Raw genomic sequence first — 121,896 nt, forward strand, 5'->3', positions numbered from 1 at the left:
GTATTAACTGGGTGAGTATGGAAACATTTCCCATTTCCCCACAGGTCCTGTATCATCACTGATGGTCCGTCCCAGTGCATCCAGGAGATGTTTCCTACATAATATTGTAAATGTTCATTATCTGTTTTGTATGGTCTTTAATCTGTATCTTAATGTGTTTGTTTTACTGGTTTTATCTGTATTGTAAATGTTAATGAGGAAACAAGATGACGAGAAGAGGAAAAAAGAAGATGAAGATGAAGAGAAGTAGTTAGGGAACGCTGAATCCCTAATTGCTCCCGATGAGCAGGTTGGTGCCTTGCATGGTTTCCTCCGCCATCGGTGTATGAATGTGTGTGAATGTAATGCACAATCTATGTAAAGCGCTTTGGTGAAAGCGCTATATAAATGCACCATTTCCCAAATCGTCCTCCGAGTCAGGTGGTGGCATGGCGTTTTAAAATCGGCCTCCGAGGCGTCATGGCGTCTCAAATCGGCCTCCGAAACAGGTGGTGGTATGGCGTCTCAAATCGGCCTCCGAGGCGGTATGGCGTCTCAAATCGGCCTCTGAAACAGGTGGCGGTATGATATCTCAAATTGATGAAGAGGGACCTAATGAAGAGAATACAAAGATGAAGAGGAGGTGTATCCGTGCTTGTTTTTTACGTAAGTATTAACTGGGTGAGTATGGAAACATTTCCCATTTCCCCACAGGTCCTGTATCATCACTGATGGTCCGTCCCAGTGCATCCAGGAGATGTTTCCTACATAATATTGTAAATGTTCATTATCTGTTTTGTATGGTCTTTAATCTGTATCTTAATGTGTTTGTTTTACTGGTTTTATCTGTATTGTAAATGTTAATGAGGAAACAAGATGAAGAGAAGAGGAATTAAGAAGATGAAGAGAAGTAGTTAGGGAACGCTGAATCCCTAATTGCTCCCGATGAGCAGGTTGGTGCCTTGCATGGTTTTCTCCGCCATCGGTGTATGAATGTGTGTGAATGTAATGCACAATCTATGTAAAGCGCTTTGGTGAAAGCGCTATATAAATGCACCATTTCCCAAATCGGCCTCCGAGTCAGGTGGCTGGCTGTATGGCGTCTCCAATCGGCCTACGAGGCGTTATGGCGTCTCAAATCGGCCTCCGAAACAGGTGGTGGTATGGCGTCTCAAATCGGCCTCCGAGGTGGTATGGCGTCTCAAATCGGCCTCCGAAACAGGTGTTGGTATGGCGTCTCAAATCGGCCTCCGAAACAGGTGGTGGTATGGCGTCTCATATCGGCCACCGAAACAGGTGGTGGTACGGCGTCTCAAATCGGCCTCCGAAACAGATGCCAGTATTACGTCTCAAATTGGCCTCCGAGTATGGCGGAGGTATGACGTTATATTTTACTGGTTTTATCTGTATTATAAATGTTGTAAATGAGGAAACAAGATGAAGTTGAAGAAGAGAATTTGAAACAAGAAGATGAAGGGGGTCAAAATGAAGAGAATACAAAGATGAAGAGGAGGTTGTGTCCATACTTGTGTTTTTACATAAGTATTAACTGGGTAAGTAGCGTCGAAGTGTCCTTGAGCAAGACGCTGAATCCCTGATTGCTCCCGATGAGCAGGTTGGTGCCTTGCATGGTTTCCTCCGCCATCGGCGTATGAATGTGTGTGAATGTAATGCACAATCTATGTAAAACGCTTTGGTGAAAGCGCTATATAAATGCACCATTTCCCAAATCGTCATCCGAGTCAGGTGGTGGTATGGCGTTTTAAATCGGCCTCCGAGGCGTCATGGCGTCTCAAATCGGCCTCCGAAACAGATGCCAGTATTACGTCTCAAATTGGCCTCCGAGTCTGGTGGAGGTATGACGTTTTATTTTACTGGTTTTATCTGTATTATAAATGTTGCAAATGAGGAAACAAGATGAAGATGAAGAAGAGAAGTGGAAACAAGAAGATGAAGAGGGACAAAAAGAAGAGAATACAAAGATGAAGAGGAGGTTGTGTCCATACTTGTGTTTTTACATAAGTATTAACTAGGTAAGTAGCGTCGAAGTGTCCTTGAGCAAGACACTGAATCCCTGATTGCTCCCGATGAGCAGGTTGGTGCCTTGCAGGGTTTCCTCTGCCATCGGTGTATGAATGTGTGAACGTAATGCACAATCTATGTAAAGCGCTTTGGTGAAAGCGCTATATAAATGCACCATTTCCCAAATCGTCCTCCGAGTCAGGTGGTGGTATGGCGTTTTAAATCGGCCTCCGAGGCGGCATGGCGTCTCAAATCGGCCTCCAAAACAGGTGGCGGTATGGCGTCTCAAATCGACCTCTGAAACAGGTGGCGGTATGATGTCTCAAATTGATGAAGAGGAACCTAATGAAGAGAATACAAAGATGAAGAGGAGGTTGTATGCGTGCATGTTTTTTACGTAAGTATTAACAGGGTGAGTATGGAAACATTTCCCATTTCCCCACAGGTCCTGTATCATCACTGATGGTCCGTCCCAGTGAATTCAGGAGATGTTTCCTACATAATATTGTAAATGTTCATTATCTGTTTTGTATGGTCTTTAATCTGTATCTTAATGTGTTTGTTTTACTGGTTTTATCTGTATTGTAAATGTTAATGAGGAAACAAGATGAAGAGAAGAGGAAAAAAGAAGATGAAGATGAAGAGAAGTAGTTAGGGAACGCTGAATCCCTAATTGCTCCCGATGAGCAGGTTGGTGCCTTGCATGGTTTCTGTTAGGTTCTTGATCGTTATCTTAAACCCCCTTGCTGTTAATCACACACAGATGAAGAATTTTACACGTGACACACGAGATCTCTTTTACTCGACGAGGATTGTGACCACCATGTAAATCACTTCACAAGGTCCAAGATCACAATGGCGCACTCCCCTCTGTCCAAGCACTTTATTAGAAAAGGGGAGGGGACAGAGGAGTACAGAGGAGTGGAAACTTACTAACTAACACATTGAATTAATACATTGTAGGAATTCAATTAAATGAATACAAATCAAAGAAAGAACTTATATACACACATTATAATATATATCTCTGTACACAGATATTATAAACTGGTCCTAACATTCCCTCCTGTTGTTCATTTAATTAATACTTCTGAACATCAATCACATTTTTATTAATCAACCCAACAACTCAAACATTTGCCTCTTCGCTTCCAGTGGCCTTGGGACTAACTTTCTATGTCACTCTCAAATAGGGCTTGAAAGGAATACACACTCTCGTGTGGAGTGGAGCACTTGGGCCAAATATTGTCATCAGTCTGAGACAACGCCGCATGTCTGCACGACCTTTTCATTGACCATACACTAATGGTCTTGCTTTGCGTCACTAACATTCTTGGAATTAATGTCATCTGAAATAAAAAAAAACACCACATGTCCTTTTTATCAGAAACGCAGACCCCTCCACTCGCAGCAGTCAAAAGGTCAAGAGTCCATCTATTCTGGACGGCCATTAACGACGCTGACTCAAACTCACGGTTTTGGGCCTCTTCAATTGTCTTTGTAGCATTGAAGAACAGGCTACGTCTATAGTTAATTGTCTCTACACGTAACATAAGCTTTCCCACTCCAAGATGGGGAAAGAGAGACAAACCAACCTTATTGGCACGGGATTACCAGTGAGATTGTATTTTTCTTACAACCTCCAATTCTTAGTTGATCTAAACAAACACGGGGGAGTCAGCATTAATGTCTGTTGACAATTGTGTTCGTTGATCTGACCCTTCTTCACAGAGCCAGCGTGGACATAACAAAGGTTAGGCTTCCGAGTGACATAGAGGCTTAACAGTGCTATTTAGGGCGTATTTCAACTGATGGTACGGTTTACACGGCAAATAGCTGCTGTTAATTCAAAGTCATTTTCTCCCAAGGCTCACCAGCGATATTGGATTTCGAGGCATGTCACTTCTCATGACCAGTTGTGTGAAGCAGATATATTTATATGTGTGCAAACATAAACATTCACATTTTAGTCTTAGCGATTTGATTAGCGTAAAAATATACCTATATATATTTAGATTTAGACGGTGAGAAACATTTTCGTCAACACTCCTCGATTTACGAGTAACTTTAATAATACAAATATATAATACACTCATAGAAATTAAAAAACTCACAAAAATACCAGGGGTGCAATTCTAAGTGCAATAGGAATGGGGAAGGGGATTATTCTAATGGGAGTCTTCTCCAGGTTTGGGTCTGACCGTAGCGCTATCAGCTCGGCCCCACCCGCTGCTGGCTTTAGCACTCCTATTACTTAAATGTCTGATAATGTTCGAACCAATTTACAGTGGCTCTTGTGAATCCACGTCTCACGCTCTTGTATCTTTACAGCGGTGGGCGTCGTGACCAGGACTCGGAACGGACCCTCTCAGCGCAGAGTTGGTCCTGGTCCTTTCGCTTGATGATCTTTATCACGGCATGCAGATCACCAGTGCTTCAGTACCTGTAGGGAGAGAGAAAAGACTAGACAGATAATTTGCACTTTGGACTATTTTCATGTATGGCTCCACTAATGTGATGCATTATGGCTATGGCCGTTTTGACACATCTGTACTTCAATCTAGTTTTACAGTATCATCACTTTTCAAGAAGTGGAAATAATAGTCTTACATATGGCCTTTCGTTACCTTTTCATTGTCTAAAAACATGTACTGTTTAGCATAATTTTGAAAATTATAAGTGTGAAAATGCTGCTTAATTATATATTATATGTGTACCATCCCTCCTGTTTGAGATATGACCTATGGTCATGACTCAACTTCAGATCCTAAGTGTGAAAAGGTCTGTGTAACTGGTGGCAGACATAACAAATAAAAACTCCCAATGTGAAGCGCGACTAGGTTCCTTTGTTATCTTATCTACATAAGCGTTTCCCAGGCGTAAAAGTGCCTCTGCTAGTCTACTGTGCAGCAAAAAAATAAACAAAGTAGAAAATGCATCTTGGCAACGAACTTTAGTGAGATGAGGTTCAGTACATATCAAAAAATTTACACAGGTTTTAGGTCTTAATGGGTTAATTAAGAGACATTTGGAGTAAAAACCTAGAGGCCTTAACATCTTTCAGTTTGGACAAAGGGATTAGTATGGTCAGGCATGGTCTACACAGAGGAGCTCGTCTAATTTTTTTCTTTTATCTTAACAAACCAGTTAAACCCATAATTTTGCATCATGTCATGCTGAGTGAGTGGCCTAGGAAGCTAGATGCTTTATTGCCCGTGACCTTCAAGTGCTTTAAGAGCTTACTTGTGGTTTTCCACACATACCTCACGTGTGTGGGAGATTCTCCCAAAAATAAATCAACACAAGAGATAGCATGAGACAACTGAGAAACGTGGCCTCAAAATTTGCTATTTCCCTTGAGAAATTGGCTGGACTTAACAAGCCCTTGTGGAAATACTCAAATGAGTAGAAATACTTAAAAAAAATTTTTACAGATACTTTAAAGTTCCCAAACTGAGTAAAAATACTCTAAACTGAAAATTATTTGGGCTTCTCCTGTTCTTTCTTGGCTGGACTTCACACGCACACGCACACACACACACACACTCCAGTAATCAGTCTCTGTCTCTCTGTCTCTTTCTCTCTCACGCACACATGTGAACACACACACACATGCAGACAGTCAGACAGACACACTCACTCCTCTCACACACACAGTACCTGACACTCTCCAACGTAAGTGACGTCATTCCACATGCTTCAAACACACACAGTCTTTTCGGTACATGAAACTACACACATGCACGTATACAAGCACACACGCACGTCATAACCCATTTGTTCACACTACTGTTGCTACCCTTCACACTTTACATATAGTACATATGTATTACACCCAAACACCACATTCACTTACAATTCATGTACACTAACACCTGAACACACATGCACACTCTCTCTCTTCCTCCTTTCATGCAGAAAAATTACTTCTAGGTGGACTGTATTGCCATGTACTGTGATTCTCATGTTGTTACTAAAAAAACAATACATTCATCCACACACATACATACACTCTTACTCTCATTTAAACATCATTCCTTCCATGTCGTTGTGCACCACGACATGGAATTTTGAAATGTTTAAATGATTACTGCATCAATGTGGGGCAATTCATACAGATCACGAAAAATGCACAATCCACTCTCTCATTTACACATCTTTTAGACAAAACAAAACATGTTCTTCTTACTACAAAAACTCTCTCTCTCTCGCTGTCGCTCTAATGCGCACAGCCTCCTATCTTCTTCTCTTTCTCTCTTCTCTAATCATCCCAGCCAGACATATTGCATGACTCGCAAAGAGCCAGTCCGAAGAGAAGATGGCCCTTACGACCACATATACAACATGAGTTGGGGGCCCTTGTTTGGCCTTTCTTTTTCCTCGTATCATCCCATCCATGTACTGTTGTGCTTGATCTACAATCAGCCACAAAATGGCCTAAACGACCACACCTAAAACATGAGTTGGGGGCCCTTGGCTGGCCTCTCTTCTTGCCCTGCTTTGGCTTATCTCCTTCGTTGGTAACATCGATTACAATCACTTGTTTCACAGGAGCACCTGTATCTTCTTTTTCCTTCTCCATATTAGCAGTCAATTACTATTATGTGGGTGAAAACTTAAATATGTGTGGTTATTATAATGTTCTGTTCAATGTGTAGAAATTATTTTAATCACTGTAAATATCTTGTTCTTATCCTAACTAAGTGTATAGTATTTCAAACTTTATCTAGGCACTGCTGTATACTGGTCAAAAACTGCATCACACCCTTATATTCACCAATGTTTACCACGTGTGGACTAGCCCAGGGGATCTGCTAACTTATCACATTCAAACCACACACCGTACACCCCTGAGAATGTGATCGGGGTTATACAAGATAGACTAAACATAGACAAAAGGATCTGCCCTGGAGGGTCCACTACGTGTCGACTTGCCCCAAAGGATAATTCACTAAATCCTCCGGAGGGAGCTATCAGACTCTTTATCTTTTAACTACCGTGACTCTCTCTTGCACTCACACAAAACTCGTTTCTCAGTATACAATTGCAGCTAATAAAATGCAGTGGCCCCCGCCACTACAACACAACTATAACTGTAGTTGCTTATCTATGCACAACTACAACACACTTGTCAATATTACACCTAAGTAATAACAACAATATGTCCACACAAGGACCACTTACGTGTTTCTTATAGGTGTGTGATCACGTTCAGATTTCGGCAGTCGTTCGTCGAAGAGAAGATTTCGGACTTGCTTGGGACACCGGCCTGGTGCGAATTTACACCCCAGGGCTTTGCAGGACCCTCATGGATCTCTGGCTATCGATAGACTTGCGATGCGTCCTCTTCTCCTCTTCCAAAAACGACGTAGAAATCCGACACGAAGGACCAGTGAATGTTAGGTTCTTGATCGTTATCTTAAACCCCCTTGCTGTTAATCACACACAGATGAAGAATTTTACACGTGACACACGAGATCTCTTTTACTCGACGAGGATTGTGACCACCATGTAAATCACTTCACAAGGTCCAAGATCACAATGGCGCACTCCCCTCTGTCCAAGCACTTTATTAGAAAAGGGGAGGGGACAGAGGAGTACAGAGGAGTGGAAACTTACTAACTAACACATTGAATTAATACATTGTAGGAATTCAATTAAATGAATACAAATCAAAGAAAGAACTTATATACACACATTATAATATATATCTCTGTACACAGATATTATAAACTGGTCCTAACAGTTTCCTCCGCCATCGGTGTATTAATGTGTGTGAATGTAATGCACAATCTATGTAAAGCGCTTTGGTGAAAGCGCTATATAAATGCACCATTTCCCAAATCGGCCTCCGAGTCAGGTGGCTGGCTGTATGGCGTTCCCAATCTTTCCCGAGGCGTTATGGCGTCTCAAATCGGCCTCCAAAACAGGTGGTTGTATGGCGTCTCAAATCGGCCTCCAAGGTGGTATGGCGTCTCAAATCGGCCTCCGAAACAGGTGTTGGTATGGCGTCTCAAATCGGCCTCCGAAACAGGTGGTGGTATGGCGTCTCAAATCGGCCACCGAAACAGGTGGTGGTATGGCATCTCAAATCGGCCTCCGAAACAGATGCCAGTATTACGTCTCAAATTGGCCTCCAAGTCTGGCGGAGGTATGACGTTTTATTTTACTGGTTTTATCTGTATTATAAATGTTGTAAATGAGGAAACAAGATGAAGAAGAGAAGTGGAAACAAGAAGATGAAGAGGGACAAAATGAAGAGAATACAAAGATGAAGAGGAGGTTGTGTCCATACTTGTGTTTTTACATAAGTATTAACTAGGTAAGTAGCGTCGAAGTGTCCTTGAGCAAGACGCTGAATCCCTGATTGCTCCCGATGAGCAGGTTGGTGCCTTGCATGGTTTCCTCTGCCATCGGTGTATGAATGTGTGAACGTAATGCACAATCTATGTAAAGCGCTTTGGTGAAAGCGCTATATAAATGCACCATTTCCCAAATCGTCCTCCGAGTCAGGTGGTGGTATGGCGTTTTAAATCGGCCTCTGAGGCGTCATGGCGTCTCAAATCGGCCTCCGAAACAGGTGGTGGTATGGCGTCTCAAATCGGCCTCCGAGGTGGTATGGCGTCTCAAATCGGCCTCCGAAACAGTTGTTGGTATGGCGTTTCAAATCGGCCTCCGAAACAGATGGTGGTATGGCGTCTCATATCGGCCACCGAAACAGGTGGTGGTATGGCGTCTCAAATCGGCCTCCGAAACAGATGCCAGTATTACGTCTCAAATTGGCCTCCGAGTATGGCGGAGGTATGACGTTATATTATACTGGTTGTATCTGTATTATAAATGTTGTAAATAATGAAACAAGATGAAGATGAAGAAGAGAAGTGGAAACAAGAAGATGAAGAGGGACAAAATGAAGAGAATACAAATATGAATAGGAGGTTGTGTCCATACTTGTGTTTTTACATAAGTATTAACTGGGTAAGTAGCGTCGAAGTGTCCTTGAGCAAGACGCTGAATCCCTGATTGCTCCCGATGAGCAGGTTGGTGCCTTGCATGGTTTCCTCTGCCATCGGTGTATGAATGTGTGAACGTAATGCACAATCTATGTAAAGCGCTTTGGTGAAAGCGCTATATAAATGCACCATTTCCCAAATCGTCCTCCGAGTCAGGTGGCTGGCTGTATGGGGTCTCCAATCGGCCTCCGAGGCGTTATGGCGTCTCAAATCGGCCTCCGAAACACGTGGTGGTATGGCGTCTCAAATCGGCATCAGAGAAGGTATGGCGTCTCAAATCGGCCTCCGAAACAGGTGGTGGTATGGCGTCTCAAATCGTCCTTCGAGTCAGGTGGTGGTATGGCGTCTCAAATCGTCCTTCGAGTCAGGTGGTGGTATGGCGTCTCAAATCGTCCTTCAAGTCAGGTGGTGGTATGGCGTCTCAAATCGGTATGCCTTTTTTTTTCTCTTGTTTTATCTGTATTATAAATGTTATAAATGAGGAAACAAGATAAAGATGAAGAATAAAAGAGGAAACAAGAAGATGAAGAGGGACAAAATGAAGAGAATACGAAGATGAAGAGGAGGTTTTGTGCGTGTTTTTACGTAAGTATTAACTGGGTAAGTATGAAACAAATTCTCCTTTCCTTACAGGTCCTGTATCATCACTGATGATCCAACCCAGTGCATCCAGGGGATGTTTCCTTCATAGTATTATCATTTATTTTGTAGCGTATGTTTGTTTTACTCTTTATGTCTGTATTTTAAATGTTCATTATTTGTTTTATGTTTTTAATCTGTATCATAGTGGTGTTTTACTGGTATTATAAATGTTGTAAATGAGGACAGGAGATGAAGAACAGAATAGGAAACAAGGAGATGAAGATGAAGAGAAACAGTTGAAGACGAAGATGAAGAGAAAAAGGTGCATCTTGGAGATGTTTCCTACATAATAATGTAAATTTTCAATACTTCAAAAGTAATCAACAAACCATATATAACAACTGTCAAACACATCAATCACACATTGTGAAATAATATAAGAAAGATCGCAAAGAGAGGCGACCCCTGGGCCATCACCATACAGCCGCTTATTGGAGCCATCGTGTGTGTGTGTGTGTGTGTGTGTGTGTGTGTGTGTGTGTGTGTGTGTGTGTGTGTGTGTGTGTGTGTGTGTGTGTGTGTGTGTGTGTGTGTGTGTGTGTGTGTGTGTGTGTGTGTGTGAAAAAGAAACTGTTGCCATAATTTAATTTGTGATTTTCCTGTACTAGGTAATGCTGCTGCGGTGAAGCCCTCAGAGGTGTGTGTCCATACTTGTAACGTCATGGCAGATCTGCTCCCCATCTACATAGACAAGGTAAGGATGGATTGTATAAAACTCTTATTATCATGGAATCTTCATTCTAATGTCATGGCCCTCAGGTTTAACTAAAGCCAGTGTTCAAAATGTGATAAAGCAATGTGTCCTACACACCTGAATATTTGTTGAGGATAGCAGCAACGGTGCAGTACAATGTAAAAAAAAAGTTAAGAAAAAGACCCCACCTCTGACTTGCAGTTAAAATGCTTTTTATCAAAACATACAACATTTTATAGCTGTGACCTTAGGATGTATAAGCTCCTGAAAGGGAACTAATCCAATACCCAGAAAGTATTTCCAGCCACATATATAGCATATTCCCTTCTTTCTAAAACATACTGTCAAAATCAAGCCTGATGGATATACTGTAAATATTTACTGTATACCTTTATTTGCCCTGGGTGAGGAGAGTGATTAAAGGTCACAGAGGGTTTTAGGTGTGCACTGCCTTGTCAGCTGCCTTGTCAACTGCCTTATCTGCCCTGGTTGTTATACGGCACAGCTAACACTCACAGCGGAGTGTTAAATATTTAATATTTGACTGCAAGAATGAGTTATTATTGGAATTGTTTGTGTGTAGCTGTTTCATATGCGTATGTGTACAGTATGTGCCAAGGATTTCTTTCTTATTTTTTTGGTGTGCCTTTCACCCCTTTTTCCTCCCCAATTTCCTCATAATGCCAATTAATTCCTCCCCACACACATCTCTGTGTGTTGTCACTGCTGTTGTAACCTACTGGCTCAGCTGCCGGTGAGGAGCCCCCACCGGGAGGAAGTGGCACCTCTGTTCTACTCCTCCCGCCCAACACCCGCCCCCATCCCGTAGGACTATGTGTAGTGACAATTATCACCGGATCCCACCCCTACTGCCTGCCTGCTTGCCTGCCTTTCTTTCTTTCAACCCCTCTTTCCCCCTCTCTCTCTCTAATGTCTATTGCATTGTGCCTCCTCCCTGTCCTGTGCTGCAGGCGTGTGACCTGGGGAAAGTACACTAACTGTGGTCAGACATGCATCTCCCCAGACTACATCCTGTGTGAGGCCAGCATCCAGGACCGTGTCATAGAGGAGGTGAAGAAGTCCATCAAGGTAACTGCACTCAGCCAGTGTTCCTGCAACGTTTTCAAGACATCTCAGCTTCAGCTCCATCCCGTGTTCGGTGTGTCAAGTAGGATTACTTTAACCACAGGAATCCCAGCATTCCTATTTTGGGCATGTCATAATAGGCGAACATTCGGCAAAAATAACCAATAGTAGCTCACAACGCATTGCATTGCGACCCATTGTAAGCTTGTAGAATTTTCCGCAATGACATTTGGTGAGAGGTAAAAAAAGGACTATAGGCCAAGGATAGACCCCTGGGGGAACCCTAGTTAACAGGTTTAAGTGGTTAAAACATCTATGAAGCAGCAGCAACACCCAAGGAAGTGTGTGGGTGCAAATCCTTAAATCGTCCCAAGCACTTGAACAGGTAACATGTTGAAACATGGGAGGAACTTTGTGAGCAAAGCAACCATGTATACTTTACATTACAAGTGTTCACCAGCAAGTCAAAATGTGCCAATATTACTTTGATGAATTCTGACACGTCTTTTGTGTCTTCCTTCAACCTTAGGGTGACCATATTTTCAAACATCCAAACTGGGACCCTTAACCACTATCACCATGGGTTCTTAAACCTTGTCGAAACCTTTCAAAATTTGTCAAACTGTGAAAACGGTTTAAATTATGTATATTCCCTATTGCTGTAAATATGTAACCTATTATTAATGCTGAAGTCTGGATGTTTTGTGATTATGAACCTACTTGACTGTGATAGGAGATATACGATATAAGAATGTTGTACTGTTTTTATTGAGTGTTAATGAGTGTTTTTATTGAAAAAGTTAAAAAACATGGCACTTCTCAAAACCACAATATATTAAACTAGAAAATGTGCTCCTCAGAGCACAGGTCTCCGCCAGTACTGTTCCTGATTAATCCTGTCTTACCTATTTATATTACATATTGTCACGTGTCACTTGACCAATGTTAGCTTGGCTGATGGAAGCTCACTTCAAAAAATGACACACCTATTTATAGGTTTTTATTTCGTCATGTGTCTCGCTAGCCAATCAAAAGCATTGGTGACAACATATTGTCACGTGTCACGCGAAGCTTGACCAAGTTAGCTTGGCTGAGACGGGGGGACACACGGAAGGACAAGAACGAAAACATACTCTCCACCTCTGGCGGAAACAAAAAAACAAAAGAAAAGATAGCTGATCCAGAAGCTCACAATGCGATGTAATGTGAGGCAGATGTGATTCCGGGAAGTCAAAAACAGCGATTATTATCAAATAATCACATACAAACCAGTACATCTGGTCACCGTATTCAACCTGCAAGACATGCTTGAACGTTGTAGCAGCAGAGAGGTGCGTGTAGATCAGTGGCCCTAACAACACTCCCTCTCCCTTCCCAGGACTTCTACACAGACGACCCTAAGACCTGCTCCGATTATGGACGCATCATCAACCAGCGCCACTTCAAGCGGGTGCTGGGCCTGACTGAAGACAGCACCATCGCTGTAGGAGGAGACAAAGACGAGTCAGACTGCTACATAGGTGCAACTTGTAACGTCCATGATTCATAAATGTGACTTATTAATCATAAACTATAATCTATACTTGTTATGTACAGGCTATAGGTTGAAGGGCGTGCGTGTAGTAAGTCAAATATCTCTATTGTGATTAACATAATTAATTAATAATTTATTTAAATTAATCTTCCACAGACCCAAAGTAAAAACCCTGAATCAGCAGTTTCTGCACTCTCTTTTTGAACCCCAGTGTCTCTATTCTGGTCATAATAGGCTAACATTCGCCGGATAGCAGAGCTACAATCTCACAACACGTTGTGAGCTTGTAGATAAGCTATTTTCGGGAAAGAGATTTGGTTTAGAGGGGGGAGGAAGGTGGCCAATGATAGACCCCTGGGGGGACCCCGGTTAATGAAGTACATAGGGTTTAGGTGGTTAATGCAGATGAGGACAAATAATAATAATAGTAATGCATACGATTTATACAGCGCTTTTCTAGGTACTCAAAGCCGCTTTACAGAAACAAGATAAAAACAACTTTATTAGGAAGAACTAGTTAAAAAAGACAACTTCATAGTCTGATACAGTGTATATACTTGTTTTACAGCGCCTACGGTTCTGCGGGACGTGAAGCCAGATGCCAAGGTGATGCAGGAGGAGATTTTCGGACCTCTGCTACCCATCCTGCCAGTCAGCGGACTGGATGACGCCATCAAATACATCAACCGTGGCGAGAAACCTCATATTTTCACATCCGATGATAAGGTATCACACGACACACAGAGATGACACACAGATATACAGTTTGTATGTGTGTGCTCCAGAGTATGTGCGTGGGGATTGTGAATGGAGCGCGAAGTGAGTTTTCAAAAAGTCAGAACGCCGTAACAGAAACTGTAACAGAAACCACTGTCAGAGTTTGAAGCCTTACAGGGCTGTTTATAGACTCGCAATCGGTCATAGCCCAATGAAAATCGCTACAATGTCACCAACATTCCATTATCGCCCGACCAAACATGTTGACATGGGGTTCCAAAACTGTATATATATATATATATATATACCATCATGCTTTCACAAGCAGACGCAGCCACTCCATGAGAAATATTAATAATTAGATGCCGAGCTGGGTGAATATCTCACTTGGCTTGGCTTATATGTGTTGAATTAACAGAACTCTCTTCTCTTCTCCTCTACCTGAAGGTCATAAAGCGAGTGATAGAGGAGACGTCCAGTGGAGGAGTGTTGGCCAATGACTGTTTGGTTCACATTCAAGTGCACGCTTTACCCTTCGGTGGAGTAGGTGAGTTTGCACACGGCCTAAATGCGCTGATACACTTGAGGCTGAGTGATTTATACTTGGCATAATGCGGCAAAAACAGCCCATCTACACATTTTGAGCTTGGAGATCTACTATTTCTGGAATGCAACACCATTGTGTGACAGAGTATACATTAAACATCAGGCACACTCACACACTGGCTTATCTCCAGTTACACTGATGAATACTCCAGATATACATATAAATGTATACGCCGGTTTTATAACCTGCAGCTAACCACAGCCCAAGCTGGTAGCATTCAATAGGTTGACTTGCAGTTATCATGGGAATGGTAGACTCTTTGATTTGGAGTGCAATATATGAACATTTGAATCCAATACGCATGTGCATTAAAACACCTGTCGTAGAATGAATTACTGAATTAGTCAGTCAGTCAGTCAATCAGCCAGCCAGCCAGCCAATCATTATGTCTCTATCTCCCTCTGCTATTCTCTCTCATATCAGTTCAGAAACACCTTTATTGACATATTTGTATTGTCATTCTCTCTCATATCAGATTCAGAAACACCAAAGTGTTTAATTACTTTCCTTTGTGAGACATCAAAGTGAAAAGTCTGGCGGTGAACTTAAAACAAATCCAAGTTATCAGTTATAGTTAAAAAGCCTTTAATAACCTATAGCCTCCATAAAGGCCTTTAGCCAGTGAACCCTGATGAAGGCCTTTTGCCAAAACGCGTTAGTCACCTGCTTTTCTTTTTTTTAAATCTTTGCCAAGCCATGGACAAACAAAGGCTCTTACCGGTATTTGACTTGTCGTACAGTAAACATTTCTGTAAAGAAGACAAACAAAACAGAACCATGAAAGACAGGATGGACAGGACATACAGTAGCTAAGTTACTGCTGAGGAACTGTGGGTGGGGTGATTGATTGTGTGGTGCTTATTTACAGTTAACAGTTAGTTTATTTACTGTGAAATCAGTGTTGCCACATTTCCTCAACAATTTAATGTAGGATTATTGCATTCTTTGCGTTCTCCTGTCTTTCGATGTTTCAACAGACTTTCTTTAGAAATCAGTTACTGTAAGCCAGAAACATTGACACATTCTTCACACTCAAACACGCAATAGGCTCTATGCACAGCAGCCATATTGGGAATGAATTGGGCCCCTTCCTTACTTCCTTCACAGCTGTTACCAATGATACTAATGATTGGTAACAGGTGATTGGTCTTATTGACCATTCTGGTCAAACAGAGTCAGGGTGCTGATATTGTGCTTGTTGACTCACTGACTGGAAACACTCTGCTACACCAGTGGGTCTCAAAGTGTGGTCCAGGGACCCTCATGGTTCCTTGAGGGGGTTCCAAATGGCCCCTTAAAAAGGTGTGTAACTCTGAGAGTGTACAAATGGAACCTTACGGGTCCATTTGGTTCCATTTGTACACTCTCAGAGTTATGGGGGTCCTTGAAATTGAAAGGTTTGAGAACCACTGTGCTACACTAAATGGAACAGAGCCTTCATTAGTATCATTGGTAACACCTGTGAAGGAAGTAAGGAAGAGGCCCAATTTATTTCCAATATGGCTGCTGTGCATAGAGCCTATTCCCATTCAACACTGACGATGAACTACATCTCAGAGGCAAATATTGAAATCTGTATTTATTTGAAAACTTAAGTTACTAGTTACATTGTAGATTTAGATTATTACAAAACATACATTGACCACTTCAGCCTTATTCTTTTGCTATTTTAAAATAACCGATCAACAAGCTTTTACTTGTAACTGAGTATTTCTACATTGTGGTATTGATACTTTTACATAAGTAAAAAATGCGAGTACTTCCATCACTGGGGAAGGGGCATTAAACAGTAAAGTTGAAAATGCCAGATATCAAATCAAGCTCCATGTCTCGTGTAAACACCGTTTCTGGTGACATCGATCAGACATGCATGAATACTTGTTTATTGGCATAAATGGGAAAATGTGGCATCACCGATTTCAGTTTTTATTTTTATTCTTTCCCCCACTAAGATTTTTTATGACATTTGCTATGTTATAAATGACATATTTTATGATACTTCAAAGGTTTAAAGAATTTATGTTGCAATTATTTTATGGGATCATGTTGTAGAGTATAATGCCTGTACTGTTATAATTAAAAGTAAAACAGGCACGAGGTCACGATGTCCAACTTATGACATTGAGATGGCAGCAGTGTGGTAAAAGTAGGGTGAGAATACCCCCCCCCCCCCCCCACACACACACAGGTCTGTGCACAGGTCATAATAGACCTGTAGCGCCTCCCAGTGGGGAGTAGCAGTAACATACCGTGGATAGAGTGGGAGAAGTTAATAGTCACTGCCTATCTCTCTCTCCTCCATTGCTCATTCTTTCTCTTTGCGTGTACGCGCGCACGCGCACACACACACACACACACACACACACACACACACACACACACACACACACACACACACACAGTCATGATTTGCAAACTGGTGAACGCAAAAGCAGAGGCAAACACAGGGAGCAAGTTAAAGGTATTTATTTCACAATAAGTGAATGGGAGCCGACACAACTGCCAATCAAAGTGACTCTGGCCAATAACAGCACGTCTTTTCCGGGACTTGGCAAAACACTGTTGTAGATTTATATACGCGGTACAGACAGGTGTGCCAAAGCTGGAAGTTGGGAGGCAAGCCTACGCCCACACAGAGACAATAGCCAATCTACGAACTCACAATGCGATGCTATGTGTTGTGAGCTTCTACAAATGTACACCTGTAAAATTATGTTTTACACAAGTTTACAGGTGTAAAAAAGTGGGTGAAATTATATTTTGAACAAACCACCAACAAACCTTTTGAAAAGTTCTGGAAGAAAATACAATTCAATATTTTCCTTAAAAAAAAATAGCTGTGAGCGCTGTCGCCTCACAGCTAGAAGGTCCTGGGTTCAATTCCCGCCGGGGACGCTGTGGGGGCTGGGGGCGTGTCCTCTCCTCCGCGTCATCATTGCCCATACCCTAGGTGGGGTTGGCGAAAGGGCCTTTCTGTGTGGAGTTTGCATGTTCTCCCCGTGTCCCCTAGGATAGGTACCCACACAAAAAACATGCAGTAATCCTTGTCTCTATACTGCCTACCCCTGGTCAGCCGGAACTGGTTGGAATAACGTGTTTGTTCCACGTGCTACGTCCAACTGGGGAAACTCCCCCCTGTCAGGTGATAAGAAGCTCCTTGCTAGCTCCTTATGCATTGAAGGAGGGATGAGCTCAGTTTTGGGCTCTCCCTAGGCTGGCAGAGGGAGAGTAGCGCCCAGGATTATATAGGCAATTGGCACTGGGTGAAAAAATGGGTTAGAACATCGTGGGATACAATTTTTTAGTTATAATAATAATAATAGCGATTAGTTTGATCAACTGTTGCAACCCTGCTCGATCGCACAACATGTTTCCCTTGAGTTTTTGTATAATGTTCGACTAACTAGCACTTCTCTCTGTAGGAAACAGCGGTATGGGCTGCTACCACGGCAAGTACAGCTTCGACCAGCTCAGCCACCTGCGAGGCTGCCTCATTAAGAAGCTGAAGATGGAGGGCGTCAACGACATGCGCTACCCGCCGCACACGCCCAAGAAGCTGGGCTGGGCGCGCTTCTTCCTCCTGAGCAACCCCGACCTGGGCTGGATGGGACGCATGGCACTGCTCGCCGCCCTGGTGGTGGTGGCGGCCGTCGCGCTGCAGGTATGTGTAGTCCGGACCAGGGGTGCAACAGTTATTCGAACAAATCGTTTTAATCGATTATAAAAAGAATCAATATTTTATCCCTATTTTCCAAAATATAGAATAACCAATCTAAATGGTAAATGGTGCATTTGTATAGCGCTTTTATCCAAAGCGCTTTACATAGATTGTGCATTACATTTACCCATTCTCACACAGATGGCGGAGGAAACCATGCAAGGCACCAACCTGCTCATCGGGAGCAATTAGGGGTTCAGCGTCTTGCTCAAGAACACTGCGACACTAAATCTGGGGGAGCCCCCAGCCCGGGATCGAACTGGGAACCTTGCGGTTTCCAGTTCACTCTACCCGGCCACTCTACTCCTGAGCCACTGCCGCCCCATCTACAAGCTCAGAACGTGTCATCATGCGACACGTTGTGAGCTTGTGGATTGTCTATTTTCACTATTTTTGCACAGCACCATGTACAACAAAGTATAAAATAGCACTTAAGTGGTTATTCGATTCATTGACATGTGCATTGTGCACATGCACCAGAGTGACGGTAGGGGTCAGTAATCCCAAAGAACAGAACAGAACAGACAGTGCTGGTCTTACTCTCTCATATCACACAGACAGCTATAGCTACTATTGAGCTGTTATCAATCATTGAGAAAGCAAGGTAATAGCTAGTTGTATTATACCCAGAAGTCCATAACTCCAGTCTGTAATTATGGTTGAGGAATGAGGGTGCAGTCCAACTGAACATGGGAAAACCACCAAAACCAACAATGTGCAGATACTTAAGTATCCTGAACAATAGTACCATATTACAGGTACCTTATGCTGTGTTAAATGGGATATGGGGTTGTTCTCAAACCGTTAACTACTCCTAACATTAAGGGGATATTTTTATGCTTTTAGAATTTAAATGCACAGAAATCATTTTAGTTAATAACGTTTCAGTGTTAGCAGAAATCGGCATACTCCATTGTGTCAGGTAAAAAGGTATGTCACAGTGTGTGCTATTCAGGCTCCATGCAATTTAACACACCAAATGATAATGAACTTTGTATCTGCGTACGTGAATGCGTGCATGTCACTGACATTTTCCAAAAAAGATGCGTAGCCTGATGTAAAGATGTAAGCCTGTGAGACAAGTTCAGGCAGTATACACTCGAGAGGTTACACACATGTGCAGCTCTGTGTGGTAGATGTACTGTATGTGACGTGTCAAGCAGTTGATAAATTGACGGTCTACTTAAGCTCACCTGATTCATTGCACTTCCTCCTGTTGTATTGTCAGTGCTGCCACTGATGTTGTATGTGCTTTTTTTGTTCCCACCACCACCCCAGCACCACCAGTAGGATCTGCTTTCCCTAAGGGTTCTGTTTTCCCCTGGGGGTTTGTTATAGATGTATATCTCCCTGCTCTTAAATCGTTGTCTGCTAATGTGCTGCACAGGGAGTAACGTATATGCAGAGCCTCAACGCCAAGATCAAATATAATATTCACACTTGTATTTACATTTTATAAATAAAATGTTCTCTAGCTTTTATAGGTCTCAATCTATTTGTGAGTTATCTGACTGAAGTATTTGTATGTGTTTTTCAGAAGTATTTCCTGTGAGGACAGCCCATTGCAGTACTTCCCCAAACAAACAAGTTTATACATAATAATTAATAAATGTGAATAAATAAATGTGAATAAATAAATGTGAATAAATAAATCAAATAAATCAATCAAAAGAATCAAATATAAAAAAACAATGTGATGCCTTATATCTATGGCACTTAATGTTGTGCTTTATAACCTGTTAACTCAGGTTGGATTCTATTAAAAGGAGCTTTATAAATATGTTTTAAACATTAACAGTGCTACTATTTTACGGCATACTGTTCTAAAAGTAACAAAAAAAATTCAAGTAATGGTGTGACTAGTTATGACTGTTAGAGCTACTTGCATACCACTATGCATTGGCTTTGCAATGCAGCATTCTTTAGGAAACAAACTTTAATAATGTTTTTTAGGCTGTTTTTACATTTTGCCGTTAGTTAAAAGGAATCCTTTGACTATAAACTCAGGATGAGAGATTCTCAAACACTACTTGCCTCTATGTTCAAATACTGTACATTTCACTCACAAAGCTCACATAGCATTTGTATTTAGTCACGTCAATTTCACCTCCTCCTTTCTATCTAGCAGTGTGATATAGCTTAGTGCCTCAATCCATAGTACAATATATTTACACAGTAAGTAATTCAGCTACAATGCATTTTCACGTTTGACACTCCCATTCCACTATACCTAATATGAAGGGTCGCTAACAGGTGACCTAGCACTTGCTGTTATAAGACATTAGTGGCAAATAACCACAAGTTTGAATGCATTCCATTCCAGACAAATTATGTATTACTTAGTTTTTGTTCCTCTCTGGAACTCTACATGCCTGTGAGAAAGCAAAGTCGTGTTTCGAGTTCAAGTTCAATCGACGGAAGTTCTGAAACTTCTTTGTGAATTTATCACCCTGTAGATATTTTCATGAGTTTGTAATTAAGATTAATAAATGTTTTTAAATCAAATCTGGTATTGTATGTTTTGGTGTGTCATACACAGTAAAATAAAAGTTAATTTAACTCTGCAAGTGTAGAAATGGGACCAAATGCATCCATAGTGTCCATTGTTTGTAGAATTGGTTTGAACAGTAAAGCTTTACTGTAGGAAAGTTATTTCAGAGCAAGTTAACCTTTCAGAATCTTAAGCACACACACTTAGTATTGTATTGCTATGAATGTGTAACAACAATTATGACAGAAAAAAATTAAACGAAGACAATAGGCCTATTAGAATTTTATTTTCCAATTGAATAATTCCAAATTAGACAGAAAGCCTTTCAGAAAATAAACTACCATATCGCTGCTGTCAGGCAGAAAAGTCATACCTCCATATTTCAACAGTTTTCTCCCATAAATGAATGCCCTACTTTATCATACAGCTACACACAAAAGTAGCAAAAATAGCCGATGTCACGATGCAACTGGTTGTGACCTTGTAGATCTGCTATTTTCGAATTTTCTTTAAAGTGAAAGTGTTTCTGTAATTTTTATAATTATTGAATCAATGAAAAGTATTAGCATGAGCTTTTGACTAAATAATAACTATATCGGATTCATTGGGTCGCAGGTTATTTTTTCCTTTTTCTGAAAAGTAAAGTTTTGGACATACAAGGTTTCCCCCGGACAGTGACGATATACATGATCAATATACAGTAGATTAGGTGATGGGGACAGCTGGGAGGAGAGCCGGCAGTGTCAGGGGGTACAGGTCCAGGGCGGGGACGGTCAGGTAAGAAGGGGCAAATCACCTTCAACTGAGAGAGAGCGAGAGAGACAGACAGACAGACAGACAGACAGACAGACAGACAGACAGACAGATAGATAGTTAGACACAGAATTGTGCAAGGCATTGTGAAAACTATGGCATCATTTGTTGCCATAAAGTTACTGTACTACTGAAGCGAGCCATTAAGTTGGATTTTTAAGAAGCCTCGGGGGGATACTTTCACGTGCTGCAAATGGCTCAGGTTTTAAAAAAAAACAATGTAATGTCTATTGTCTACTCTACGCAGAAAAATTCAAACAGGCAAAATCTAATAACGATGCAATTTATGTCCAAATTAAGTCATTTAAAAGCTATAGTCTGTAAAAATGGGGGTGCACCAGTATCTTACACAGAGTGGAGGTTTAGTTACTGAAAAACGCTGTGAGGGCACCTTGCATTTGATTGATTATGGACTAATCAAATGCTTACAGCTCACTGATGGCTCAGTTTAGATATGGCATAGATGCCAAACGTTTGTTGGAACTGGTGGTGTAGTGGTAATAGCATAGTGTCAATGATTTGTAAAGAGTGGGAGTCTTGTGGCAATTCTTGCAAGGGGAACCTGCTTGTGCCTATAGATTCTGGAGTTGTCTGAAGATATGAACTGCATCCACTGTAATGGCTATTCAGAATGGTTGGATTTTGTATTTGAGAACAGAAGCTCCAAATGACCTTAATGAAGAACTGATTTTGAATTACCTTTTGCCAGTTTATTTCTTGGCAATACATTCTTATATTTTGTATAATATTTATTCAGTATAATGTATAAGCCAAGAATGCCGTCCTGGATGAAAAAAGTCCACTCTTTGGGACTGCTGCAATGAATTATATTATGGTTGTTGTGTGTTCTGGTCATTTTTCTTTTACATTAAAATGATAAAAATCTGATCTTACCAATCTTTTCCAACAATGTAAATTCGTTCACTTCAAGGAGTTCGTAGAATTCTAGTTGGACTTTTCTTCCCCCTGTTTGCAGCACTTTCGTGTACAGTATCCTCATTTGGTCCATGGTGGTGATCCCTGGGACGTTAATCTCGGCATAGGTCTCACCATGGATGCGCTTTTTCAGAGCGTCTACAATAGGCTTGACTTGTTTAACTTCTTGAATCAACACTGCCATGTGTTGGTTCACCAAATTAACTGATTCAAGAGAAAAAGTAAGAGTAAAAAATTCAGAATAACAAAACCAGCAACAACACCAACATGCACGCAATTCATTAAGAGAAAGAAAAGGGGTGTGGCCTCAGGATGTACAGTACAGCCGCTTTTCCATCACAGCTTAAGCACGACACTGTCCAGTACAGTCCAGAACCGCACCGCACCGCTTCAAAATGTCTTGCGTTTCCATTGCACAAAAGTCCCCACTCACAAAATCCCCACCCTCCCCTCCCCTCCCGAAGGAAATCAACGCCCCTTTCTTTAACACACCAACTTAGCTAGTTTGGCTCTTAAGTTATTATTTGGCCATGTTCACCCTGACTTTAATCTTCGCTATTGTTGGGAAGACCTGTGTGGTGTCTAAACACGTTGCCATCACTTATATAAAAAACATTATTAGCGTGTATCGTCGCACATTCATTGTTGCCAGGTTTAGCAGAGAAAAATAAGCAATCAGGTCTATGAAAACAATCCCAAAAGAAGCGACTATCTACGGCTATTTGAAAATAGCAGATCTACAAACTCACAACGCGTAGCGATGCGACTCATTGTGAGTGTGTGCATCTGCTATTTAAAAAATATATATACATATATAATGTTGACAAATACATATTAATTTGGGGGTCCTTGACATGAAAATGTTTAAGAACCACTGGTTTCAACAACATATGGAAACAAGCCCCAAATAATCAACTACATTTTAGAAACAAGCAGTGGTGGAAAAAGTACTCAAATGTTTTACTTAAGTAAAAGTATCAATACTGCAATGTAGAAGCATCTACAAGTGAAAGTCTGGAATTACTTGAGTAAAAGTACAAAAACTATTGGTATCAAAATGTACTTAAGGTACCAAAAGTAAGTACTAAAATGTTTGAAAATAGCAGATCTACAATGATGCGATGCGTTGTGAGCTTGTAGATCGGCTATTTTCAAATAGCCTAGGTATACAATAGGGCTTAAGTGGTTAATGTATGTTTTATAATGTAATCATTTATATCTGAAAAGTAACTAGTAACTAATACGTTTTCAGATAATTGTAGTGGAGTAAAAGTACTACCAATATTTACAAGCAACTTTACAGAAACATAAGCCCAATGTCGCTTATAATAAGTGGACATGGCAACACTGCTACCGTAGTGTTTACATTTTACAGAGACCTGAGTGGACAGACACTGTGAGCCGACCAATCAGTAGCAGTCACAGCTTTAGCCCCGCTTAGCCCAGCTCAGACCTACCCAAGACTGGGTACTTTTTAGGCACCAGTTTAGTACCACTTACACACCACTCTACCCACTTAATTGTAGTGGAAACCGTTGCTGTGGTGGGCGGTGTGGGGTGGGGCTAGGTAAGTCCATGTATATGGAAAGCCGCCCTAAGTGTGTCAACGAGCTGGAGTGAATATCTTACGCCATAGGCTTGAGTGCATTTCTAGGGGTGAGTTAGGGTTAACTCATTAGGATAGAAATATACCTGTTAGTCAGAGAGCCTATACGGGACAAGCGTATTCGTAACCGCCCGGCGACAGTGTGTGTGTGTGTGTGTGTACGTTTGCACACTGCATTGCTCACCTTTGTCTTCTTTTGTCATGCCTTTGAGAGAATTCTGTTGGACACAAATCATGTTCCAACAGGATGTTTATAAAGTCATGCCTCATATTTATTATGCAATATTTTCAGATGAAAAAAGCGGATTGGTAGATTGCTACATGAATTTTGATGGGGAAAAGATGCTGAGCATTGTTAAGCGATATGATCAGAGACAGATATAGGGCTAGTACAGTTTTAGTTTGATTCATTGTCCTGTTTATGGAATACTTGTATGACGTGTGTGTGATGATCTGAAAGCTGTCTGTAGGAAAAAGGTTGAAGCACTTTACCTGCCCTGAGGGAACGTTTCCTTTCAGTCCTGTTGAAAGAGGTATAAATGTCTTAATTTAATATATATACATACATATATACTGTATATATGCATACATGTACATGCATATATACATACTGTACGTACATACGCACGCACTCACAACCGTGTGCACACACACACACACACACACACACACACACACACACATTAAGCTAAAGGTATGATAGACACAAAAGACAAAATGACCATCAATCTTATCCTGGGTTTCCAGTTGCTGAGCCGTGGACAGCCTCTGGAATACTTCGTCTAGTTGTCTGTTCAAATCTTCAAACTCCTCTCCGTGTTTGTTGACCTTCACTAGACGCTTCCATCCTTCTCCATCAGTGGAGTATTTGTTGACAACCTTTTCAGCGGCTTCCAGTATTCTCGTGAGATCACGGAGGACTTCGAACACATCTTCAGAGATGTTACCAGCTCCCCTTTCCTTGATTTTATGAATGAGTGGCTCCCAGCCTTCCACGCGCTTCGCCAGGTCCTGGCACTCTTTCTTGTTGGTGTTGACCTTCTCACAGAGAGTGTAGATGGAACTTGCTATGGTGAAGAACTTGTCTATGACATCCATGACTGGTGACTGAAACATGAGAGATTGGAGAAAGGGAAAAGCTAGGTTGAAATGGCAATAGAATAGAATTTGAATCATGAGGATCTCCCCCGATAAAGTTAAACTAGGCTAACACATGCCTCTCTGGTTTTGCAATTGAAAAAAGATCTGCACAAATAAATGCTGAACTGAATGCTAGGATAGAGAAAACATAGCTAAACAGTACACAATAAAATGATAGAAAATAAATACAGAGGCATAAGAGTGAAAAGTGTTCCAGGCAGAACAGTTAGCAGGGACCACCCCAAAATATTTCCGATGAGCATAACCCCCCCCCCCCCCCAAATTGGTGCTACGTGTGCGTGCGTGCGTGCGTGCGTGCGTGCGTGCGTGCGTGCGTGCGTGCGTGCGTGCGGTTTACAGCAGTGATTTCTCTACAAGTGAAAGAATACAACTGTCTGCCATGTTACTATGAGAACACACTTTTCATTGTTTAAAGTTAAATGCTCAGTACGGATGTGTACTTAAGTTAAGTCAGAGAGAGAGATATACTTAAAGGGTCTACACCATGAAAATCACTTTTTTCTTGGTTTTTTGTATTTTTTGGGGTCCCCAGTGTCTCTTGTACCCCAAAAAATGTTTTTTTTTTAAATTCAGTCATTCCTTCTCATTTCATGGATTTCCAGAATGGGCGTGTCTGAACAGGCGATCTCAGAATGGAAATGTTTATGATGTCATAAACATTAAGGATAAGGATAAGGATAATTCCTTTTAACAGGTCGTTCATGAAAGTCCTTGCGGTCTTGTTTCCAATGAGAACCTGTGAGCAATTGGGGTTAAGAGTCTTGCTCAGGGACAAATTTCATATCATCGGCACATATGCTGGGATAGCCTGGAATCGAACCTGGGGCAACCAGGGCCTCTGGTTCCCTAGGCGGGCTCAATAACCACTCAGCTATGGCCGCGGCCATACATTAATGATGGCAAACCCAATGTTAAATGAAAAGTGCCCGAATCGCTCCGAAACTTTTTCTACCCCCCCTAAGTGGGGGTCTACGAACAAATACTTCGGGCTCGGATTTTGGCTCCGCCCCCCGGAAGTGGGTGAAACAGGCACCTCAAACACTTGGTGGAATTGTTCAAAAATGTTCAAAGTGTTTTTTTTTCGATTTTGTATTTTTCTTAGATGCTTCTTTTTATGCAGAATTTTTCCTTTTTTTTTTTTTTTTTTAATATTTTTTTTTTATTTATTTTTTTATTAACAGACAGAATTGCTCAGTAGCCCCCCCCTGCACAAGAGGACGTTTTGGTATTGCAGCTGAAAGTGCTGTATAAGCCAGAGACAATTGACTTGGGATGAGTATATCTGAGTGATGATTTAGGCTCAAACCTTTTGAAAAAGGTTTGAGGGACATACACCATATGATATTAAATATCAAATATTTTTTTTAAATTCATGGTGTAGCTCCTTTAAGTCAAAGTATAGCATATTCATTTTTAAATATTACTCCTCTACGAGGGAAAGTTGCTATGTAAAGTATTTAAACAACTGTGTACAAATTTCTCTCTCTCTTTGCTTACAAAGAGAGAGAGAAACTCTTGCAACAACAACCGTTACCCGCCATCTCAACAATATGGCGGGAGCCTTATTTAAAGCTGGAATAGCCAACACAATTTTCTCTCTCTCTTTGCTTACAAAGCGAGAGAGAACTTCAGACAGGATGCCACACTTATTGATGTGTGGTTTTAATTTCTCCTCCCCCATCTCTCTCTCTCTCTCTCTCTCTCTCTCTCTCTCTGTCTCTCTCTCTCTCTCTCTCTCTCTCTCTCTCTCTCGCCCTGTTTGTGTGTGTGTGTGTGTGTGTGTGTGTGTGTGTGTGTGTGTGTGTGTGTGTGTGTGTGTGTGTGTGTGTGTGTGCGTGCGTGTGCTTGTGCGTGCGCGCGTGCGTGCGTGTGGTTTACAGCAGTGATTTCTCTACAAGTGAAAGAATACAACTGTCTGCCATGTTACTATGAGAACACAATTTTCATTGTTTAAAGTTAAATGCTCAGTACACATCCCCACTTGAGTCAAAGTATAGCATATTCATTTTTAAATATTACTCCTCTACGAGTGAAAGTTGCTATGTTAAGTATTTAAACAACTGTGTACAATTTTCTCTCTCTTTGCTTACAAAGAGAGAGAGAAACTCTTGCAACAACAACCCTCCATCTCAATATGGCGGGAGCCTTATTTAAAGCTGGAATAGCCAACACAATTTTCTCTCTCTCTTTGCTTACAAAGAGAGAGAGAAACTCTTGCAACAACAACCGTTACCCGCCATCTCAACAATATGGCGGGAGCCTTATTTAAAGCTGGAATAGCAAAGTAGTAAATAGTAAAGGGATAGTTCACCCCAAAAAAAATATTTTTTTCAATCGATTAGTCACCCCATGGAGACTTGAATTCATGGATTTTTTTTTTGTCGCATTCCTATAAGCCAATAATTTGATGACCAGCGGACCGGTAGGCAGTGGTTCCGGTAGGAGACACAAAGGAGACTCTTTGGGTCTCCTACCGGAACCGCTGCCGGTCATCAAATTATTTGCTTAGGAATGCAACAAAAACAAAAACATATCCATGAATTCAAGTCTCCATGGGTTGACTAATTGATAGAAAAAAAGTATTTTGGGGGGTGAACTATCCCTTTAATCATCACGCAAGTTACCCCAGGCAATAGACATAATAAAACATGGTAAGAGTAAGGACCCGAAGACCAATTGCAATGGAAAGCGGACATGACAGCCAAAAACACACTCACACACCCACAAGAATACAATTAAAACAGATGATTCCTTTCTAAGAAGATATCAAATGATACTCACTCTATGAGTAGACCGCACTGCAAAGCGATGAGAGCAGAAAAGGGTTGTCTGAGAGTTTACGAACAGTCTGGAACTTCAGACAGCATGCCACGTATTGAGGCATATTGGTTATAAAAAGTGACATTGTTGTCAAGGACGTTCAAGTGTTGCTCTTATCTCAGGGCAAAAACATGCACTTGACAAAGCCACAGAACCCACACAACAAACTAATGATAAGAACTGATTAACAGTGACAGATTGCTGACAGATTTGTATAATCTAACCCAGTGGCTCTCAAATATTTTCATGTGAAGTACCCCCAACTTGATAGTATTTGGCTGCAGATCGCAGAAACCCCCGTTTGAAAAGGTTTTGTGCCAGCCAAGGACCCCCATAAGATTTTTCAACATGTTGTCAAAAGATTTTGAAAATAGCAGTTATATTATAGTCTCTCATAGATCCGCTGTTTTCGAATAGCCAAACAGTAAAATATGACTAAGTTGTTCTAAACTGGTCCCCATCTTGCTGGGGACCCCCTGAAGGACCCCTGGGGGCCCCCTGCATCCCACTTTGAGAACCAGTGATCTAACCAGTATCACTATCTATGCCATATTGCTGCCAACTCTTTCATTTAACCAAAGCCACAGTATCACACATACTGTATGCTCCACTGCTCTAGTGAGAAAGGCTGTTACTACTGTAGTCTAGCACAACAGCCCTGGGGTGTAACATTCCTCGTTCTTTTGCACTGAGAGTAGTACACTCCCTCTCAGGGTCTGCGGACACACTTCAATGGGGGGCGGAGATCTGTGGGATGACAGAATTTATCGTGAAGCAATTTGGTTTCTTAGAAATGCAGCATCCTGTGGAGAGTAGCCTACTGACTGAGTGTAGTTTGGTTTATTTGAATCTTTATATTAAAATTGACTTAAAGGGGAAATCCACCCATTTTCAATATTTAACTATGTCATTAATATAGCATAAAGGAGTTGTGTGGAAATAAGAAAAAATTACATTGCAAAAAAATTTAACATTGCAAAAAAATTAACATTGCAAATTACACTGTGATGACTCATCATGGTGTAATTTGCAATGTTAATTGTTTTTGCAATGTTAATTTTTTTTGCAATGTTAATTTTTTTTTTTTAATTAATTTTTTTCTTATTTCCACACAACTCCTTTATGCTATATTAATGACATAGTTAAATATTGAAAATGGGTGGATTTCCCCTACTCATTCAGTGCCAAAAATATTTCTGGCTATATCACCCCTGTGCCAAGGCCAAAAATACATTGTAAAAAAAAAGTGCTTTGGAGCCGAGATACAGCCTTTTTAAACCTTTAGTTAAACAAGAAGTGAATGGAGCAGCAAATCTTCAAATCATCATATCTTGGGTTCTGAACCTTTTTTTTCAAAAAAAAAAAAAAAAAAAAAAAAAGATTATTTTTTGAGTTTTTTTTTTTTTTTTTTTTTTTTTTTTTTTCATGACGTCTCAGACGTCATTGGCACTCTGGGCTTATGAAAAACGTGACGTCTGCGACGTCATTGGCACTTAAGGGAGGACCAGCACCATGACTCAGCCATAACCTTATAAGGAGTTCCCAATGACTTGCATCAGCAGTAGCACCATATTATGCATCATCAAATACAAGAAGCAAACAAAAAATACATACATTTAAAATAACATTACAATCACTCAGTCCTTTCAATGTACATTTGGGCAGAGGTGGACAAAGTACTCAACCCCAGTACTTGAGTAAGAGTACAGATACTCCTGGTCAAATTTACTCCACTACAAGTAAAAGTAGCTCAGTCAAGATGTTACTCAAGTAAGAGTAAAAAAGTAATTGCTTTTAAATATACTTAAGTATTCAAAAGTACATGCTTTTAAAAATACTTAAAGTACAAGTAAAAGTAAAAGTCCTTTGAAGTCCTCGACTACCTCAAGCACTGTCCCGTCGGCAGGGGCAATGATGTCCTCTGTGTTAAATAAATACTTTAGTTTTCTTGTTATAGAGCTTGAGGCAGATCTTCCTGCACTCCATTTCTACTGCCAGTAGTAGTTCCCTTACATTCTCTGCTGTGTCTGAGACTCAGGCAATGTCATCTGATAGTCAGTCATCATGATGGGAGTTACTTGCTTATCAATCAATCAAACTGTATTTATAGAGCACATTTTCACACAACCTCAGTTGACCAAAGTGCTGCACAGGTAAAAGAAAAGCAATACATCAAATAAAAGAACAAAACACAAAAACAAAAACATGTATAAAACACATAACATGCATGCATATAGGAGACACAGACATAGAGCGAGATTGTTCATTTACACCTACAGTATGTACACAGAAGGTAGAAAACATTAGATAGGAGTTAAAATAGGAATATTTAGGAGTGGATGTTGTTAAAAGCCAGAGAGAAGGTGAGTTTTTTGTAAGGACTTAAAAATCTCGATGAAGCGCGGTCAGCTTAGTCTTCCTCGGGACCAGTGTGAACCCCAGTGCCTCAAAAGAGAATTATTTTCTCATGAGGAAATAACAGGAGTCACACATGAGTGACACATCGCTGACAAAGCTGCACTCAGATCACATTAATTATATTCCAGTTCTTAATGTACTTTGGTGGTAAAGGCAATCTATTTGGTACAAATTCTCAGATCCAGGGCCATCAATGACCTTTTTGTCAAGATACAATAATATTCAGCTTCAACGATTAGGACATGGAGCTAACTTTAAACTGTGGCCATCTGTCCTATAAAAAAATAAAAATTATAATAAATGCATAGAGTAACTGTCATGAATGGCGTTTTGATTACCATGATTACACATATTTTTTAATCAGATTATAAGTAACATCTGGTGATTACCTTACATGCTCATTCTGCATGCATACAGTTGACATAGAAAACAGAACATTCTCTCTGTTCAGTGTATGTTTGTGCAGAGCCCTGCAGACATTAGCGCCAATCCTGTGGGTGCCGGGGAGCCCGAGTACCCAATGAGAAAGCCGAGCACCCACAGGAAATGTGTCGGTCGGATGACTATTGTGTGATGCTTTGTAACGTGCACAGGATGCATGATGTACCCGCTCTGATACTGTGTGTTATTGTGAACAGATGTCATTCAAACTCTCTCCCTGTAATCTGCAAAGTCCTTATACCAGTTATGGTTTCATCATCAGCCAATAATCAAATTGTATGACTTGAAATGTAGTTAAAAAAAAGGTCCTTTTGCACACCTACTGGGACAGGTGCGTAGGAGCAGGCAGCCAGTGCATGAGACAGGAAATAATGATGATCGTGCACACTGTCTTCAATTACAGCAAAAACGTATTTTATTGCGAGTACAATGTTTCCAACTGACATTCATCAGGTATTTCTGATTAAGGGGTTAAAACTTGGTTGATGTGTGTGTGACTTGTTGTTGAATACCCTACCCACCCAACATAAATCGGCATCCATGCCTGCAGAGATGGTGGTTGCAGAGAGGCAGGTGTTGTTTGCAAGGCATGTGGTTCTTTGTGACCACATCCTCTGCTCTCATGAGAGCAGAGGATGTTTCATATCTACCCACACGCACGAGAGCAGAGGATGTTTCATATCTACCCACACGCACAACCGTTAACTTCACCTTCTCAAAACAAGATGGTGCCGACATGCACAGCGGTGAACTTCACCCTGTCAAAACAAGATGGCACAGAGACAAGTCGACTTGCTTGGTCTCCACACAAACAACCTTTGATTTCCTATACTGACACATCAGGTCACAATTCATGTCAGATCCTGTGTCTTGGTGAGACATGACCTTTGACACGATCTAAATGTCTCAATAGAAGAGCAGGGAGACAAAATATAACCGCCCCAATTGGATAAGTTATATTGTATTAACATACTCTACCATACAGATTCGACAAAATTACATTTCATTCATTAAAAAAAAGTTACATAGTGCCTCTTTAAGTAGATCTCATAACTCTTGTTTCAGAGAAGTAACTCTGAAACCACCTGCACTGCATGCACTGATGTGCTTGTAGAACCACTACGTTATGTAAAGCCTGCAGAAACACCTATAAAAATGAAAATAGAAATGAATGCGGAACCAGAACTAAATACTTTTAGTTACTCCTATACAACCATACATGATGTAACAAAGAGGCGAGCGGAGAGGGAAGCCAGAAACATGCTAGTGTGAGAGCAGAAGTGTGGAAAAAATAAACAGCCAACCTAAAAGTACTCAGTACTTTACAGCCTTCTTAGAAATGTACTCGAGTAAAAGTAAAATATTTGTCTCGGAAATGTACTCAAGTAAGAGTAATAAGTATTTTAAAAATCTAATACTCAAGTAAAGTACAGATCCTCAGAATCTGTACTTAAGTACAGTACTCAAGTACATTTACTCCGTTACTGTCCACCACTGCATTTGGGACTAAGCTCCATATTTAATTTTAGGATTGACTGGTGCACAAAATGGTATAGCATACTGTAGGTTTACAATGTGCATAAATTCCAGTAGTAACAAGTACATGTACTCAATTACTGTACTTAAGTACAATTTTGAGGTACTTTTACTTGACTGGAGTATTTCCAATTGTCAATACTTTTACTTCTATTCCATTACATCTCAGACACAAATATTGTACTTTTATTCCACTACAATTATTTGAAAACTTTATTTACTAGTTACTTTGTAGGCTTTGATTAATATTATTACAAAACATACATTAACCACTTCAGCCCTATTTAAACTTTGGCCATTTATTTTGAGAGCTTGTAGATCTGCTATTATCAAAATATTTTTTTATACATTTTATACATATTTAGCCAATACTTTTGTACTTTTACTCAAGTAAATTTTGATTACCAGACTTTTACTTATAAACAAAGTGTTTCTACATTGCAGTATTGATACTTTTACTTAGTAAAAAAATGTAGTACTTTTTCCACCAATGTTAAATTCACCCATTCACACTCGCATTCACTCAACAGCAGCAGAGGCATGCCAAACAATCAATCAATCAATCATGCAACCGATGACAAAACTTGACCCTGACGTTGAACTGCACTCTCCAAATGTTCCATGTGGTTGCAGGGAACACTAGGCTCTGTGCATAACTGTTAGGCAAAGGTTTTCCACAAAACAGAGATCATGGCGCCAGAAAAATCTCCACCCCCCGTGTTCAACATCAGCGGCACTCCCCTCAAGGTTGTCCAGCAGTTCAGCTACCTCGGCAGCATATTGACACCCTCCTACCAAATTGATGATGATATCCAGGCCCGTATCAACCAAGCCTCCTATGCCTTTGGCAGACTGCGCTCTCGTGTGTTTGAAAACAACCACCTAAGAACACCAACAAAAGTGGCAGTCTACAGGGCAGTGTGCGTGTCTACACTGCTATATGGGTCAGAAGCCTGGGTTGTCTATCGGCGTCACATCAGACGCCTTGATGCATTTAACATCAGATGCCTCCAACGCATCCTTGGCATCACCTGGCAGGACCGTGTCCCTCACACTGACACTCTCCAACGCACTGATTCCATAAGCATTGAGGCAACCGTAGCACGGAGGCAACTCCGGTGGGTCGGCCACGTCATCCGGATGCCTGGCTGCCGTTTGCCCCGTCAGGTGCTTTATGGACAGATCTTGTCAGCCAGCAGGAAGCCCGGTGGTCCAAAGCTGCGGTACAAAGATCAGCTAAAACAGACTTTAAAGAGGTGCAACATCAAGCCCAACGATCTGGAGTCAGCTGCTGCTAATCGGCCACTCTGGCACTCTTTATGCTACGAAGGGGTCACACACCTTGAGGAGAAACGCACCCAGCAAAAGATGGAGCGGCGCCAGCAAAGACACCTTCATGCTGACCCAGTACCATCTCAGCCTTCTGATCCAGGCCTCGCATGTCCTGCCTGCGGTAGGATATGTGGTTCCAGAATCGGGCTTCATAGTCATCTACAGTGGCATCGTCGCCAGCAAAGATAACCACTGACAAACTCATCACAACGCAAGGAAGCTACGTCATCTTCGACAACGATGGACTGCCAAGGAGGTGTGTGTGCGTGCATGTGCGTGTCTTCTGACAGGAAATCCAAAGGGTGTAATTCTGGACACAAAGAAACATCATCGTCGTCATAGTCCAGATCCTGTAGCCTGAAAGCTATTCATTGGCTGAATGCTGGATTTGACTATACACTCCGGAGATAAAATCGGATCGGCGGTGCGACGTAGGTGTGAGGGCTGCATTGTGGCCCGAACCTCTAGTATGACAAAATAGCTACTGTAAAATAGCCAATTGTAGATCATGTATTTTTGCTTCCTTTTTTGCAACATCTTTGAACATTTAAAAAAAATATGGCATATCATGACATGACCCAAATAGTGATGCCAGGCTGAAAGTCGTTTTAAAAGAACGTTCTGGGTGCAGAAGGTCGTCTATGCTTAGAAAAACAACTTTGATGTTCGTGTGAGTCGTTAAGCTGTCTTAAAAAATACAGTACATGTAATCTTAAGTTTCCCATTCCTGTGGTTAACACACACACACACACACACACACACACACACACACTCACACTCATGCACCCGTTCACCCCGGAGAGGGCGGACATGACCTCACTCACAAACAGGAAGCATTTGCACGCTGCGGGGGGGTCAGAGCCGGCCTTCCATTAGGCAGAGTAGGCAATTGCCTAAGGCACCATGAGACTGCGGGGGGGGGGCCCACCAAGCCTAGATTTGTTTAGTTTTTTTAATTAAGAATTGAAAAATACGGTGGCGCAGTTGGCAGCGCTGTCGCCTCACAGCAGTGCCCATACCCTAGGTGGGGTTCGTGAAAGGGCCTTTCTGTGTGGAGTTTGCATGTTCTCCCCATGTAGGCACCTTCACAAAAACATGACGTATTCCTGGTCTCTATACTGCCTCCCCCTGGTCAGCCAGGGCGCCTGATGGAGGGGAAAGTAACTGGTTGGAATAACGTGTTCCTTACGCGCTCTACGTCCAACCGGGGAAACTCCCCTCTGTCGGGTGATGAGAAGGTCTCTCATGCATTGAAGGAGGCATGAGCTCGTCTCTGGGCTCTCCCTAGGCTGGCAGAGGGATTGTAGCGCCCAGGATTACTTAGACAATTGGCACTGGGTGAAAAAATGGGGTTGCAAAATCGTGGGATAAACTTTTTATAAAAAAATTAAAAATGAATTGTAATAGAACATATCATCATCATCTGTTTTTACGTCTGGAGACCCCTGTCCAGGAGAGGCTTCAGACGCGCCTCCTCAGGAGATTTGGCTCAGATCTGAACCCATTTCATTTGGTGTTAGGAACCCGTTGCGAACACATGCCCTTGCTGACGTCGACCCCAGGCAGTAAAAAGAACTAGAATTTGTACGTTTTAAGTATTTGAAAAAAGTTGTGCCCCATCAATGCACCCCTCTTTCATACGTTTTTTGTTTCGCACAGCCATGTGTATATCCAGACAGCTCTGCTTTCAGTTTCAACAGTGTGGCAGAATCAGAATTAAACTAGAAAAAGTGCTCCTCGGAGCACAGGTCTCCGCCAGGTCAGGTACGTTATTGTGGCCTCCTGGTGGCACTATAATAGGCCAATGTGAAAAGGGTGCCATTTCTTCTTAGGCCTTTCACGACAATCGGACACTGCATTCATGATTTGAGGCATTTTGTTCCAAAAATGTGTTTTGCTAAATTAGACCTGCTGGTGGCGCTATAACAGGCCAATGTGAAATGGGTGGCATTTCTTCCTCGGCCTAGTGGGAATGTGCGTGTGAAATTTCACGGAAATTGCAAGCTGCGTTCATGATTTGAGGCATTTTGTTCAAAACGGACCAATCCTGCAAACTTTGGAAGCCAACTTTAGCCAATCAGGATGGAATATGGGAAATCAGACAGATTCGGGTTGATCACATGACTATAGAGATACTGTGTACCAATTTGCATGACGTTTGGATAAAATCTGTAGGAGTAATGTCAAAGAATTTGTTTTGCACAAATCGGCCTCCTGGTGGCGCTATAACAGGCCCATGTAAAAAAAATTGGGGCAGAGGTTCTGAAATGGCATGGAGTGAGTGTGCACAGTTTCGCAGCAACCGGGCCAACGGTGCCGGAGATTAGCTGGTAACACACACACACACGGACGGACGGACGGACAGGGGGTAAAACTTACTCTCTCGCCATGCCTTTCGGCCTGGCGGAGACAATTAACATTGAGGATTTTTACTGTGTTCTACCTTCTCGGTTTTTCACTCTCTGTGGCAACACGGAGGTAGCCTGGTAAACCCTCCCTCCGGAAATCTCATTTGTAATTTATTTCCTTCCTGAAATCAAATGGAAATGAGATTTTCCGGAGGGAGGGGCTTTACCAGGCTAACACGGAGGATGTACAGACAGGTTTCTAGTTTACAAACATTAGTGGGTGTGTGTGCGCATTCAGGGTGCAAAACCACTTTAAAAGAAACATGCACAGCCAGGGCCGGCGCGCCCTGGGGGGGGGGGGGGGGTTCGTCACATAGTGGAGTTACACCGTAGCTGTCTGTCTGTCTGTGTTGTTCCAGTAATCAACAGCTACTACAGCTGGGCTGTGAGACAAACCACTTTTCAACCTGGCGTATTACGTTTTATTTCATCACAGGGGTGACCGACGTTTTGTCAGCCGTCTTCCTCTTCACTCTGATTGTTTTTTAATTATTATTATTTTATCGACATTTAGCATCTGGCTCTGCTTACAACTAGTAGTATAATGTGCATGTTATTTCATGCATGTATCCAAACGTAGAACGCTGCTGATGTGTGCCTTCCGTTTTGACTCCAGGCCCCCATGTGTATAGTGTCTGTCACTGTTGACCCATGCTGTTATTCTTGTGGAGGGTGTAGACAACTACATGTCTCCTCCTCCAACACAAATGGAGTCTCAATCTGCTTATTTTCTTCAACTTCAACTTCAAATTCAAGTTCATTATCACACGTTCGGTATGACCACTAGTGGTTGAGAAGTGGTACTGCCTGAAGGTCTAAATTCAATATCTCTGGCAGGCCTACTCTATTGGCTTAGTGGTAAAAATGTCAGCGCTTGTGTGAGGTACACGGGTTTGAATCCTCAGTACGGCATGAAAGTTACAGAGTGCTGTTTCAAGTGGTTAAACAATATTACAGTAGGCATTTAGACAATTTAAGCATTTAGCAGACTTAATCCAGAGCGATGTACAGTAAGCAAGGTAAACACTAGGTAATACATCGAATAGGCTATAGTATGTGGCGCAGATCTTGGTGGTAGTAGCAAATATTCAAACGAGAACTTTGAAGACCGAAGTGCAGAAGGGTTCCAACTTCCATGTGAACAGCAGTTGAACATGGGTCAGATTAAATCTTTCACTGATTTCATTGTGTTGTGTTCTTCTACAGTCTGTTGTGTACTGCCATGGAGGGCACATTGGTCTCTATCAGGGTGACATCCGTTTTCTCTCAGACGACATGAAAGCCCTGCGGCCTACCATCTTCCCCGTGGTTCCACGACTGCTCAACCGCATGTATGTCAACTAAGGTGGGTGGAGCAGACAGAGGAAAGGCTTTTCCTGAAATCTAATTACTATTACGGTTGGTTCGAATCTAACCGGGGCCATGTATTACACGTCTTTCCCTCTCTCTACAATCAGCTTGCTGTCTTTCTAAAGTCATCTATCTAATAAAGTATACAAATAATTTTGTTTCATGGTGGCAAGATGAAAATAAATTCCCCAGTCAATTAATAAACTGACCGAGAGCAAGTCACATTCTACTATATTTCTTTTTACCTACTATTGACCAGTTTGTCCTGTACCTTCTGGTGGATTTGCTAGCTCTTTTTGCTTTTTGCAAGACTAAATGAACCTTTTCCTGGGTACCCAGACTAGCCCCCAAAACTTGCCCTGTCTGTCACTGAAGCAAGACATAAAATGTTAAATCACACAAGAAAGGGGGGAGGGAGATAAATGCTGTCACCATACTATATGCATACGTATGTGCATGCTTGTGTACAACAAATTATGTTTGCATAATCTGCTGTTTTTAGACTCGTACAACAATTCAATACAGCAATTGAGCAACTGGAATAGGACGATTTGCATCATACAGTATTTACTGAACGATAAAAGAGGAAACAAAACAGTGGTGAGAATCCTCAGCCATTTGTTTATTACGAGCGTTTCATCCCACCTTTGATCAATGTGACACAAACTTATTGACAGCACCAAATGAAAATAAATCATATTCCTTATAATGTAGGAGGAAGTACTCTAATAGGATAGTAGGTAATATAATTCCATGCATGACCAAACTTTTATTGACGTCTTGATTTAGCGCTATTTCATACCAACCCCCCCCCCCCCCCCCCCTCTCCTGCAAGTGAAGTCGGGGAGCAGTACCCATTAATCTATTTGATGTTTTCTCCACAGATCTTCAGCCAAGCTGCAGCCTGTGGAAGCGCTGGCTCCTCAACTTTGCGGCCAAAAGGAAAGGTGCTGAGCTCAGCGCCGGGATCATTCGCAGTGACAGCACGTGGGATAAAATCTTCTTCAGCAAGATACAGGTGCACTACACACCTTGTCTTCCTGCTTCTGTCCATCACAGAATAGGACATCAAATAATAGGGGTAAAAATAATTGGCTACTCTAAATATATATATTTTTTAAAAGAACAATGCGAGAGCTTGTAGTTTGGCTATTTTCACAAAATGTATCTGTGTAACCGAGTCAAACTAAATGTAATGCCTATTATACAGGTATGCATTATAGACATACAGTACAGTAAATTTAATGAAGGTGAAGTTGTTTAATGTAGATCAGTTGTTCTCAAACATTTCCATGTAAAGGACCCCCAAATTGATACTTATAAGCCTGTGGACCGTGTTGATAGATTAGATTTAGTACAGCATGCAACAACTGTATACTGTACAGTAGGTGGAGAGAGAGTGAAACCTATAATCTGAATATAAATTCTTATACATTCTCTCATTGGGCTCTAATAGCTGGTGAAATAGTTGTGAAATTAATCAGTTAATTTTGTCTGGGGACACCCTGGAGCCCCCTCAAGGACCCCTGCGGGATCCCTAGACCCCACATTGAGAACCACTTGTTTACAAAGCAGAGAGAATGCTCAGATCACTGGTTTTCAATGTGGGGTCATTGTGGGTGATCCCTGGGTCCCCAGCTAAATAGATTGATAGTTAAAGGGATACTTCACTTTCGGGCCGGGGACACATTTAAAAAAAATATTAAAAATAAATGAAAAAAGTTATGGAAAATTCATGGCCCCCTCACACATTAGTAGGACACTCTAATGCGTGAGGGGGCCATGAATTTTCCATAACTTTTTTCATTTATTTTTAATATATTTTTTAAATGTGTCCCCGGCCCTAAAGTGAAGTATCCCTTTAAGGTGGGTTAACTTGATAGTTAGGAACCAAATGGACATGGGACTGTAACTCTGAAAGTGTACATATGGAACCAAATGGACCCTTATGGGTCCATTTGTACACCCTTACTTGTTTGCTGCATTCAGAAGCTTCCTTTATATTCTTTCATAGTTCTGGGCCAGTTTGGAAGCCCTTCCCTCACTGTTCTTTAAAGAGGTGGTGCCATGGTTTTGCACTTTTTCTGTTTTTCATCTGTCTATGAGGTTGATAGAACTTCATTAAGCCCCCTGGTGGTGTTTTTATGGTGTTTTATGTCTTCTCTGACTATTTTGAGTTTCTTCCTGGAGGCTGAAACCTTGAGGATCAAACGTGCCAATAGAGAAACAGCGCTATAATACTGATAAATCACACACAACCAACCAGGTTGGGTCATGTGGCAAGGAGAGGAATGTAGCTACAGTATGTTCATCACAGAACATGGCCAAACATCCACAGATATCAATCTGTAATTATGGTAAATGGTTTATTTACATAGCGCTTTTATCCAAAGTGCTTTACATAGATTGTGCAAACACACGTCATTTGTGGCAAGGAAAGTACAGTGTTTGGCAGAGTATGAACTCAGATACCCCTTGTGTAGTCATAAAACTCACCCAGAGGCTGCGTGCACAATAATGCAATACAGGAGTCTGTTAACCCTGTTAATGAACGAATAAATGCTTAAATGTAATTCTGAAATGAAATGTGATGACTGAGGAACACAATGGATTAAAATAACCTTAATGGAGCTACTATTTTTCACTTCAGAAGTGGGCCGGTCAAGGCATTACGTGCCAGAGCTGAGTCTTTGTCTCAATCCAGCTTAAGCAAATCCTTGCCTTACAGTATGTTGATCTCTGTGGTGGAGGAGGCCCACAAACATTTTCTCTACAGAATATTCTATTTGTCATATAAATATATTATTAGATATGTTATGATTTGTGTAGTTGAGGCCCTTAGTCCTGTTATGTACTGTATTCATAGCTAACACAACCAAGGTTAGAATGAAGCAGGCTACATAAACCACTGCTTTGTGAATGTGACAAATCCATAATTTTCTCTTTCCTTCCCCAGTGATGAATAATTGACAAAGTCACAAATTAGGTAACACATTGCCACCATTTAAAGAAATGTATTATATTTTTCTAATAACAAATTGAACATGAAATAATAATGCTTTGGAAAATGTATGTAATGTAAAGTATGCATGATTTGAACCTGCTAAATTTACCCTTCAACTTATTGTTTATGCCATAATGACATACACAAGTTTTACAGTAATAGTTGAAATTAGGCCTTAAATGTCAAATGTTCAAGGATGTTCAAATCATGTATACAGTACTTTACCTTATTTTCTAAAGCATAGGCCTACAGGCTTACAGGTACCCACTCTTTTAAAAACTAAATGCTTTGATTTAATTGACTTGATTTCACATACCATGTTTGCGTCTGGGGACGTTCGGTAGACTGTGTCAGTGCTCCCTGGTGCTGCTTGCTTCTCACATTACTGTATGTTGTTTACATAATGGGATTATACCATGGCTGAAAAAACTGAAAAAAGTTTTCCTTGTAGGCTACATAATCTTCTGTTACACTTACTAGCCACCCTTATTTATGTATTTCTTTATATATATATATATATATATATATATATATATATATATATATATATATATATATATATATATATATATATATATATATATATATATATATACTTACTACTAAAAACATAATATAAATTAAAAAAAGAATTGTACATTGTTACAATTTGTTTTTAAAATCGGAATCGGCCGGGCGCCTATGAGTACAGTGGTTCGGGGACCATCAGGTGTCCTTGGGGGTTCCAGGGAGTCCCGACAAAAGCAATAGTTAAAACAGCATCAAAATCAGTTCAACCACTTAACTCTATATGCATCGGCTATTTTGAAACATTTTAACAATACATTGTACAATGCTATGCATTGTACTGGCAGAGCATGTTTGCAGATGGGAGTCTGTGGCCAAATACATATTCATTTAGGGGTCTGTGAGCGTGACATGAAAAGGTTTGAGAAGAGAAGAGAACCCCTGCTGTACATCCCAGTAGTAGTCCATGTGCACATGCCACAATGACAGTAGGGGTCAGTAGTAGGCTACCACAGAACATAGACAGTGCAGGTCTTAATCTCTCATATGTACACAGACAGAAAGACATACAGACAGACATTCTCATTAGGCTATAATAGTTATGCACTCCTGCTTTACACAGCTCAACTAAAAATAACATTTAAAATGTAAAACACAATCAATATAAGACAGTAAATAAATACGACAATAAATAGCAGTAGTAATCAGAGAATCGATCAATGAAAAGCTGCTCCATCAAAATGTGTTTTGAGAAGTGATTTAAAAGATGTAACTGATTTTGCCACCGTAATATCCCCAGGCAGGTCATTCCAGAGTTCATTTACCTCAAATCAGCTGAATTGTGGGTTGTAGTATTGATAAATAATTAAACAAAAGACCGGCACCAGCTCCGGCACCAGCGGGATAGTCTGGTTACCTAACGTGCAATCACGCTTCAGCATTTCCTAATTCCCCCATAAGATGGGAAAGCTACACTCTCATTGACTGCTGTTTTCAAATCACACCTCCTCATTTCCATTTAATGGAAATGCTCGATTCTAATTAGCTGGGGAAAAGATGGAGGTGCAGATAAAGAATTTGGAGACACCTGATTCGTTTTTCTGCAACCAACCAGCAAGCGTTCCTTCCAGCTTCTCTCATCTTTTTTTTTTCAAGCACAGGTGTGTTGATTAGGCTACAGCTGAACTTATGGTGAACTCTGCTTGCAATTTGCTATGACATCAAAGGGGCTCCAATGGAGCTGAAACCTTGCCCTTTTCCAGTAAAGCAGAGTTTAATAGCAATTATTTCATTCATGTCTTTGTATGTTTGAAAAGAAGATGTGTATATTTTGCAATAAATCTGCACTTTATTTCTACAGCTGTACTTTTGACTTGTTTCTACCAAAGATATCTGTAAAAATAGCAGTCAAGCAAATATATTTGCTTTTGTGTGTGTGTGTGTCTGTCTGTGTGTGTGTGTGTGTGTGTGTGTGTGTGTGTGTGTGTGTGTGTGTGTGTGTGTGTGTGTGTGTGTGTGTGTGTGTGTGTGTGTGTGCGCGCGCGCTACACACTGCATATAACTCAGTCCATAATTATAATATAGTGTATGTTCATACAATATGAATATACTAATATATACACGCGCACATATATATTATATATATATATATATATATATATATATATATATATATATATACAAGACTGTATAATCTATGTCACACACTTCATATAAAGATCAGCCCATAATAATTCAGCTCTGTTCATCATACAATTAAAATATCACTACAGTAAAGTATTTAACAATACAAAATATAACTACTTGGCTGTATGGCAATCTCAATAAGGCACTGACCTCTTTGTGTCACTAATTAAATGATATTTGAAAGATTCATATCACTTGGTAAGACTTTGGGTGGGTTAGAGAGATGTTCCGGTCGGGAATCGAACTGGTGACCTTTCGATCCACAGCTACCCCTTCGTCCTCCCCCACAGCTTCTCCTCCCCCCTCCTTCCCCTTTTTTCCTCTTCTTGCCCCCCTCACCCAGGTTATTGTTCCCCAGCTTCAGCTCAGTGGTTAGAGTGTCTGCCCTGAGACTGGGAAGTCGGGGTTCGATCCCCGGCCGGGTCATACCAAAGACTCTAATTTTGGGACCCAGTGCCTCCCTGCTTGGCACTCAGCATCAAATGTCGGATTGGGGTGCGACATACTAGCGTCATGTCCAGGGGGTGTACTTGTACATCAAGCTGCTTGTCAGGGGCCTGACAAGGCTTACTTACTTAATTACTCTTGATAAATCAGATAAAAGATCCAGATTATCATATCATGGTATGATAGACAAGACATTCTCAGGACCTGAAAGCTTACAGACATTATAGGATCTGTGCATAACTGTTGCTTTGTTTGATTGGCAATATAATTTTTTTCCAACAAACTTAGTCAACAAGTTTGTTAAAAAAAAGAAGAAAAGAAAAAAAGGATAGTTTGATTGGCATGGAAGCAGGTTTAAACTGGAAACACATGACATGGGAAATGGGAAATGGGAAATGTTCATTGGATAATACTATCCAATGTGATGCCTTATATCTATGGCACTTTATTGTGTGTGGTATAACCTGTTAACTCAGGTTGTATTCTATTAAAAGGAGCTTTTTAAATATGTTTTAACATTAACAGTGCTGCTATTTTATGGCATACAATTATTTTTGTTGTTCTTAAATTAACAAAACTAGTTATGACTGTTAGATCTATTTGCATATAAATATGCAAGTAGTAGTGACTTTGCAATGCAGCATTCTTTAGGAAACAATTTACTTTTAATTAAGGATGTTTTATGCTGTTTTTACTTTTTGCTGTTAGTTAAAAGGAATCCTTTGACTATAAACTCAGGATGAGAGATTTTCAAACACAACTTGCCTCTATGTTCAAATACATTTCACTCACAAATCATTTGTATTTAGTCACAATTTAACTCTGCAAGTGTGGAAATGGGACCAAATGCATCCATAGTGTACATTGGTTATAGTTGTCAGAATTGGGTTGAACAGTAAAGCTTTACCATAGGAAATTTCAGAGCTAGTTAACCTTTCAGAATCTTAAGCACACACACGTAGTATTTTATTGCTACGAATGTGTAACAAACGACAATTATGACATACTGTAGAACATTTTGGATCCATTGGAACGCATTTTATTTTTTCCATTTTCTGAAAAGTAGCAGTTTTGGACAAAGAAGGTCTGTGATGATTTTTGGTGCCATCTGCTGGTGTTGGTCTACTGCGTTTTATCAAGTCCAGAGTCAACACAGCCTCTATCAGGATATTTTAGAGCACTTTGTGTTTCCGTATGTTGACAAGCGTTATGGAGATGCTGATTTCCTTTTCCAGCAGGACTTGGCACCTACTGTACCCACAGTGCCAAAACTACTAGTAATTGATGTACTGACCATGGTATTACTATGCTTGACTGACTAGCCAACTGGCCTGACCTGAACCCCACAGAGAATCTATGTTGTGTTGTCAAGAGGAAGGTGTGAGACACTAGACTCAACAATACAAATGAGCTTACGGCTGCTATCAAAGCAAACCTTCCATAACACCTCAACAGTGCCACAGGCCATGCCACGGCTGGCATAGCGGTCCGGGCGCCGGGCGCCTGGGCTGCTGATGCAGCCTGACAGCATGTTGTGGGTTCGAGTCCTGACCTTTGCTGCGCGTCGCTCCCCATCTCTCTTTCCCCATTTCCTGTCGGTCTACTGTATGCTATCAATGGGGGCAGAAAAAGCCCCAAAAGATATCTTAAAAATAACAAAGAAACAGTGCCACAGGCTGATCACCTCCATGCCACGCCCCATTGATGAAATAATTTGTTCAGAATTAGCCCAGACCATGTATTGAGTACATGAATTAACATACTTTTCAGATCGTCGACATTTCTGTAGTATAAATCTTTTTTTTTAGTGGTCTCATGTAATATTCTAATATTTTGAGATATGGACTTTTGATTTTCATGAGCTGTATGTCATAATCATCAAGATTAAAAAAAAAAAAAAAAACTACATGCAATGAATTTTTTAATCATATTACAGAAGAAAAGAAAAAAACATACATACACAGTACATATACTGTACATACTTGTACATATACATATGCATATACATAGTATATATGTTACAGGGTGAATGGAGAACCAGGTAGATTGAAGAAGGCGCGTTCGTTTTTACCACCCACCCAGCAATTCTGTAGAAGCAACACTAGAGGGAGCCACAAGCCAGGCTTGTGCACAAACATATGGCTGCACCACACACACACACAGTCACACACACGCGCACGCGCTCATGCTTTTTTTTGTTTATTGAAAGCAGGACTGTTAAGATACTTTTATTGTTTTCTGGCTTTTGTTTTACTTTCTCCCTGACACACACACACACACACACACACACACACACACACACACACACACACACACACACACACACACACACACACACACACACACAGTGATCCATGAAAAGAACTATTCTGTCCCTATCGGTTTACAACTCAAACGGCACTGAGTCGACTAGTAGAGCATCAATGCATTAATGCATTGATGCTACATCAATGCATTAATTTACATCAATGCATTAAATACATTTATCTCTCCCTCTCTGGCTCATATGAAGCCAGTTTACAGGGTCAGATTGCACTTTTTTTTTGGTTTGTTTTTTCCTAAATAGTTTACTATTTCTCTGCTTGCACCCTATTTAGGCATCTAGCCTCTCCCTATTCTTGTCCCCCAGGAAGTAAAAAGAATCCACACGGCTTTGTGAGGTATATAAACGGTGTTCACAGGTGTCAGCTTCAGGTGAGATGGGATGAGAGGATGCTATTTTAGACCATTTCCCTAATTTTCCTAGAGTGTGTTGGTCCAAAATTCTCATTATTATTTATCCATTTAGTTCACACTTTACCTTTTATGTATTTGTAACAAATTCAATGTAATATGTTTTAGTGCTTCATCCCAACATGGGAGCATTTTAACATTTGTAATGTCTGCACTACAGTGTTCTCTCACTTGTGCCTTTGCACTGTATTCTGTTATTCAGACGTGACCTCCTTAAACCCATCCCCCCATCATACACATGCTGACACCCTGATCCCACTTGTGTTGTAAGTGTGTTAAGGTGTAGGCGTGTGAACTGGGCTTAAATCCAACACCTATGGATCCTATGTCCAACCTGACCTAAACCTTTGTGCACCTTGGTGAGTCCCGTCAATATTCCAGTAAGAATACCCGGGAGAGTTTTGCCATACTAGGTTACAGTAATGACACTACTATATGCCTATACTTTGTTATAGCAAGAGCTCCACTCCACAACAACACAAGTAGGCTACCCACAATAATAGCCTGATGATGCAAAAAATAAACGCGCACGCACACACACACACACACACACACACACACACACACACACACACACACACACACACACACACACACACACTACTATTTCTTTCTCTGTGCATTTTAGCAAAAAGGATTATATGCCAAAATGATTGGATAGGCAACATGTTATGTGTTCCAACAGTAATGACTGCTGATAACCTACTGCAACAGTTTTTATTACAACTGTAATCAATTCAAATAGCTCCATGGGGATTGTTTTTGTTTGTGTGGGATGGGGGATGGCTGACCTGGCCTGAGTCAAATTAATTGGACTAATTGGACTCAGAGTTGGGCACTGTGAGTCCAATTAGTTTGACTCAGGCCAGGTGAGACTACTTCAATCAACCATCACCCATCACACAGTTAGGTTTTTGCTGAAGTCTGACCACTTGGGTCAAAACTGAATTTCCCTTGTAGGTTCAAATAGGTTATTATTATTATTATTATTATTACCCGTATTATTATTATTATTATTATTATCATCATCATCATACAGATTCACTGTCACTGCTAATCATATTTGCTTATCCTTCTTTTTCTGGCAGCCATTGATCACCACTGGCCACTATCATCATCCTCACTTTAGTCATATAATAGTTACTCCACTATCCTGTAGGCCTAGGTCTATAATGAGCTGCACATGACCTCTACAAAATATAAATAGACACAAATGTACTCCCATAATGTAAAAATTTGCATAAAATATTATTTTTGATACAAACAATGCAGGTTACTTTCTAATAACATGAATACATTGATTTATATCCAGAAAGGTAACTGCAGATGAAGCATTTTCAAGAGCAAACTGTGGCAGCAAAAGTATGAATTGTAGTTGAAATAGAGCCAGTGATGCATGCAGTCCAATTTAGTGGACAGACGATCAATCATAATTTCCTCCCAATATAAAATCAATACTTGGAATTTTTCACAACTATAGTGCTTATTAGATGTTACTTGATGTAATCATATTTTTTTTACCTGCAGGGGTCTCCTACTTTAGAAGGAATGGATAGATATTCCTGAGCTGTTGGGCTTGTTTACATTTCTGTCAGCCATCTTGGATGTTGAAAAAATTATGTTGCAGTTACAACACCTGGCCACTGGATGGTAGTATTGAGGTGATGCTGTAGTGTCCCCTGTATAGGCTAGTATGCAACTCTGACATCAAAACCTATTCTTATAATAGAAAATGACATTTTAATAGCTGTCCACTGTAGTGACCGTTATGCGTGAAAGGGTTAAATGGAATAGAATTTCCCGTGGGATAATATGGATACTACAGACGCTAAATAGTCTCCGGAAAGTACACTCACATTTATATTAAAAAAATAAGCTAAACTACGCGCATCAAGGATTTTATTAGGACGGACCTATTTTGGGGTGAGACGTCTTTCCGGTTTGTCGCGATCCGGTCGCTGATGACGCGGATGACGTAGAGCTCCCGACCGGATCATATACCCGAAAAGGAATGCTGCCCAGGCTATGTATGCGCAGGGCCAGTCAATCCACTATAGCCAGTACTATTTTGGCAAATAAACTCTTATATTGTACTTGTTGTTTTGTTGTGTTTGGGGGTTTAAAGAACAGTGGGTTAAATATAAAAGCAGCATGTCCCTAGTGCCCAGATGGTGCCCTGGTGCCCACCTTTCCAGGTGCCCAGTCATCCCAAAAACTGCCCAGATGTCCCTATAAGTGCCATCTCTCTCTCTCTCTCTCTCTCTCTCTCTCTCTCTCTCTCTCTCTCTCTCTCTCTCTCTCTCTCTCTCTCTCCATCTTTAATTACCTCTCATAATTTGACCCCTACGCGGCGCAAAAAGCGCCCAAACGCAGCCCAGTGAGCCCATTAGTTCGCAATCTGAATTCTCTGTCATAGTCATGCTCTCCGCTTGTCCCCTGTGGCCCTTATGTCCCTCCAGGACCTTGGAACACACACTCACACATGGTTTTGATAACAAGGAGAGGAGGGATGGATGGAGAAAGTGAGCGAGCGAGCAAAGGGAAACGGTAAAAGAAAAACAGAGGTTCACCCTTGCCAGTAAGTTTTACAACAGAGCCGTGACTCTCTTCTTAGGAATATGTTGCGCCTGTTGCGCAACAAGCGGGAACGTTTGGAACTTCAGACAGGAAACCATGCCTTTTGTACTCAATACACTGTTTACACACGTTTCATTGTCTATGATGTTCGGGGGTTTCAGACTTTGTATATCGTTATTGAGGCAATGGTTTAAGTTAATGAATGTTACAATTTGAAATTGTAGCTAAAAACACACGCTATGCTACACACGCTATGCTACTAAGTTAAAACAACACTGCTAAACAGGTAAGGGACAGGTCGATTTTTAAAGAAGGGTACCCCTGGAGAAAATATGTGTGCCCTAATCTAAAATGCCATGACCCTCCCTTTGACTAAAACAAAAAATCAATGACCCTCCCCAAGTGATTTGAAAAAAAAGATTAACCCTCCCCGCCTATAGGAGTGTCACGATATATTGTCCCACGATATAGCCTATCGTGGTATTAAAATGTGACGATAGGTATTGTCATGATGTCATACTGTATTGTAATATTTTTTAAATCATTTTTTTAATATAAGAAAAAAACTTTCTTTTTTTGCCGGTGAAAGTTATAGGAGTTCTTGCTGTATGGTATGAAATGTAAAGCTTATCATAATCACAGTAATTATTAATCATGTATTCAAGGTATTTTGGAGAGAAATGAAACAGACTCCAGTCACTTTCAGTTTAAACTGGAGTCAACGAGCATCAGCTGACACACAACCTCCCCCCTCTGCAGATTCTATAAGCAAAAAGAACGATGAAGGTATATTGTTCTTATCAAGATAATATTTCACTGGAAGGGAAAAAAAAATGTTACTCCACTGGGCCCTCTACAGATCTGGTCAATGGAAATTTTCTATCGACCAGATTTTTCTAGACAAAAAGTTTATTTTAGGCGTGAGGTGGGGGGCTCCGAGTGTGGGAGGCTCCAGCAAACAAGAACAGACAACAATGATGAGAGTAATGAAAACCCTCTGACCTAAGTGTCATCTGATAACAAGGCGTTTGAAGGAAAACAGAACTTCAGTTCAGATCTGTCTGTCTGTCTGTCTGTCTGTTCGTTCGTATATGCTATGTGGCCCTCTGGAGTGAGTGTGGAAATATAGGGGCCCTCTCCATCATCAAAGTTGCCCACCCCTGCTCTACATCATACTCTACAATGATGCAATGATACAACAGGGGTCGACATTACTGTAAGGCTTGTCCCACTTGTCCTGACAAGTAATAAATCATTAAGGACAAGTCCATTAAAATTGTACTTGTCCGTTGGACAAGTTGAAACGTTTTTTTTTATTTTTATTCTGGGGGAGGACCCCCAGACCCCCCGCTTGGGGGTTGTGGTCAGTGCATTCAATCATACAGAGATATTCACTTTTAAGTAATGAATGGTTATTATTAAAGATGGGTCTTACATTCAGTCATCAAATCAATTTCTGTAGGCCTACTTTAAGCGGTTTAATGGGTGAAATTGTACCCATCATTTTCCAATGCTAGTAGGACTACAGCAAGCCTGATAAAATTATCAAACTCACAAAAAAATCTTTGTTGCAACTTGCAATGTTATATATTGTGTGGGTTGTGTGAGGGTGCTGGGGGGGGGGGGTGCTTGGCTAGTGGCCACGCCCCCCAGCCCCCCAAATACAATCTCCTGGATTCTGACAGTCCAATGTTGGCAGCCCTGTATTATATTATATTTGTTATGTTAGTGTCTATGTGTCCTCTGAAACAATGGGTTTATAGTTAGTGAGAACTTCACAAATGTATTTATTTGTGTGTACAAAGCACTTTGTAATTGTTTTTTAAAGTGCTTTATAATTGTTATTTTAAACTAAAGATGATGGCCAATGTTGACGATACATGAGAAAATAACATTAATAATGTATCATATCATATGCCCAACATCATGTATGTATCGTGAAATGTGTGTTATCTTGACACCCCTAACCCTCCCCATCAAATACAACGACATGACATTTAAAACTGATAATATGTCCGATGTTTTGCTTTCCACATTGATTAGAACATTACTGTAGTCTTGCTAAATGCACAGTGTAGTGTCTGTAGTGGTAGCAGAATGGACAGTGTTCTCAACTTGCATGTGGGAAACCCATTGAATCCTGGTCAGATTGAAGAAAATTGAGTATTTGGTAGTCATAGTTAACAACTTTTGTCACTCTGCCCTTTTAATTATTAACTACAGTTACTACACTGTTGCTACATGTAACAAATTAGGCTATCAATTATGGCCTGATGATTCTGGTTTTACTTGTGGAGCTAGGTTGGCATCTGCACAACTGTCCATATAGATCCAAATGAATCACATGCACAGAATTACTTCAAATGATTATGAATATCCAGTTATAAATTGGTCATTGTATCCTACCTGGTGTATGTAATTCTATGAGCAACAAAAACACACTTAAAAGAGGATATCTCTGTGTTGGAAATTGGGATTACGCATCTCTCTAAAATGCCTAATGCCTGTTGAAGTTTTGCTTAATTGTTCAACCACCATCGTTAAGACGCTGAATAGATTTGACTGGGTCGTTCACACTCGCTGTGCGTTGTTGATGGCTTGTTAACAACCGTCATTGATTCTAAATAGACCAAGGTGTTACTGGATTTGAATCCTTTGTATCCTTTGAAATAGAGAGGGGTCATTGACCACTGTTCTGCTGTACTAAAAAGGTATATAAAAAACGGACTATTTCATCAATTCAAAATTGCATGACCCTCCCTTGTACTAAAATTAGAAAGGCATGACCCTCCCCTATTTTCCTCCAGGGACCCCTTCTGTAAATTTCGACTGGTCCCTAAACAGGAAACTTTCTGCCAAAAGGCACCCTAGAGTGTAAAACGGGAGGCGTGAGGAAAAAAGTGAATTGTTTCCCTTAAAACGTTTCAATTAAAAGGGAAAGCATTAAAGAGAATGCATCTAGAAACAACATTGATGTTCTTCAGGGGTCATCCCTATGTTCCCCGGGTTCTATGTTCCCCCACTAAGGTTAGGGTTAGGGTTAGGTTTAGGTTAGGTCCTATGTTCCCCGCTCTCCCTAGGAAAGCGGGGAACATAGGACCCGGGGAACATAGGTACGGTCCCGTTCTTCACACTCAAACACACAATTCCCATTCATCAATGATGATGATGAAGAAGATGTGAGTGTCTGAATGACAGACGTCATGAAGCTCTGTCCTCAGCTCCCCAAACTCCTCTGAGTGAGAGAGGATGGGGATGTTGCTCATTGTCTCTGGGGAAGAGCAAACAGTAAAGGTGAAAATGTCAGATATCACATCAAGCTCCATGTCAGTTTCTGGTTGACTGAAGGTAGTACTGAACCAGTAGAGTGAGTGAGTGTGTGTATATATGTTACAGGGTGAATGGAGAACCAGGTAGATTGAAGAAGGCGCGTTCGTTTTTACCACCCACCCAGCAATTATGTAGAAGCAACACTAGAGGGAGCCACAAGCCAGGCTTGTGCACAAACATATATGGCTGCGACCACACACACACAGTCACACACACACACACACACACAAGCGCACACACACGCGCACGCGCTCATGCTTTTTTTTGGTTTATTGAAAGCAGGACTGTTAAGATACTTTTATTGTGTTCTGGCTTTTGTTTTACTTTCTCCCTGACACACACCCACACACACACACACACACACACACACACACACACACACACACACACACACACACAGTGATCCATGAAAAGAACTATTCTGTCCCTATCGGTTTACAACTCAAACGGCGCTGAGTCGACTAGTAGAGCATCGGCCGGTCAGCGCGGGCACTCGCGCCTGGAGGCGCGAGGGCGCGCTTCCTCGGCCTCAAGCTCCACAAGTCGGCGCGCCTCCGTCGTGGACAAGCGTGTGCGTGTGCACGCGTGTTCAGCGTTCCCCTAGCGTAGCTTCCTGGTTGCTATGTGGGGGGGAACAACAAAAGACAGGTCCGCGTCGGCACATCAAAGCCCCGCCTCTCCGCGTTGGAGAAGGAGGACGGTTTATTTCGCGAGGAGGAGCTCCTCCTCGCGAAATAAACCGTCCTCCTTCTCCTCGGAGGAGAAGGAGGACGGTTTATTTCGTGAGGAGGAGCTCCTCCTCGCGAGCCTCACGTAATAAACCCCCGCCTCGCAGCGCCGCGTCCTCCTTCTCCTCCTCCTCCTCCTCGCGAGCCTCGCTAATAAACCCTATCTCGAAAAGCCCCGCCTCGCCCCGAAGCCCCGTGCCTAAAAACGAGCGCTCTGTCTTCAATCTACCTGGTTCTCCATTCACCCTGTGACATATATATATATGATTAGTTAGTATATTACATACATACATACATACATACATACATACATACATACATACATACATACATACATACATACATACATACATACATACATACATACATACATACATACATACATCTGAATTAGTTATTAGTATCACTGGTAACACCTAGTAGGAAGGAAGAAACATACAGTCCAATTTCATGCCAACATGGCTGCATGTTACTGGGTAGTTAAATTATTGTGGGTCAGCAGTGGCACCAGTCTCTGTGTTAATCAATAACTTTTTGACCTTTAACCACCAAATTGCACCATATTTCAGATACTGAGTTGGAGATCTTTATTATGACATTTCGTGGCCTTCTGTGTTGATTTGATGATACTGGGTATTGAGTCATTGGGACATTGGCATACATACAGGACAGCCTCATTAGTTGTGCAGTTGCTTATCATTATTTATATAGAACCGTTTAAAACTGTTACAAAGTGGTTTAAAGTTAAGCAAAACAGATACAATAAGGAAACTAAGGTGTGTTTTCAAGTACGCTACAATTTTGGTGCTACGTACAGTAAGACATATTTGGCTTGCCGTTTGTAGCACCCTCTGGTGGACACATTTGTGAATAGCATGACATAAAGAGCAAGATATAAGAAGAAAAGAAAAGAAAAACCAGTGGTGTAAAGTAACTAAGTACATTTACTCAAGTACTGTACTTAAGTACACTTTTGAGGATTTTTTACCTTACAGGAGTATTTCCCATGTTCAGTACATTTACTTCTACTCCACTACATCTCAGAGGCAAATATTGTACTTTTACTCCACTACAATTATTTGAAAACTTTAGTTACTAGTTACTTTGCAGTTATAAATTATTATATTATGAAACACACATTAACCCCTTTAGCCCTATTTTATACAAAGGCTATTTGAAGAGAAAAAAATCACACCCTGTGTGAAGTGGGCGGTGTCTTGCTAGCTAATCACAATACTGAATGGAGTCAACCAATCATGTACAAAAAATAAATACATTTATTGAAACACTCTTTATGATGGAAGAAACCATAACTTTAAAAAAACAAATTAATGGGTTTTTTTAAGTTATGGTTTCTTATATAGGACTATGCACATGTGTCATGTGACACTGGCCAATCACAGTCCTGAATAGACTGTGATTGGCCAATCACGGTGCAGGGTTAGGCGGGTTTTTTTTTGGCCAATCACAGCGCAGGATTTGCTGTACAAATATCCAAACCTCACTTATAGGGGCGGTTTCACCGTCCAAAAATATCCAAAAAAGAAATTGTAAAAAAAAAAAAAAAGGTCAAGAGTCGTCCGACCGCCTGGGGGGGCGGGGGGGGGGAATTCCAATTGCCTTCCTATAGAATCGCCTATGAGTGCAGTGGTTCTCAAAATGGGGTCCGGGGAACCCCAAGTGTCCTTAGGGTGTTCCAGGGAGTCCCCAGCAAAAGCAATAGTTAAAATAGCATCAAAATCACCACTTAACTCTATATGCATCGGCTATTTTGAAACATTTTAACAATACATTGTATGGATTCACTGGCACAAATACATATTAATTTAGGGGTCCGTGAGCGTGACATGAAAAGGTTTGAGAACCCCTGCTGTACATCCGCACATGCACAAGAATGACAGTAGGGGTCGGTAGTACCAAAGGACAGGACAGGACAGGACAGTGCAGGTCTTAATCTCTCATATGTACACAGACAGAAAGACATACAGACAGACATTCTCATTATACAATAGTTATGCACTCCTGCTTTACACAGCTCATCTAAAAATACAATTTAAAATGTAAAACACAATCAATATAAGACTGTAAATAAATACTACAATAAATAGCAGTAGTAATCAGAGAATCGATGAATGAAAAGCTACTCCATCAAAATGTGTTTTAAGAAGTGATTTAAAAGATGTACAGTAACTGATTTTGCCACCGTAATATCCCCAGGCAGGTCATTCCAGAGTTCATTTACCTCAAATCAGCTGAATAAAACCAAAGACTAATAATGGGACCCAGTGACCCCCTGCTTGGCACTCAGCATCAAGTGTCGGATTGGGGTAAGTCCCTGTGACATGCTAGCGTCATGTCCAGGGGGTGTACTTGTACATCAAGCTGCCTCACGCTAAAGAAACAGGAGATAGGATCCTGCCTCAGGGTTCGACAAGGCTTACTTACTTAATTACTCTTGATATCAGACTGTAAAAGATCCAGATCATCATATCATGGAATGATAGACAAGACATTCTCAGGACCTGAAAGCTTACAGGCATTATAGGATATGTGCATAACTGTTGCTTTGTTTGATTGGCAATATTCTTTTTTTCCAACAAATTTAGTCAACAAAGTTTGTTGGAGAAAAAAAAGGGGAAAAAAGGAGGGTTTGATCCTGGCATGGCAGCAGGTTTAAACTGGAAACACATGACACCTTCACATGCGTTTCCAGTTCAAATCTGCTGCTGAGCAAATTAAATGAAGTTATGTGGGAAATGTTCATTGAATAGTACTATCCAATGTGATGCCTTATATCTATGGCACTTTATTGTGTGCGGTATAACCTGTTAACTCAGGTTGTATTCTATCAAAAGGAGCGTTTTAAATATGTTTTAACATTAACAGTGCTACTATTTTATGGCATACAATTATTTGTGTTGTTCTTAAAGTAACAAAAATAATTCAAGTAATGCTGTGACTAGTTATGACTGTTGCTACTTGCATATCACTATGCAGGTAGTAGTGACTTTGCAATGCAGCATTCTTTAGGAAACAATTTATTTTTAATTAAGGATGTTTTTTATGCTGTTTTAACTTTTTGCCGTTAGTTAAAAGGAATCCTTTGACTATAAACTCAGGATGAGAGATTCTCAAACACTACTTGCCTCTATGTTCAAATACATTTCATTCACAAAGCTCATATTTTTCACAATTTCACTTCTATCTACAGTAGCAGTGTGCTATATAGTTTAGTGCCTCATCCATAGTGCAATATATTTACACAGTAATTCAGCTACAATGCATTTTCAGATTTGACACTCCCATTCCACTATACTTATATGAAGGACCTCTAACAGATGACCTAGCACTTGCTGTTGTAAGACGTGACAAATGACTACAAGTTTGAGTGCATTCCATTCCAGAAAAAATATGTGTTAATGTGTTAGAGTCAGAGACTATTTGTTCTTCTCTGGAACTCTACATGCCTGTGAGAAAGCAAAGTAATTTTTTGAGTTCAAGTTCAAATGAAGGAAGTTCTGAAACGTCTTTGTGCGTTTATCACCATGCAGATATTTTCATGAGTTTGTAATTAAGATTTTAATAAATATAATCAAGTTTGGTATTGTATGTTATGGTGTTAATACACTGTGTTAATTTAACTCTGCGAAGTGTAGAAATGGGACCAAATGGATCCATAGTGTCCATTGGTTGTAGTTGTCAGAATTGGTTTTAGCAGTAAGGAAATTGTAACTACAGGAATGCTATTTCAGAGCTAGTTAACCTTTCAGAATCTTAAGCACACACACATAGTATTGTATTGCTACGAATGTGAATGTGTAACAAACTGCAATATGACGTAGAAATTAGTGACAAAGACAGTATTATAATTTTATTTTAGATATTTGAATACATAATAAGGGTTAATCAAAATTAGACAAAAAAGTTAAGACATTAAACAAAGATTATATAATACAAATATGTTAGACGTGACTTTTACACCCATGGCTGATTTCACAAGACCCAAGAGTCAGACACATCTCCTTTTAAGATCATAACACAGGTTAGGATTTAAACTTTTCAGAAATAAAATGAAAACAAAATGACAATGACATCATTATACTGTAGAAGATTACACGCAAAGGTGATGGGGAAAGCTGCTGGGAGAGGGCCGGCAGTGTCAGGAGGTACAGGTCCGGGGCGGGGACGGTCAGGTGGTAAGAAGTAGCCTCGGAAACCCATGCCTTTTCTTTTTGTTAGGTAAGCTTTTCTCTAGTTTAATTTATTTCGAATCACCTGCAAGTGAGAGAGAGAGAGAGAGAGAGAGAGAGAGAGAGAGTCAGACAGACAGACAGACAGACCATACAAAGAGAATCAGAAACTTAAAATATGTTTTGTTTTGTTTTAGTTCCATATTCGGTGTTTGCCAAGCGAGCTGTTTTCTACTTGTTCATTTATATTGCGCAATCGATTACCAAGTCCTTTACAGTTATACAGATACAATTGGAGCATTAAAGGGCCTTACTGCCATCACTGTGTGTCATATGTCTATTCACTTTGGCCACATTGACCATTCATTTTGAAAAGGGAGGGGGGGGGTAAAAACATTTTGTGAGACTTTTAAAAAACTTGGTAGGCATTGTGAAAACCATGGCACCATTTGTTTCAATGAAGTTATTGACTACTGAAACAAGCCATTAAGCTGGATTTTAAGATGCCCGGGCGAAAAAAGTACCGCATTTTAATGTCAAAATGTATCTTGAAGAAATAAAATGGTTCAGGTTTATGCTTTAATGTCTACGCAAAAAAGTAAAAATAGGCCAAATCTAATAATGAAGCAATGTATGGCAAAATGGTCTATGTTTATGTACAATATGTTGTCCAATATATTATAGTCCGTAAAAATGGGGGTGCACCATATCTGACACAGAGTGGAGTTTATTAACTAAAAAACGCTCTGAGGGCACCGATTAGTCCATTTGTCATGGACTAATCAAATGCTTATCTCACTGATGGCTCAGTTTAGATATGGCATTAGATGCAAAACGTTTGATGGAACTGGTGGTGTAGAGGTAATAGCACAGTGTCAATAATTTGTAAATAATGTGAGTGTTGAGGCAATGCCTAGATTCAGAAGAATCCGCTCCGAAGTGTGTGCAGAGGCTCGTTTGGCACTAATGATGTATAGTGGTAACACTGGCGGTTTGTAAATAATGGGTTCTTGTATTTCGTAAAAGTAATTTAGTAGTACACCTGATCTTACCAAGCTTCTTCAACAGGTTAGGTAGGTGTTCTTTAATGGCATCATAAAACGCTGCTCGGACCTCTGTTCCTCCTGGCTGTATCACCTTTTGATACAGTTTCCTCATCTGGATAACGTCTGTTCTCTCTGCCTCAATCGCGGCATAGAACTCAGGATGGATCATGTTCTTGTCTTGTAGACTATCTACTATGGCCATGACTTGGGCAGCGTCTTGAATCACCTGTGACCTCTTCTGCATCACAAAATGTGCTGTTTGCAAGAGAAAAAGAGAGTGGTTGACATATTATAATCAATTAAAAAGGAAGGTGTGTGTGTGTGTGTGTGTGTGTGTGTGTGTGTGTGTGTGTGTGTGTGTGTGTGTGTGTGTGTGTGTGTGTGTGTGTGTGTGTGTGTGTGTGTGTGTGTGTGTGTGTGTGTGTGTGTGTGTGTGTGTGTGTGTGTGTGCGTGTGTGTGTACACACTCTAAAAAGCTCACCTTTGTCTGCATCTGTATTTCCAGTTGAGCTGTCAACAGCATCCTGTTGAACACATTATGTTTTTTCAATCATATCATGCCTAAGTGCTATTGGACAACATTCAACCTGAAACCCACCGCCTGAGATGTTTTTGGCCACTATTAGACATTGCGTAAATGTTTTTTTAAGGACTACAGTTGTGAAAATCAAGAGAAGGGTCACGTAAGTTGTAATTGGCATAACATGAGCTCACATTTATTTTACAATGTGCAGTATTTGAGGATGGAAAAAAGCGAAGCAGAAGAGATGCTGAGCCATTGTTGAGCGATGAGATCAGATACAGACATAGTACAGTTTTAGGGTAGTTTTGATTCATTGTCCTGTACATGGAATACACAGGCAGTAAACTTGTAGGTGTGTGTGATCTGAAAGCTGTCTGTCGGAAAAAGGTTAAAACACTTTACCTGCTCCGAGGGACCTTTTGAGGGACCTTTTGAGGGACCTTTTGAGGGACCCTTTGCTTTTCCATCTCTTGCCAATTCTGTTGAAAGAGATGTAGATGTCTTTATGTAGCACACACACACACACACACACACACACACACACACACACACACACACACACACACACACACACACACACACACACACACACACACAAACCTTGCAAAAACATAATACACAAAAGTAAAATTACCTTCAATCTTATCCTGGGTTTCCAGGTGCAGAGCCGTGGACAGCCTCTGGAATACTTCGTCTAGTTTTCCATTCAGATCCTCAAAGTCCTCTCCGTGTTTGTTGACCTTCACTAGACGCTTCACTAAATTATCAGTGGAGTATTTCCTGACAAGCTCTTCAGCTTCTTTCAGTATGCTCATGAGATTGCAGAGGACGCTGTTCACATTTTCAGAGATGTTACCAGCTCCCTTTCCCTTGATTTTCAGAATGTTTGGCTCCCAGTTTCTCACACGCTGGGCCAGATCCTGGCACTCTTTCTTGTTGCCCTTGACCTTCTCACAGAGACTGTAGATTGAACTAGCTATGGTAAGGATCTTTTCCACGGCGTCCATGGCTGGTGACTGAAACATGAGAGAATCAGAATCAACAAGTGCAAAGAATTAAGAATGGAGAAAGGGGGACAGATAGGTTGAAATGGACGAATAGGTCGGAACAGAACAGACGGAATATAAATCAATGTGGATCTTGAGATCCACATAGGAATGCCGTCAGAAGTGTGTGCGAGTGATTATGAGCTACTGGGATATACCTGACAAATAAAGTTTTATAATCAAACGTATAATGCCTTATGATGGCATTATGCAGGCTTATAGCAAACTCATAATTCTTTATGGTTGCTTTGAAATGCTTTACGGAGGTATCCATCATGCATAATACAGGTTTCATAGAAAGTGTTTCAAAAGATACATTTTACGAATTTTATTTTTATTTTCTGAATCCTTTCAATGTTGAATCGTTTCAATCCTTTTATGTTACAATACGTTTTAGAAATGGAAACCTTCAGTGCAAATGTCAAGAGATCTGTTTGTACAGTGATTTTCTTCCTATTTTATATTTGAATAATTTAAACATTCCCAAATATTTCCTTACAAATGGGAAACAAATTATTTAAGGATTATTATTTGATAGTGTTGGGATATCAGGCGAAATAAACACATTGAAATCAATACTATGAGTGAAGTTGTGAATAACGTTGCCATGTGACAAATCAAGAACATAAAAAGGGAATCAGTAGAGTTGTCAAACCTGTTTATAATACGAGGCTTTGACATTTGTGTGTGTGTGTGTGTGTGTGTGTGTGTGTGTGTGTGTGTGTGTGTGTGTGTGTGTGTGTGTGTGTGTGTGTGTGTGTGTGTGTGTGTGTGTGTGTGTGTGTGTGTGTGTGTGTGTGCGCCTGTGCCTGTGCCTGTGTGGTTATAAGAAAGAAAATGAGATGCTAGTCATTCCATTATTGTGTGTCAACATGATAACTATCCATTTGAACACTGATGGAGCCACACCGACTGGTGGTAGATGGCTTAGAACTCACAGATGTACGTCAAAGCCTTCAATTGAAAACAGGTTTGACATGGGAGTCAGTGAACTATTTAAAAACTTTTCATTTTGTTGATTTGTGTTGTCGGGTCGCAGGGCAATATTATTCACAATTTCACTCAGTAATAATTTCAGTGTGTTTATTTACCTGACATCCCAATAGTTAGCAAATAATAATACCTAAATAATTTGAAAAGTATGTTAGGAAACACGTTTACAAAGAGACACAGACAAGACGTCTGATGTAAATACACAAATATATTTAACTTGTGTTAATGATGTTAATACATTTTAGTTTTGCAGTTAGTCATTTAATAAATGAACAACCGAAAAACTGGATACAATTCTATCAATACATAAAATAATAAAAGTATACAATGTTTTTAGTGCTGCGTCTCGTAACACCTGCACAGTCTCTGGACTATTTCACTTTCAGTTTCATTCTTACATAAATTACAGCTGATTTACTAATGTTCAAAGTAACTAAACTGCATGACCAACTAATTGACTTACTAACCACCTACAAAGAACCTAAAGTAACCTATACTGTACTGTACTGTAACTAAGTGATACAAGAGTTGCAAAGCCAGTTTCTAACCAACAAAATACAAAGTGGTACTTTAACTCAGAAAGTGTTTTTTTAAAAGCTTTACAAAGAACTGCAGTCCTTTACCTTTCAAATGAGAGAAGAGTTGTTTGATGAGGATGAACATAAATATTTAATATAGTTGATAGTTGCTGGAGGCTGAGCTACGCCTCTGCTACTGAGCAGTGGAGGAAGAGAGGATGTGTGTGTGTGGCTATGTGTGTAACTGTGTGTGCGTGCGTGTCCAAATATTGGATTACGTCCAAATATGGAGTTCCACAGCCTCCATATTTGGGCATGACTGACATCATATTGTTTACGTGTCATTCACTGGCGGAGATGCATACCACTGAGTGCTCCTTTTTAGTTTTTGCTGAAATCATATTAAAGTATGGTAGATTTTTGGGGGTGGTCAATCAATGGTGGACGAATCGGGCTGAAACCTTGCAAATTTCTTTAGTTGTGTTTACACTACAATACAATGTATTAAACCATACATGGGCAACTGGCGGCCTGGGGGCCACATGCGGCCCCCACCTTCACTTAATGCGGCCCGCAGTTTAATATCGGAATACTGATATATTATTGATATCAGCTGTTATAATTCCAAACATGCAAACATGAGCCGCTACTTACAGTCTATATTAGTAGCTTAATGACTGGTATTAAAATTCTATTGCCTTTTTTATGTCCAATGTATTTGTATTTAAGTTCATTAAGTTAACATAAGTATAACTAAATGAATTTAAAAAAAAATTACTTTTCAGGATTCCAATTAGAAAATAGCAAAACAGATATCACGATTCCAATTCAAAAAGAGCAAAAAGAGCAGATCTACTGATCTAATAGTAGATTTTTGCTACTTTTGTGTGACATAGAATGGAGAAGTATGCCATTCATTTACGAAAAAAAGTTAAAATACGGAGATAAGAGGTGTCTGCCCAACAGTATATGCAATGTGGCTCTCTGGAGTGAGTGTGGAAATATAGTGGTCCATCATCAAAGTTGCCCACCCCTGTATTAAACTGTACTTTCTGTGCTTTTTTTGCAAACTGTTAATAAAGTATTCGATCAATCAATCAATACTACGGGTAAATAGGGTAAATAATGTACATACATTTACACAATTTACATACATTCCGGCATAGGCAGGGAAGAGCAGGGGAAACGTCATTCACACATCGCCATCCACATGTCACTGTCATACTATTACAGGTGTAACGGCCCAAAATACACCCCGCACCACTTTAAGAGATTAACCTACATGTGTGGAGCAGTCAGGAGAGTTGTTAGCGGCACGGAGATGAATCGGCCCTTGTCTTCCTGAAGGGTCTGAGGGTCAGGGTGCTAGAAAGGTCTCTGGATGCTCTGGTTCTCCAACAGCTCTGTTCGTCAGTCTGTCTCTATAAGTCCTGTCCCACGAGTCTCTCTCTCACTCCTCCCCTCATGAGGTTTACCATCTTTATATCTTCTGTCACAATAGTTAAGTGAGCACGAATTTGCATGTCAATGTGACGTCATCAGGGCCGGATGCTGAGTCCATAGGCCCCTGGGCCTTAGACTGCCTCAAGGTACCCCCCAACCCAGGCTTATTTGTTTCCAGTCAAACCGCTGCACTCAATGGGCCTCATTCACTAAGCTCGTTTACGTCCATATTTTGTACTTCAGGCATTCACGCAAATTCCTGCGTTACAAGTCTGATTCGTCAATCTTTTTTTGTCTGTAAATTCTGACGGACGTCCGCTCTTTCTCACGTCTGCTCGGAGGCAGACTTACATGGGACCAAAGCTTGCGTATATCATTAGAATGCCTTATTCTTCATGCAAAATCTATCAAAATATGTATTACACTACATTAAAAATATGTATGTGCCCAACATTTGTCAAACACAAAAAAAATATACATATATGTCAAACGATCTATTGCTTGGATGCATATTTTAGACGATTTATTTTTCTTTTCAGTTGACACATTTCCCTCGGTGTGTTTGCCGTTAATGCAAGTCTGGCCACAGTTTTGCCTATTGGGCTTTCATGCCAACTCCAACGTCGCGCTATTAGTTTATAATATTGACCACATCACATGAACGTCTTACCATCTGATGAGGATACAGTTAGGGTTGCCTGCCAACCGTCCCTTATTTGTAAACTAAAAGGTGTGTCCCTCATTGAACTGATAAGGGACACACTTTGTTCCTTATTTTTGGTAATCAATCAATGACACACAGGCCAGTCCACACCAATGCAACTCCTTGCAACATGCAACTACTGGCAACCATTATCCCCAATGGCAGTTGCAAGGAGTTGCATTGGTGTGGACTGGCCTTAAAACTGTTTTGTTGCAAGGAGTTGCTATTAATTGCATTGGTGCGTTCTGGCCATTTTAAGAAAAAAAGTTGTTACGCCCAGAAAAAGCTAAAATCGCACTGTATATATGTACAGTTTTTGTATATTATATTAAAACCTGTATTATAGTATATGTACAGTATATGAGCTGTTTGAACTTGTTCACATCAGACTTATTTGAATTTCAGGGAGTTGGCAACCCTAGATACAGTATGAATGAAATCTACAGTGGTTCGTCCAAAGGACAGATTCCCCTCAGTTATCAATAAAGCTCTGATATTTTTTTTTTTGGATATTGGCTGTTTCCAGCATCATCCTTTTATCTCGGCAAAGGTGAGTGGGCTTAGGAATGGGCAAAGGGAGTACGTCTTATTCTCATTACACGTGAGAGTAGGCTATTTACTTTATTAACGTTCAGCGGGTCCATCGCGTGAGGGACTCGCTTGCGCTGATCTGCAAGTTGTCAAGTGGGTGCGTACCGCCACATTATAAGCTTGTAGATCTGTCCATTTTGAAGTGTGATGACGTTTTTCATGTGATGTTAGATGTTTACGGTTGCCTTTTATGGTGGTACTGTAAATGGGGCATGGATGATCTACACGGGAGCGTGCTTGTGACTTTCAGACAAAAATGAAACCCATTCATGAATCACACTTCAGATTGTGCTTAGAGTGTTTTTGATTAATATATTGATTGATATATTAAGGATAAAATCAATAACGAATTGTGCCTTACATATAAAGTGTTTACTTAATCACGATTGTCTAAGTAAATAACCATATTTGTAGTGATGAATATTTACTTCTCATATAAGCATGTCATGTAACCAGTGTGGCCGTGAGGCCTTTATTTAGAATGTACTGGGCCTTAAACCAGTCAGTTACCAATAGTGTATCTCTAACATGGGTTATGGGGTGCCAACACACAGAGGTGGACGAAGTACTCGACCCCAGTACTTGAGTAAGAGTACAGATACTCCTTGGTCAAATTTACTCCACTATAAGTAAAATTAGCTCAGTCAAAATGTTGCTCAAGTAAGAGTGAAAAAGTAATTGCTTTTAAATATACTTAAGTATTCCAAAGTACATGCTTTGAAAAATACTTATAAAGTACAAGTAAAAGTAGAAGTACATTTCTTAATTTTGATATCAATGAATTGCTGTAATGTTTTCACAATGAATTTATAGGACCTTGTAACTCTTGTTTCAGAGAAGTACTGTAACTCTCTGAAACCACCTGCACTGCATGCACTGATGTGCTTGCTTGTAGACGTTATACAAAGCCTTCAGAAACACCTATAAAAACATAGAAATGACTGAGGAACCAGAACTAAATACTTTTACTCCTATACACCCATACAAGATGTAACAAAGAGGCGAGCAGAGGGGGAAGCCAGAAACACGGCTAGTGTGAGAGCAGAAGTTAGGCCAATTGCATTTTAGGGAAGGAAAAAAACAGCCAACCTAAAGGCCAAACCGCACCAATGCAACTAGTCGCAACTCCTTGCAACAAAACTGTTTTAAGGTCAACCACACCGATGCAACTCCTTGCAACTGCCATTGGCGTTAATGGTTGCAAGTAGTTGCAAGTAGTTGCATGTTGCAAGGAGTTGCATGGCGAAACATTGTTGTGGATGTGGAGTGGGCTTAAAAGTACTCAGTACTTTATAGCCTTCCTAGAAATATACTCGAGTTAAAGTAAAATATTTGTCTTGGAAATGTACTCAAGTAAGAGTAATACGTATCAAAAAAATGATAGTACAGATCCTCAGAATCTGTACTCAAGTACAGTACTCAAGTACATTTACTCAGTTACTGTCCACCACTGCCAACACATGTCATGCATGATCAGATGTCTGGATATTCGTAGTGGCGTGCAGGAAATTGATCTATATTAAGGTAATAGCCCCAGACCGTGACGGTGTGTCTGAATAAGGCCTGGGACCGGCATATGAGTAAGACCTATGGGGATTAAGCATCCTCAGCAGACCCGAACAGTCATTAAAGTAGAAAGGTTGGCTGGCTAAGGGAACATGTGCAGACATGCACACATATTTATAACTCATTCATTCTTTAGGCCCAAATCTGGAGGATGTAAGTTTGATGGCAATGCAGTTCCTATGTGACAAACACCTTATGTGGTGACAGCTTTAAAGGGCCATGGCCGAACCTGTGTTCCAATGACGTGTTATGATGCCTTTTGCCCTTTTGGGACAGTATAAAAGCTTGTATCCTGTAGGGACCCTTCACTTGGTCCAATGCTTGTACATTGAATCAACTCATTGAATAAATCATTGCTTCTGAAGATTATCTTGGTCTCTGTCTCGTTTCGTAGAAAGCACTTCAAAAGGTACTTTAAGGTTAAAGATAAAGTTCCGCATTCTCAAAAATACGCACCCCTTCAGTCACTTTATTTACACACTATTTATGAACAGCTTAGTGAATGAGGCCCGATAATCTTTCTTTGCTCTGTAATTTGTAATCTATGAATCCGGTTTTGTCGAGCGTCTATACAAACACAATTGGCCCGTGTTCGGGGGAGGGAATCAGAGCAGGGAGGGTGATATTTGTGAATGCAAGTACTGGGGAGGCTCCTGAAGGAGTAGGACAGAGGCTCTATGTCCTCCTAGTGAGGGCTCCTCACTGGCAGGTGAGGTGAGCCAGTAGGATACAGCAGTGACAACATAGGGAGGAATCACTTGGCATAACGACTACATTAGGTGATAGACATGGGCAAGGAAAATGTTGTTAAAACAGCCAATAGTTATGGCTCATGGAATAACACAAAGCACACACACTGACATAAAGGACATTCTCACTCTCTAGTAGTACTATAGTGACGAGTTGTCTTATGTGATTGATGCATTGCAGAAAACCTGATTGGTAGGTGAGCGCTGCTCTTTATCTTTATCTTTATCACATAATGGTATGCAACACTGGAACCTCAACATTCAGTGTCACAGTAATGTCATTCTGGTTAGGTCCGTTTCATGCACCAGTTTTAAAGCTGGGAATGTCAATGGTCTAATTTTAAGAAAAATGTTTGTGGAAGGTTTTTAACACAATTGACAAAAATGCACACTTTGCATTATGAAGAATGAGGAAGAAGAGCAGAGGCCTGCAGTAGCGGGGATGTGCTTTAGACAGGTGGTTGACATTTGGGTCAAAATGTACATAACTTGTTGTCAAGTAGGTATTCCACTACGGTACTTAGGGTGTATCTTATATACTCATCTATCGGGGGAGGCTACGGCATTCAAAGCACAAAGTAAAAATTGTCAATTGTCAAAATTCCTATAGTGAAGAAAACCCAGCACTGCTGGATGGGATAGCCAGACGATCAGATCTCTGCCTACCGATACGTTTGGGGAAATCTAGATTCAATGAATGGGCTTGGACGCTGGAGAAAACCAGCAGTAACAAACCTAAGCCCACTGCTTTGAAAACCAATCCTGATGCCATCCCATATGAAGGACCACCCCAACGTGTTTGCATTGGTTCTGTGAAGCTGTTTTGGTTTTAGTTTAAGTCACAGAATTTAGATGTCACCAGATATATCAGTAGGCAGAGATCATTGATTGGAGACTCCTGGATGGGTTAACGTTATAATATTAGCTGGGACACATTACCATTTATGCTGCCTTGTTCTGCTATGGAGTACTCACCATTACATTAAAGGGGGTGTAATTTTTTGTTCAAATAAGTGTTAAATAGCTCTATATTCCCGTAGTAAATATTGCTAGTGTTTGTTCAGTAACAGGGGTCTCCCTGCCTCTCCAGCTCAACAACAGAAAATACATTTTGAGGTCAGGTTACCACTTTCATCCAATCAGGAGAGAGAACTCATACAGGACAACATTTGAATTGGAACACTATAAAATCAAAACTGATAAGTGGTTCTCTCTTCTGATTGGATGAAATCGCTGACCCACCTGAACAATGTATTTTATTTTTACTAAAGACCTGGAGAGATCCCTGTTACTGAACAAAGTAACAGGGATCTGTTACATCAAGTAACATCTTGTAGCAATGATTACTATCAGAATATAGACCTTTAACTTATGAATACAAACTTACTCACATCACTTTTAAGAATACAATTTAGACTGATCAAAATAAGCAGATAATCAGGCAATGAAACAGTTTTGAACAGAGTATAAGGGACATAATTACATACATGCAGGTTCAAAGAACGTACATATGACCCCAGAGCCACATTGTTATGTGAAACATGTTTAGCTTTTTGACACTTAACTCTCCAGATGGTCGGTGGTTCTGCCACATACCAGAATTTCAACCCACCTTTGTGTAATGACTGGAACAAAAGCCAAAGGGCTGTATGTGACACTTAACCACTTAGACCAGTTGACCAGTGTCCCCCAGGGCTCTATACTAGATCCGCTAATATTTCCCTCCACACTGAATATCTTTGCCGAAAATAGCCAGTTATAGCCGCTAAAGTAGCTCCTCTGCTCAGAAATAGTGCTAAACAACACACTCCTCTGATGTTCCGCAGTGGACATCAGAGCGATAGATACCCAGACAACTGGAATAATGTTTTCAGACAAAATAAAATAATATTTGGGTAAAAAGGCATAGTTTCAGTCACCTGATTCCCCCTCCGGTGTAACGGCACAAAACTTAGGAATGCGACAGAAACAAAGAAATCTCCATGAATTCAAGGCTTCATGGGGTGTGTAATTGATAGAACATAAGTCATTTTTTGGGTGAACTACTCCTTTAATACCTGTCTAGGATATGCTACACTATTTGGGGAACAGTCTCAGTAATTTCATTTACATATTCTAGTAACACTGTAGCTAGAGTGTAAATCTATCCAATGTGATGCTTTATATCTACGACACTTCACGTTGTGCTTTATATAACCTGTTAACTCAGGTTGGATTATATTAAAATGTCCCCCACTTGTGTCAAATGACCACAAGTCTATTCCAGCCAACTAATGTATTACTCTGTTTAGAGACTATTTGTTCCTCTCTGGAACTCCTACTCTACACTACATTCATGTGAGAAGTCATGTTTTGAGTTAAAACTGTTCTTTTGTTTGAGTCTGGTATTGTGTATGTTATGGTGTAAAATCCACAGTGTTAATTTAACTTTATTTAGTGTACAAATGGAACCATCAGGTCCACTGGTTGTATTTGTCAGAACTGGTTTTAGCAGTAAGTTAACTATTACTACAGGAATGTTTTTTTCAGAGCTGGAGTCAACCTTTCAGAATCTTAAGAACACAACCTAGTATTTTAAGGCCACCAAAGTGTAAAAAATTGCATTCTAGGATCAATGACATGGAAGTTGGTGTTAGAATTCTATTTTTTTTGCAAGCAAATTAGCATAGCGGGTGTTTTCCAAATGAATACATAATAAGTAAATCAAAATTAGGGTGCAGTCACACCGAACTTTGATTCTGACAATGCGGCAGATTCTGCCATTGCTTTTCAGTGGGAACGGAGCGTCTTTTTAATGCGGAAATCCGCGAATGGCAACAAACTGCTCCATTCCTATTGAAAAGCATTGTCAGAATCCGCTGCATAGGCAGAATCAAAGTTCTATGTGACCGTACCCTAGGACAGGAAAGTAAAGGAATGAAATTAAACAAAGATAATAATTAAATATCGTACTCAGGTCTCTTTTTAAAGTTACTAGAGGTTCGAGCCGCTACGCGGCCCTCACACCTACGTTTAAATGCAGGAATTAAAATATTTATTTAAAGGGTTTTTGATACAGGGTAAAGCTCTTGAATGGCTGCTAACTGGACCTCATTACTTCTGCACTATGTGGTGTTCAGTTGTTGTTTATCTTAACTTCTGCTGTAGTGGCACTGCTACTAATAGCACTAAAGTTGTTTTTTGTAAAGTTAGCAGCACCTGCAGTGAAAAATGCTGTTTAATTTCATCTGAATGGACCCTTCGCTAAGCCCCACCCACTCCACTCTGTGACTGGTGGTGCGAAGTTAGTCACACCCAGGCCTGGCAGCGCCTGGCAATCTCTGCTTCTCACCCATTGACTTGCATGTTAAATGACGGCTTTTCCCCTTAAAAATAATCGATCATTTCAGCAGCAATAGCTTCAAAATCTCTTCTAAATCTAGTCAACAAGGCCTGCAGTAGGCTATGCACTGGACAAATGTGCATGACATTATTTCAATAAACTAAAAACACGGGAAATGTTAGAGGGAGTAATAGCCATGGATACACGACGGTCGTCTGTCTCGACCGTCATGGATGAATTTCAACCTGGTGTTTGCACTTTCTCCATGTATAGCCCGTACATCTACAGAAACGTTCATATTTCAAATATAAAGTGCTTATCCCATGGCCACGGATGTTACATTTATGTACGGGCTCTCAAAAGTACCCGTATCATCCGTATTGTTCAATAAAAAGCATTTTAATCTGATTGGTGGCCATTTTCTCCATATGCTTTCAACTAAGCGACCCTATCGGTTGGTAGGTGTATTGCACTCTGATACATTATAACTCTATGAGAAAATGGCGACCGATCGGATTAAAATGCTTTTTATTGAACAATACAGAATATAAGGGTACTTTTGAGAGTCCCGTGCATCATTTTAACATCCGTGGCCATAGGGTAAGCAATTTATATTTGAAATCTGAACATTTATATAGATGTACGGACCGTAAATGGAGAAAGTGCAAACACCAGGTTGAAGTTGATCCATGACTGTAACAGGAGTTTTCATGTACCGCAGGGTAAGACTACAGTAGCAGTTAATAAATAGACGAACAAATGAATGAATATACTTTAACGTGCGGAATCCGAAACAGGCAGCGCTGTGATTCTGAATTTTGTTACGATTACGGTGATTAGTGACACCACCTGGGCGAGTGAGTCGTGTAACTTTCCCGACGTTAAGATGTGTATGTGTACAGTGTTCAACAACACAGCCATGCAGCCTTGCAGTTTAAACGCAGATTTCAGCTTGGGAAAATAACCCTCCAACGGTTTTGGGTACGTGGAATCTGTTGCTGGTTCATAGTCACCATTGCGTTATCGTGGTATTTCCTGTTCTTGCTATTATGTTGCAAATTATTGTGTGTGTGTGCGGGCGAAATAACATTGACACCTATGGCAGGTGACGAAAGCTTGCCAGACCTGTGCCAGGCTAACTACGGTTGCTAAGGTGGCATTGGACAATCGCTTTTGGGGTGGGGTTTAGCGAAGGGTCCATTGCAATGAGCTCACTAAGGGTGGAACAGCGCCCCCTGGCACTGGACAGGACACATTTCAAGTATTTAAAAATGTCATGTATTTGTAAAACCTTGCACATACCTAAAGTACCACCTAAAGTATGCCCCTGGGAATCACATACACACATCTGTTCACTAATGTAGCCTAGTTAGGCGGTTGCATACCTTGCCTAATGGGTAGGTCCACTTCTGCCTACCAGACTGGGACCTTTCAAGTCATTTGTTGATACATTTGATCAAATATTTATTCAGATGTGTCATGATCCAAGAAATCATGCAGGAAATTCATTTTGATCGTACAAATTTCAAGAGTTATAGGACAAAAAGTAATGCGGGCTGATATGGTACCACCATAAGGCTGATTTGAAAAATATCGGGTGTGATGTTTGGACAACATTTGTAGGGGAGGGGAGGGAAAAAGGAATCACATGCCAATGCACTGATAGTTTCTGATCTGCCATGGTACCAGTTGCATTGTTTCTCCTCCTTCTCTATTTGACTTGCAATGTGATTACCAGAAAATAATACTCCTAAAACCCAACTTAGTCCAATCAGAGTTAAATTAAAACACTTTATACAGTGCAAGTATAAGTGACAGAAATTCAGGGCTTCCGGCAGTTGTGTTCACTGCTAACAAATGTCAGTCAGATGGCCACAAACGTTTCAAAGATTTTACCCCAGAATTTCGATCTCCAACGTTCTGAAACAAGTACTCAGAAACGGTATAAAACATTAAGCATGCTGCCACCGGCCTCCAGCCAGCAGGCCTGAGTTAAAGTGTTTGAGCTGGCATACAAGAAGATGAATGAATGAATGATTACATTTGATTTGTATAGCGCTTTTCCAAACATAGTTACAAAGTGCTTTACATACATGTTAAAAACAGCAAACATCAGCAAGAGGACAAATAGAAATACAAAAAATAAGAAACCATAAGAAAACAGAAAAACAGCATTTGTAGTCAGCCCATAAAACAATCCTTAGGAAAAACACTTTATATGTGTTTTCAAAAGCGATTTAAAAGAGGACTCTGACTCTGCTGACCTAAGATCCAAGGGTAGGGCATTCCAGAGCAACGGTGCCCGGGCCGAAAAAGCGAGTTGTTGGACGATCCAGGAGGGCCCTATCCGAGGATCTAAGCCGGCACACTGGCTCATGGGGTTTTAACAAGTCCACAATGTAACTGGGAGCTAGTCCATGTAGGGCTTTAAAAGTGATCAATAAAATCTTAAAATAAATTCTGTAGCTCACATGGCAGCCAGTGTAGGGCAGCCAGGATAGGTGTAATATGGTCTTGTTTCTTTGTGTTAGTTAAGAGTTTTTCACCATCTGGAGACGGAAGATGGCAGCAGTTCATCCTTTGAGGGAGAGGGGGAGGTCCAGCAGTAGAACTGACCTCTGACCTTGGCACCTAGTTGTCACAGGCTTGGCGTTGGGTTAGGGGCGCTCTGATAGACAAACCGCCTCGGATATTCTCATGATATTATAATCTTTGCCAGGCCGAATAGAAGGCAAAGTGGGAGATCATGTTTTTTGTCGCTGTTTGTCTGTCTCTCAGGGGCTAATCACACAAACCACTGAACCAATCAGCACCAGATATCTTGAGAGTGCTGCCAGTAGACAAAGGAAGCACCTCCACACATTTTCTTTTATATATGTTTTTGTTTTCCTTTTTTTTAAGTATAGCATTTTTAGAATAGAAGTCAATAGCGGTCAAATCGGTCTGACACTTTCCCAAATATTGAGTCATACTGTACATCACAGACACGTTATACTGTAGATTTTAGACTGGCCACATTTTCTGGCAGAGATATGCACTCCGCTATGCTTACCTTAACATCAGAAATTCACATTTAAATTCAATCATTGACATTAATGTTAATATATTTATTAAATGTATTAAATTAAACTAACTTGAACCCAAATACTATTTTGTTGCTGACTTTGTGAATAAATATGGCTATTGACTCCCCCCACCAACTCTATCACATGCACAGACACTCAGCTTGTGTGCAGCTGGCTCTGCCCTCACTCAGGTGTTTAGGTCCAGTATGTGAGGTTGTATGTGGAGACGGTGGTGTTCTTGGTGTGTGCTTGAACAATGGGCTTCTCTCTCTACCTGACTCTGCTTTCTGTCCTTCACCAAGGCACAGGTAAGATGGACACTATTAGACAGTTAATGTTACTAATGTAGTAATAGGCTAGGATTAACGGTAAGTCTCACTCGGACATTCTGATTAGCGCAATGTAAAGGTGGTAAATGTGGTGGATCATTCTTATGCTTTGTCACTGTCTAGTTAGCCACGGTATTTAGAACAAAGTACAAAGTTGTTGGTAAAATAAATACTGCTTAACTATTACAGCTGCTACTAAGTAACACCTAAATACTGCTTAACTATTACAACTGTCGGGTGGAAACCTCATGTCCAAGACCGTTCCTTTTTATTATTATTTAAAAAAACAACAATTAAAGAGCTTGTAGATTTGCAATTTGCATTACTTTTGTACAAAACTCTTGTATGATGAAGTAGATTATTAATTTGCCAAAAAAAGGCAATGTAAATAATACCACTGTTACTAACTAGCACCACTGCTAAATATCATTACTACGTACTAACTAGCACCACTGCTACTAACACACACACACACACACACACACACACACACACACACACACACACACACACACACACACACACACACACACACACACACACACACACACACACACACACACACACACACACACACACACACACACACACACACACACACAGCATAGATCCCCGGGTCGGACTCGAACCCTGGCCAGCTTCAGAAAGGCCCGCAGCCACACCTATTGTACACGGCATGCGCTCTCACTATGCGAGGTACCACGGCGCCTTGATTATGTCCTTTTGACCTTGATTGTGAACTTAACCATTTGACCCAAAAATTAAGCCACCAGTTCTCACGTTATAACATCTGGAAAGACAGACAGACAGACAGACAGACAGACAGACAGACAGTTATCAGGAACTGATAACAACAGTGCTCTGAGGTATTGTTAGAACTTCTCAGTCTTTCTGACAGTGAAGGTGAGGTGAGGTCTGGTGACTTTATATATAACTAACTCTGAGAGAGAGTACAAAATATAATCAAACAGATTTGATTTTGTACACTCTCAGATTTTAAAGTGTACATTTACGGTAGTCTCCTGTAACTGCAAACTCACAGGTTTAGACATTTTGTCTTTGACACTTTCCTATGGGTAGTGCTGCTCAGTCAGTCCAGGGCAGGTGCACAGGCCTAGATGGTGCCTCCACTTGTGCATTGTTCTCTCCCGGCACAAAATATTGTCCCCTCTCAAAGAGAACCATTGTTGGTGGTTGTGTTCTTAATCTGTGTTCTTGTTTTTGGATAAATGGCCCTCTATAAGACAGTTTATTCCCACCACAGAGTCTGGTATCTGAGCATCTCTCAACAATACAATATGACAAGAACGCATTCAACTTTTTGACTTCCTCCGCCACACCTGTCCATAGCTGGAGTTTAGTGCAGTGTTTCTAAACCAGCGGACTGGGACCCAAGCATGGGTCATGAGATTGACAGGGTCCTTGATCAAAGGATAAAATAAATACATTTTGTGTGTGTGTGGGTGTGTGTGTGTGTATATATATATATATATATTAGTATATATACTAAGCTCCAATATGTTGCTTTGCTCCCAAACTGCACACCCATACGGTATACGGTATATATACTAATATATACGGTATATATATACACACACACACACACACACACACACACACACACACACACACACACACACACACACACACACACACACACACACACATATATATATATATATATATATATATATATATATATATATATATATATATATATATCGTTGCTGTCAGGCAGAAACCTCGCATCTCCATATTTCAAAATGTTTTAATTAATGACCAAGTTCATCAAGAGTGTCGCACTTAAAGTAGTGAAAATAGCAGATCCACAAGCTCACAATGTGTCGCATCACGACATATTGTGAGCTTGTAGATCTGCTATTTTCACTAGTTTATGTTTTTAAAATAATAATGAAAAAGGAACTCTAAACTACTGAACATATCATAGGAATATGACTGCAACAAATGCAAACTTATTTTGAGTTTTGGCTTCTGATGGCTAAACTACAATGTAAAGAATTTGAATTGTCACTTTTGAAATTCACCTTTGAGACATTTCAGAACTTCTATAGTGTGTCAGGTTGCCTGAGGGCTTCATGAGGTTGGTTCATGTTATTCATTGGCAGTTAAGAGTCCCATGATGACTTAACCTCCTGTTTGCCCTCCATTGTGAATGTGTCCATCTCAGCAGTGTCTAAAGGCCAGTCCACACCAATGCAACTAGTCGCAACTCTTTGCTACAAAACAGTTTTAAGGTCAACCGCACCAATACAACTCCTTGCAACTGCCATTGGGGATAATGTAGTGCAGTTGCAAGGAGTTGCGAGGAGTTGCATTGGTGTGGTTTGGCCTTTAGCATCCAACTGGATGGTTGTGGGGAGAGGTCATCTGTGTGTGTGTGTGTGTGTGTGTGTGTGTGTGTGTGTGTGTGTGTGTGTGTGTGTGTGTGTGTGTGTGTGTGTGTGTGTGTGTGTGTGTGTGTGTGTGTGTGTGTGTGTGCATTATTGTTTCTTGACCAATTTGCATCTCATTCATACTGACATCCTTCATTAAGTCTGTGGTTAAACTGCTCCAGCAACACTTTTGACTTTTGTTTTGTCAAACTTTAGAGGAGACAATTTCGTCTAACCCTTCCTTCTCACAATTTAGTTGTTATGCCCTGAGATTGGGAGGTCGGGGGGGTTCAATACCCCTGTCATACCAAAGACTAAACAAATGGGACCCAATGTCTCCCTGCTTGGCACTCAGCATCAAGGGTTGCATTGGGGGTAAGTACTTGCGATATACTAGCGTCATGTCCAGGGGGTGTACATGTACACCAAGCCGACCTCACGCTACAGAAACAGGAGATAGGCTCTTGTCCTATGGGCCACATGGCTCGGCAAGGCTACTTACTTAATGCTGTTGTACCCTACTGGCTAACTTGCCAGTGAGGAGCCCCCACTTGGGAGGACATAGCACCTCTGACATGTTTAATATCCCCCGCTGACAGATGCCGCTCCATCCCATAGGAGTACATGCATGAACATAGCCAATTCTAGGATAGGTCTGTGCTTGCGTGCGTGCGTGTGCTTGTGTTTGGAGGTCGGATGATCAGCGTGCTGACTTGGGGGGAAGGGAAACAGAGCGTGAATAATCACGGTAATAACCTCACAGACCAGGCTAGTTTGGTTCAAGGTGGAGCTGTCCTAAAGAGCACAATGTGTCATTTTGAAAGTGTGTGAGAGTGCATGCATGTGGATTTGCATGCACGCGTGTACATCTATTTGTGCGCATGCGTGCGTGCGTGAGTGTTCTTTATGGCTGATCCCAGCACTGTTCCTCCCTCCCAGGTCAGTGGTGTTACCAGGACCAGTACTCCTGTGACGACAAATGCAGAGGTAAGACAAGGCATCACACACTCAACCAAGTGTACATATTTTGGACAAAACCGTTACTGTTAAGGAAATGGGAAAAATAACCTGTGTTCCAACGGATCCGATGCAGTTATTATTTAGCCACCAGCTCGTGTTAATAATTTTGGTTAAATATTTATAAAAGAACACAGACAGATTTAACCACTTTCAACCTGGTGGCCCTATTTTGGGCTATCCTACAATTCCCTAGAGGGTGGGTCGAACGTGGACCGACCGTGGACCGACCGTGGACCGACCGTGGACGTCACAAACGTAACATCCGGACTTGCGAGGCGCACCATTGTTCAGATCCGCACCAAACTTGGCACAAATTCAGTGTAAACGATAGTTCATGTAGACACGGCAGGCAGAATGTTTATATTTCATTCATACTCCCCGGACCCCCCCTTCGCTAACAAGCTTATTCAGTTGTACTCCTTTAAGTCATACGTTCAACCCCTTGTCATTCTCATTCGCTACAGCTAACTCACTCACGCCCTCTTATACCCACAGTGCATCTCAGGCGGTTCATTTAAGCAGCCTCTGTTCTCTGTTCATTCTCTGTTCATTCTATGTGCTTGGCTGTCAGTGCCGGTTGTACAGCTGTAGGTTTCAAACAGCTGTAGGTTTTCACATTTTCAAATTCCTTGGTTGCTGAACCAATGCATTTTGCTAGCTGCTGCGAGCTGTCATCTGCTGCTTATCTACGCTTTGTGTGCTGCTCTATGATATTTTGGTGCTATATGAGATGATTTTGCTCATGATGCTGACTTTTACCACTGCTACAGCAGCCAATGCTTCTTCTTTTATTGCTGCTAACACTACTGTGCTCATAGCTTAAGCTAACATAGCATGCTTGCTGCCATGTAGAAGTTTGGAATTGTTGTAGCTCAAAGCTAATACAGCATGCTTGCTGCCCATGTACAGTAGAAGCTTGGTTGTAGGCTACTCTCTTTTACCATGTGGAAAGTTGGAATTGTTGTAGCTTAAAGCTAACATAGCATGCTGCTGCATGTAGAATCTTTGTTTGTTATACAGCACTGCACAGTTAACATAGCATGCTTGCTTCCCATGTGGAAAAATCGAATTGTTTGTTAGCTTAACGCTAACATAGCATGCTTGTTGCCATGTAAAAGCTTTGATTGTTTGTTCAACACTGCACAGTTAACACAGCAGGCTTGCTTCCCATGTAGGCTACTCCCCTTTACCTCATCAGGTAATGAAACTTGGCTATTTTAGATTATTATTATTATTATTATTATTATTGTTTGTTAAGGTATAGAAGTTATGGAGCTATTTTGGGCCAAATCTTTTTCCAAAATAAGTACTGCTTCTAAGTTCTAATGCTGTTCTGCTGAGGCACTCTTGACTCTGGGAATACCCACAATGGTGCAGTGCCATCTAGTTGGCTCTGAAGCTTCAAGCAGAGCTTCCAACAGTTGTATTGCTACTGCTTGCTCAAATGCTTTTATAATATGTTTATACTTATCAAGGCTGTCGTAGACAATCTGTTGCAACGGGGCATAATATAAGACAAGAAGTCAAATTCAGACATGTACTCAAGCCAGGATAGGAAAACACAGCATGTGTATCAAATCAGTGTTGCCATGTATGCTTATTATAAGCGACTTTGGGATTGTGTTCCGTAAGTCACAGCAAATATATTACTGAACAGCGTTCATGGGAAGGAACCCCAGATTCATATGTAATCACGGTGCAAAAAATGTTTAATATTCTAAACATTTGTTTTGCGACTTGTTTTATAGACTTGGCCGCTTGTTTCTCTTACAATCTGGCAACACGGCGTGGTGGTGTCATGTGACTTTCCTTGGGAGTAATCAGGAAGTCTCATACAATACAGCAATGCATCTTGGGTACTGTAGTCTATGCAACTGACAGTCATATCATGGGGATCAGTTCAATGCTACTGTGTGAGAATAAGGTGAAAGGGCAAGGGTGTTTTCTTTTTAACTGGCCATGTGCAGGCATTATGGCAGTGTAACTGTCATGTTAAATAGGTACACAACTATCATGGGATATTCAAGTTAATTTAATCCACTCAGTGAAGCTGTTATTTCTGCATTCCTGTTCTATTCACTTAATCAACGCTCAAGTTCAGGTAACTATAATATGGGTGGATTAGTTTGCAGAGGCTTAAATAGATAATTACTTCATGGTGGATTTGAAGTCTTGTGAAATGGGGCGATTGCTTCAATTGTAGTGGGTTGTCCTCCAGGGGGTGCCATTTAGAGGGCAAACAAAGGTTAATCTGATTCTCAGATGCAGGTAGATTCATTAGTGCACTGAAGCTAATTTGCACGTTACTTCTCTTTTAGCTAACCATGTCATTGTAAAGAGATATTCATTGCTTGAATTCACACTGCTTCTGTTTTCGTTTCATGATTGACTGCTATTATGGTGATCCAAGGCTTTGATGGCATGACCATCTTTCCATCACGGATGCCGGGAAGGTTCAGGTTGGGTTTCCGTTAGTTCTAAAGTGCGAGCTACTGATTCTACTACTAAAAGGGGCTGTTGTATAGCATTATGTAGCATTGACACCGTACTGCTATTCAAGTCAAAAGCTTAACAGGTAATGTGAGGTAAGGATTGTAGTATATGTAAGAAGGGTTAATGGAAGTAGTTTGGAAGAAGAGCAGATAAGGGTAGCTATTGTATTCATTGTGGATTGAAGCTCGTGAATGGGGTGATTGGTTTAACTGTAATTATCTCTAGGGGGTGCCATTTAGAGGGCATACAAAGGCTAATCTGATTCTCTGCTGCTTCAATTTCTATCATCATTATGGATTGGATTCATCGTTTGATGAGCCAACTTGCATGTTACCTTCACTTTTAGCTTAAACATGTCTTTGTAAAGGGATATTCATTCATTGCTTAAACTTATTCTGCTTCTGTTTTATGTTTCTTGAGCAACTGCCCATTATGGTGATCCAATTCTGACGATGGCATGAACTTCTGTCCATCATGGATGCTGGGAAGGTTCAGGTTGTGGGTTGCTGCCGGTCTTCATAACTACTGCAGCGATATGGTCATTGCCGAGCAGTTCTCAAGATCACCTTGGTGGTATAACTGGATCTACTTCTGCCGAAGTCATGAGAGGCAGGTCGTCATTAATCTAATCTAAATTTATTCTGGTTCAAGCTTACTGAAAGCCATGTCGGTTGCTCACTGCTTGATCTGTGTAACCCACTCACACTGATGTTCTAAAGGAACGGCGTCCATAAAATCCAGGCGTATGTCAAATGGTATGGATCGTTTAATGATCTCGGACATTTAAGTATTCTGGGATGGTCGCTTTATATTGAACTTATTACATGGGTGTTTAAATCGCTCCATTCTATGTTGGGATTGTGATAGTGAAATGTTGTGAAAAGTTAATGCATGATTTGACTCAAAAGTAGCTTGGATCACTCGGCTCATGTGTCGATGAACGCAGCTAGCTGCGAGGAGTTATGTAATTACTAAGCGGAGGAAAGAATCTTAACTAATGTAGATATTACTTGGAAGCAGTTTCTATCAGTATCTTATGGGTTTCTTAGATGTGGGGAATACTTTCTTGCACTGAAAGCTTTAACCCCTTGCATGACATTTCCATTTCTGTCTTCTCTTTCAGTCACATGTTTCAATTCCTCTTAAGCACTCTAAATCAGTTAATTATTCTGATGGAATATCAGTTATTGTAAGAACTGATACCGCTTTATTCTAATGGAATATCAATTATTGTAAGAACTGATACCGTTTTTGTCCGTTCTCTTCTATGTCTCGCTACCTTCAACGGCGGTTAAATTCTGGGGGAGATGAACCTTGTTCGGATGTTGGGAGGGCCATGTCAAGGCTTGGTTCGCTGCCAGGAAGCAGGATGCCTTCAGATGTGGACTGCCCCAAGTTGTTCACTCCTTTCGGATTGGTGCTGCAACTCAGCAGCATCTTTGGTTCCATCATTCACACTGAAAGCCATGGGTCGTTGGTCATCTGCTGCTCATATTATTATGTTATATCCGTTAAATACGGATAAAATTCTTTCTGCTCAAAAAGCTATGAGTGTAAATGTTCGATCAATTATGGAATAAATCAGGAGTTGCATAATTGATGCCATGTTAAGTAATTGCTCCTGCCTGAGCGCAGGTTGGGGGTCAGGTAAAACACTATAGCATCGGTCGTGTTATGGTCTCACGTAGGCTATAGTGTGGTATTATGATGTTATGGTATCTTTTAAAGTATAACTGGTAAAACACTATAGCATCGGTCGTGTCATGGTCTCACGTAGGCTATAGTGTGGTATTATGATGTTATGGTATCTTTTAAAGTATAACTGGTAAAACACTATAGCATCGGTCGTGTTATGGTCTCACGTAGGCTATAGTGTGGTATTATGATGTTATGGTATCTTTTAAAGTATAACTGGTAAAACACTATAGCATCGGTCGTGTCATGGTCTCACGTAGGCTATAGTGTGGTATTATGATGTTATGGTATCTTTTAAAGTATAACTGGTAAAACACTATAGCATCGGTCGTGTCATGGTCTCACGTAGGCTATAGCGTGGTATTATGATGTTATGGTATCTTTAAAGTATAACTGGTCTTCATATGCTTCAGTGGTTTAGGTTGGTAGGCATGGTTTACCTAAGGTTTGGTCTCACGTTTACCTTAATGTGGTAGGCTTATAGATAGGTAAATTTATAAGCTTTGGTCGTGTTGGGTCTCACGTATGCTTAATGGTGGTTTAGATGGGTAATTCACTATAGTGTATTCCTTCTATATCAGGTCACCGTCCGGGCGAGCGGGACTTGCCTAAAGGGTTAGCATTGCTGCCATCATATAGAAGGAATTAGACATTGCTGTCTATACACATAGTTATTCATAAGTTCATAGTTTATTTCCTTTAACATCAGAACACAGTGGTGTTTTGCCAAATGTGCATCTAATAGTCGCTGCTGGCGCAGGATGTCGGCTTTAGATGTGAAGGGCATCTTCGGTATGCATTTAAAGGAAATGTGTCAACGCTGACACTCACATAGTTAATTCATGTAGCATATTTCATTTATATCAAATGGATTTAAATGGAATTGCGTCAATTTGATGCTTTTACTGATAAACATTCTCATATAAGGTAAGGTGTGGCTCTGTATTTGCTCACTGCAAGTGAGCGCGTGTTGGGGGTTTGTGATTGAAGATCTGTGTCATTTTGCACAGGAAATCTTTTAATATCACATGAGCAGAGTCACACCGCCAAACTTGAATGCAATATCATTGCATATATGGTAACGGTCATATATTAATAAATGGTTAAATGGTTCATTACGGTCTGGTTATTTCTGAGCTGAAGTGTCTAAATGAAATTCAGTGTAAACGATAGTTCATGTAGACACGGCAGGCAGAATGTTTATATTTCATTCATACTCCCCGGACCCCCCCTTCGCTAACAAGCTTATTCAGTTGTACTCCTTTAAGTCATACGTTCAACCCCTTGTCATTCTCATTCGCTACAGCTAACTCACTCACGCCCTCTTATACCCACAGTGCATCTCAGGCGGTTCATTTAAGCAGCCTCTGTTCTCTGTTCATTCTCTGTTCATTCTATGTGCTTGGCTGTCAGTGCCGGTTGTACAGCTGTAGGTTTCAAAACTCCTCCACCTCCCCGGCCTCCTCCCTAGCATCTGATGTTGGCAGGATAGTTTTGTAGATGGCGTTGTATTATGGTGATGGTTGTACATTAAGGGTTTAATGTCGTGTCATGTTATAACTGCGGTGTAATAACTGTGGTGTAATAACTGTTGTGTAATAACTGTTGCGTTATAACTGTTGTTTCTGTGTTGTACTGTGGTTCTATGATTCTGTGTATTGTACTCCGTGGTTCCATGATTCTGTGTATTGTACTGCGTTTTTGGATTGTACTATGTTGTGGTTGTTTAATTATGCATTGATGGTTCAATGTTATGTTAAACTGTATTATGTTTCATGCTTTCTGTCTCCTCTGTCTCTCCCTCTCTCTTTTCCCCCGACACGGTCGAGGCAGAAGGCCGCCACCCTAGAGCCTAGGGTCTGCCTGACGTTTTCTCCCAGTTAAGAGGGAGTTTTTTCGTTGCCACTGTCGCTAATTGCTTGCTCAGGGTGGGATCGTCGGGTCTCTTCTCTACATGTAAAGTGTTGAGACAACTTGTGATTTGACACTTTAATTGAATTGAATTGAATGCTCTGCTCTGGGGTTTGTGATTGAAGATCTGTGTCATTTTGCACAGGAAATCTTTTAATATCACATGAGCAGAGTCACACCGCCAAACTTGAATGCAATATCATTGCATATATGGTAACGGTCATATATTAATAAATGGTTAAATGGTTCATTACGGTCTGGTTATTTCTGAGCTGAAGTGTCTAAATGAAACACTGTTCAGGGGATTGCCATGAGAATAGTCCCCAGGGGCCATGTGTGGTACCTAAAGGCCGCAGGGGCCACAGGTTGCTCCAATCGACACCAAACACTCTTCAGGGGCCTGCGATGAAAATAGTCACACCAAGGGTCACGTTTTAAAACCCAACTTACTGTGTCTGCGCCCCCCAGGGGCCACATTGTACAACCCAGCTACTGCTGCCTGGGGCCCCCTGGGGCCAAACATTGTCATGGTGGACTGTTGCTCCAATTCGCACCAAACTTGGCACTGTTCAGGGGTCTGCCATGAGAATAGTCACACCAAAGAAACCTAAATTGCACACATGGGATGCTACAGCAGTGTTACAGCACTTCAAAACTCGGTGACCATTGCTCTGATCAGCGCAATAGGACTAAATTAGAAGCAGCCTGAATATCTTGTTCTTTGTAGCAGAACACAACTCTGAGCTTGTAGATCAGCTATTTTCACTACTTTTGCACAACAGCATCATACTGCACACTCACAGTTTATTATAAAATACAGCATAGGGTTAGGGTTATATACAAGGTTTCTGACCAACAGCATTGATATATTATATTGTCCAGTGCACTTCCTATCTATCTCTCTGAAATAACCTACACTAATTGAGTAAGTGTTCTAGACACAAATGTCTGAACTATGGTTTTTGGTTTCTTTTCTTAGAATAGAATAGAAATGTTATTGTCCACTGCCTTTGGCTTCACAGTGGCAGAGTCAGCAGAAACAACAGGCATGATACAGACAAGAAACAAGTAAAAAACTAAACACGACAACACAGCAGAGCCTTAAACACACATTCCTGTCCACAATCGCACACAGTACGTCCCCTCTTCCCTTCTTCTAGACCCCAAGCACTGGGCAATCCAGTTCCCGAGCTGTGGGGGGTTACGCCAATCACCAATCAACATCGTCACCAGCCAGGTGCACCCAAACAGCGCCTTGCCGCCCCTAGAGTTCACCGGCCACGACGACGTCATCAACATCACAGTGGAGAACATGGGACACTCTGGTAAACCAAGGACTAACGCTTTTGATCCATCACTTTAAACTATATTATTCCTTGTTGCCCAGTTCTCCACTGAGCTTATAGCATGTGATAAAAGATGCATTTGTCATGTGGGGTATAAGAGACCTCCTCTGTTTCCTCTAGCCCACTTTGACCTGCCAACGTCCATCCGTCTGACAGGGGGGGCCCTCCCGGGTCACTACCAAGCCCTGCAGTTCCACTTCCACTGGGGCAGTGATGGGAGACCCGGCTCTGAGCACACTATAGATGGTGAAAGGTTCCCCATGGAGGTAAGTCAGAGGGGCCATGAAATCATTATGGCAATCATATTTTGATTGACCATTCATATTTTTGCGATTTTAAAAAAAAACGTTTTAAAGCATAAAGTAAAAACATAATAAAGACATGATAATAAATCAACATCAAGGTGACTGAGTACGAATGACAGTGAAGATATTAAATGTATACAATGCTACGAATGGCACTAGGGCTCTATTCAGAGCCAGATTTGAACAAACCACTAATTTAGGATTTCGGACTAGGCAAGAGGCGTTTCCCCGCAAAATTCGGTATTCTATGGCACCCCCCTCACCCGCCAAACACCTGAGCTACCCGTTACATTATGCATAGGTGTGGTTTGGGCGTTACAATGATAAAACCAATCACCGTGCCAGAAGCCATTGCCTTTAAGAGAAGACTGCGCTAGCCGTCATCCCGATCCAATATATGCTCTAGCCTATCTACCTGTCTGCACTGTTGCCTGGTCTGATTATTATAAGCCACATTGGGCTTGTTTTCCTTCTTTTTTTTTATTTTATCCAAATACATTTTTATATTAATTTGTAGCCTATTGTGTTCACAATAAGCTTGTCATATTAGTCAGATCCGGAATAGTATATGAAAGCCATTTAAAATATGTATACTATTGGTACACACCGGCTGCTCCCAAATAATTAATTACATCATGTTGCGACAACGCTCCTACGTGGTACACAGACAAACAGTAGCACATGGGTATAATAAATTGGACAGTTTTAGGAAAGTTCTATAGCCTATGTACTCACGTTGGCTGTATTGTTCTATTTCCATCATTCTAATGGATTCCAGGGGTGTGTAAACATCTCTGTAGTAGCTCCATAGTTTCCTCTGAAGTGACGCAGTTAAAGTTAACTTACATCCATATTGTCCCGTTATCTTTCATCATCCACCTTTGTTCAGTAATCCCGAACAGAGCTAAACTTTAAGTTTACATCAATCAAAGCCTCTCAAACCCAGACACATTGCTGCGATGCGTATGTGCGTCGCCTACCCAAAATAACAGACATACAAGCTATCAACGGCGCTGCGTCATGTCGTGTCGACAGTTACAGATCTGTTATTTTGGGCAGCATACAATGAGGCGCGCGCGCGCCACGGAGTAGCCTATCACTAAACCAAAAACATTACATTACGTGGTCAACAACATACTAGACATGTAACTTGCTTGGAGCTTTTAATGCAGTGGTTCTCAACCTGTGGGTCGAGACCACAATGGAGCACCCAACGCCTGGCGAGCTTGTAGATCTGCTATTTTCACAATATTTATCTGTGGAACCGAGTCAAACAAAATGGGGGGGTCCCCAGTTCAAATATGGTTATTTTGGGGGGTCATGAACGTAGCGTTTGCATGGGAGGCGTTGTGAGCTTGTAGATCTGCTATTTTCAAATAGCTGATGTATATGTTAGAGTGCTCATGTGGCCCATAGTCGCTTGACTCGCTTCTTTTGGGCTGGTTTTCCTAGACCTGGTTGCTTGTTAGTTGTTTTTCCTCACAACACTGGCACTGATGATAACTAGACGGCAGCCGTCATAGAATCAAAATGACCCCGCTGGGAGTGGTGGTGGCGTTTGTGGTAGAGTGACCATGGGTTTGTATGAAGAGAGATAGCGCATATGCGGTAGAGTGAGCATCGGTTTGTATGAAGAGAGATAGCGCATTTGCGGTAGAGTGAGCATCGGTTTATATGCGGTAGAGTGAGCATCGGTTTGTATGAAGAGAGATAGCGCATTTGCGGTAGAGTGAGCATCGGTTTATATGAAGAGAGAGAGCACATTTGCGGTAGAGTGAGCATGGGGTTGTATAGAGAGAGATAGCGCATATGCGGTAGAGTGAGCATCGGTTTATATGAAGAGAGAGAGCACATTTGCGGTAGAGTGAGCATGGGGTTGTACAAAGAGAGAGAGGCATTTGCGGTAGAGTGAGCGAGCATGGGTTTGTATAAAGAAAGAGCGCATTTCACACACAGATCATTCATATATTACCAAGATTTAATGAGAAATAAGGCTTCTTTAGAAAAATGACTGACGGGCTGGGCTGGGTCTAATTTGTCAATTATTAGTCGAGCCGGGCTGAAATATTTAGGGGATATGAAAGCTCTAGTTAGTAGTTTGAAGTGCTCATGTGGCCTTAGAGTTGCTTCTTTTTGTTTTCATAGACCTGCGGACTGCGGTTGCTTATTTCTCTCCAAGGCTGGCAACACGGCTCATGGTCCAACGCACAAAGCCATTGTAGTGTCTGTGTGCACTTGACGGGTGATTTTATAAACCAGCGGGTGCTTCTAGAATCCACTATCCCCCGTCCCCAAGCCGTACCCATGTGTGTCTGTAGAATTGCAATGTGGGGGATATAGCAACAACACGCCCACGGGCACACCTCCACGCGCAAATAACGGCGTCGGCATAATGGTGACGGGTAGAGCAGGTGCTAGAATAACCTATTGGGGCGGCGCAGGTCCATTATCCCGATTTAACGGGGAATTTTTGGCCTGAGAATGGGGCCCTGTGTCACATGGACGGACCACATCAGAAATGTGGTCCTCTACGGGGACCTACAGTACCACGGGTCACAGACAGGGCACTGCGTCAGGCACCCGGAACTAGAGGCAAGCAAACGGACTCTCTGGGAGCCAACCCAGGGCAAAGCCAGGAAAGGCAAGAAGCGCACCACCTACGTAGAAGCACTGCGGCGCGACAGCTTAGCTAACAACACTGTAGAGCTCAAGACCCTGATGTTAGATAGGAGAGTGTGGAGAGCAACGATTCAGGAGTCCCGAGTTGGTGTTGGCTAGACCGCACTCTCGCGTCACACAATGTAACTTTTCGGATAAACATTTTTATTTATTTTTTTAATAATATAGTGCATGTTGCTGGACCCAAAGATTGCTTCTTGAAGTGTAATAACTTAAATTAATTTCAATGTTTACCACTACGAGCGTGCTACGCAACTCAGTGGATCCGAGTTGCTCAGTAGTGCCATAGTGGTCAAAAGTTCCTTTGTTCATCTTTAACTTTCCATCATTACTGCAGCAATAGTCACATAATACACATTATTATTGTACTTGCATCATTGCATGTTGTAATTAATGTGTAGAAATGTACTTCTCTACATTCTAATTGCCTCATGCCTGTCTTTGTGATCTATCTTCTGTGTCTACAGCTTCATGTTGTCCATATCAAGGAGCCCTACGGGTCCCTGGCAGAAGCAGAACATGACATGGCTGGGATTGCGCTGCTGGCCTTTCTGTTTGAGGTAGGCCAGCACTGTAAGCTCCTGAGTGTCCAAATCTTATTCCAATCTATCCAGATTGGAATAAAACATTTTTTTTAATCAAATCTAAACAGCAAAACAAAACAAAACAAAAAAAACACATGGTAAACCACATTCCCATCTCATTTGAAATGTGTTTCAAAGGTGATTTGTAAATTTAAGAAAATATAAAGGAAATATTGCCAATGATATATTTGTCACTGTGTTGACTGTTTTGCTGCTGTGTCTTAATTTGAAAATGACTGTACATGAGCATGTCCACATTACAAAGTAATAACCTACAAATCACGACTCTAGAACCCCCTCCCCCAAGTCTAAAAGGCTGTATTCTAATGAAAATCAACTAAAAGTGGGTAATTGTACATCTGATGGATAATGGGTATAATAATGTGTCTATGTAGTATAGGCTCTGCAGTAGCACCTTTGTTTCTCTAATATCTGCTATGAATTCCTCTGTAGGAGACAACAGAGGATAACCCTCATTTCAACACTCTGATAGCTGCTCTGGGTCGGGTTCAGAACAATGGTAAGAGACAAACGTACTCAACATACACCGCACTACAAACGCATGGAACAGTGCCAGCATTTGAATACTGATTTACTTTAACCCATTAAGACCTGAGGCCAATTCTAAATGCCTTATGAATCAGTAGTTCTCAGACTTTCAAGATGTTTAAAAAATGTTCAAAAATAGCTTTGTGCCGCGCTGTGAGCTTGTATATCTGCTATTTTTGAATAGCTAAGCCAACGCAAAAATCTAAAATGACACAGAAGCTTTCCCGGTTTGAATGGGTGAAAAAAAATACACATTTTTACCCTTTTAAATTTTAATCTTATTTTTCGTTAACTATAATAACCCTGCATCTCAGGCAGTGCCACCGTCATCCCAAACTTCCAACTCAGTGACATCATTCCGGACGGTAAAGACCTCCATAGCTACTATCGCTACGTGGGGTCCATGACCACCCCGGGCTGCGAGCAGGCGGTCGCTTGGACCGTGTTCCACAAGATGCTGCCCATCAGCAGCCGACAGGTACGTACGTACGCAGTTGTTTTGTTCAAAGGTGACCTTGGAGGCCTCCTCTCCTCCACATGGGCAATGTTTTCACCGCATGACAATCATCTCTCCTTCTGATCATCTATAGGCTACCTGTAGAACCAGTGGGTCTCAATCTGTGGGCCGGGGCCCACTAGTGGGCCGTGAGGATATTTTCAAGTGGGTCCCTAAATAATTGGCAACAACACATCACAAGATAATATCAATATTAAAAGAATGAACGTTAAAAAAAAAACACATTGAAAACTGTGTCTTAGCAGTGTTATAGCAGTAAATAGGAACTTAAAAGTAGTAGCCGTCTGGGCACCTAGGCTGGTAATCCAGACTGACAGCGTGTCGCGGGTTTGAGTCCCGATCCCGACGACCTTTGCTGCGTGTCACCACCCCCCCCCCCCATCTATCTACCCGTTTCCTGTCAGTCTACTGTTCATCCATCAATAAAAGGCAGAAAAAGCCCCTAAAATATCTTCAAAACAAAACCAAAAAATCTACAAACATAATCGATTGATCATTAAAATCTGAAAGTGCACGCAGCCGCGAACTCAGAATTTCAAGTGGGACCTCTAAAAAGGTTTTGAGAACCAGTGACCACTGCTCTAGCCATTACCTCAATGGATTTGTAACAGATTTGTTATTACACCACATCACCACCAGGGGGCATCTTCTTGCATGTTCCTTTTGTGAATAAGAGCTGGCAGCGTTGGAAGCTCTGTGATGCAGATGATTGTGTCTTGTAGTGTTTTGTTTTGTTTGTTTGTTCATTGTATCTCATCTCTGATTTTGCCATGATAGAACCTGAAACGCCATGTGTGGACGCTAAAAGCCAGATTTATAAATTGCTTATCCGAAACTAGGCGATCTACAAGCTCACAATGCGAGCTTGTAGATCTGCTATTTACGGCATGCGAGTATATAAGATGGAGTGTATAAATTAAGCATAACTTTTCAACTAAATTCCTATCCTTTAACTCCTTCCCTCACTGTGCCATTCTCCTTTCCTCTCCTCTTCTTCCTTTCTCTCCTCCCTTCCATCCTCTCTTCTCTCCCTCCTTCCTTCCTCTCCTCTCCAGCTGGTTGCTGTGTCTCAGCAGTGTCGTTTCTGGACCGGCCAGCGAATGACGGACATCTTCCGTCCTACGCAGCCTCTAGACGGCAGAGTGGTGTACCGGTCCGATGCCAGTGTGGTCCTGCCTGGATTCATGGGCATGTTGCTGTGTGTTCAGTCAGTGCTGGGGTCTTTTGCGCTGGGCCACTGAATGAGCCAATGAAAGACGCCCACAAACACAAGATATCCTGGATCTGCTGTGGTCCGATCAACCAGCTAGTGTATGTGTACACACACACACACACACACACACACACACACACACACACACACACACACACACACACACACACACACACACACACACACACACACACACACACACACACACACACACACACACACACACACACACACACACACACAGCAGTGGTTCCCAACAGGGGATCCTGGCCCACTTTGGGGGGGGGGGGGGGGGTACCAAAGATCACAGGGGAGGCTGGGTGTGAGTTGTCCGTTTTGGAGGTAGTCAACATTTTTTAACGTGTTGCACAAAATCATAACTTTCTTTCATCCACTTTGAACCTGGAATGCCTATTTTGGGCATATCATATAGTCAAGAACTATATAGCGCGTGTGTGTGTGCGCACATGTGCGCGGTCTCAGTTTTGTCAGATGTAAAGGGGGGGCTCTAAGGAAAACAGGTTGGGAACCACTGGTTACAGGCTAGTTGTGACACTGCGTGCATGAATCCACTTCATGACCTACTGTATGTGTTGCACATCACCCTCTTTCTCAACACCAAAATATCTAACTAAGACAAAATGTCCTAATATTGAAAATATTGTAAAAATAAATGGTTAAATGTAGGGATCTGTGCATCAAAGTGTACACATGTTTGATGCACAAGAAACAATAATAGAGATAGTTTTAACCAGTGTGTGCTGAATGTGTTGTTAATGTACAGTACACAACCGATAACCCTACAGTTCCTGTTTCTTCTTTCTGTACTTGTTCAAAAACATAATAGATTTGTAATAAAATATATAAAACATATTTCAAAAAGCAGCCTATATGAAATTAACATCAAGACATACAATTAAGTGATCTATTTTATTACAGTACCCAGTAAAATGTGCAGTATAAATCATATTTTGACCTTGAGAATGTAAATGCTTACTTGTAACAGTGTTTCATCATGTTTAGCTTTAACTGTTTAGCTTATGCTAGAAGGCAGTGTGGTTTTAAAGGTACAGACTTCCTCTGTTACCTATGGCTTGTAGGTTATTGACCTTTACAATGTAACAACTTCCTGTTCAAGCTGATTGGTCAGTACGCTGGTTCTAAGACAGTGGTTCTCAAACGTTTTCATTTCAACAATCTCCAGTTTGGTATGCATTAGAGGCCACAGACCCTCATAACTCTGAGAGTGTACAAATGGAACCAAATATGCTTGTATCTCCCTTTCTGTCTCTGTCTCTCCCTCTCCCTCTCTTTCCCCCCTTGCTCAGGGTAGGACAATGTCGGTTCTCTGCTCTACATGTAAAGTGTCTTGAGTTGTTGTGATTTGGCACTATAATAAAATTGAAGGTTCCATTTCGTACACTTTCGGAGTTACAGACCAGTAAGAGTCCAATTGGTTCCATCTGTGACCAATGACCATCAATAATTTATCAGGGGAACCCCTGGAACCCCCTCAAAGACCACTAGGGGGAGTCCCCGGACCCGACGTTTGAGAATCACTGTTCTAAGATGAAAGATAGAAGGGTCCCTGGTCACTGGGAGTGTTTCTGGAGCCAGTCTCTCAGGCGTTCTATCTGTGCAGTGACGCTACTCTTGGCCGTGCCACCGGGGGCGCTGTACTGCTCCACGCTGCTCCTGTAGTCCCACACCGATGACACGTCACTGTCAAACAGAGGGCTGAAGGAAAAGCAAAGAAATTGTAAAACAAGGGCTTGTAAGACTGTCAGTGAGTGTGTGTGTGTGTGTGTGTGTGTGTATACTTCTATCTCTGTTATGACAAAGGGTGTGATAACATTTTGCTGGTCCCCTCTTTTCAAGGGGCTGTTTCTGTTTTAGGGTCAGGACTTAGATTTATTTAGCATTACGGGATAGGAATTAATGTTGCCAATGCAAATGAAGGGACTGTCCTCCAAGTATAGTTATGGGGGATGTGTTTGTGTGCGTGCTTTTGTACTTCAAACTCTGGGAGAGAGCAAACACACTTCACAAGGATAGGAATAGTAGCCTGGCATTGCCAGACTGATCACGTGGGATCACTCGCACGTTCTCTCGACGATATCGTGGAGAGAATATCTATTATCACGTGATCAGTCTGGCAATGCCAGGCTATAGGAATACACTGAACAGTTGCATGGTGAGGCCATTTAGCCAGTTCTCACTTTTCAAAGGTCTATTTTAGACTTGGGTTTTAGGTTACATGTCAGGGTTGAAGATTGAATGTCGTCAACGGGCGTCATTCACAAAACTCTTTTCAAAATTTCTACTATATTTCAGTATAGCCCCAAGTAAAGACCAATGTCGGATTCATGAACCACGTGTACAGCCTTGTTTTTTTGTGTATTCATCGGTGTTGCTCGTCAAAAAGAACCGATCTACAAGCAATTTCGGGTGTGTGTGTCACATACACCCACTGTGTGTATAACTGTACTGTATGTGTGTGTGAGACAGTTACCTAACAGTGGTCAGGTCCTGTACAGTGAGTTGGTTCAGTGGGACGTTCTTACTTTCAGCCAGGAACACAGCTTTCCCAGAGGCTGCGTGGGCCTCCCTGAATGGCATCTGAAACAATACACATACATTTGTATTACTATGCTTGTGAGGATCAACATTTTAGGAGGGTCAAATCTTTCCCATTTGTAATCCTAAATCCGACAATAGATGTACAAGCTCATTATGTTGTGAGCTTGTACATTTGCTATTTTCAGCACATGACACCGTCTAAGTATAAATCAGGCACAACAATGATCCCTACCACTAAACCTAACCTCTAAATGCCTAACCCTAGCCTGAATCTTTCCCTACTTATAAATCTCTAAAATATTTATTTAAATCATAAAATAACCATTTCTCTTGTGAGGACAAGGAAAATGATACTCACAATATCCATTTCTCAAATTCTAGTATATGTATGTATGTACAGTATGTATGTATGTATGTATGTATGTACACACACACGATGCATGCTAAAACCATCAGTCAAACCAGTTTGAACACACATTATTTGATACCATTGTTTTCTATAGCTACCCCTATTGTCTTTCCAGTCATACACACACACACACACACACACACAGACACACACGAACACACACACTCTATGGTACTCACTCCCTTCCTGACAAGGAAGTAGGCCAGGTCGGTGGCCAACATGTCTGGACTGAGTGCTGCCTCCATCACACTCTGGTTGATCTGAAACATACACACAAGAACATGAGGAACAAACGAGTCAGGATGGTCAGACCAGCAAGTCACAATTGTCATTGTTTTCTACGGCAAGTACAGTGGATGGCATCCCTCAGACAGAGGCTGGAAACCATGCACTTGCAAAGAGAGTAATAATCTTGTCATTGAGTCATGATTGAATATGTTCTTACAGTATCTTGTTTGTTTGGAAATCTACCACGGTGAAGCCAAAGTCAAATGTCCACATGTGGCCTGTATGTCTACAAAGATAAAAATAAACTCCAAAGATATGAGAACAAGCAATATCCAAATACACAATCGAACATTCTGAACATTTTGGGGAGAAAAGCAGCTCTACAAGCTTACAATGCATCTCAACGCAACAGGTAGATCTGGAGCAGACCAATTATGGAGTCCCGAGGGACCCCAGTCAACTAAATATATAGGGTGTAAGTGTCATGCAAAAATAGCAAAAGAAATAGCTGATCTACAAGCTCACAACGTGTCACAATGCATTGGTCTGTGACCAATGTGAGCTTGCAGATCTGCTCATTAAAAAAATTATTTGAAAAGGTTTAGCCTATAATGACATGCACAAAACAGGGACGCCAGGGTTAATGTAATGGAGTTCCAGCAGGAAAACACCTGACCTTGAGAGTGGACATGACCCCAGTGGTCACCTGCAGCACAGCTTGAATAGTGTCATAGCAGTCAAACATGGCCTCCTTGTCTTCCTGGCGAACGAAGTGAAAGAAAGACGCAGAGATAAACGGCAGGAAAAAGAGGGAATTAGCTAAAACAAAGATGAGGCACACAACACACGCAGTCTGTTTTTAAAAGCACATCAAGTACGGTGAAGCAGTGAAGCATGATACGATATAAAGGTGCAATAAATATTGTACATAGATTCATATGAAAGAAAGGAGAGAGACAGTTATAGACAGACGGACATACCTGCAGGTCTTTGTTGTAGCTGCTGGGCAGGCCCTTCATTGTCATTAGAAAGCCTGCACACTGAAACACACAGATCCTCAACCATTTGGTGGATGCACTAGTTTGAATCTAGGTGGTTCTTTTTCTGTGACATCAAATTAAATCAAATTGCCACTGAGGACCATCGTATGTGTCTCTCTCCTCCTGAATGTGCCTGTGGTTATATGTATATGTACATTATAGTATTATTGTACAGAATATTATGTGATTATTCAGGGTGATTGGGTTGGTGTTGTGGTCTTACCCTGCCAAAGACACGCCCAGCTTTACTCCTGATCAACTCCAAACTGTCTGCATTCTTCTTCTGCGGCATCAGACTGCTGCCTGTGCTACACACACGCACATATGGTTTAAATAAAGAAAGATTGGAGGAACAAATCTGGAACAGAAGCATCAGTGACAGAATACAGGCCAAGTGTAATTACATTGGTTATTTATTTAATATGACGGCCTACTCAGGGACCACGCAAATCGGGAACGATGCAAGTTGGGAAATGCATGGAATACCCGTTGTACTGTAACTGTTACCAGAGTACTCACTGTACCAGTTGTTAAGAGTACCCAGTGCTAATACATTTAAAGATTACAGCCTACTCGGGAACGATGTAAGTCGGGAATGATGAAAGTTGTGAATGCATGCCCCATCCGTTTATGCAATACCCGTTTATGCAATACCTGTTGTACTTGTTGTCTGAATACTTGTTTTACCCAATGTCAGAGTACACAGTGCAGTACCCACTACCATACGATACGACCGTTCGGCCAAATATGGAGATAGGAGAACCCTGATATCGCCCAGGAACTGCTGCCGTCGTGTTGATGATGTACATGGGTATAAATTGGAGACAAGCGGATCTGTAGTGTTCTATTGTACATGCTACCACTTATACTAGCTCAGCGGCACACACGTGATCAAAGCTCTGCCAATCTGTGAAGCCAATGGGTTGGGTTGGCCAATCAGGGAAGTTATCGGAAACACACGCTAAGCTTGAGGGCAAGCAGTCGGGCAGTGCCCGAGTTATGTCTGCGATAGCCACACAGACAGACAGACACAGGTTTTGTGAATTGATAGATTACACACACACACACACACACACACACACACACACACACACACACTAACCTGTAGGCATCAGAGAGGCTGATGAAGTTGAACTCCTTGGTACTGTACAACATCAGGTCCTCAGCCATCTTACTGAGATGTGTAAGACACAGCGATGCCCAGAACAAGAACTCCGCTATAGACAGCACACACATACACATACAGTACACACAGTGTTATCATCTAACCATACATCCCATTAGTGATGGTCACTTACACGTATGATTAAATGCAACAGTGTGTTAACATATTATCATTTAGCGTCGCTGTTGAGCAGAAACCTTGTATCTCCAGATTTTTTTTGGATAAATTAATGCCATTTTATTTTTTGGAAAGTTTTGAACATTTGTGCCTATACAAGCATGCCCAACATAGGGACACCAGGTTGAAAGTGGTTAGGTCTGTCTGTGGGCTTTATAAATATTTAACCAATGAAAAGTATTAACAAGAGCTTGTGCCTATGAAAAGTATTAACAAGAGCTTGTGACTATGAAAAGTATTAACAAGAGCTTGTGATTATTTCTAACTACTTTGGATCCATCATTGGTATGCAGGTTATTTTTTCCCCATTTCGTGAAAATTCATGGTTTTGTACATACAAGGTTTCGGCCTGACAGCGACAACATGCTCTACTGTGTGTGAGATACTGACTGACAGGTATGGCTAGCGTACCAACAAAGTCCCTTTGTCCTGTGGCGTCCATGCTGTTGATGCTGATGTCATCGAATGCCAACTCTATGTACCAGGCAAATTAAAGAACACAGACATAAGACAAGAGTTGAGTTTAGAAATAATAGATTATTCATCGCAACCTCCGCTCTTCAAACACTAACCTCCTCAAAACCCCCAAGACCAGCCTAGGCCCACCTGAGAGCACCACAATCGGTTGATTGGGACTAAAGACCTACCTTTTTAACAAGCCTTTTTTGCCACACTGGTTTTAACTCTAGGCTTTATGCCCTCATGTTTTTAATGTTTTGTTTCAGTTTCTTAGATCTTTTATAGTGGTGTGATGATAATTTTTGAATACAAATGCTTATTGTAGCACTTTGAGATTTACACAAATGTAAAGTGTATTATGAATACAAATCCATTATTATCATCAAGAAATGTTTAAAATGAGAGGGCTCTGTGTCTGTCTAGGCCAGGGCTAGGGAGACACTCTTACAGCTTAGCTATTGTGCCCTATTCTTATAATGGCACTTGGATGACAGAACAAGTACAACCACTGTACTTGGTTGTCTACTCTTGGTTACGTTGGTGATGTATGCACTGGAGCCTAATTCTTGCTCATGTTTTGAATAAGAGTGTTAACCAGAACTCTAAAAAGGAGGTGTAAATGTACAACAGAGATTACCTGGTTGGGAGAAACAAAATGAGCTCACCTTGGCGCAGGAACTCTCTGTCGATATCAAATGGAGTTCCAGCGATGGCTCCACTGAGAACAGACACATAAGATCGGTCACATCTTATGACTACACATGGGGAAGTATGTTTCAAGCACCTTCAAGGTAAATAGTAACTTTCCAGCATTCAAAATCCTACGATACCTTAGGTGTTATTCATTTAGATTCTTGTCATTTAATTAAATAGATTTTAACAGGGCTTTAGTTTAGTTTTATTTGATTGTTCAAACGCATAAAACAAACATATCCTAAAAAAATAGGGGTAGGGTGTGTGTATATTTCAAAAAGTATTAAAAGAAATTTGGTACTGAACGGTCCAGTGGTTTAGTGACAGACAGACAGACAGAAGAGAGAGAGAGACAGACAGACAGACAGACACACAGACCCCATTATGGACGGCTAGCCTCTTACAGAGCCATGGCGCAAAAAAAAGCTGCCAAAAACATGATGCCTTCTGGTGAATTGGTACAGGATGGGCATGTAGAAACAGTGAACATAGGTGGTGTGTGTCATTCATACCTGCCCAGTGGTAGGACGTTGACCCTCTTGCTTATCTCCTCAAGGCGCTCTACGTCTCTGCTCAGCGTCACCGCGTGGCTGGAGGACGCCGAGACCACAATAGGAAATTACATTTTGATTGATTGATTGAATACTTACTAGTCAGATATGTAAACAGCACGTGGTACAGTAAGACATTAAAGCTAAAAGGATAACACCAAAAAGTCCTGGGGACTGGTTTCCATTGTGATCCTATGTAATTCAATTCATTAATCAACATAGCATACAAAATTAACACAATAATACATAATACATGTCATCAACAAATACAAACACTATATGTGCAAAAGAGATGGGAAATTTACATTTACCTCCTCTTTTGGTCTCCTGATTTTTTTAAGGCCAATTTTGAAAGAAACCAGTGTTACACATCCTTTAATGGAGGGTGTCAGGGCATTCCACATTTTGATGGCAGTGCAGTAGAATGAGAACTTTCCCATCTTTATTCTAAATTTGTGGTACCAGATCATTTGTGGTACCAGATCATGGTCGCTCCCTCCCTAGTGTTGTGGCTGTGGGCGTCACTCACACGCATCAGAACGCCGTCAGAGTGAGCACACATAGTATAGAGGACTGTTCCACTTCCTGCCAGGTTACCTACCTCAGGATCCAGTGACTCCACCTGATTGGTTGAGCTCTCTGCATGTGCGTGTAACCAGGAAACAGTACGTCGATTTCTCTGCAGTTCAAAGAGACGGCACATGCGTGCTGTTAATTATGTGTGTGTGTGTGTGTGTGTGTGTGTGTGTGTGTGTGTGTGTGTGTGTGTGTGTGTGTGTGTGTGTGTACCACCTAAACGTGCAGGTGTCTGATGCAAACAATGTTGATGGAATTCAAGTGATATACAGCAAATACATCAGATGTTGTTGATGTAACTGTCGCTAACAAGTGAATGTTTTGGAAGTGGGGTGAGCCATCGACTCTACTTTGGGGGAAGCAGTCCTTATTAACGTTGTAAACATCTCATAATTGTTGTGTTACAGCTTGGATAGAAATGTAGACACCTTTAGATGCTTGTGTTTAGGTATTGTCCACTGATGGTTGGTGAGGGGTTTGAAGGTGGCAGTCATGCGAAAGAAGGCGCTAAGCTCCTGGCAAGGAACTGTTCTGTCCCTGCAATGGTTTACATTCGCCACATTTGGAACCATGGTATAGATGTGATCAAACGCAGTATCTACGAGCGATCCTTTATGTTTATTTTGCATTATGTGAACATGAAATGTGTGTGTGTATGTGTGTTGTGCGTCTACTTTCTCACACAGCTGCTCGATCCACCATGGTTGATATCAGGTGTAGGGCGTGTCCCCTCAGTGTTGTAATGGCATCGCGCAACCACAGCCTCATGTCAGTCACAACCTGTTCAGCCAGACGACACACAATTTACAATTGAAGTATTAAGCAGACACACTTACCCAGAGCGAAGTGTAAAATCAGAGTAAACGGCATGAATCCCAGGCAACAAACTACAGGGTAAATGGTCACATCTACAAAGTAACTAGGATACCAGGTAAACATCAAACCTAGCATCTGTCTAAATAACATTCATACTCAACAACCACAGCTTCAAACGGCTAGTCACTGTGCCGGCTGACCTTTGACAAGCCTCTCCAAAACAACTCTCAGAATCTGAATTCTGTATAAGGAGCAGAAAGGATTGACTTTTGGGCCAATATGTGTGATTCTGGAGGTGAAAGTTTAAACTTCCTACACCATCAACATAACGTTCAGGAGGCAAAACAACATCAAACCTGATCATTTCTGCTCCTGCCAGTGTGCAACTTCCCTGCAGGCTCACCAATCAGCTCCTGAGAAATACAGAATATATAAACACAGATGCGTAGTAACTGACAATACTGTATTTTCGGCACCTCTAATGGACTGTAACAGGCTTAGCCCTCACGACAGCCACTGAGTAGGATTTTAAATTGTAGGATAACATCACAGGTCACATTAAAATAGTTTTAGACAAATTGAAAAATTGTATTACTTGACCAGCATATGAAGAGGAGACTGGGAGTGGTCTGCGTGATCATTTCATACACTGTCATAATGTCATGCACTATTTGGCATAATGCAATGCTATCGTGTATCATTCATTAAAATAGATACAGTATGCTAAAGCTTTAGTAAAGCACACTACACCAGAAATAAATAAATGCTGGTGACACAACGGATACCAGTCTGCTTGACAGACATTTTATTATTGAAATGTATATTATTAAACTTGCTGTATTCCTTTTAACATGTCTGTATGCTAAAATGTGTGCATTTGCAGGCTACTGATAGTAAATGTTTAATAAGTCCTGGCATACAGTATTTAACTTTGAGTTCTCCTTGACTTTGCAGCATGCAGCTGCGGAGCAACTTTGACAAATAACAAATCATTATCAACTTTTAAATCACTTACTGTATTAGAACCTATTTCTAATAGACCTTGTATGATGAACTTTTTCCTTTTATTTAACTTTACATTTATTTATTAAGCATGTATTAAACTTTACCAAGTAAACAGTGACAACAATTAAGTGCATTATTGTCACTGTGTCAGGACGCGAATTAAGTGTAATATTGCCAAGTTGACACCTCTCTGGTCATTGTCACCTTTAGCCTGCGTTCGTTGGCTGTGTGAATGTCTTCATCACCTGGTCTGATCGCAAACACCCCTTTGGACCACTCTTCTTTGATCTGAAAAGGAAGAACAGAACTGAACTTAGCATCAAAGGATATTATTAAGCTGCATACTGTGAAACGTTCTCAATTCCCATTTTCAGGAAAATGGCCACTTTTGTAGTGCCAGCACACTGCTGTAGCAATTATTTATTAGTAGTAGTACCGTATTTATTTTCTTTACATTTCATGTGTGGATTATTGTCAGACCTCCCAGGGGGCTGCCAGCAAAAAAAAATGCACCCTCATCTGACCTCCATGTTTGTTTGTGTGGAAGCTGCAAGCAGTCATGTGACAGTGATATTGTTCAACACACACTCAGCAGAAAACACAGAGGAATTCTGCAGCAGGGCACATTTGCAGCTGTCACCCATTAACCACAATGTGTTGCACAACATGCACATGTGGACGTTACGCCAGGCAAGACTGTCAATCACATTGTATGTTCATGCTTATACATTCAGGGCACTAGACAGATCTTTGCGATATTATCTTAGTGGATATTAGGGAAAGATATGCCACATTGAGAATATCTTGTTTTACCAGCAGATGGCATTCGAGATCATGAAACAGAGGGAGTTTATGAGACAAAATCAGCTTTAAATTATGTTTTGTTTTTAAATTGGAAATGCCTTTGATTTATTTAATTTGTGTACCATTTGGTTGTTATTTTTTCAGGGTAGAGGAGCCTTTCTTTCTTATAGCTTATTTATTATAATATTTTTATATTATTATTAATTATCGACAACCAATTAAAATCATAAAGCCTCAATGCTAGTCAAAATGAGGGGGTAAGCTATACCATTGCATAACTATGTGTTCATGATTGTTGTCAGCAGGTCATGAGACAACTACATTAATAGTCCAGTTGCCCATAAACATTAAAATCAAGAGTTTCAAGATAATCAACGATTATCCCTCATTTAGTTCCACTCAAGGAAGGCCCATATATTCTGCTCAGTTTGTGAACTGTGGTTGCTCTGGTAGAACAGCCACTTCCAGTACAATGGAGGTCAATGAAGGGCAGCATTATTGTTTTGTTTTTTTCTTCTTCTTCATTATCCACAATGTTGAAGATGCTCCAATTACAAGAATGCCACTGTCTGCATGACATGATAAAACCTTGGAACTGCTCTGCTACACTGAAGCACGCCTCAGGGACATATCCGAGAGTGACTGAGAGAGAGAGAGAGAGAGAGAGAGAGAGAGATAGATATCACAGAGCAGACATAATTAATTTAGACAGAGACAGGACACACACACACACGTTGTGTGTCTGTTCACCTGGTCCATTCCTTGTAGAATTGCATTCATTTCCTCCTTGGTAACTAGCTTGGCCTTTTCCAGTGCTTTGACATAGGCCTTGCTCCCTCGGATGTCAGCATCCCACATCCTCTGGTCATAGGATATGGATGCGTTGAACTTTTCCATGATGGGGTCGGTGTCTCCCACAAACCGGCCGCCCCAAAGTTTATTTCCCTGAAGGGCAAAAAACTAAATCAGACATACATACATACAAAACAAGCCAAAAAAATATCTTTAAAAAAAAAAAAAAAAAAAAAAGTTCCCCTTCCAATAAATATTCCAATAATATTACATATGGGTCAAAATAGGTCGCACAAAGAATTTGTTCCCCCCACAATGCATATCAGTGAACGGTTTAGTTCTAGGGTTCCAAAAAAGGCAAAGTTCAAAAGCAAAACAGAAAATGTGGTAGACCAATCAATGCAAAAAGGATTTTAATACCTTCAGAGAATTCATCCCTTTACAGCACTTATCTAGGCACACGAACACAAATAATCGTTTATAAACATGCAGACTACTCAGACAACGCATTTTGAGTCAACAACCCTTCCTCAGGCAGCAATTATAAGCGTGTGAAATTCATTCAAATATAGGAGAGGGCAGTACAGGCAGGTGTGATAGAGGTTTGGTCTGATCCAAGTCAATCAGTCAATCAGTTGAAATCAAACCAAAGCCAATCAATGCCTCTAAATGTGGTGAGTCAATGCAAATCAATAATCCTAATTACCATTAAGCAAACCACTGGTAAATATAAGTATATTTACCGTACATACAGTACAACTAGAATATAAATACATACACATGTATACATACATGTTGTGTATATTTTACAGACATACACATGTACACATACTGTACATATACCTACACGTACCACACACATACATGCATTACAAAGGGTAAGCTAATCAATAGGAAGAGACTCATTCAGACCATAATGGGGTTAACTGTATTTAGGAAATACATCCACCATGCTTCTAGAAGTTTTACATTAAATAGTGTATTACATTGAAAACAGAGCTCACTGTTTAACTTCTTCCTTGGAAATGTCTGGTGGTTTTCCCCTGTAGCCTATACTGCACTATGTCCACTTTTAGTTTGTCATGTAGGAATAACCATTATCCTCCTGACCTGGAGAACGTTGCAATATGTGCATAGACCTTTTAGATTGGCATTTTATAAAAGAAAATAAATAGACCTAACTAATAAACTAGTAAGTAGTATGCATGTGCACAGTACACGTGTACATGCTTACATGGCACACCCAGTTTTTTCTGATGCACTCTCAAAGTGTTTTTGTGGCTTAGTGGCTAAGCTACTGCTGTGTCAACCTCTCTGATCAGCTGGTTGCTAAAACAACAAGTGTCTCTCTCTATCTCTCTCACGCACACGCACACACACACACACACACACGCACGCACGCGCACACATGCACACACGCACACAGGTGGACGAGGCAAGAAAAACAAAACATGCCAGGCTATTACACACACACACAGCATCATCTGCTTCCATTCAGCTCACCTCTGCATTCGCCATGTTCCTCAGTGATGTGGTGGATGGATGGATGGAGGGTCTCTGTGGTCCAGTCTGCCCAGATGATCTTCAGCTCTCCACAGATTATTATGATGTTTTGACCGGACTGTCTCTTTTTATACCGTCGCCATGGTCTCTGTTACGTCAAACGGGTGGAACGATCCGTATACCAGGTTGTGCACGGACCCGGACACATTTGAAATCGACCGTGTTTCTACGCGGACATGTTTGAAAGACGGACCGTGCTTCTTCTGCTGCCGACATGGAAGTGTAAGAATTGTTGTTGTTTATTTGTGAGCTATTCTCTGCTCAACACTGTGATACATTATCATTATGTTCATGAATGTTTGAGAAGATGTGGTGGTGATTGCTTTATGCAGATGATGGGAAAGATGGGAAATTCCATCAGACGTACGTGTCACATGGGACATTCATGGCACTCAGTTAGCCCTAGAATGTCTGTGATCTTACATACATTTCAAGTATTCCAAATACACAGTCATAGATCTCTCTCGGTCCCCCACTGTGTAGTGCCTATCTGCGCGGCCATAAAAGTGCTCTAAACTCCGTCTGTACTCACCCAATAATTAATTCCTAAGACGTGTAGTCATATTTTGTCCTCTAGTTTCATATCCATGTGAAAGTTCTGCCAGAAAACGTGTGTTTAGTCAAATATCTCCACTTTTTCACGAGCTGCACACGGACGTGTTTCTGTACGACGCGAGGGGCCAGGAATGATTGCAGCACTGAATATACGTAACTTCCTTTAGGACGCACAAATGTTTGGGACACACAATTGACAGGTGCTTGTGATTGCTGTGGGGTAATGAATCATCACCTGCCAATTGTGTGTCCCAAACATTTGTGCGTCCTAAAGGAAGTTACGTATATTCAGTGCTGCAATCATTCCTGGCCCCTCGCGTCGTACAGAAACACGTCCGTGTGCAGCTCGTGAAAAAGTGGAGATATTTGACTAAACACACGTTTTCTGGCAGAACTTTCACATGGATATGAAACTAGAGGACAAAATATGACTACACGTCTTAGGAATTAATTATTGGGTGAGTACAGACGGAGTTTAGAGCACTTTTATGGCCGCGCAGATAGGCACTACACAGTGGGGGACCGAGAGAGATCTATGACTGTGTATTTGGAATACTTGAAATGTATGTAAGATCACAGACATTCTAGGGCTAGCACTCAGTTAGCCGCAAGCAACTCTTTTATTTTTAATATCTGGAATCTAGAGTTGCAATACCATACCCTTGACAGACAGCCCTTCATCCTAACAGAAAAGTCCGATCTGATTGTATTAAAACTCCAACACTTAGAAAAATAATAACCTGCACGGAATTTATTGATTGATGTACTTGATTGATTGATGTACTTTATTTAGTGAGACACGAGAAACAGTACATGGACGTACAATTCACAATACAAGGTCTACTGAACTGGATATTTCATAAAGCACTGAGCTTGTTTAAAATGAGATCCACGCACACAAATCATGATGACATATAAGAGAGTGAGTAGGGTTTTACACTCCTTTACTCCTTCTGGTAGGGCATTCCACATTTTTGTTGCATAGCATGAGAACGAGTTCATTCCCTTTTGTTTTGCCAAATCTGGGTTGAACATGATCCATGGAGCTGCCTCTGTGTTGGCTGCTGCTGAGCCATCCAATCCTAGCAAAATGAGCAGGGGTTAGATGGGTTGTGTTAGAGGCCAAGAAGTAGCCTTACTAGTTTGTTTTGGGATGTTTGGAGCCTTATTTCTAAGGCCTTGGTGGTGTTATTGATAGAAAGTAGCTGATAACATGTCTATATGGTGGATTTTTATGAAACTAAAACTTTGTAGATAGAAAGAGCACAATCCAAGCTTTCTGTACAGCTGCAGTGTTGGTGAGTTTAACGTTGTTTAATACAATCAGATCTGACTTTTCTGTTTGGATGAATGGGCTGTCAACTCTAGATTCTAGATATTAAAAATAGGATCTAAGAGTTGCTTGAAGCTAGCATTCAGTGTTCTATATGGCTATATAGTTACGGTTATAATATGACTGGGGAATATCTCCAATCATCATATATTATGACACATTCAATATGTTGCAATGTTCCTTACCAGAAATATAATGATAGATAATATACAGCTTAAATTGTATGTATTGTAAATGGCAACAGAGTTCAAATACATGTATTTACAGACAGTGTAATCATCAGTGTTGTTTTAACATGTAACCAAATGGACCCTTGAGGATGAGTCCATTGGTTAATGGTTACATTTATTTTGTACACAAACTATAAAAGATGATAATGATGGAAATATGGATGATAATGTTTGAGAATACAAAGAGTGTTGTGTTTAGTGGTGTGGAGGGTTGTGAGAGAGCAGATGAGATTGCAAAGAGAGCATTGAAATGAAAAGACAAAAGAATGCATGTTCCTTTTGGAATAGGTGAGGCCAAATCATTAATAAGAAAGACAGCCAGAGATTTCTGGCATGCGTTTGGAGTAAAATTGTCTGCCGGCCGGGCGGTATGTTTAATGTATCCGAACTGATTCATTGGCCTAAACAAATGATTTATCTTCTCTTTGTTTCTTAGGAAGGACCACAATGCTGCTATGCTCAGCAACTATGAGGTAGTGTGTTTTGGCACTGTTTTGCATTGCAAATAGTACCATTGTTATAACATAATTGTATTTATTTAAAAAAAAATACAGAAATACCACTTCTACAAGCTCACAACGCATCACGATTGTTGCTATTTTTGTACATTTTCGGTAATTTTCATGTAGTATAAAAATACAAAAGAATATTTATACATAGTATAAAATAATGCTCAAGTGATTAAAACCAGGAAAAAAACAACACTTCACGATATTACGATCCCACACGACATGTAGTCTCATATCATGATATCGGTATGATATCTATATATTGCCCAGTCCTGTTATATATATATATATATATCTGCATACATCAACAGGTATTCAAACTTCTAACGGATCTGAAGGAACAGAGGAAGGACAGCGGTAAGAACAAGCACAGCACGGGACAGCAGAACCTCAACACCATCATGTACGAGGTAGGGATGCTCTTTTCTTTTGAATAATCGTTAAGCGAAACTTGTTAACAATTAGTCATTTATCGGTAAGAAAATGTACTATTTACTGTGGACGAATATCTGTTGTGAGAGGATTCACACGTTGTAAGGTATACAGTAGGCAACCCTGCAATGCTGTAATTTATGTAGAATATTGTTGCCATCTACATATTTCAAATTTTTAAATAAATGTTTTTTCATAAACTAATGCCCTACTTCACCATACAAGAGTGTCACACAAAAGTAGTGAAAATAGCAGGTATACCAACTCCATGAGCTTTGTAGATCGGCTATCTTCACTATTTTAGTTTCTTTTTAAATGATTGTTAATGTTTTACAAAAAAACGTTTTGACCTGACAGCGAAGATATACAACTTAGATCAATGTTTAGCAAATAGTAGCCAGACTTTGTAATGCAAATAAATAGGCAAATTAAAACAATTATACTTCACACGAATGCAACAGTAGAATAAGCTGAAATTAGCATCAGTTCTTAGTAGACCCTTTTTGACAAACACCCAAATAGTAAATCGTATAATGGGCTGAATCAAGCTTTTGGAGCAGCACGATTCAATATAAAAATGTTGCATTGAGTGATTATTTTGCTATTACTCCCGAAGCGACGCAAAACATGTGCTGCTTTTGTGAGACAACTTCAAGAAGTTGAGTATTGACAAATAAACTTTACCTGTAGAGCAGGCAAACTCTACAGTTAACGTTCTTATTACAACACAAGGTAATAAGAAGGGTAGAAGATAGTAATTTTTTAACACTGTTTTTTTTTGTTTTTTTCAGACATTGAAATACCTCTCAAAGACGCCCTGCAGCAGGCAGAGTCCAGAGACGGTCAAAGAGTTCCTCACCACCATGATGCCTCACAAACTCACAAAGTGGGTGTTATCTCACAGAAACATGTTTTCTTTTCATTTATGGTCTCATTCCTGAATTCCCATACACATAATGTCCAGGGCTGTCACGATCATGACATTTTACTTGACGATTAATTGTCATGCACATAATTGTGGTTTTGGCATTGGACATTGGGACATACTGTATGAATGAATAAAACATTATCTTTCTGTTTGCCTTTTAGGCAATGTAAACAAAAACTGCACAGGGAATATATGACGAATAACTTGACTATACAAAGAAATTACTGACAATGAAAAAAATAAACCTTAATTAATAATTCTATTGTTTCACATTTTATCAACAATAGTGGAAATAGCAGATCTACTGTGGGCTTGTTTATCTGCTATTTAGACTATTTTTCAGCTGATGAATTTAGCTGAATTGAAACGATAATGCAAAATAATGATGATGATCTCAAATAATTGCGATTAGGCGATTATGTAATCATTGTGACAGGCCTACTCCAGAATTCCCTTACTCATTATGTCTTCTTTTTTCTTTTCTAACCCTTTCATCAGGGCTGAAAAACTACAGCTGCTCAACCACAGGCCACAGACAGCCGTGGAGATCCAACTAGTGAGTTGGCCTGTATTTTTGCAAGTGTGTGTGGGAATTAAATTGAGACATTGGAGTTCTATGAAGTGCTTACCAGAGGTAGAAGTCTATCTCTGGTTGCCTGTTGAGAATGAGTTCACCCCTCCCAAACATACACGGCATTACACACGGTATCACAATCATGTAAATGTGATATCGATTTTACATATATTCTAATTCGAGCCAAGATATCATCTGGGATTTTGGATATTGTAATATATTATATATATATATTGTAATATGGCATACTGTAAGTGTTGTCTTGTCCTGGTTGGTTCTAATCACTTAATCCATTAAGACCTGAGGTCAATTAAGCTTTTGAATCCTAACAGTTTTCTGAAAATCCTATGTTACTATATTGGTGGTGCTCAAAACCTTTTCATGTCAAGGACCCCCAAAATCATATGTATTTGGCCGCCGACCCCCATCTCAAAATATTTAGTTCCAGGGACCCCCAGAAGCAAAGATTTGAGTTAAATATGGTTGCTTTAAATCATATATATTCAAAGATTTGCTATTTTGGACAATTTTAGACAAATGTGAAACATTATTGTATTTGTCGCAATACAACATTATCGTCACAATATAGACATTGAGGTATTTAGAGCCACCCTAGTGTAGCGGTTGGAGCACATGTCGTTTGTGGGGATGGTCGTGGGTTCGAACCCCGCTTGGGCTCGATGTCAGCAAGGGCATGCGGTCGCAACGGGTTCCTAACACCAAATCAAATGGGTTAAGACCTAAACAAGAGCCAAGTCTCCTGAGGAGGCACGTCTGAAGCCTGTCCTGGACGTGAGTCTCCAGGCGTAAAAACGGATGATGATGATGATAGACATCGAGGTATTTGGTCAATAATATCATATTATTAGATTTTGTCCATAATGCCCAGCCTTAAGGTGTAATGATTTTCACCATTGATTTTTTCACAATTGTTTTGCTACTTGGCGGAATTGCAACTTAAAGGAGTAGTTCACCCACAAAATGACGTATTTTCTATCAATTACACACCCCAAGAAGCCTTGAATTTATGGAGTTTTTTTTTTGTCGCATCCCTGAGACAATAATTTGATGACCGGCGGAGTCTCAGGTCATCAAATTATTGGCTCAGGGATGCGACAAAAACTAAAAAATCGCCCTGAATTCAAGGCTTCATGTGGTGTGTAATTGATAGAAAATAAGTATTTTTTGGGGTTAACTACTCCTTTAACAGGAAATGGTTAGCATTTAATGCAAGCTTTTCTTTTTTTGCATTCTGAACAGCAGTTACAGATAACCTGGTCCTAGTGTATATGTTACAGGACGATTGAATAACCAGGACGATTGAAGAAGGAGCGCTTGTTTTCAGGCAATTCTGTAAAACCAACGCTAGAGGGCAATGCAAGCCAGACTAGAGGGAGGGGGTGTGTGTGTGTGTGTGCGCGTGCGCGTTTGTGCGCACGCGTGTTCAGCGTTCCCCTAGCGTAGCTTCCTGGTTGCTACGTGGGGGGGAACAACAACAGACAGGTCCGCGTCGCAGCAAAGCCCCGCCTCGCCCCGAAGCCCCGTGCCTAAAAACGAGCGCTCTGTCTTCAATCGTCCTGGTTATTCAATCGTCCTGTGACATATACAATATTTAATTTCTGTCTGTCTGTCTGTCTGTCTGTCTGTGTGTGTGTAGATAGTAGAGGAGAGTGAGGAGAGGCTATCAGAGGAGCAGATCGAGGAGCTCATTCAGAGAGTCACTGGCATCCTTCCTGGAGATCCAGAGCAGGAAAACGCAGCTCCGGCAGATGCGGAGGCAGAGGATGGAACCACAGAGAATTGATGATCCAGCACAGCGGCTGCACCAAGACCAGGAGACCTCAAAGGTGTCATAAACCACTGACTCGCTTACAGAGTAATATCCTCAGTGAGAGTGTACAAATTCAGCCAAATGTCCATTTGGAACTTAGGTTTTTGTGTGTATGACTGGGTCAGAGAAACTGTTCATAAATGGGTAGTTTTCACTCCATTTTTGTCTGCTTGTTTGAGTTGAGCTGACTATGAGAGATCCAAACTGCTTGTCTATCAATGGCAGCAGTTAGGAACTGTGACTTAGAGTAAAAGCTAATATTCTTTTGTTTTTTTATTTACCCCTGAAGCGCCTCCTTACTTCAACTCATTAAAGGCCACTACTGTTCTAACTTCCTCGGTGCAGGATAATAGACAGTACATTTCCCCATTAATCTGTCATCATTACTTGTTATTGATGTAAGTCATACTGCATGTTGTGTCGTGAATACGGAAATTCAGGAAGTGGTATGGCAACAGCAGAGTAAAACAAATCTGGAAATGTAATTTGCGCTGTCCATGCAAGTGGTAATTTCATTACTTACAGAGCTTGACCAGTGTTGTGCAGCTCGATTTATACATTTGCTTACAATGTTCCAGCAGACTAGCAAGATGCCTGACAGGCAGCAGATGCTAAAGCCTGAAAGGCCACTTTGCCAATATTTATTTACATTATTGGTAATCATTATGTATGTAGCCAATGTGTTTATATTTTGCCCATCTATGATTTTCCAGCACAGAGAGAGAGAGAGATGGACAGTTCTTGACACAGAACCAAGTTACTAATTTGCCCGTTATAGTATGTTTGCATACTGTGCAGAATTGGATTTTCCTTAGATCATTATAGTTTAATGCACAAAGCTGTGTTCTCAAGTGTTTTCCCAGTCCGGCTGAAGTGTACAACCAGAGTATACTGCCTTGACCTGGCAAAGACCATCCATTAAATAGCTTTGGGAGAGCAAATAGCCTACTTCAGAAATAAGTCACTCTTTCATAGACCTCATCAGTAATATGTTTTGGTTATGTGGCAATGGTTATTATATGTTACCATTTACTGTATACCAAGCTAGACCATGAGACTACCTTTCTTCTTAAAGATCCCATATTGTAACACTTTTCGTTATTTCTGGATCATTCCTGAGTATCTATTAAACTCACCTGTACTGATATTGACACTGAACATGTCTAAACTTTATTTTTGTCATTTCCAGTCGTGACTCTCTGCTCTTCATTAGCTGACTGCTGATTGGCTAAGCGATAGGATTAAGAATTGGGACTGAGGTTAATCCACAATCCATGTAAAGTCTAGAAATGAACACTGAATATCATGTTATCTAGGTCATTGGTGCTCAACCTGTGGGTCGGGGGTCCCCAGATGACAGCGAAGGGACAATTTAAGCCTTTAATACCTAAAAAAAAAAGAAGGAAAAGGAAAAAAGACCATTACTGCATCAAAAGTGATCAACAAATTATACTATAAAAAGTGGTCAAACATTGGCCAAATTGTCAATTAATATAAGAAAGAGGCAAATAATAATAGCCGATCCACAAGCGTTTTGTGAGCTTGTAGATCTGCTATTTTCACAATATTATCTGTGGAACCAAGTCAAACAAAATGTAATGCCTCAACTCCTACTGTACATTCCAAGTGCTTATCAGGGTCAGGGGTCCCCTGTTCAAATATGATTATTTTGGGGGGTCGCGGCCTGAAAAGGTTGAGAACCACTGATCTACATAGTACAGATAGTAGCTGTATGTAATTTGCACACCTCTTCCCAGCAAAACATACTGCTCTCCTTGCACGCACACGCACACACACACACACACGCACACCATTGTGCCGTATATAGGCCAGCAAGCAAAAGTTGCATACCTCCACACAAAAACATGCTCTCTCTCTCTCTGACACACACAAGCTCCTCTTTAGCCAAAAGCAGCCTAACATCAATTATATACAAACACATTTGCCCTAACATCAAATAATTACAATGTATCTTACATTTATTTACTGAGTACATGCTTGCTTTTTTCAAAATGTGTTTTCACACCTCAACATTGTACAACATTGCATAATGCCAGGTTTTCTATCCAGTCTGGTGTGCAATATTCTGTGCATACATGCACACACTTGAAATCTGCTTGCATGTGTGTGCATACAGGGTTTCAGTGGTTAAGACATTTACAAAAGTGGCTTACAGGACAGGCGAATGGAAATCCCCCTGTGCATCCTGCCCTAGAACAATGTCTCAGAAGTGAGAATCATTACATGAACCCATTATGTTAGGACTCCCTCTTGTGGCTGCTGATGGATATTCTTCTGAACAGCTAAGTTCAGTCAATATGTGGTTCAGGGCCCCAAACTGTATATGTGTACCAAGTTTCATGCTTTTATGAAAAAGTTAACGATTTTCTGACTAAACCACCCGACTATTAGACCCAGGGCCTATGCAGAACATGTACCGTAGTTGAGTCAATATGTGGTTTGACCCAGAGCCCATGGAAAGCCAAATAACCTATTAATAGTATACCATTTTATGTACCATAAATGTATGGGTCGTAATGTGGGGCCTTTCATGTCTCAAGCTGGGTCACACAAAGAAGTGTGTGTCTCTGCTTCTTTTTTGTTTTCATATTTGTGTTTGTACCTTGGTTTTGTAGCTGTTCTTTAACATACAACCATCAGATATAATAACCTGTTCCGGGCCCTGCACTTTTTCCATTTCCATTGAAAAACACCCTCTTTTGGGTGGTAATAACAGGTGGTCTTTATTTTGTAATGGTATTCTATCAAACATAAAGAGGGAAATGTATATTAGTGTTAGAAAAAAATACACTAGTCTTCTAGCAAGACCCCCCCCCCCCCCCCGCATGTACACACACACACACACACACACACACACACACACACACAATGGTTTTGTCTCAATCAATATAGCTTATCAGTGAGTGAGTGAATGTGTGTGGCGGCTGTCGCCCCTCCTTGTTCTTTGTTTCATCCTTACCGATGTGTTGCTATGACAACTGAATTTCCCTTGGGACCAATAAAGGTCTGTCTGTCTGTCTGACTGTCTGTCTGACTGTATGCCTGTCTGTCTGTCTTTCCATCATCCATCCATCCATTCATCCTATTTCATTGTGAAATGAGATAATGGGGAACAAAGTCAACTAGGGGTTAACTATGCTGACTGGCTCGCTCATACTACACCCCTTTCAGGAAGTGTGTGACTGTGACGTATAGGTGCAAAGGTCGCAGGGGATTCAAACGGAAGGCGGGAACATCACGCAGAACATCACTCGCACAGTCGAAAGTCTGAACACTTCTACTGCATGTGGTTGGAAAACAGGAGGAAGACAGACAAGAGGACATTCATTTATCTCTCCATTTCAAGGGAGTAACTGTTCATGGAAGGGTAAGTTTATTTTTTGTGTTAGTTTTAAATTTGCTGTCTTAGAAATGCAACTAGAATATGTTTGTAAATTTCAGATGTCACCAGCTTTCCATTGATTATAACAATATACAATATAGGCTAGGCTGCAACAACATATTTATGGGCATTATAACTTAATAACTGTCATCCCAAATAAAAAGAGATTTCTTTGCATTGTTATGTGTAGTGTAACCAATGCCATACCGTCTACCAAGCTAGAATATGAGACCTTTCTTCAGTGTTTTATACTACCATATCCTAAACCCACCCTTAAAGCTCCCATCCATAAGTATATCATGCACAGTATACATCTGCTGCTATGCCCCTGCATATTATCTCAGGTACCATGTGATAAAAATATGTAGATAACTTGTTTTGTTTTTTTTGTTCTCTTGTTTGATCTGCCCCCCCCCCCCTCTTCCCTTTGTTCTTGATGAGATTGATAACATTGGTTCTAAGTTGTAATGCAAGCTTTCTTTTATGTTTTTATTATTATTATCTTGTAGCCTAATGTTAATTGTGTGTGCTTTCATTTCAGCAGACTACAATGCCTTCCAAAAAGGGGAGTCTGCAGCAGAGACATAAAGAGCTGGCAGCTAAGGGGAAGCTAAGGGAAAGTATGCAGAACTGGCTGAATCCCAGCAGGCTAACAGGTGAAGCATTAGAAATGTCAAGTTATCATTTCCTACATAATTAATTTAATGTGAAGCAGACCTGTTTTCTCAAACCTTTCTTTCTTTTCTTTTTCCTTATTTTTTCCTTTTTTAAGTTAGAATCAATTAAGTGAAATTAGAAGTAGTGAAACAACACAAAAAAGAGAGAAAAGCAACCTGATTACCCTGGGAATGCTCAAGTTTGTGTATGCTTAGTATAGTGCCAGCACCAAGTGCGGTTAAATTGGGTAGGGCTGTGTCAGGAAAGGCATGCAGTGTAAAACTTGTGCCAAATCAAATAATATGTGGACCATAGGAAACAGATGGAAACAGATGATCCACTGTGGCGGCCCCTGACGGGAATTAGACGGAAGAAGAAACAAAAACAATTGCAGACAAAATTGGGACTGGAACACTATAAAATTTAAGGTGATAAATGATTCTCTCTCCTGAGAGATGAATTGGATGAAATTGGTATCTAGTCAAGTTTTTCAAATTGATTTGGAAACTTTGCATTTTCTGACAAAATGGCTGTGGCTTGTGATTGAAAATGGTGAGAACTGCAACAAGCTGGGCGGCACATGCAATCAGTGCACTGCCCTAGCTAGAAAGAAAAAATGTTCTAAATACTTTGAAAAATAAGTTTTCAAACATTTTCAAAATAGTGAAAATAGCCAATGTACAAGTTGTGAGCTTGAACATCGGCTGTTTTTACTATTTTGAAATAGGGCTTAAGCGGTTAATAAATGTCTATTTTGGGTCTCGAGCTGAAAAACTTTGGGAACCCCCTGGTGGTTTATACTGTAGTGTTCATAGTGATGTTTCTGATGCTTTAATGCCACATTGTCCAGGAGTTGATTTCCTTGAAGTTGTCCTTAATGCGTTGTTTGTTTAGCAGTTTTAATGCCTCTGTTTACAGTATCTACCCTGGCTCTCCTGGGGGCCTCTCTGTCTCCTGATCTGAGTGCTGCATCCTGGGCTCATACTCATACACTGCTGTTGAACTAGGGTTTCTGGTCTGATCAGATTTTTTTTATTGTGTAGTTAATTGTCAATGCAGAAATGTATAGATTATACTGCAATGTCTGGTGTTCAAAGAGCTCCCACTAGTGTGCTCAAAACTGTAGTCATGATCAGGCTTCCTCGATTCTGCACTTGGTGCTGTGCAAAATTGTATTCTTAGTTCTGATTCACATTTTAGGTGAGACACAACCACAAGGCTCCAGAGCAGAGAATGAGGGAGAGCATGCAGAGCACCAGGCAACACCTCAGACAGGTACATATGATGGTGGCATTGGCCGATTGTGAGAGGGATACTATTAAAGTAATGTTTACATATTACATATTTGTTGACAAAACTAGATATAGCCTACTTCAGTCTAATTCATGTCCATGAAAAATGTATGTGGCTACAAAAAAGTGTTCACTTGTCTTTAGTGCATTTTTTGCAGTTTCAAGTTGATGATTCAGTCAGACATCCAGAATTGAATTGATTAGTTTGATGATTTTGATTGATTGAATACTTTATTAACAGTTTGCAAAAAAGGTATACTGGTACAGATTTATACAAAATGATGCTAAAAGGATAACACAAAAAAGGCCAGGGCTTATTTCCATTGAGGTGTATTCAATTCATCGAGACATTTAAAGACAAACAATAATATACAATAATATGCAAAACATATATACGGGTAGTTATAAAAAAGAAAAATATGTACAGTAAACAGTTGGGAGGTGTGGGGGGGGGGTCATTTCCGGTGATACGCTTAGACTTTTTAACTGTTGAACCAGCAAAGTACAATTTGAAATAGTAGTTCTACCATGCCAATGCGATTTTGAATGGAGAATGCTGTGGACAGTGATGGCATTTTTATTCTGATAATAATAACTCAATTTAAGGTGAGGCGCAACCACAAGGCTCCAGAGCAAGGAGTGATGGAGAGCATGCTGGGCATCAGAAGACACCTCAGACAGGTACGTATGAGGGACGGTGGTCATGGCAGAGTGTGAGAGAGTTCATATGAATAAATAACATGTCAGTTAGAATGGGATGAAGAAAGATAGATGCTGTGGCCAATGGTATTCTTATGGAGTTCCGTGATGGGCATGCACAAATATGGAGTCTATGCCAGTCTATGATAACATCAGCGTACTCCATACAGTATATGGCGATTTGCGGTTCTATCTATATTTTTGGGAGATCTGCTGATCTTCCCACTTGGCGCATCATCACGCCCTCGGATCCTCACCGATACACACATCGATTTTAGCGGTCGGATTGGCGGGTCTAGACAATCAGATCTCCATATAGGGCGTATCAGTCGGATCGGCAGTTCTAGACAACCGCCTATCTGACCGACTCGACGTCGTGCACAGCAACGAGGGTTTTAAGTCGGTCGGTCAGGCGGTTTTCGACATAATGTGAACTACAGTCACATACACACACAGACGGACCGAGATTTATAGATGCATTTATAGTAGGATAAATGTGCAATATATTTAGCATTTTCAAAATGCACTATTTTAGGATATTTATTGCATAGTGACTTGTATGTATTGTATGTATGTATTGCATGACAAATAATAATCCACATTTCTCCAACAGGTCGAACCGCTTTCGCCAATGTAACGAATCATCAGCAGGCAATACCACCCAAAATGGACACCAAGAAAATGAAGTCCGAACCAAAGGACCAGGTAGGCCTAGCATTTTTCTGTACTATGAACCAAAACACGTTTTATTTTCAGTAGCTGTCTCGGTTTCCCTTATATGTCATTCAAGTGGTCTAATATACAATTTTGCACAAATCAGTTGTATTCTTCTTTATTCCACTTTTGTAACTGTACAAGTGTGTATGACCCTTCAGCACAAGTACTAATCTAGTGGTCTCTGACAGTTATCATGTGCATTATATTACATTTGTGTATTTCCTGTCCTAATATCTAGACAGTATTCCAACTTTTGAGTTTCAACATTTGCTGAAAAGCTCATAAATACAAAGATGTATAGCTATATAACAACACATTTCTAGATATAGAATATTATAATAAAGCAGCAAGCAGTTCAGCTATATTCACTCACTTAGAGGTGTTTAATTAGTTTCTATGAAAGCGTTACCTATATACATGTAATTCACTGGCTTTTTCAAGTTTCTTTTTTTAAATGTATATTCTCTTTGGTATTGGGCCGACGTTGCATGTGGACATATTATGTGTAGTGTTGCTATAGGGGAGAATGGATAATAGAGGGACTGGAGGAATATGTTGTACTGAAATGAATGACTGTTCTTTTCTTTGCGCAGGACGAAGAGGCACATACCCATTCCTTTTCATTTTCCATTGGAAATGGAAACGGCAAACGGAGGAAAGTAACCTGTGACAGAGCCCAGACCATTACAGATGCACTAAAGATAAACCCAATATTTGAAAAGAATGCCCAAAAAAATGAAGACAAAGAACCTGTCTTTCTGAGAGGTATGCCTGCTAAAGCTATCAGCACACACTTTCCATGCTGTTTAATTAAACCAAATGAGCATCTAACTATTAGATATAAAAAAGCTGAGGGAATCCCTGAACACCCGAAGAGTGAAAGTGGTTTTCCCCAACACAAGGGGAAACCAGTCGTTTTTCATGTAAAAACGAAAGGGGATGACAACATAACGAATAAAGTTCTGAATAGCATTGAACTGAAGCGCATAGCTGAGGAAGTTGATGTTTATGCATACAAAGGGGAAAAGGTAGAGGACGCTCTAAAACGAGATGGGCGATTCAAAAGTGATATTTTCAGTCCCGGCTATGCACTCAAAGGCATAAGCGATGAAATTATCACTGACATGACCAGTCTTGTTGATGATCTTGACGGCATAACATTCAAGATCACATTGGATGAAAAGAATGCTCCACTAGAGAGCCAGTCAGATGGTATTCCAAATGAATCTCCATCTGATAAAAATACCAATTCTCCACAGCAGTCAGCAGCAAATGTGTCAGGAAATACTGATTTGCCAGAGCACACAGCTCTGGCATACTGTACTCCTACTCTGGCCAAACCATTACCAATTCCAGATTCTGAGGAAATCATAGGTCTCCTGCGTGAACAGTTTAAAGAATTAGTCAAGCAGATGAAAGGCAGAGAAGGAAAACATACGAAACGGCAAAAGCTCTTCCGTGTTGAATATGGAACAAATGTGCAGACTTGCAGCGAAGTAAAAATGATGAAGCAGCTAATGGTCTCTGCTGACTCTGTTTGTCAGGTGAGAGTAAATGGGAGGGGAGTAGGGAGTGGTTTTCTCCTGTTTGATAAGTTCATCCTCACAAACGCCCATGTGATTTTTCCAGTATTGGAGCTGATGCAGGAGGTCACAGTCTCTTTCTCTTTTGAAGATATAGTGACGAGAGACCAGCTGGATTCAGTGCCAGTGAAACCTGAGGTTGTTGTCTTTGATAGTTTTAAGGATGATTCAGGATGTTATCATGATTTGTCTTTGTTGGAGCTTGACCCATCCCCAACCCAAAACCTACCTCCTGGGTTGTTAATAGATTTCGCACCCCCACCTCCGAGGGGTGGAATCTGTATTGTCGGCCACCCCACCGGAGGAGTGAAAAAGTTAGACCCATGCTTTATCATTCCAGTTGGTGAGCGTAGAAACATTTGGGAAGAGGATTACATTCAGCTCATTACTGGTCAACACTTTGACGTTGCACCCCTGTTTAATCCAAGCCCTCCGTTAGCTTATCATACGTGCTTTTTCTATGGGTCTTCTGGCTCACCTGTCTTTGATGAGCATTGTCGTGTTGTTGCAATGCACACTGGGGGCTATATCAATGAGCCCCGGAGAGGACAGCCCCAGGGTTTGATTGAGTATGCCCAACCCTTGTCACACATACTTCAGAGAATCATCCTCCAAATAGTGGAAAGGAAGAGGTTTGATGTACTTGAGGCATACCTCATTCACAAGAATGACAAATGCGTCAAAGTGGAAGAGAATGTGAAGATAACAGTGAAAAGAGAGAATCGCATGGAATTTCTAAACATTCTTGAAACCTATGATGGAGACTCCGAGAAAATCAGGGCATTTATACAATTCTTCTGTCCACAAGAAGAATCGGAGCCCATGGAAACTGAGTAGTTTAACTGAGTAATGAATGACTGCATACACTGTTGCAGGACTCATAGGTGGCTACAGTAAGCATATACGTAGGCTTTAGATTCTGTTGTATATTTTTCGGAACAATATTTGCCTTTCAGGATACACCGGTGTTGTTGTTGTTTTTAAGGTATTCCTTCTATACAATGCTGATTTTCTTCTACAGTTCTTAGAACTTAGTGGGTTGCCTGATATCAGACTGAAGTCTGATATTTAACTCGTGAAGTGGGCACATTCCATGTCTCGACCCAGTCACTGTGTAACTGTGACTGAGGTTTGACAGCAGGGTTCCCTGTATGTTAGTTCTGTATTCATTTATTTGTATGTCATACTACAGTACGTTTGCATCTTAATTTTCTGTTCATAATCACTTATGATAAATAAATAATAATGGTAAAATCCAGTCAAATTGATATTTTTAAAACCAGTGAGGTAAAAGGGTTATAGAGTTGGAAAAGGCCATCATAGTTTCTAAAGCTTCAAATTGTATGTAACTAGAAGTTCTGGGCAGAATTCTAGTACCCCCACCCTAACCCCCCCAAAGAAAATGTCGTTTGGGGGTACAAAATCATGGGATAAAAAAAAAAAAAAAAAAAAACCCCAGAGCGTTTAATAAGCGAAAAAAAAAAAAGATCCCCCAAAAAAGTTTTTACATTTTTACCAATGCATCGCGTCCTGCCGTCCTCCCTCTCTCTCCATCTCCTTGTCTCTCTCTCTCTCTCCCTGTCTTCCTCTCTCTCCCTCCCTCGTTCCCTCTCTCTCTCTCTCTCTTTCCCTCCCTCCCTCTCTTCCTCTCTCTCTCTCTCTCTGTCTCTCTGTCTCTGTCTGTCCGTCAGCGAAAATTCTCTCTCGCTGTTTGGCTGACTATTCTCTCTCTCCCACCCTCCCTCTCTCTCCCCCCTCTCCCTGTGTGCGCGCATGGCTGTCCCCCCCGCCCCACCCACACACACACACACACACAGAGACGTGCGTGGTGTCACTGTCTCCCCGTTTTTTTTGCAATACAAAGCCTTGACTACAGCACAACAGATCTGTGTGTGTGTGTGTGTGTGTGTGTGTGTGTGTGTGTGTGTGTGTGTGTGTGTGTGTGTGTGTGTGTGTGTGTGTGTGTGTGTGTGTGTGTGTGTGTGTGTGTGTGTGTGTGTGTGTGTGTGTGTGTGTGTGTGTGTGTGTGTGTGTGTGTGTGTGTGTGTGTGTGTGTGTGTGTGTGTGTCAACATACGCTGGTGGGTGAGTACGCACCGTTTTTCGCCTTCAGCCAATTGCAGTGCATTTTTGCCACCTCCGCGACTAATGTGATGCAACGGGACTTTTGAGATGGCCATGCCCAAAATAGGGTGCCTTATTCGGATACATGCGTGTGAGTGGCCGCCCCTGGCGGTTCTCTGAATTTTTATTTTTAAATAGGCTCTGTCATGATTAATTGACCACACATATGAAGTGAAACAACTAAATTCTATCCAAACGATATCTTATAAGTAAATTCCGTGCCTGTTAGAAGAAGTTTGAGAGCTTTGTGAAGTTGAAAAGTCCGGAGAAAGCTGGCCAGAGAAACAATGGACCGAAACAATGGCTGCCGTTCGTGTTTGAGCGACGACGCTGATAGGCTGGGAGAGTGAGGTTGGGTTGGGTTGCCATGTCATGTCCAGGTGTTGTAAGCGTGAAGTGGGTGTAAATTGGTTAGAGAAAGTGCGTCGACGCATGCGCAGTGCGCAGCTTTGTGTTTTTTCATGAAGCTGGTTGCTTGTTGCTCGCGCATGATCTGGCAACAGCGGTGCATACGCATGCGCAGTGCGCAGTTTTTTTTTCCCCCACCCAGGTACAGCCAGTTTGCGGATTGTAGTATAGATAGCAAGTAAATCAGATTCCAAACATATTTTTCACATAGAATCCATTTCTGCTTGGGTTTGTATTGTGCATATTTAACAGTAACACAACATAGAATCTGCACATTTTAATAAATCATACTATGCAAATTGTATCAAGTTTAACTTTTATGTACTGTCTTTACGGTATGCAAGCAAATAGCAAAGCATTTCTTTTTACTAAATGAGCTTAAATGTGCATTCTGTGCATTATTTTGTGCAATGAATTTGTATGTACTTAATTAGCATTTTCTACTTGATGTTTTTATGCTTTTAGTTTATCTTTAAACAATTGTTATCATTGGAAAAAACTGAAGGGAGAGTTTAGATTTTTTTTTCTCTTGCTAGCTTACATGTGGTAAGCTGAAAATAAATATTGATACTGGTATGATCATTGAAGACAGGTTTTCCAGTTGAAAACACATCATTTTTGTTGTACGACGAGTCGTTCAATGAATTATAAATTTGTCTTGCCTACTTTGCTCATTTTTAACAAAAATCTCATTGCTGTAATCAACCTTCCTTAGTGGATAGTCGCTTGTGATGTCCAATGTCATCTATTAAAGACTGTCATCAATAAAGTTACAAAATTATGCTTTTGGATTTGTTTGTACTGTATATGACAGACAATAAAGCAAACAATTACAATATGCAATGTGTTTTAATGAGAAGAAAACAAATACATTGAGAAAGAAGTGTACTCACATGAGTAAGATTAATTCAATGTTTTTAAATGTCTTGTGGAGTACAGTACAGGGTACCTAATACAGCTCAGGGACAGGTGTGTTGATACTACAGCAGACGTTTAGATAAAATAGAAGATGGTGTGTGGGTTCTTCTATTTTATCTTTTGTGAAACGATGTAAGATGTTTTAACTCTGAAAAAATTACTTTGATGTGCTTTCTATGATTGCTATCACGTGGTGGTTTTATTCACTTTTCATTCAAGCTATAAGCCCTACGTGTTTGCTTACGTTTGCATATACTTTATTATAGTAGGCTGCATGCATGCTCTCTCAAACCTCTACAACTGAGCCAGGAAGCAGAGTCTTCTATCTCCTAAAATATTCATGTCTACCCAATTGTGCACTCACTCCACTGGGTCCTGGGTTGCTGCTCGCATCTATTTCATAACACTGGTGAATGTGGTGATCAGGAGCATGGCACCCCCTTACCTCCAGGACATAATGCAGCCCGGCACCCCTTCCTGCACGGTTTGATCCCCATTCCTATTTTCCAAGCTTATTTCTCTTAAAAAATCTCAGAAAATAACAGCAATTCTAGAATACTGTTTTCTAGTATTCATAGTTTATCAAACCCTGGCCCTGCCTGGCTGTCTCTCTGACCGTCTTAGCCAAGCTCTTCCCCTACATGCAGTGGTGGAAAGTAACTAAGTACATTTACTTAAGTACTGTACTTAAGTACAATTTTGAGGTATTTGTACTTTACTTGAGTATTTACAATTTCCAATACTTTTACTTCTACTCCACTCATCTCAGAGGCAAATATTGTACTTTTATTCTTTCTTTTTTTTTAACCTTTAGTATACTTGTTACTTTTCAGATATAAATCTGATAAATATGATATTATGAAACATACATTAACCAGTTTAGCCCTATTTTATGCCTAGGCTATTTGAAAATAGCCGATCTGCAAGCTCACAACGCGTCGCATTGCGGCGCGTTGTGAGCTTGTAGATCTGCTATTTTCAAATATTTTTGTACTTTTACTTTTGGTACTTTAAGTACATTTTATGCCAATACTTTTGTACTTTTACTCAAGTAAATTTAGAATTCTGGACTTTTACTTGTAACAGAGTATTTCTATATTGCAGTATTGGTACTTTTACTTGAGTAAAGATTTTGAATACTTTTTCCACCACTGCCTACATGTCATAAATGTTAAAGAGGTGGTGCCATGGTTTTGCACTTTTTCTGTTTTTCATGTGTCTATGAGGTTGATAGAACTTCATTAAGCCCCCTGGTGGTGTTTTTATGGTGTTTTATGTCTTCTCTGACTATTTTGAGTTTCTTCCTGGAGGCTGAAACCTTGAGGGTCAAACGTGCCAATAGAAAAACAGCACTTTAATGACGCAGTCAAATTATACTCCCCCTCATTATCATAACACAACAGGTGTGGGCATGAGGAGGAGGAGGGACTAGGACAGGTGGGTGGTGCTAAGGTGGTGGAGGAGGTGCTAAGGTGAGAACCAGGTATACTTAATGAACTGGAGGCGTGTCCACATAAAAACATAATTTTAACACTTTATGTACACTTTTTTTGAAAAAAATCTTCTTCCTAGTATAACCATAATACCTGATGATTATGTTTTAGGGGCTGGGGATCACTGAAAATCACGGCACCCCGTCTTTAAAGAACAAACAATAACATCACAACCATTAGAGCTGAAATTGTTCCAACTGCTGGTGACCTCTGCAGGAAACCATGAGA

At 40.8% G+C, this 121,896-nt stretch overlaps 7 protein-coding genes across 12 annotated transcripts; 4 read left to right on the plus strand and 3 right to left on the minus strand.

The window, feature by feature from the left end:
• Positions 1–9,832: 9,832 nt before the first annotated feature.
• On the plus strand, positions 9,833–19,595 carry LOC308090802 (aldehyde dehydrogenase, dimeric NADP-preferring-like; the record flags this gene model as incomplete). Its single annotated transcript, XM_080436075.1, has 7 exons — positions 9,833–9,918; positions 11,322–11,439; positions 12,815–12,956; positions 13,539–13,696; positions 14,135–14,234; positions 17,717–17,955; positions 19,550–19,595. The coding sequence occupies 7 exons, from the start codon at positions 9,833–9,835 to the stop codon at positions 19,562–19,564; spliced, it is 858 nt and encodes a 285-aa protein (XP_080292201.1). The 3' UTR covers positions 19,565–19,595.
• A 1,178-nt stretch (positions 19,596–20,773) lies between these two features.
• LOC308090470 (uncharacterized protein) lies at positions 20,774–27,894 on the minus strand. Its single transcript, XM_080435667.1, has 6 exons — positions 27,801–27,894; positions 24,581–24,965; positions 24,351–24,379; positions 24,043–24,076; positions 22,211–22,456; positions 20,774–21,305 (listed from the first exon to the last, which is right to left on the minus strand). The coding sequence occupies exons 2-6, from the start codon at positions 24,954–24,956 to the stop codon at positions 21,277–21,279; spliced, it is 714 nt and encodes a 237-aa protein (XP_080291793.1). The 5' UTR covers positions 24,957–24,965; positions 27,801–27,894; the 3' UTR covers positions 20,774–21,276.
• A 28,298-nt stretch (positions 27,895–56,192) lies between these two features.
• Positions 56,193–60,894, minus strand: LOC308090210 (mixed lineage kinase domain-like protein). The gene is made up of 6 exons (XM_080435274.1): positions 60,758–60,894; positions 58,730–59,111; positions 58,498–58,574; positions 58,054–58,096; positions 57,579–57,827; positions 56,193–56,611 (listed from the first exon to the last, which is right to left on the minus strand). Exons 2-6 carry the CDS (start codon positions 59,100–59,102, stop codon positions 56,598–56,600), a joined length of 756 nt encoding a protein of 251 aa, XP_080291400.1. The 5' UTR covers positions 59,103–59,111; positions 60,758–60,894; the 3' UTR covers positions 56,193–56,597.
• Positions 60,895–72,347: 11,453 nt separating this feature from the next.
• On the plus strand, positions 72,348–89,153 carry LOC308090803 (carbonic anhydrase 4-like; the record flags this gene model as incomplete). The annotated part of the gene is made up of 8 exons (XM_080436076.1): positions 72,348–72,399; positions 75,753–75,800; positions 83,093–83,257; positions 83,399–83,544; positions 86,730–86,822; positions 87,300–87,366; positions 87,710–87,873; positions 88,968–89,153. 8 exons carry the CDS (start codon positions 72,348–72,350, stop codon positions 89,151–89,153), a joined length of 921 nt encoding a protein of 306 aa, XP_080292202.1.
• Positions 89,154–90,062: 909 nt separating this feature from the next.
• Positions 90,063–102,079, minus strand: asl (argininosuccinate lyase). The gene is made up of 16 exons (XM_080435223.1): positions 101,924–102,079; positions 100,379–100,573; positions 99,029–99,112; positions 98,176–98,232; positions 97,686–97,783; positions 97,029–97,106; positions 96,389–96,466; positions 95,849–95,901; positions 95,136–95,198; positions 94,485–94,599; positions 93,606–93,690; positions 93,323–93,382; positions 93,019–93,102; positions 92,294–92,374; positions 91,638–91,744; positions 90,063–90,862 (listed from the first exon to the last, which is right to left on the minus strand). Exons 1-16 carry the CDS (start codon positions 101,936–101,938, stop codon positions 90,718–90,720), a joined length of 1,398 nt encoding a protein of 465 aa, XP_080291349.1. The 5' UTR covers positions 101,939–102,079; the 3' UTR covers positions 90,063–90,717.
• A 56-nt stretch (positions 102,080–102,135) lies between these two features.
• crcp (calcitonin gene-related peptide-receptor component protein) lies at positions 102,136–108,748 on the plus strand. Of its 2 annotated transcripts, XR_013933589.1 has the most exons (7): positions 102,136–102,205; positions 104,538–104,574; positions 104,922–105,020; positions 105,834–105,928; positions 106,469–106,526; positions 108,202–108,519; positions 108,560–108,748. XR_013933589.1 is itself a non-coding variant. In XM_080435224.1 (6 exons), exons 1-6 carry the CDS (start codon positions 102,198–102,200, stop codon positions 108,346–108,348), a joined length of 444 nt encoding a protein of 147 aa, XP_080291350.1. In that variant the 5' UTR covers positions 102,136–102,197; the 3' UTR covers positions 108,349–108,748. The 2 variants fall into 2 exon arrangements, 1 of the variants encoding a protein (XP_080291350.1); XM_080435224.1 differs by having other exon boundaries at positions 108,202–108,748.
• Positions 108,749–111,637: 2,889 nt separating this feature from the next.
• LOC308090344 (serine protease FAM111A-like) lies at positions 111,638–120,075 on the plus strand. Of its 5 annotated transcripts, XR_013933610.1 has the most exons (8): positions 111,647–111,763; positions 112,320–112,434; positions 113,636–113,710; positions 114,334–114,408; positions 115,040–115,131; positions 115,737–117,902; positions 119,437–119,739; positions 119,774–120,075. XR_013933610.1 is itself a non-coding variant. In XM_080435474.1 (6 exons), the coding sequence occupies exons 2-6, from the start codon at positions 112,329–112,331 to the stop codon at positions 117,561–117,563; spliced, it is 2,175 nt and encodes a 724-aa protein (XP_080291600.1). In that variant the 5' UTR covers positions 111,647–111,763; positions 112,320–112,328; the 3' UTR covers positions 117,564–118,339. The 5 variants fall into 5 exon arrangements, 1 of the variants encoding a protein (XP_080291600.1); XR_013933608.1 differs by having other exon boundaries at positions 111,638–111,763; positions 112,323–112,434; positions 119,437–120,075; XR_013933609.1 differs by having other exon boundaries at positions 119,437–120,075.
• The last annotated feature ends 1,821 nt before the right edge of the window (positions 120,076–121,896 follow it).

Source organism: Gymnoscopelus braueri, assembly GCF_963280865.1.
Source record: "Gymnoscopelus braueri genome assembly, chromosome: 8".
NCBI lineage: Eukaryota > Metazoa > Chordata > Actinopteri > Myctophiformes > Myctophidae > Gymnoscopelus > Gymnoscopelus braueri.

What these genes read in the sequence shown, in the direction of transcription:
- LOC308090210 (XM_080435274.1), bottom strand. Translation starts at nt 59,102, where the DNA reads ATGGACGCCGTGGAAAAGATCCTTACCATAGCTAGTTCAATCTACAGT. An exon ending in CAAAAGGTCCCTCGGAGCAG is followed by an intron (nt 58,097 to 58,497) that starts GTAAAGTGTTTT and finishes TGTGTTCAACAG; the next exon opens with GATGCTGTTGACAGCTCAAC. An exon ending in AAATACAGATGCAGACAAAG is followed by an intron (nt 57,828 to 58,053) that starts GTGAGCTTTTTA and finishes TCTTGCAAACAG; the next exon opens with CACATTTTGTGATGCAGAAG.
- LOC308090344 (XM_080435474.1), top strand. Translation starts at nt 112,329, where the DNA reads ATGCCTTCCAAAAAGGGGAGTCTGCAGCAGAGACATAAAGAGCTGGCA. An exon ending in TCAGAAGACACCTCAGACAG is followed by an intron (nt 114,409 to 115,039) that starts GTACGTATGAGG and finishes TTTCTCCAACAG; the next exon opens with GTCGAACCGCTTTCGCCAAT. An exon ending in AGTCCGAACCAAAGGACCAG is followed by an intron (nt 115,132 to 115,736) that starts GTAGGCCTAGCA and finishes TTCTTTGCGCAG; the next exon opens with GACGAAGAGGCACATACCCA.
- asl (XM_080435223.1), bottom strand. An exon ending in CTGGGCGTGTCTTTGGCAGG is followed by an intron (nt 93,383 to 93,605) that starts GTAAGACCACAA and finishes TGTGTGTTTCAG; the next exon opens with TGTGCAGGCTTTCTAATGAC. An exon ending in CAGGACCTGACCACTGTTAG is followed by an intron (nt 90,863 to 91,637) that starts GTAACTGTCTCA and finishes CTTTTCCTTCAG; the next exon opens with CCCTCTGTTTGACAGTGACG.
- LOC308090470 (XM_080435667.1), bottom strand. Translation starts at nt 24,956, where the DNA reads ATGGATGTCATAGACAAGTTCTTCACCATAGCAAGTTCCATCTACACT. An exon ending in AACCCAGGATAAGATTGATG is followed by an intron (nt 24,380 to 24,580) that starts GTCATTTTGTCT and finishes CTCTTTCAACAG; the next exon opens with GACTGAAAGGAAACGTTCCC. An exon ending in CATGACAAAAGAAGACAAAG is followed by an intron (nt 22,457 to 24,042) that starts GTGAGCAATGCA and finishes CTCTTGAATCAG; the next exon opens with TTAATTTGGTGAACCAACAC.
- crcp (XM_080435224.1), top strand. An exon ending in TCAACACCATCATGTACGAG is followed by an intron (nt 105,021 to 105,833) that starts GTAGGGATGCTC and finishes TGTTTTTTTCAG; the next exon opens with ACATTGAAATACCTCTCAAA. An exon ending in ATGCCTCACAAACTCACAAA is followed by an intron (nt 105,929 to 106,468) that starts GTGGGTGTTATC and finishes CCCTTTCATCAG; the next exon opens with GGCTGAAAAACTACAGCTGC.